Genomic DNA, 144,179 nt, shown 5'->3' with positions numbered 1-144,179 from the left:
TAGCTACCATTTATTTAGCTAACAAACAGCAGAAAAAGTAAAGAAAGAATGAAAAGAACGAAAGAAAGAATGAACAATTAGAAAGAGAAAGAACAAATATGTCTAAGCTGAGTTGCTTTTTTAAAAAAGGACAAGTTAAAACCTACAGCTCTGGAGAAAAAAAAAAATATATATATATATATATATATATATAATTTATAGCATTTATTCAACTTGCAGAAAATGAGAAATGCAAAGAAAACAAGTTCATATTCATAAAGTTTTAAGAGTTCAGAAATTAATATTTGGTGGAATAACGCTGGTTTTAGTCACAGTTTTCATGCATCATGTTCTCCTCCACCAGTCTTACACACTGCTTTTGGATAACTTTATGCTGCTTTACTCCTGGTGAAAAAAAACAAGCAGTTCAGTTTGGCTTGATGATCAGCTTGTGATCATCCATCTTCCTCTTGATTATATTCCAGGGGTTTTCAATTTAAAAGGACTAGCTTAATTACAAATGTGTTTCTAAAGTCATGCCAATAATATACTAATATACATGAATACATAATTAATAAGTACAGTTCATAAGTATAAACTAATCCAACACTAAGAAAGTGCCTATATGACCAAATCTTATACAAATAAATGCAAAATTCATGTTATACAATTTACAAATCTCCGCCAGACGCAGTTTTAATATCCCAGAAATAGAGGTCATATGGGTCACCGCCTAGTAAAGAAAATTACATCCTGTTAGCGTGAAAAGGCATTGATGTAAAGAAAGAAAGAAAAAAGAAAGAATGAAGGAAAGAACATGAACACGTTGGCTTGGCCTTTGAGACATTCAGAGTCAGACTAATGGAACAAGAAAAGCTACAGTATGAGTAGAGTGCAGGAAAATTAGCTAACGTTTATTTAGCGAACTCAACAACAGGAAAGAGTAGGAAGAACAAGAGAAAAAAAGGAAAGGGAAAAAGATAGTTACGATTGGTTGGGGTTTGGAGGACAACATTGGTTTACATCACTGTAACTGTAATTAGAACATTTATCATGAGATATAAACACACACTGAGATTGCAGTGATACACCTGATCCACAATCCTACTAACGTCATAATCGTCACATTGCTCTTTGAGCACATGGCCCTGTCATTAGTGTTCCTATCTGTGTCATTTGTAACCCCGTCTCCTCGTTACCCTCACCAGGTGTTCCTAGTCTGTGCCTGTGTATAAACACCCCATGTGTTCCTTTGTTCTCTGTCATGCTTTTAGTTTGAACCTGTCCTGATAAACCCTGCTTTTATGTATTATTAGTTCTGTTTGTTTGATTCTCAGTCCTTCCACGTTTGTCTCTACAAAGTCTTTGGTTAGTTTATTTAGTTTGTCTTCTTGTTAGTTCTTTGTTTTACAGTCATTGTTTAGTTTTTTTTTTTTTTTTTGTCTTAGTGTTTGTTTCTGCTTCAGTTTCTGTTCCTTGTATTTTTTATTTTAATTATATAGATTTAAATGAATATTTAAAACCAAAGAATTAGAGCATTGTAGATGTATTATTCTTTAACATCCAGAACAAAAAAAAAAACATTCTAGTAACTTCTGAAAACTTAAAGACAGGTTGAACTTCTTGGACCAAAGGTCTTAAAAACCCTTAAAAAACAACGAATAGCTGATTGAAAGACATAATAACAGGTGACAATAAATAAATAAATGAAAATATTTATATGTACAGTATATGATCAGAGGATATTGAGCTGGTATTTGTTTATATAACAACAATAAAAAAGGAATGGAGTCCAAATTCAGATTCAATCAGAGTCGATCAGGGTCGATCAGTTAAATCATCTGCTCTTCTTGAACCAGTTAGCCTAGCATTAGCCTAGCAGAGCTTTAATAAAGACAAAGCAAAGAGGAAGGAAGTGAGTAATTCGCTCTGAGGGAAGCAAATCACCTCCGTTTAGCGGAGCATCGCGTGTTTTTTCCTCCGCAGGTCAGCTTCCTCCGAGTTCACGGCGCTTTTCTAATGAAACGGATGGACAACAATGGAACGGCGGCCTGACCCCGGACTTTAGCGCGGGAGCTAGCAAATTAGCCGCGGAGACAGCTCACGGTTTGAAAGGTCACTCGCGTGTGTTTTCTCCTTACTCTTCTTTCTTTCTCTTCTTCTCTCTTTGACGTAATCTGAAACGGGAGGTCTGAAATTAGCTTTAACCCCCACCTCCTCGCCCTCGCCCTCACCCTCACGTCTGACAAGTTTATTTACATAACCGCCACGGACAGAGCGAGAGCGAGCGGATCGGAATCAACACGTTGTTTTTTTGGCCGCGTCGCCCGAGCGGCCGTCACCGAGCGGCCCGGGGGATATTTGTTGTCAAAACGAACGATCTGCACCATGAAGGGGGCTTCAAAAACGAGCTAATCTCGCCCAATCGCCATGCCTTTCGCTCCTAACACGCCCCTGACCCCATTCTGTTGCTGCAGATAGCGTTGAGGAAGGGAAAGCGAGTGTGTGGTTGGTGTATGCACACACACACATATGAATACACACTCTATTTAACACACACACACACACATACAGAGAAACATGCACACATCTCTCTAATCCAAGCGAGTCAATGAGAGCCGAGCAGAGCCGAGCAGAGCAGAGCTGCTAAACGGGTGGCGCGGTACTGGTGGCACTATCGCGACTTTGGCTTGACTCTAATGCTAACGTCTCCTCAGGGGAAGGACTTTATTTCGGCTACATTAAGGGAGGGTTACGGCAGGGTGGTGGGGGGAGACATTAGTGTCAAATTGGGTGAGCTTTTATGGAACATCACAAACACAAAAGCAGAGGAGAAAAACAAAAAAAAAGAAAGAGAAGAAGAAGAAGTAGAAGAAGAGGAGAAGGAGGAGGAGGAAGAGAGGGTACTTTTCTTTGATGCAGCCTGACTCAAAGTGTCACAACAGAGCGGCTTGTTTTTTAATACCGTTAAAAAAGTGACCTGTGGTTTTAACGGCGTCTGCGCGAGCGAGCGTCGAGACGTTCCTTCCCTTCCCGACGTTCCCTCGCCCAACTCTTTTACTTACTTACTCTGCTCAAAAATATATATAAAAAAAAAAAGCATAAAATAGCGTAGCGTAGCCCTGTAGCTTGACACGATCGCCTCGGACAGTAGCCCCTAGCTTTGATTGCTTAACACGAGCGTGAGATGGTGAGCAGAAAACGCAATAATGCAATAATCTGTGCAGAGTGAGGCAGAATGTTTGTGTGTTCAGCTCTGGTAAAAAAAAAAAAAAAAAACTGTAATTAGAACAAACACTCAAATTTTGCACGAGAAGCATTTCCAAAAATGCACCTAATACACAATCCTACTAATATTGTTTATATAATTGTCACATTGATCTTTAAAAGCACATGGTTCTGTCAATAGTGTTCCTACCTGTGTCATTTTTAGTCATTTTTAACCCCTTCCCCTCGTTACCTTCCCCACGTGTTCCTAGTCTGTGCCTGTGTACAAACACCATATGTGTTACTTTGTTCTCTGTCATGTTTTTATATATTTCTTACTGTTTGTTTGATCCTTTGTGCTTAGTGTAGACATTTCTCTACAAAGCTTGTAAAAAAAATGATGAGTTTTTTTTTGTTTTAGCAAATAAAAAAAAAGCAAAAATAAAAAAAGACTCTGAAATATAATCAAGAGCAAGATGGATGATCACAAGCCATCAAACCACCAAACTGAACTGCTTATAATTATTTTATAATATGATTATCCATAAAGTGCAAATCCAAAAGCAATGTGTAAGGCTGGTGGAGGAGAAGAACATGATGCTTAGATGCATGAAAACTGTAACTAACCCTCCTATTATACTGTATTCATTTGTCAGAACCAGCAATGGTGTTCCATGGTCACGTTGACCCATCACATGTTTAATTTTGCAAAAGATATCTTAAAAAAAAAGTCCTAACAAGCAGTGTAAATATTTTATAACTAACTCCATTGCATCATTTTTCATAAAAAATACTTTAATGTTTCACTACTTTATTACTTTTAAAACACCAACATATAAAACAGTAACTTAGTTTTAGTTTTAGTTAGTTTAGTTTAGTTTTTGCAGGGAGTGGTTATTGCAAATAAGTGAGATGAACCGTTTTCATATTATATGTTGATTACGTTAATTTAGGCACGCAGAAGAAGTTTAATACTGAAAAAAAATGTTTTAACTACTTTTAGAACTTCAAGACGGGTCAATTTGATCCGTAACATAACAGGAGGGGTTAAAAAAAAAAGGGTTATTCCACCAAATATTGATTTCTGAACTTGATTTAAAACTTTATAAATATGAAAACTATGAGTTTTCTTTGCGTTACTTGATTTCTAAAAGCTCTGCATTTTTGTTCTCATTTTCGGCAAATAAATGCTCTAAATTATTATATTTCTATTTGACATTTGGGAGAAATGTTGTCTGTAGTTTATAGAATAAAACAAAAATGTTCATTTTATTCAAACATAAACCTATAAATAGCAAAATCAGAGAAACTGATTCAGAAACTGAAGTGCTCTCTTCATTTTATTTTTATTTTTTTTCCAGAGGTGTTTGTGTATGCTGGTATATGTGTGTGTATATATGTGTGTGTATATATGTGTGTGTATATGTGTGTGTGTGTGTGTGTGTACGGTGACGAATACAGCAGGGAGTAGATGGAGGGCCAAGTGTGACAGGTGGACAGGCGTGATAAGGAGCGAGCACAGCTACTAAAGCTCTGGAGAACATCCAGCCGAGAGCTGCTAATAGCTGATACTCATCAGTGATAGAGACTTGCTATCTCTGCGCTCTCTGTCTCTCTGGACTTGTACCTTCATTCAAGTTCATCCTCCCAAACCCTTTTACCCTCCGACACCCCATCACATACCCCCCACCAAACTAACTACCCCCCTATGGGCTCTAAATGTGGATGGAAATGAACATTTTTGGTTAAAAATGAAACCACAGAAGAAAATTTCAAGATTTTGTTCATTCTGTCACTTTTTTCCACAGCTCTGTACATGAACTACAAAAAACTCTAAATTAAGAAGATTTAATAAACTATAACTTTCCTAGGTTGGTCCTGATGAGAGCCAGTTCCATCATACCATTTGTAACAGTCTTTGAGACTGCGCTTGAGGATTTTGTGCTTTTATTTTGGAGGGGGATTAGGACATTACTTAAATAGAGCTATTCACTATATATCTATAACTCTACCTCTTCACAAATGATGCTCTCAAATACATTATTAAAAAGCAAGAAATTAAAATAATTAACTCTTGGCAAGTTCAGCACAGCTGTTAACTGAAAGCCTGAAATCCAGGTGTGTTCCAGCGGTCTAAAACACTGCCACTGTAATCGGGAGATCGCTAGATTGAATCCCAGTCATGCAGCTTGCCATCAGCTGCCGGAGCCCTGAGAGAGCACAACTGTCCTTGCTCTCTCTCTGGGTGGGTACAGTATATCAGTAGATGGCGCTCTCTCTTTCCCCTCATCACTCCTCCTAGGGTGATGTGGATCAATCAGCACGAGGCTGCGTCTGTGAGCTGATGTATCAGAACTTATTTGTAAATAATTTATTCACTATTTATCAGCCTTTATTCATTGTAAGTGTTATTGGTGCTTAATTAGGGGTCTGTGATTGATTAAATATTTATTCCGTTCGTTTTAGTGTCTAATTAGTGATGAACAGAAGCTCACTTTAGAATATGGTGCACTTCTTGGTGTATTAGTGACTTTTTATTAACCCCTTATTAACTCTTTATAATAAACTCCAGCACAACCATAACCTTACCAAACTCACATAGATCAAACTCAAACTGCTGCCAATTATAATAACACTAATTACATGTAGAATTAGCTAATAGTTAATGAAAATAGCTTAATAATCTGATAAAAAAACTAATACAGCCATTATTAATCATTTCCACATAACATTGCCACATAATTAAGCACCAATACTACTTAATAACACAGAATAAAGCCTAATAATAAGTAGTGAATAATTAGTCTAGTTTACAATGTCTAATTAAGGCTTTATTAAGCAAATAATAAGACATTTATAAGTACCTTCCTTAAAATAAAGTGTTACCAAAAAATATACTTAATACACTTTTCTTTTACGAGATTAGTTGGTCTGTATAAATGGTGTAATATATTGTAATAGTATATAGTTATTTTGGGGCGTCCAATTTCCTCAGGGCCCTCAAATGCCTAGAAATGGCCCTGCTGCTCTCACTCTCGCACACTTTCTCTTGTGATCGATAAGTTCAGGAATCAAACGCGTCCTCAGTTTCAGTAGCGATGAAGGATCAAACGCAGGCTTGTTTATATTTAGTTGTTTGGTACAGTAGCGCTTCAGCGCAGGGTAATCTATCACGATCGTGACAAACGGTGAGTCAATCAGCAGTGTGGGAGGCGATGTGTCACAAACGCGCAGCGCCATCTGCTCCGAGTTTGTTCAACAAAGATCGATTGTGCTGGAGGACGCTCTCTCGCTCGCTCTGCCTCTCACGCGCTCTCGCGCTCCCTCTCTCTACACTTTATAATCTGTATGTTTTTCTCCTCTCCTTGTTTTTCGCGCTTTCTCACTTTGTTTGCCCCCTCTGTCTCTCTATTCCTTCGGTTCTCTCTCTTTCTTCTATTTGCCTTCTCACTTTCTCACTTTCTCTCTCTCTCTCTCTCACTCACTTTTCTTTTCTTCTTCTCTCTCTCTCTGCTCTTCCTTGTTTGTTTTAACTCTACTTTTCTCCTCTTTCTCTCACCTCTGCTCTCTCTCTTTCTGTTAGTTTTTCAATCTCTTTCTTTGCCCCTCTCACTTTTTCTCTCACTCTTCTTTGCTTTCTTTTTATCTTCTTTCCTTCAATTCTTTCTGTTCCCTCTCTTTTTCACTTTCTTTGCTTTTTCTCTTTATTCCTCATTTTTTCTCTCATTCTCACTCTTTCTCACTATTTGTTATTTCATTCACTTTGTGTCCTCTTTCTTTCTTTCATTTATTTCTTTGTCCTTTCTTTCATCAATCTGTAAACTCTCAGTTTGTTTCTCCATCTCTTTTCTGTCCATTCTCTCTTCCTCTGTTTCTTTCACTTTATTTGCCCCTCTTACTTTTTCTCTCCCTCTTCTCCGCTTTCTTTTCATATTCTTTTCCACATCTTCTTTCTCACATTCTTTCACTTTGGTTTTTCTTTCTTTATTTCTTTCATTTTCTTCTTTTTCTTTTCTTTCATCCATCTGTTATCTCTGTTTGTTTCTCAATCTCTTTTCTATTCGCTCTTTTTTCTTTTATTTCTCTAACTTTTTCCCCCTCTCAGTTCCTTACTTCTTTCTGTTCTTCTCTCTACCTTTCCTTTTCTTTGTTTACTCTTGACCTTCTGTTCTCTTAGTTTTTTCTTTAGTGTTGTCTATTTCTCTCACTTTATTTGCCTTTTTCTCTCTCTTCTCTTTCTTTTGGTTTTGTTCATTCTTAGTTTTGTCAACATCCCACTTCTTAGTGATATACTTCCATGTAGAACAGGACTTTTATATGAAGCCCCTCAGCAATGATCTGTCTGATACGTTTAGTAATTAATGATTTGGTGAGTTGGGAATGAGGGATGAGTTGAGGTGGTGATCCTGAATACAATCAAATTCTCACAGGTAGTTGTTTAAATCCTTGTAGAAAACAATCATCGGAAAGAAGAGACTGATGTTGTTTTTTTTGTCCAACTTCAAAAACAAGATAAACTCGAACTTTGATTATTTTGGAATAAACAATTAATGGCAGGTGTCCCAATGCTTACATATCTCTCTCTATATATATATATATGTATATTTCTCACTTTCTCTCTCTCTTCCTGTCTCTTCCTCTGTCACCCTCTCTCTCTCTCGCTTCCCCCCTTTTCTCTCGCTCTCACTCCCTCCCTCGTTCTCTCGCCTCCTCTTCTTTTGTCCAGAGGAAAACGTGCGATGCCAAAAGACTTTCTGTATGAGACGACGGACAGCTCAGCCGCTAAAAAGAAGAAAATGACACTTTTTTATTCTTCCTTCTGTTCTGCCCAGTTCTTCTAGCCATACTTTCTGTGCTTTTTTATTTATTTATTTGTATTTATTATTTTATTTTGCATTTGTTGCAGTGAAGTTGTTAATGATACGTGCCAAGATACACTTCAGGTTCTACAGCGAGTCCCGATACAATCTCAAAGTGCCTTTTTTTCAGAAGTAGAAAGTAGATAAAAAACACACTAGAAGGAAGAAGGGAAAGCAAAAGGTAAATACAGGGGCTTGGACAATGAAACTGAAACACCTGGTTTTAGACCACAATCATTTATTGGGGCAGCCGTGGTTTTATGTTTTTTGGATACAATCCGGGTTAGCACCCGAACATCCCTTTCAGACAGCTTCCTCTTACAGCGTCCACAGTTAATCCTGTTGGATGTGGTTGGTGCTTTTTGGTGGTATGCTGGCTGACATTACCCTGGATACCGTGGCTCTTGATGCATCACAAAGACGTGCTGTCTTGGTCACAGATGCTCCAGCAAGACGTGCACCAACAATTTGTCCCCCATAATGTTGTGTGCACTGCAATATTTTAATATTTAGAGCAGAACTGTGCTCTTACCCTGCTAATTGAACCTTCACACTCTGCTCTTACTGGTGCAATAATGTGCAATTAATGAAGATTGAACACCAGGCTGCTCCAATTTAGACATGAAACCTGAAACCCTACACTAAAATTAAAACAGGTGTTTCAGTTTCATTGTCCAACCCATGTATATGCTTACTGTTTTTTTCTCTAGCAAAACTGATTCCTTCCATCAAAACAACACACACAGCTATCTATATACTTATATACTTACTCTGCTGCAGAGCATCAAATAAACACTGACAAGATAAATTTAAAGCATTATTATTAGAAGTATTTTGTGTTTATATAAACTGTAATGTAACACTGTAATACTGTAATACTCACTTCTTAAGTGAGTATTGGGTTTACTTTTCCAAAAAAATCCACGTTTAAAGAAGCTAAATGGGGTAAACAATGCGTCTCAAACTGTTTAAACGCATTTAAACGCAGCATTCTGGCGACAGCGGCACAACACGTTGAACTTTGTGTTGTTTAACCTCTGAAACGTTCAAAGTCACGTCGCCCGGCAGCCGAGGCCGGCCGCGGCGGCAGAGCCGTCAGATCGGAGCAGACCGGGCTTCTCACGCGCCCCTAATGCCCCTCCACCCAAATCAAGATCTAGGCGCCGGCCGTCGTGCGAGATGTACGACATAAACTTGCTAATGTTAAAGCGGATAATGCAATTAAAGCACGGCGTGGCGAGCAGGGTTCGGCCTTCGGTAAACAAGTCGCCATTCTTTACGAGATGCTAGCGGAGAGCTGAGATGGCGGAGGAGACAGGGACTCGACATGAATAACTTCAGCAGGGCTCGTTGGCCCCGCAGCCGTGGGTCAGGACCCTTCGGAGCGCGGCGTGTTGTGCTGGTGGACGCTGACCGCGGCCGCCGGTTTCAGACCAGTCCTCTCATTGTTCAGGTTGTCTGATGTTCAACGCCCTTTGGCTCCCGACACGCCAGTTAAAGTCAATGGGAGGAAGAATGGACACGAGCGGACACGAGCGTACCCAAGAAGACATGAGTGGACCACGTCTGCCTTTGTCTGGAGACGTGGAGGCGCTCTGTTGACAGAGGCGTCCACGCATAAGCCCGAATCAAGGGGTCCTACCCCCATCAGACTCGCCGCTGACCCTTGTTGTGGTGTTTAGAGCCGGGCAGGTGTGCCCATGATTGCAGGGTGCATCCGTCAGGGCAGTCGGACCCTCTGGAGGGAATGTAAAGTGGGGGTCCTACAGCATGGGGGTGAGGCCCCTGTCTGTTCACCTGCCACCGGAGGGCATCGCGGGGGCTTTAGGCACAGACTGCCTCTCCTGGCCTGGTGTTCACAATGGCCTTTGGGGTCAAGGTGGATCCTCTCACTCTCTCAGAAGAAGTTGGCATCACTGGTGTCAGGAGATTTTCTTTTCCTCTTATGCGCTGCTTTATAACATATTCCATCATTTTATTATCTTTATAAATACGCTGCGTCGGTACTGTGTTGTTTTCTGTCCTTCTGTTGCTGTCATCAAGGTTAACCCCTGGTAATCTGGAGTTACCTGTTCCATCTAACAGCTATCAAGGACAAGGTTTGGGTCGGTTGGGTTGCAAAGACACTTAAAAATAAAGGAGATTCAAATGATTGAAAAAAATGGGCAGCTCTGACAGCAAAACAATAAAAAAAAAAATATATATATATATATATATATGAAAGCTCTGCATCTTTTTTGTCCTTTCATCAATTTCTCATTTGCTGCAAATAAATGATCTAAATGAGAATATTTTTATTTGGAATTTGGGAGAAATGTTGTCTGTAGTTTATAGAATAAAACAACAATGTTCATTTTACTCAAACACAAACCTATAAATAGCAAAATCAGAGAAACTGATTCAGAAACTGAAGTGATCTCTTAATTTTTACCAGAACTGTTTTTTTTTTTTTTTAAGAAATGAAGGTCAGTCAATCTTAAAAAATGAAAGTACTTTTAAAATAAAAAATCTAAGACATATATATGAAAGTATGAAAAATATATGAAAGTATATATATATATATATATATATATATATATATATATATATATATATATATATATGAAAGTGCAGTCACAGCAAAGACCATCAAAAACAAGATAAATTTATCAGAGTTACCAATCTCAGAAACCACAAGTTAACAACAATAAGAGCACCTAAATACTTCACAGAGTATTTTTTGGTTTGTTTAACACTGTTTTTAAGTTACTACATGATTTCTTATGTGTTTCTTCATAGTCTGATAGATCACTTCACTATTCATTTACTATGTAGGAAAAAAAAAATTAAGTTGTGTCCAAACTTTTGACTGGTACTGTGTATCTGGATAGAATGCAAGAATATTTCCCAGAATACTCCAGTCTCTTCAAAAAATCCAAAACACCTTTATTCCAGTAAAACCTTCAGCAGGTAAACACATTCATACTCAATAATTAATATTCAGGCCATTCTGCTCGTCCAGGAAAGTAACAATAAACACTATTAACCTCTTTTACTGCAATTACTGAATAATAATTCACATTACACACACACACAAACACACACGCACACACACACTGACCTCCTGAGCAGGTTGGTCTTGGTCTACTTTCAGACGCATCATTTGAAGTCTGAATGCAACACAGCCTGAATAAAACCTCTGTTTCCTCTTTTCAGGCTTTTATTTTGTTTTTTGGTGAATTTTTAGCAGTTTTAACATGTTTTCTCATCTCTTAATGAGTTCAGAGTCTGTAATTATAAAACAGAGACTTTCGGTTTGTAAAATGAAGCTGGAGCACATTTTTGAAGCCTCTTTAAAGTAGATACACACTTAACCACCAAAAACATCAATTATGTTTTGGCGTTTTGTAAAAGCAGTGATTCACTCAAAGCCTTGCATTGGGGGAAAAAAAAAACATGATGGATAAATGCTTTAGAATATATCAACACGGATACAACAAGATACTTTAGTTGTTACTTTAGTTGTTATACGATGGATTATACCAGTGCATCTCAAACAAGTAAAATATAATTGAAAAGTTACTTTATTACAGTAATTCAGAGTGATCTTAAGCGTTTATTTCTTTTATTGTTGATGATTATGAGGATTACATCCAATGAAAACCCAATCATATAAGACCAATTGGTACTTTTGGCAGTTTGGGCAGAGTGCCAAGTCCTGCTGGAAAATGAAATCTGCATCTCCATAAAAGTTGTCAGCAGAGAGAAGCATGAAGTGCTGTAAGATTGGCTCTTTAAAGTGTAGCTTCATAGTTGAGTTTATATTTCAACCTGTAGTTAAGCATGTAGTTAAGCTTATAGTTGAGCCTGTAGTTAAACCTGTAGTTAAAAGCTTGTAATTGAGCCTGTAGTTAAGCTTCTAGTTGAATCTATAATTGAGTCTATATTTGAACCTGTAGTTAAGCTTAAAGTTAAGCCTGTAGTTGAGCCTGTAGTTGAGTCTATTATTGAGCCTGTAGTTGGACCTTTTTTTCTGTAAAGCTGCTTTGTGACAACGTTTATTGTAAAATGCACTATATAAATAAAATGTAATTAAACTGAATTGAATAGTTAAGCCTGTAGTTAAGCTTGTAGTTGAGCCTGTAGTTGTTTCTGTAGTCAAGATTATAGTTGAGTATGTAGTTAAGATTATAATTGAGTATGTAGTTAAGATTATAGTTGAGTCTGTAGTTAAGATTATAGTTGAGTCTGTAGTTAAGATTATAGTTGAGTATGTAGTTAAGATTATAGTTGAGTCTGTAGTTGAGCCTGTATTTAAGCTTGTAGTTAAGATTATAGTTGAGTATGTAGTTAAGATTATAGTTGAGTCTGTAGTTGAGCCTGTATTTAAGCTTGTAGTTAAGATTATAGTTGAGTATGTAGTTAAGATTATAGTTGAGTCTGTAGTTGAGCCTGTATTTAAGCTTGTAGTTGAGCCTATAGTTGAGTCTGTAGTTAAGATTATAGTTGAGTCTGTAGTTAAGATTATAGTTGAGTCTGTAGTTGAGCCCGTATTTAAGCTTGTAGTTGAGCCTATAGTTGAGTCTGTAGTTAAGATTATAGTTGAGTCTGTAGTTGAGCCTGTAATTGTTTCTGTAGTTAAGATTATAGTTGAGCCTGTAGTTGAGCCTGTAATTGAGTCTGTAGTTGAGCCTGTAATTGTTTCTGTAGTTAAGATTATAGTGGAGTCTGTAGTTAAGATTATAGTTGAGTCTGTAGTTAAGATTATAGTTGAGTCTGTAGTTAAGATTATAGTGGAGTCTGTAGTTAAGATTATAGTTGAGTCTGTAGTTAAGATTATAGTTGTGTCTGTAGTTGAGCCCGTATTTAAGCTTGTAGTTGAGCCTATAGTTGAGTCTGTAGTTAAGATTATAGTTGAGTCTGTAGTTAAGATTATAGTTGAGTCTGTAGTTGAAGAGGTTAGGAGTTTGATGCATTTGGCGCAGTCACGAAATTAATCAGCTACAGTTCTAAATATTTCCAGTGCGACCATCACCAACCAACAGCGAAGGAGACAGATAATGAGAATTCTCCAATACTGCAAAGCCTGGCTGTCGTTACTTGAGTTTTTTTTATTTATTTTTTTTAACACCCAAAAACCTCCACACTTCTCTCTCCTGGGAGAGTGGCCCACACTTCCCTGGTCTGCCTACGAACAAACATCTGCTGTGGGAGCGGGTAGAGTTCCCCTGACGGAGCTTCTTTAACAGATCCACCCCTATCCTTTCGTGCTGTTTAATCACGTGTTAAATGGAAAGAGCCTCCGAAGCGCCGCGGAAATCTGAAATCCAGGCAGAAGTCCGGTAGCAAATTTGCAGATTTTTAATGAAGGGTTTCCCCCTCTTTCGCTTTCGTATTTTTTTCCTCTCGTTCATTCTCCCATGTTCTCTCTTTCTCTCTCTCTCTCTTTTTTTAGTTTCCTTCACAGCACCTCTGTATCCCTCAGCTAATTCACTTCCCAAACACCTGCTTTCTTTTTCTTTTTTTCTTCCCCGTTGATAATTACAGCCCGAGCTCTTCTGATTTCACCCGCCTTCCTTCTTTAATCTGCTCTAATAGTGCTCAAACCGAGGCGAGTCTTTGCAGCTAATAATTACGGCGGTTGGCTTGGGCTTTGGGGTTTGGGGTTTGGTTCTGGTCTCCGGTGGATGGAAGGCAACCGATCACGCCTCCATCGCACCGGAACATCTCCCAACGACTCCCAAGTCTTTCCAGCAAAAAAAGCATCTCAACGCTCTCCCTTACAGCTGTCTCTTAGAACTTCCACATGCAATATTCATCTCTCCTCAGGGACCTTCGTTTTGGGAGGGAGGGAGGGGGTGGGTGGGTGGTTGGGGGGGTGTGTGCGGTGGTTGCAGTGGTGGGGTGGGGGGGTGATATTAGTACAAACTTGACCTTAAAAGAGAGGAATTAATAAGATGGAAAGATATCAGGAAAAATAAACTCATTCTCGAAGCCCTGAAGGAAGAGCAAACAAATCACTGGCATGGATCTCACCTTTGGGAGTTGTCATACTTTGCTTTTCTCTCTCTCCCTCTCTCCTCCCTCCCTCTCTCTCTCTCTCTCTCTCTCTTCAAGAAGCAGAAGAAGAAGAAGAAGTTAGCGCTTGCATATCATCATTAGCGAGGCCGCTGTTTCTTCGGAGATCAAATGCTGCTGCTGCTTCTTTTTTTTTTATACTCCCCTCTTCGCTCTTTTCTCCAGCATCACCAGAAAATCTGTTAGTTTTGAACTCCAGAGGGTTTGCCCCGGGGCTTTAAAAACATAGGGATGTCAATCCGTGCATGTCTAAAGCATTCTCACAGGCTGTGAGGAGGATATAAATATATATATATATATATTTTTTTATATATATAAATATATAAAAGAAAGACACATACAGATACAGATAGAGCGAGCGTTTAAATGGTAAATAGTCTAAACGTCTGGCATTTGAAATATGAGCAGAGAAATATGCTGAAGCAGATGCTGCTATACAGTTCAGACGGAGGCAGCGAGAGGTGGACGCGAGTGGTGTGAACATTTTTTTTTTGCCCGTGTGACGGAGAGAAAGAAATGATGTGATGAAAAAAAAAATGAAAAAAATAAAAACACTTTCTGTTGGTATACACAAACACAAACACACAGGTTGATTGTCTAATTAAATTAAATTAAATTAAATTATATATATATATATATATATATATATATATATATATATATATATATAACTAGAAATAAACCAATCAATGTGTCCATGTGCTGCCTGTTGACTGTTGTCAGCGTTTTAATCAGTCAGTGGTGCATCTATACCTCAGACATCACATCCAGACAAACATGCCCATCGGCCCAGTAGTAAAGAAGTAGAACCCTGATGTGATAATAATTAGAGTTGGATGATATGGCACCATATTTCAGGGTATAATATCATAGTTCACCATATTCAAAAGTGTTGGTGATATTGTTGTGTACGATATAATATAATATAGCGCATCCCTAGGAATAACCTTGTAAGACAGCAAAAAAAAAAACTCTGGATAAAAATGGCAGCTAAATGCTGTGAATGTAAGTGTAAAAAACAAAAATAATACTTATTTCTGACTATTTGTACCACATGAAAAAGTCCCAACCCTTGAAAAGTCATTATTTGATTTCATAGGGGTGAAAATATATGTAGGAGATATGTAGGCTCATTCATTTCAAAGAGTGGGAAAAAGTCAAGTATAAGTGTAAATATATGTAATAAATGCAACACAGAAAGAGTTAGGGTCCTTGTGGCTCTTTCTGGATGAGGGAAGTTGAAACGTGAGAGTGCGAAGGTAGGAAAGCGGCGCTTTATTAGTACGCGAGAAAACGAATGTGAAAAGTGAAACGAAAGAACGTGACGAAAAGTAGTAAGTGCACGTAGTTGTGTGTGTGTTTAAGTGTGTGTGTGTGTGTGTGTGTGTAGTGCGCTTGCTTGTTCTCGGACTTGGGCCTGTCCTCTCGGTGTCCTCTCGCGCCGCCCCGGAGTCACGCATCACTCATCTTGTCACATTGAACTCCAGATGCTCCTACCCAGGAGAACCATCCCGGCCCTCTCATTCCTCTTCATTCCCCGCAACAATTTAGTAATGAAATATTGATTTTTAGTTAGATTCATATTGATGCTATTAGCTTTGCATTGATAAATCACCCCGCCGGTGGTCGGAGCAAGTGTTCGCCGTGCCCAGAGCTGGGTGAGATTACAGTCAAGTCATTGATGTGTTAATTTGATGGATATCTTTGATTTCTGTGTCGCTTTTTTTTTTTTTCTTCTCTTCTTCTCTCTCTCCCTCCCTCCCTCCTCCTTCCTTTCTTTCTACAAACTGTGTTTCATAACAATGCATTAGCAGAAATCTCACACAGCTGAATTTATGGCGCTCCATTTCAGAGTGCCAATAGCCTCTCTCTCTTTCTCTCTCTCTCTTGTCTTTTCTCTCTTCTTCTCATCCGTTCCCTCTCTCTCTCTCTCTCTCTCTCTCTAGCTCTCTTCCTGGCCATCTCTCTATTTTTACAGCAAGGTGATATTATATTTTTCGTGTCTTCTCTCCCACGCAGTAACGCATTGTCAGCCCACTAACAGACTGATTATTGTCTTAACAGAGAGGCACTGTGCTAAAAAACAACAAAAAAACAGAGAAAAACACAAAAAAACAGAGAAAAACAAGAGAAAATCGGTCACAATCTGCTTATGGATAGCTGGTCAATAACCAGTGCAGACAGTATTGACCCACAGACCACACTGAGCAGCAGATTCTATTTACAGTAGATTTAATGAATATGAATGAACCAGTGTAATTGTGTGGGCTCACATTCAGTACAGTACAGTACGCTATGCTACGCTACACTACGCTACGCTAAACCAGAGCTGACATTAATTTAGCTAATCTGACTGTACTTAATGAATACATTCGGAAATCATGTACCTTTCCCTTCAATATACAGCAAAATACTGTCCAGCATCATCCAGCAGTAATACTTTAAAACTATATTTTAATATTTGTATACATCTGTTAGATGTACCAGTACCAGTCAAATGTTTGGACACTACCACAGAGTTAATACACATCTGCCTAAAAGCTAAAGGAGATGCTAAAAGATGCTCAACATATAATCACACTCAGCAATAGAAAGCATGGTAACTTGCTCTTACAGCCTACAACACTGAGGCCAGACAGTTAAACAATATATAGTATCTTCTATGTTGTGTATATTTGCATTTTCTGCAAGGTATGCATAGGATATGGACACTTTCTCCTCAATGTTTATATATATATATATATATATATATATATATATATATATATATATATATATATATATATATATATATATATATATACAAATATACAAATATACAAATTTCACAAAAGTTACAGAGTGAGAACAATTTATATATATATAATTTTTTTCATTTTGTCCCCAATTTACATGGCCAATTACCCAACCTACTCACTAGGACTATTACCTATCACTAGTGATGCCCCAACACACCAGGAGGGTGAAGACTAACACACGCTTCCTCCGATACACGTGGAGCCAGCCACCGCTTCTGCAGGAGGACGCTCGGAGGAAAGCGCAGCGACTCGGTTCTGATACATCAGCTCACAGACGCCTTGTGCTGCAGACATAACCCTAGGTGCGATGTGGGGAGAGAGCGCCATCTACTGTACCCACCCGGAGGGAGCAGGGCCAATTGTGCTCCCTCTGAGCGCCGGCAGCTTGATGGTAAAGCTGTATGAGTGGGGGTTCGAACCTGCGACCTCCCGCTCATAGTGGCAGCGCTTTAGACCGCTGGACCACTCAACATCCCAATACGAATTTTATCAACGTTAATTAAGTGTAATAAAGTTAGTTGAGTAAACTCAATATTTTGTGTTTTGCTTGTTAGAGAGTAAATTGTAGAGGTGATATAATTTTTGAGCAGTAAACTTTAGAGATACGATAATGCTTCTATACTTAATAGTTGTGTTGAAGAAATTTGAAGATAAGATAATGCTTGTGTGGTAAAGTTTAGAAAGCAGGTCATTATTGTGTGGTAAAACTTGAGAACTTGAGAAATTGAAGTTGAAATTTGAAGTAGTAGTAAAGTTTAAGGACAACATAATGGTTATAGTATTTCATATAGTATTTATTTAGTTATTTTGTGGTGAGATAATGTATAGTAGATTTTAGAGAGGGGGGTGAAATATTATATATTTTAAGCATAAGACATAATGCTTGTGTCATATTATTATTTACATATATTTTTTTGCAGTAAGATGGAACTAAAAAATGCCTGGAAACTACATGGACTGAATAACTTAATTTTCCTGCATTCTTCTTCTAAAAAATGGTTAGTTTTTTTTTTTAATTGCATTTTTTTGTTCCCAGCCAAATAGTTTATTTTGCTTTTCATTCCACAAACCAGTTGAAGGTCATTAAATTACAATTACTGTACTCTGATCACATCTCTTTATTTTACGGCCGGCGTGCAGGAAATGCTATGTAGGCTACGTCAGCGCTGCTGTGACATTATGTTGGAATTAATCAGGAATTATTACAGAGATACATGGGAAAGTGCTCTCTGGTTACATGGGCTTTGGAACAACTGGACGTTCTGGTTTATTGAGGCTCTCGCTCGGTTCACCTTTGACCCGGACGGGCTACAGCGAGTTCACAGCCTCCTGGGCACCAGTTTATGGGATTTATCCGAACCCAGAATGGCTCCATGTCTGGCATTTCCAAAGCCAGTTTCAGATCCGGTGGCTTCATGTCTGTCCCATCTTAAGAAAGATGAATTTATCTATAGTGGATCGTACACCTCATTATGTGGCACCACAGTTCAGAGCTTAAAGTCTTTATACTGATTCACTGACCAGCAGCAGCAGCGGCAGCAACATGGCATCGGTTCAATGAGGAGGAGCAGCAGGATTTCCAGAGATGATGCTGCTTAAAAAGACTGGAAAACTATCATGATACAATAAATCTGATAAAACTGATCATCTGTATTAGTAATCTAATGAAACACCATAAATAAAACAATCACAAACGTCACAAAAACAAGTTTCAAACAGTATTCATTAAATATGGTTTATGGTTACAGAATTAGACACAAGAAAAATAGTAGATTCACATAGATTGATACTCTAACCTGAATCTGAATCTTCAAAACTCAAGCAGTCTGATTTTGCTATTTATAGGTTTATGTTTGAGTAAAAGGAACATTGTCCTTTTATTCTATAAACTACAGACAAAATTTCTCCCAAATTCTAAATATAAAAATATTGTCATTTAGAGCATTTATTTTTTTTTGCAGAAAATAAAAAAAATGGCTGAAATAACAAAAAAAAAAGGATGCAGAGCTTTCAGACCTCAAATAATAATGCAAAGAAAACAAAAGAAGTTCATTTTTATAAAGTTTTAAGTATATAAAGAGTTCAGAAAACATCAATAATTGGTGGAATAAGCCTGGTCTGGTTTTTAATCACAGTTTTTTTTTTAATGCATCTTTAATGCATGTTCTCCTCCACCAGTCTTACACACTGCTTTTGGATAACTTTATGCTGCTTTACTCCTGGTGCAAAAATTCAAGCAGTTCAGTTTTTTAGTGGTTTGATGGTTTGTGATCATCCATCTTCCTCTCGATTATTATATTCCAGAGTTTTTCAATTTGCTAAAATCAAAGAAACTCCTGGTCTTATTATTTTTTTCTTCCAGAGCTGTATTTATATAACTGATAGGAATTTCAAAAAATAACTTCTGCAAACTTCAGGTAAAAGACTGAAGTATATTCGCACTATTGTTTTATACGGGTTCTGTTTATACTTGTACTGTCATTCCATCTTAATTACCCCCCCCCCCATACTATTTCACTATTGTCTTCTGTCTCACATATGTCTATTTGTGTCCTTTTTCTATTTTGTCCATATAGAAATATAGTGTCTGCCGTTCTTTTATATTATATATCTATTTTCTGTACTTGCTGTAATTTTGGGGAAGGAGAGTAACGTAATTTTAATTATCTGTATGTTCTCTACATATGCAGTAATGACAATAAAACTACTTGACTTGACTAATTTTATCCAACAATACGGACAATTTCCGTCCACCAGAAGCTCATAAAGGACCTTAAGGTGTTTTACCATATTTACAGGACGTGTTTCTCAGCGCTCAGGGTAAAAACCTCTCTCTGGCAGGAAAAGACGGAGTGTCTCGCCTCGCTGTTGTGTTGATATCAGACACGGGCTCTTCATCAGAAGAGTAATAGACCTGTGAAGCTAACCAGGAGGCCCAAGGCTGTTTGTTAGCTCCTAACAAGGTGAGCTGGCTTCCTCTGAACAGCACAACACCAGCAGCGCCGGATTTATTATGGATCTGTGTGTCTGCCGGGCAAGTGCTGCTCAGTACGGAGGGGCCTTGCTGTTATTGGAAACTTTGGGCCGTTATTACCCCCAACGTTTCCGTGAAATTTCACAGACAGTGGATACGGATGAATGAAGGCTCTGACAGATGTGTGTAGGAATAGATAAAAGCCAATATCTATGAATAGCACTTGATGTATAAAAGCTATGTTTCATAGAACGCAGCTCTGAAATTTCAGATTTATTTCCAGATTTATTTCAAGGCCAAGCAGATGCATATGTATATATATATATTTTTTTTTTGGGTGGCGATCAAATACAAAATGTGTGAATTAAGCTATTGAGGAGTATTAGATAATAGCGGACTGTTATGTTTTCAGTGTAATTTCTACTACATGTGTAACATATGGGTGATTAGCACACACAAAAAAACAGGCTCCCTCTGTTCTTCTTTACAAAGAACAATATCAAACAGAATCAAAGCACATTTGAGATAAGATTTAAACCAGTGAATGTAAACCAGGGCGGGTGTATAATAGTAGAGAATAAATACATGAGGCTAAAAGGGATTTGGGGCCATATTTTAGCAATCAATCAGAAAAACTAATGCAGAAACTATAATGTTCTCTTAATTCTCTTCCAGAACTGTATAAATAAATAAAGCCTTTTGGCTGAAAAGGACGTTAGGGAAAGTTTATAAAATTAAGTAACAAAATTAACATTGTTTAATTGTTCAAAAGTAAAACTATACATTGCTATAATAGAAAAAAATTGTTTTTTTATAGATAAAAAAAACTGTATGAGCATATAAAAAGGGTATTTATAATTAAATATTTTTTTTCTCTTTGTTTTAAAGAACTTTTAGTTTTTTTTTGGTTAAATAATATACTTATTGATTTTAAAGCAAAATGTTAGATTCTTACTAAATCATAATTATAAGTTGAAAAATAAAACTATAACTAAAACACAGCTCTGTAAAAAAAATAAGAGGCCACTTAAAAATGATTAGTTCCTTTGATTTGACCAAATTTAAAATCTCTGCAAAAATTTAAGACGTTCAGCTTGGTGGTTTGATGGCTGATCACAAGCCATCAAACCACCAAGTTGAACTGCTTTGAATTTTTGCAGCAGGAGTGAGTAGTGTGAAGTTATCCAAAAGCAGTGTGTAAGACTGGTGGAGGAGAACATGATGCCACGATGCATGAAATTAAAACTGTGATTAAAAACCATCAGGGTTATTCCACCAAATATTGATTATTTATGAACTCTTTATGAATATGAACTTGTTTTCTTTTTTGTTTATTTCTTTGCATTATTTGAGGTTGTTATTTGAGCCATTTCTCATTTTGTTTGGAATTTGGGGGAAATGTTGTCCATAGTTAGTTTTCCTCTCCTCCAAGACTAAATTCTCTCTTGTTCTGGGCTCTGATCCCTCGGTCAATACAGGCAGCCGGTGTCATCCAGCGGTCAGCCTCAGAGCGGGAGGGGCCATCGGTGTTGGGTGGTCGGAGGGGGGGCTTTCAGCGGTGCTAATCGCCGTGCTCACTGTCAATCGCCTGCCAATATTAGCGCCCGGGTCCTCATCCGTCAGCCCGGGCCCTGATGGCTCCCTCGTTAGCGCCGATCACCTGCCCTGAGCCACGGCGCCATCCATCACTCACCCCGCGCCCATTCTTCTGCTGCGAGCGCCTAATAGCCACCGCTCGATTGTCTTCTTTTACCCAGAGCGCCGTGGAGGTATCTGAGCGGCAGGGTGACAGAGAGATAGAGAGAAAAAGAGAGAGAGAGAGAGAGAGAGAGAGGGATGCGAGAGGGTGACGGGCAGAAGCTCAAACATTTCAGGCACGCCGCGCTCGCCGGAGTAATGAGCCATGGCGGCCGGATCTACCTGCACTTGCTTTGATAAAGGCAAAGAGTTGACGCGCTGGGGCTACATGTATGTGGCCCAGACATGTGTCCATCCATCACAGGGGCGCTCTGGAAAAAAAGAGAGAGAGAGAGAGAACAAGACAGAGAGAGAGAGAGAAAAATGACGGAATGTGGAGAGAGAATGGAGTAAGCCTGGAGGAGGGAAAAGCAATGGTGTGAGAACTAGAGACGGCTAGTTTGGTAGTCATCATCAGGAGCATGTAGGCTACAGCGGCCCTGGAAATAGGAAGTAGGAAATAGGAAATAGGAAATAGGCCACCGGAGGCCAGAAGGCTTCTAATCTCAATTTTTTCTGACCTTAACAATCTTCCAAATGAGAGGAAAAGTGATAGATAGCTGTCTGTAGGCCATTCTTCCCAAATGGTTCCAGCAAACATGGCTACTCAACCTGGCAATTAATAATACGTTGTAGGCTGAAGGCGTGCTGAATTTGAGCAGGTAAATAGGCGAATTATGGTAAACTGTGGTCATTTCATGCCTGACCTGACGTCATCTTCCACTGCAATCCAACACTCAAGAACATATTCACCAAGACTGATTGAAGAATGGTTCCTGTTTCATTCTTTAGATGCATTTGGTTGGTGTTTTTTCAGAAAAAAAAAAACAGAAATACAAAGCATTTCCTGTAAATTCAAAGCTAATGCGATGTTAAAATATGCTGTTTAGACCGACCAATTGACACCAAGCGTAAAAGATTTAAAATTTAAAGTAAAATTATAAGGTAACAGGAGGTTTAAAGTATGACTAAACATCCGGATTTTTCCTGACACTTCGTTAAAAAAGGTTAAAATATGGGAGTAGTTTGGTTTAGAATGGGGGAACTGGGTGATGTATGGGTTTAGAGGCAGCACAGGATTAGCAGTACGCTTCTCATAGTGGTGAGATGTGAGACGCAGATGGTTGGACGTCATCAAGGGGGTGGTATGCTTATTTTGTATGTATTCGCGAACCAAAGTATGTGCAAAGTGCTCAAAAGGCAGAAATTACCACAATAAAAGCGTTTTTTAAAGGTTAGCAAAGGTTTAGAAACATTTTAGGCAGGACTGGTTTCTGTTTCATATGTTTAATTTCTTCAAAAGAACACATTTCAGCTCACTATTGTAAGTCGCTTTGGACAAAAGCGTCTGCCAAATGTAATGTAATGAAATGTAATGTAAATTAAAAATTAAAATATGGTTTAGGTTTTAGTGGCTCTATAAAGCTGGATTACTCACTTATAGTTGATGACAGCATTGAAAACGGAAGCAGTGTTTTTGAGGAGCAATACATTACCGCAAACCATACTATAATATAATATCACATATAATTTTTTTCTTACACCCCTTATATAAATGTTCTAGAGCAGTGTGCCTAGAACCCATTAAGGAACCTGTTTTTTTTTTTTATTTGTAAGAAAGAACAACAGCTCGGTCGGGTGCTGTGTTAGTCTGCTGCAGTGCAATCCTGTTTTTGTTCCAGGAGCTCAGAGCTCGTGTTCACCGGACGACAGCTCTTGCTCACCAGCCCCAAGATGATTAATTCAAACTTAACAACAGAGTAGACACTAATATTCATCACCTCGCCCGCATAGCGCCGCAACTTAGCCCCTCCAGTTTATACACACACACACATATACACACATATACACACACACCGGGCTGTGCTACAACACAGCTGGCACACAAAAAAAGTTGTGAAGGGTTTAGCATTAGCGTTAGCTTTAGCTTTGCTTTGTGTTTTATTGTGCTTTAGTTTCTAATTAGCATTAATGCTAGCTCGGCATGCTGTATCGAGTCACCTACGCTTTCCAGTCTCTTCATCTTAACGTCTTTATTTCACATCTCTTTTTTATTTCTGTTTTATTGTGTTATTATTGTTTATAGTTACTGATAAAATGTTCAGAGTGTATCTTATAAAACTGCAAATGAAAAAAAAAAAATTGCAAGATTAGACAAAATTTATATCGTCACTGTCCAATAAAAAAAAAAACAAGTATAATTTTTTAGTTTTAATAATTAGTTTTCTACATAATTTGAACAGACAAATTGTCTCTCACACTGTGCCAAACTGTATTGATGAAGGGATCAATAGAAATACTTAAAAATGATCTGAAATAAACTTCTTTTACATTGACTTATTTGACTAAATTAGGTAAAAATCTCTTATTTTCTGGCTTAAATTCTGGCTTACAATATCAGTATCAGAATAACTTGACTGGTGACTTGTTTATGCTTATTTTAATAAAATGTTCTGAATAAGACTGAATAAGAACATTTTTCCTAAAAAAAAACTAAAAACTGACTGTATGTATAAAGATATAAAGATATAAAGATTTATTGCCTTGAAATTCGATAATTTGAAATTTTCTAATTTTAGGGCAATAAATCTAATTTTCTTCTCTAATAAGACTTTTTTTTCTTGATAAGCATTGTAAAAAAGGTTGGACTATTTAGTTTATTTTAAGAATAATTATCTTAATCAGTCTTACTTACAAGTTTTACTTTATTTTAAGTCATTTGAACTTGAGCAATCAAGTTATTCCAACACTTGTGTCCAGATTCAAGGCAAAAAAAAAAAAGATTTTATTTATCTTATTTCACTCATTTTGAGACTTTGTGATTGCTTTTTTTAAAACAAAATCTTACAAAGAAAACTTTGCTGCATATATATATATATATATATATATATATATATATATATATATATATATATATATATATATATATATATATATATATATATATTTTTTTTTATGTCTTAACTTACATATGATTTTTTTTGCAGTGTGAGCATGCATTTTTAATAATTTAACAAACCGTATGTTTTCTTTGAGTTCAGTTCAGTTTACACTGCAAAAAATCTTAGTATCTTAGCAAGTGAAATGATCTAGTTTCAAAGCAATACATTTTATTTTTTTGCTCTGATTCTAATTTTTAGTCTTACTAAGCTTCGTAAATGTAAGATTGTTTTAGGAATAATTATCTTATTCAGTCTCTTAGACTTTTAGACTTTTCACCTTATTAAAAAAAAAAAAATGAACTCAAAATAAACACAAAAAATCACCAGTCAAGTTATTCTGATACTTATGTTCTTGTTCTTGTGTTTTTTGCTTAGTTTAAGCATTTATGTATCATTTTTTGCAGTGTACTTTGTGTTTAATATTTAAAGTACAGTACTTTTCGTTGGGATATAAATGTAGAATTTGTAGAGCTACGTTTTTCTAATTTTTCATTGCTGCATTTGATTCGCTGCTGCATTTGAATGAAGGGATTTAGTTCGCATCTAAATTTTACCTTTTATAAATCTGTTATCTGTATCTGTTATTGTGTGGTCAAGCTCGCCTCTCTCGCCTCAAACAAGACTTTAACATGCAGAGCCGAGCGCTGCTATAGAAATCCATTATAGCAACACAATCCTTTAGCTCATCCCACAGAGAAAGGGCCTATTTGCTTCCATTGTTCTTCGCATTGTTGTTCGCTTTCTGTTGAAACAAAGGAGACGGTTTACTGTGTAAATGATCTATTCTCTGCCGCTTCCACTCATAACTCTTCTGCTAAACACGGCTTTATTCTGGGGACGCTCTCGCGCGTTAACGGACAAAAGCAAATCCGCAGAAAAATGACGGAGAGGAATATGCACGCATGCATCTCACGTATCGCCACCTCGCACCCCTCGTCCTCTCTCCTCACACGAGTACAAGAGTTTACACGCTCCCCAACATGGCGGCCTCTCGCACCGTTACAAACAAATGTGCTGACTTCATTTTCACGTTGCTGTTCTCTCAGTAGCCAGACGATCTCATCAGCAGTGTTTCTCTTCAGCATCTGTTATGGATATGATGGCCACCTGTCCCGCCGTCCCCTGAGATGTGGAGACAGGACAGACAATTTACACATGTAAAACGCCAGAATATGGTGTTTTCACCAAAGTCCTCCTCCTGTTGTTCACAAGAGAGACACAAAAACCCCTTTTTTTCTTCTTTGTGTGTGAAGAAGACTGTGCTTTACTCTTTGAACAGAAGCATATATAATTTTATATATATATATATATATATATATATATACAGCTCTGGAAAACAGGTATATGTTTGAGTAAAATGAACATTGTTGTTTTATTCTATTATATATATAAACTACAGACAACATTTCTCCCAAATTCCCAATAAATATATTGTAATTTAGAGCATTTATGTGCAGAATATGAGTTAAAAGGGTCAAAATAAAATAAAAATAAAAAGATGCAGAGCTTTCAGACCTCAAATAATAAAGCAAATAAAATATAAAGTTCATATTCATAAAGATTTAAGAGTGTAGAAACAATCAATATTTGGTGGAATAACCCTGGTTTTTAATCACAGTTTTTTTTTTTTATCACAAGGTTGTGGGTTTGATGTACTGGATAAAGCACTGGGTTATTGATCGAAAGGTTGTGGGTTTAATACTCGAGTGAAATAAGCTGCCTCTCTGTAGAACACTGGATTATTAAAGTCTGTTAGGAACACTAGGTACATTAATCACAAGGTTGTGGGGTTGAGACCCAAATCTGCTGCTGTTAAGCTGCAATTGGGTAGATCACTGGTCTGTTGACTGATAACAGATTCTGTGGTTGATGCCCAAATCACATATTAGAGGCTTCCTCTAAATAGAGCAATGGCTTATGGATCACAAGGTTGTGGGTTCGATGCACTGGATAAAGCACTGGGTTATTGATTGAAAGGTTGTGGGTTTAATACTCGAGTGAGATAAGATGCCTCTGTGTAGAACACTGGATTATTAAAGTCTGTTAGGAACACTAGGTACATTAATCACAAGGTTGTGGGTTCAATACATTGGATAGAGCACTGGCTTATGGATCACAAGGTTGTGGGTTTAATATTCAAGTGAGCTAAATTGCCTCTGTGTAGAACACTGGATTATTGAAGTCTGCTTGGAACACTAGGTATATTTATCACAAGGTTGTGGGTTCGATACACTGGAAAGAGTACTGGGTTATTGAACAAAAGGTTTTGGGTTTAATATTCAAGTGAGCTTGAGCTAGGCTGCCTCTGTGTAGAACACTGGATTATTGAAGTCTGCTGGGAACATCAGGTATATTTATCACAAGGTTGTGGGTTCGATACACTGGATAGAGCACTGGGTTAGTGATCGTAAGGTTGTGGGTTTAATATTCAAGTATGCTAGATTGCCTCTGTGTAGAACAATGGATTATTAAAGTCTGCTAGAAGCACTAGGTATATTTATCACAAGGTTGTGGGTTCATTACCCCAGTCAGCTAAACTGCCACTAAACTGTTAAGCACAGAAAACCTATATAACAGATTACATTTTTGTTCTCGATCGACACCACTAGTTTAAACTCTGATAACTAACCGTACAGTAATCTGTACAGCTGTTCCTTTTTCTTTTTTTCATATATGAAGAATGAACTGAAGAGGATTAGAACAGAAAACATTCTTGCCCACTTGTTCCTTTCCCAGTTACAGCAGCTCCATTTCTCCGTGGCTGTCAGTGTCACACTGTAAATCACAGACAAAGAGAACATCGCACTGTAGGTGGGTTTGAACCCTCGCCATTTTTTAAAGCACGCCCTGGATGTGGTTAAACATATCTGTAAAATGTCTGATTTTGTGTAAAGTGTTCCCCTGGGCATGAGAGGAAAAAAAAATCAATTCTCCTCTCTGTTAAATCTCCCCCTTTCCGCATTTTCTGTTCGGTGATTTGTTTTAATGTTGGCAGCTTTGACAAGCTGGAGAAGGTGTAAATGCCAGATGATGTAGAATACAGTGGGCACTTTTTTATTTTTTTTCAAATACGCTCTCGCGTATTCTCACCTTGAGTATGCGAGGGAGTATTTTAGAAATGGCCTTTTTTATAGCTTGTTTTTTTTTTTTTTTGATGCATATTGATATTGACAATAAGAAATCATCAGATAATGTATTACCAACCGTACAGTACAGTGCACTACTCATTCATTCAGAGAAACAAAAACAAATATATTATTGAAAGGGAGGAAACCAGTCATTCAATACGATGCTTCTTAAGGCATCAATACTAATGACGTTGAATGCAAGCATTAACTTTTAATTTTAGAAAAGCAAATAAAAGCATATAATATACTGTATTTTCAGCCTTTTAAAATTGTATGGTATTTTATTTTAGAGTATTTAGGTTCACTCCAAACGAAAGGGTCACAAAATATGTAAGAATATAGATTTTTAAGATCACAGAAAGTCTTAAAACCGACTCCGAAAAAAATAAACATGCATTTTCTGTATTTACATTTCTGACTGAAAAATGAATATCAATATGTTAGCCCAAACCTAGTCTAGTCTTTTTAATGTGCTAAATGACATCAAACATCAAACTGTCTTTTTTTCTCCAAAATTGTCACATTTCTACCTCTTCAAAACCCACTTTCACTGAAGTCTCCTCTACTGAAGTGTGTACTGTACGTTCAGCTGACTTTCATTTGGAAATCATCTGCTTATCAAAGGATTTCATGCAAACTTGTGGCATCATGATAGCTCTGATGGGGAAGTAGCTCAGTGCTAAAGCATATGCTTTACATGTACGAGGTTCTTGGTTCAATCTCCAACATAAAATTTGCCATAATTTGTCTCAACTGCTCAATTGCTGGTGTTTTATTGGTGATGGTTGTGACTCTGTGGTGTGAGGTGAGCACTGGCTTGTTAATCACAAGGTTGTGGGATTGATACCCAAATCTGATAAGATGCTACTGGGTAGACCATTGGGCTATTGATTGATATCAATAACAAGATTATGTGGTTGATGCTTAAATCAGCTAAGCTAGCACTGAGTGAAGCACTGGGTTATTTGATTTGTCACAGGGTTGTGGGTTCGAAACACTGGATAGAACACTGGGTTTTTGATCATATGTTTGTGGGATTGATACCCAAGACTGCTAGGTTTCCCTTAAACAGGGCACTGAGTTTTTGAACACAGGTCTGCCACTGCGTTATCACAAGGTTGAGGGTTCACTACCCAAGTCAGCTAAATCGGCACTGTGTGAAACACTGGGTTTATTGATCACAAGTTTGAGGGATCATTACCCAAGTCAGCTAAACTTCTACTGTGAATATTGGGATTATTGATCAAACGTTGTGGGTTTGATACCTAAGTCAATAAACTACCACTGAATAGAACACTGGGTTTATTGATCACATGGTTGAGGGTTCATTACCCAAGTCAGCTAAATTGGCACTTTGTGAAACACTGGGTTTATTGATTACAAGGTCGTTGGTTATTTTCCCAAGTCAGCTAAACCGCTACTGTGTAAAACACTGTGCTAACTGAGGTTGTTGGTTCCATATCCAAGTCACTGTAGGTTTTTCAGGAACACACTTAATAATGACTTAATTCTAACGCAAGCTTTGATCAAAATGATAGAGCCTAGTATTGTTGAAGCAGTAAAAGGCAAATACAAAGCAAGATTGTTTTTAATAAGAAAGATTTAACTCTTCTTAACTCTTATTATATTGTATCAGAAAACAATAAAGACTGCAGGCTTTTTCTTTTTGTTTTTTTTTGCACTAGGGGTCTCTGGCTTTTGAACCCCACCGCTTTCTTCACATCTATGGCAGCTACACATTTGCCCATTTGAACCCAGCCGTCACAAAGCTTGTATGTGCGATCACTCCGTAAAAATAGGGGCCATTTAACTCACGGAAATAGTTGCAGTGTGACAACTAAACATAGGTGTTCGTCTTAAGGGCTAAGCGCGCGAGAGGCGTCGGAGGGGTTTAAGTACCTGTTGATACGCGCTAAAGAAGGACGTGTTAATAGATACTGTTATGCGCGGAGAGGAGTGTGTGGCGTGTTGGCATTCGGCGAGGCAGATTGCTGTCTGGCTCACCGTAAGGCGGCAATAAAGAGTTAATGACATGCTGTGCCTGCCTCACGCCTCCTCTGCCTCGACTCGCTATTGTAAAGGCCTCTGCTACACAAAAGCCGCCGAGAGGGATAAGCAGACAGAGACGACGCGGCTGCCAATGAGCAGGAAATGAAACAAAGAGAGGGGGGACGGCCTGATAGCAGTGATTATTACCCAAAATATAATATAAAGATGACAGAGAGCACGAGAGGGAGGAGGACGGCCATGCCACCCACTTAGCCCTGGCATAATGAAAATGAGAAAGGTGTGAACACAAGCAGCACATTTGCATGACAGTGGATATATATATATATATGCATGTTGAATGTCTTAAATGAACTGCTGAACTCTTCGCCTTACCTTACGCCTCAACATAACCGACAGGGACGGACCATACCACTGATTCTTCTCTTTTCAGTCTTCTAAGAGAGCACTTCAGTTTCTGAATCAGTTTCTCTGCTTTTGCTATTTATAGGTTTATGTTTGTGTAAAATAAACATTGTTGTTTTATTCTATAAACTACAGACAACATTTCTCCCAAATTCCAAATAAAAATATTGCAGAAAATGAGAAATGGCTGAAATAACAAAAAAGATGCAGAGCTTTCAGACCTCAAATAATGCAAAGAAAACAAGTTCATATTCATAAAGTTTTAAGAGTTCAGAAATAATCAATATTTGGTGGAAAAACCCTGTTTTTTATCACTTTTTTTCTTTCATGCATTTCGGCATCATGTTCTCCTCCACCAGTCTTACACACTGCTTTTGGATAACTTTATGCTACTCACTCCTGGTGTGGAAATTCAAGCATTCAAGCTTGGTTTGATGGCTTGTGATCATCTTGTGATCATCTTGTGATTATCTTCCTCTTCATTATTATATTCCAGAGGATTTTTATTTGGTAAAATTAAAGAAATCATCATTTTTTATTCCAGAGCTGTCTAAACCTAGCGATTACTGTAATTATTTTGTTATTAATTCATGTGCAATGCACTGCAGAGTTGTTCTTATAGATTATGGCATATCCTCATACCTTCTCTACAATACCTTCTAAAAAATGTCATATTAAGTTTGACATTTTGACAGTTTGACATTAAATGAGACATGAGATTTTGCAAAACTCACTTTGTGCATGCTTTTTTTTTTTTAATTTCCACTTGTATCTTAACTAACTACCCCTATCAAGTATCTCTGTCAACCCCCCAACACAGCCCCACCCACTAGATCAATATTGGTTGAAAATTTCAGGCAGTACACAGCAGGATTAGCCAGCAGACTTCTTCTGAGGGAGGGATCTGTACCTACCATCCATGGCAGCAAGTCAGCAGAAATAGTAGATATAAGCTCTTTAATATTACTAACATTATAACCTTCCTCGAACCTTTTAAAAAACATTTTAGATGTTTTTTATAGCGTTCTCTGTTTGCTGGGAAAGGTGATAAATGTGGTGCATGTAGGTGCTGGTGAGGTTAAAACGGAGAGTAAAAAAAATCCCAATAAGTAATTTTACATGAGAGTTAAGCATCTGTTTTCATCTCTGCTAACATCACAAGCTGTATCATATTTCATCCCACTTTATTTTAGCTCGGAAAGAGCGAGCTTGCCAAAAGTTGTCAATACATGATAAATTCACTAAACAATTTTGTGAGTTTCATGGAATTAAATCCATACGAGTCGAGTGTAAAATGCACTAAAGTCAACCTTCTTGTTTTAAGGCACTTCTTGAACGCTTCCTCTGTGCTAAAGCTAACCCCTGTACTAGCGCTAATATTTCTCCAGTGTGAAGAACACTTTAGCCAGCTTTAATGCATTTCCAATCTTTTTATGACCTAAATTCAATCAAATTATTAAGAAATAAGACATTGGAAAGTTATATATTATATAGATTGATTATTGATTATGGCTTACAGCCAATGAAAACCTTAAAAATCAGTGTCTCAGAAAATGTTTATATTATATATAAGACAAATTGGTACTTTTGTCAGTGTGGGCAGTGTGCCAAGTCCTGCTGGAAAATGAAATCTGCATCGTTTCACTTGATATAACACAGTGGATCAACACATGTCATCTGCTGGTGTTGGTCCACTGTGTTCTATTATCAAGTCCAAAGATGCGAATTTCATTTTCCAGCAGGACTTGTCTCACTGCCTACCTTGCCAAAAGCACCAATTGGTCACATTTTCTGAGACTTTTCTGAGATTTTTTTTGTGGTTTTCATTGGTTTTGAGCTATAATCATCAACAATAAAGGAAATAAATGCTTAAAATAGATCACTCTGTTTTTGATTTTTTTCAAAACTGATTTACTAAAATAAAGCAACTTTTCAATGATATTCTAATTAATAATTTGATAATAATTAACACTAGTAGAGGCATATTTAAGATCTTTTTTCTATTTTTTCTACTGTTTTTCAGACACTTTGCCAGAGACGTGGTCTCCTAAACGGAGGCATTACAGCTAAATTTAATGAGTTTGTTTTATTGACTGATCAGCTTTGCGTAATGAAGCTGTCCAACAGAACAGACCAGCCAGCCAAAATAAACATATGAGCCCGGAAAGGCTTTGTTCACGTTCTCTGGATCCGTTCCAGCGAGACACACTTTAGCTACACCTTTTAAAAAGCCAGTTAATCCGGCAGTAAAGTGGATATGGGCTCTCCGCTCTACCGTATAACACAGGACGGCAACACATCAGGCTGATCAATGTGTTTTTGATTCATGAGCATATTTTTCAAATTAACTGGCCAGTGCTGTTATTATCCTCACTACAGACGTGTAACAAGGCCTGGATTGGCCGGCTGTGGTTGATGTGTCCGAGTTATGGAGATATTACCATGCATTAGCAGCTCTCACTCTAGCAAACAAATGAAATCCTCAGTAAACTGACTTTAAATCAATAATTTTCAATCGGAAAGCGGCCGGGTTTTGGGCCGAGCCGATTCAACGTCCCGCTCTTTGCGGCGGTTGTATAAATCTCGGAGGGTTACGCGCTGGACGTGGCTGATGGTACCGTCAGTGGAAGAGACTGCTGCAAAAATGAACTCGGGAGCCATTAAAGAAACATATTACAATATTTTCCTCAACAACAACAGAGCAAGAGATTAAAAAGAACTAAAAAGAGCAGGGCTTGACCTGAAAACACAATTTAAACACCATTTTTTTGTATCAAAATAGGTGCACAATTAAAAAAAAAAGAATTATTACAGAATCTGACATTGTTTGCAGTTGTAGGAAATGGTAGAACATATGTCTGATGAATTTAAAGCTTTTAAAAAAGCTACAGTATGTGACAAAAAGACACTAAATAGCATAAAAATGATTTTATTTTTAACCCTTTCATACCTGAATTATGTTCCAGTGGTGAAAGCAAATTGTGGTGTTTGTTACATATAATTTATTTTTAACATTTAAAAGTGATCCTTGCCATTTGGAATTAAAAAGATCTGATTTGTCCTATAAACTAATTTTTTTTTTTTGTTTACTTCTACAGTAAGTAAAAAAAAAAAATCAACTAGTTTTAAACATTAACACCTGGTCCATGTTTCTGTCTGGACTGGCTGTAGAAACCTTTGACTGGGATTCCTGACCATGTATTTATTTATTTATATATTTATTTATTTAGTCAATATTTATGTATAATGTATGATATGCTGTTTTTTTTGTTTGTTTTTTTTGCACTTTGCAATATCGACAGTAACCAGATATTTTTTGAAGATTATTGCAACAGCTGAAACAGCTGGAATTCATGCATTTCCAAGGAATTATTATTTTTTTTAATCTGCTCAAAACTATCCTCTACCTATTTGTTCTTGTGCTTGATGGTTGACTTATTGTGACTTAAAAATTAAAAAAGATGTCGGCGCCCAGAGATTTACAGTACCTACGCTACGCACAGGATTTAAGAAGTGGCTTTTAAGAAACTTCTAGTGCAGTTTTAAAGTTATAAATGCCTTGTTTTAAATGCCAGAGCTCTCTCTCTCTCTCTCTCTCTCTTATGGATTCTCCCAATGAAAAGTGTGGAGCTACTTTGAGCCTGAGTAAACTTAGTAAAAAAAATTTATCTGCAGGGGCTAAAAAATATGCCCCATATCACTCATTCTGTTAAATTCATTGGATCTCAGAAAGCTGCAGGAGAGCGGAGGAGAGCTACTTAACAAAGCTAAATAAGTATTTTTATCACGTTATCAAGTCCATTTCACACCTAAGAACACTAAGAGTTCTCCTTTAAAAGAACCTAACCTCCCGAACCCCAGATTTCAAGTTATTTTACAGTATAGCTTTTCCACTGATTCACGCGCCTAATGAAGCATAAAAGAATGTCAATTCCAGGGTATAAAAATGGAGTTTCAAGGAGTTGCAAGGTGTTGTCATAATAATAATAATAATCCTGATCCATCACCCTGATGTGATGAAAAATAGCAAACTCTGAAGGATCTTGTTTAGGCTTCTTCTCGAGCCAGATATCTCTTTTTATAATACATCACAGCTCTATTTTAGCGCAAACTTCTCCCGATTCTGTCACTCGCAGACCCCTCTCCCCTCAGCCTGACCCCCTCGCGCACGCCGTTCTATTATCTTTTAATATGATAGGCAGATTCTATTTCCTGTCCATCAATCAGCCACTTAAAATGTGCTGTACTAGAGATTATGATGAGCAAATTACACATATGAGGGATCTCAGCCTCAGAATGGTTATGAGAGCCGTTAAGAGTGTAATTAACCTTGTGTTAAGTGGCATTTGCTAATGATTAATGCACAGTATTAAAAGGTAGATTGTTTTCTACAATGACTGTCTCTCCAACACGCCTGCTTTAAAGGGACAGCTCGACATCCACAGTAAAAGATCATTCTTTCCACTCAAGCAAAGTCATCCAACACAACAGTGCTTATCTTATCTGTCGGCTCAAACGACGATGATGCCGATTAGCTTAGCATGTGAATAGAAAAAGAAATAGAAATAGATCTGCAAGAGAACATTTTGCTTACACTTCCTATGAACCCTGTGTTCATAATGCATTATATGACATGCATAATACTGTATCTTACAATGACTGTAATAAGTATAATAACTCATAAGTACTTACAGCGACATTCATAACACATGATAAACTACAAGTATAACGATTTTAGAAAAAGTATATTAAAGTATATAAGTGCGTAACACGTTATAAAGCCTTATATACAGTCATTACTGTCAATACATTATAGTGAGGCATAGTAAAATGTACTTTATGTTTAAAAGCATATGAAATTTCACTTCACTTCACAGTCAGTAATGACTGTATATAAGGCTTTATAAGGTGTCACGCACTTAATTTGAGAAAAGCTTAATTTGCATATTATAATGCATTACATGACATGCATAACACTAGCTTACAATGACTGTAATAAGTGTAATAAGACTGTGTAATAACTCATACGTACTTACAGCAACATTCATAACACATGATAAACTACAAGTATAAGGCTTTACTAAGAAAAGGGCTTATAATGCCTTATAATATCTTATTCATAAGAACATTGTACAATGTAGTGTTGTAATGCACTACAACACAGATTTGGTATATTTTGTTACAATGCATTAGAATATAATATGCAGCTATGATTTCTCAAATTAAGCTTTTATATAAGTATATAAGTGAATAACACATTATAAAGCCTTATATACAGTCATTACTGTACTGTACTATACACTTCATTTGAGAAAAGCTTAATTTGAGAAATCAAAGCTGCATATTATAATGCATTATGCCAAAATATACCAAATCTGTGTTTTAGTGCATTACAACACTACATTGTACAATGTTCTTATGAACAGATATTGTAAGGCATTATAAACCCTTTCTTTATAAACCCTTATACTTGTAGTTTATAATGTTATGTTATGAATGTCGCTGTATGGGTTATGATGGAACTGGCACTAATCAGGGCCATGCCAGGAAAGGAAGAGCAAGAGTTTCATCTGTTGTACAGGATAAGTTCATCAGAGTTACGTTAAGTCTCAGAAACCACAGATAAGATAACAGATAACAGTGTGTATGTGTGTGTGTGTGTGTGTGTGTGTGTGTGTGTGTGTGTGTGTGTGTGTGTGTGTGTGTGTGTGTGTGTGTGAGTGTGTGTGTGTGTTTATCTGTGAGTGAGAGGGTGTGTGTTGTCACTTTACTTCGGGATTCTTTCTGTTTTCGACTTTGTAGTAACTGCAAGTGAGGCCCTCGCCCCCTCGCTCTTTCTTTCTTTCTGTCTTTCACTCACTGTGTGTGTGTGTGTAATGTGTGTATGTGTGTGTGTGTGTGTGTGTGTGTGTGTGTGTGTATGAGGCCCTGTTCTTTCAGCCAGCCTTTCACAGAGCGAGACGCCTGTCATTCTAATCAGCCTGCTGCCCATCTCCTCTACCACCGGCTGGCTGAGTCACAGAGAGTGAAAGAGAGTAAGATAGACAGAGAGAGAGATAGAGAGAGTAAAAGAGAGAGAGAGAGGAGAGGAGAGTGCTCTCTGCCAAGTAGCATATGCCCCTGTAACGGTCTGTTCTTCACGTGCCCTGTAGCAAACGAGCGGCGGCCTTCTCAGCGTCGCCGGCCGTCAGGCCAGCTATGATCCGTGTCTGTTAAACTCGTATCTGACTTCCACTGTCAAAGACCCCCCTACTGACGCCCGGACCACTCTGACGCTCAGCGGATCCGACACGCCACCGGCAGCACTGCTCACTGCAGGACACGGAGACGCTACTGCTGCAGCACGATTAGCCTTAGCCTTAGAGAAAGCTAGCAATCGCTACGATATCTGACTGTAGCATCCACGTTCTTACAGGAGAAGTATTTATATTTCTATATATGTATATATAAATCTACCTAACCCCAGTCTCAGCCTAAAGTCTAAACCTAAACCTCATGCTAAGCCTATTGCTAACCATTAGCTCAAATTTCAAACCCAAACCTCATGCTAACCTTAACCTCACCCTCCATACAAAATCCAAACCTAAATGTCCCTGTCCCTTAGCCTAATGCTATACTTCTGCCTGAAAATATAAAGACTAACCTTAACCTCAACAAATAAACCACACCCTAAACCTAAGCCCACTCTCAGCCCAAAATCCAAACCTAAACCTCATGCTAAGCCTATTGCTAACCATTAGCCTAAATTTTAAACCCAAACCTCATGCTAACCCTAACCTCAACCTCAACACAAGATCCAAACCTTAATGTCACCCTTAGCCTAACGCTATACTTTGGCCTGAATATAAAGACTCAAACGTCATGCTAGCCTAACCCCATTCTCAGCCCAAAGTCTAAACCTAAACCTCACTCTTAGCCTATTGCTAACCATTAGTCTAAATTTCAAACCCAAAGCTTATGCTAAGCTTATGCTAAACCTCAGCCTAAACCTAACCCGAGTCTCAGACCAAAGTCCAAACCAAATCCTCGCTTTAAGCCTAATGCTAAACAATGCTTGCCTTAATTAGTGTTATTAATCAACATATAATATGAAAATGCTTCTCAATTATTCTCAAACATTTGCATCCACCCCCTGCAAAAACTAAATTACAACTAAACTGCAATGTTATGTTTCAGTGTTATGTAAAACTACTGTTGTATATGTTGGTCTTTCAAAAGTAATAAAGTACAGAAAACGAGTGAATTAACCTAATTGAAGCACTACCTGTTAGAGGTAAGTAACACTATTGTACTAAATATTAAGTATATTGATATAATAATCAGCAATAGAGTTAATAATGAAACATACTCACTGCTTGCAAGGATGCAATTCCTATACATTCCTGTAGTTTTATATCTTATGTCTTATTTTTTATTAAATAGCTTTTTGTTAAAAAATATACTGGATACAGAAATCCAACAGCTCCTCAGTAAATGCCCCTCCCTCCTCGGATCAAAGCGAATCCAGCTCAAGAATCAACGACCCAACACTCAGGAGAAGAGCGGCAGGAATTCCTGGATGATACACGGAAGGCCGCAAACCAGGCCTTGAGTCCATTAGCAGCACCACACCGATCTCAACAAGCGCTCAGGAAAATATTACAAATATGACAAATATGATTGTTTTAATTTGGACACACAGCGTGTTTATAAAACTTAAAAACGTAACCTTTCCCTCTTTTTTTTCTCTCTCTCTCTCTCTCGTCATAGTGAAAGTGAAAAGGTGAAAAGGCGGGTTACTGTAACAGAGCTGTGTGTGGAAGTTTCTAGAGGCTGTGTTTGTCTCAGCCCCCCTCCGAGAGACGATCCGCTGGGAAAAGCTGCCTCTGCTTGCTATGGAACGCCATCTCCTGGCCAGCTGAGGAAAAGTGAACCTTTGAGCTCCGGCTCATCCCAATTAAATCACCTTCTCAATTCATCAGGTTTAGATCTGGGGATTAATGTGGAGAAATAACACTATTTTTTTACTCTTTAATACATAATTCTTTTAATTCTTTTAATGAAGTGTTCCTTAATTGTTTTGGTGTCTTTATTATATTATTCTATCTACAATGTAAAAGAAAAGAAAAAAAAAACATAAAATAGAATAAAAAAGAACCAAGACTTGTATGTATATATATATATATATATATATATATATACTTGTATATATAATTTTTGTAACATTAAAAAATTGATGATAAAAAAATTAGATAATCCACAGGACGGCTGGGAACGTGAACCTGCAAGCGTGCAAACATGATTTGACTTAGTGAAACATGATGATAATTCATGCATTTGTGTACTTTGGCAATTTTAAATAAAAATACAAATAATAATTAAAACAAATCAGGATCAGTTTTAAGTATAAATGTTTCAACCCTTTCATGCATGAATTCTGACAGCATGAACCAGGATATTCATTCCAAAATCCAAACAGTTGTTCTTCTTCAATGCTGACAAAATTTAGAATCAGTATTTTTAGTATTTTAAATGCAATTTAAGAATTAATTATATGTGCACTCAACGGACAAAAGAAAAATACAAATTGAAAGCTTCTGGAATATAATCAAGAGGAAGATGGATGTTCACAAGCCATCAAACCACCAAACTGAACTGCTTGAATGATTTTTTGCACCAGGAGTAAAGCAGCATAAAGTTATCCAAAAGCAGTGTGTAAGACTGGTGGAGGAGGAGAACATGATGCACGAGTCAAGATGCATGAAAAAAACTGTGATTAAACACCATCAGGGTTATTCCACCAAATATTGATTTCTGAACTCTTAAAATGTTAAAATGAGTTAAATATGACTAAATTGCAAGTAAAGAACTTTATTGCATTTAATACTATGTTAGTTATGTTTTTTCTAAGCATACAGTCACTTGCTGCTCTTTTTATAGAGTATAAATCAGAAGTTTTACCACATAATTTCCATTAATAGCTAAAATGTACTAGTTTGAAGTACTAAAACATACCAGTCCTGCTTAAAATTTACTTTAAAATGTTCTACCCTTTAAAAAACACTTTTTTAGTTTAGGAAACTGTGGTCAAGTTCAACTGTGCTGATCTCTGTGCATCTCACATCTCGCTACCAGAGGCACACTGCTCAACCCAATCAGCTTAACCTCCAGCTCCGCCTCTAAACCCATACATCACCTTACTGAGGATGGAGTCAGCAGAATACAAAGCAGAATATGTTTTATACTTTAGATTCTTGAGGAAAGATCTGCACACTCTTGGTATTTTCTCAGATTCTCAGTGGCTTCAGTTTCCTTTAGAATCTTGAAGAAGGAGTTCCTGGAGGTGCTGAACAATAGTTGCTGCATTTCCTTCCTGCTGTTTCCTTCAAGCTCCCGCGCTTCAATACGAAATTACTAATAATATAAAATACACATAGACTACAGTATATGCTCTCTCTCTCTCTCCTGTATGAATTAGCATGTTTTTTTTCATGTTTTTAGACACAGTATTTAAACATTTGGACATTAAAGCATTTACATATATATTTTTATAGAACTGATTTAACCAACCAACCGCATTGATGCGTCTGTAAGCCAGACTGTTGCTAATTACCTGTGGAAAGAAGAAATAATGGAAATAAAGGGATAAAAAATGCTTTTCAGAGGTTCCAAGTTCTGGACGCAGTCCGTTTCTCCACGACACCTACTGCCGTAATGAGTTTCTTAAATTCCAGCCGCCCTATTTCAGCTAACACCTATGAAATATTTTAAGAGGGTAATGTTTGTTTCATAAACTTCAGCTTTGCCATTTTACGTACGTCATCGGGGGACTTTTTAATCCGCACAAGACAAGCGTGTAAAAACTCCAGAGCGATGATAGTCATTACGGCCCCGCGATGTGGACGGCATTCCTGTGTGCAAATTCACCTTCGTAAAGTCATTCTTGGCTCGTTAAAGCCTCTCCCATTAAGAATAATCCTTCAGCGCTTGGCTTAAGGTATCCGTGCTTTGAGGCGAGGGAGAGCCGAGCGTTCGCGGCGCTTTGTCGACTTTATGGTAACACTGGAATATATTAAACCCCGGCGCCCTTCTCCATAACTGTTTCCCGCTGTGAGTAATTAGCATTTCTGGGGTGAAAGATTCCAGCTTGATTGTCAAGTGTAATACAAAAACTCAAATTACTCTGCCTGCTTTTTTTCTGAGCCGGGTATTTATCTTACAACTGACAAAAGTCTGCTCCCTGCTGAGCAGGAATAGAGCAAATAAGTTTTGGGACACTGTGAGAGAAAAGCAAGAACAGTAGTGTATATATTCTACTGAATATGAATATATATATAATAGCTGTAGCTAAGGTAGCAAAAAATTAAGAGACCACTTTAGTATCTGAATCAGTTTCTCAATCAGTTTGACTAAAATGAACATTTTTGTTTAATTCTACAAACTACAGACAACATTTCTCCCAAATTCCAAATAAAAATACTGTCATTTAGAGCTTTCAGTATGGTGGCCGAGAAAGCCCAGCGCAGTGCAAATTGAAAAGCGCTGCAAAAGCACAAAACACATCCATCAAAATTACAACACAGGCGCAGCAAATAGAAAAACGCGCTGCAAATAGAACCACAACACAACGGAAGTGAGTCACAACACAACGGAATTTTCCCAGGGGACCTTAAAAGATACTGTACCAGCTAAGCTGCGTCTTCAGTAACGTCTCGGACTTCACTATGTGTACAAAGGACAATAAGTGGCAAACAAGGCGTTTTGTGAAGCAGAACTTTTAATAATATGCACACAACCGTGGTAATCACAGGTAATAAACATAACTTACTTTTCAGAAGCTTGTTTGCCACTTATTGTCCTTTGTATACAGCTGGTACAGCATCTTTTAAGGTCCCCCGGGAAAATTCCGTTGTGTTGTGACTCACTTCCGTTGTGTTGTGGTTGTATTTGCAGCGCGTTTTTCTATTTGCTGCGCCTGTGTTGTAATTTTGATGGATGTGTTTTGTGCTTTTGCAGCGCTTTTCAATTTGCACTGCGCTGGGCTTTCTCGGCCACCGTATTTCAGACCTCAAATAATTATTTATATAAATAATTATTTAATTATTGACATTAACACTTCCCCAACCTCACTTACATTCAAGTACACTTTACTCATGATTGGGTATTCACATATTCACATTCTCTTTTTTAGAACTGTCTTCTAACGTATGCATATTTATATTATATTTCTATGTCACATCAGTCACTTTCGTAATCATTGTCATTGCACACTGCACTTTACTCTGTTAATTATTTAATTATTTAATGACCATTAGCAACATCTACTGCACTGCTCCGTTTACAGATAGATCCTTACCTTGTATAGGTAGCTTTTTATAGCCTTATATATTTTCTATTCTTCTGTGTTTTGATTTGTCTGAGTATCTATCTATCTATCTATCTATCTTTCTATATGGAGCATTTCTTGACTCCAAATTACATGACGTTAAATTGAGTTTCACTCAATGCTTAACCCTTTCAGCACTCCAGTGACCATCAACCAGCCAACAGAAAGGTGCACAATTAAACAATTAAACAGTAGTTTAACACTTAACACTGTTCAATCAAATAAACTACATTGATCTATATTGATCTTTCAATACATACATCTGATCCAATATGTTTCCGATACGCCATTCATTGTATACATCTTATTCATTTTACTGGGGAACGGGACTGTGAAAGCGGTGTGCTGATATTAGTGCTCTCAATTTTAACATGTTGATGCATTAATGCATGTGATTTATCTGTAACTCAAATTAATTAACGTTATTAATGAGTTTATACAGTTATACCTGGTGATGTATAATCTCGTTTTATCTGATTTAGCAATGGAAATAAAGCGATGCTACTGTCGTGTTCGGAAGATTTATTGAAAATATAAAGATTATACCTCATAACTGAAGAAGAAGAAGAAGAAGAAGAAGAAGAGGAAAAAGAAGAGTAAGAGACATAAGTGATGATAATTGCATAACTACATACAATTGCTGTGATTGAACCTATTATTATAAAAAAATATATCAAAAGAAAACCACTTGCTGATAAGACTATACATTGCGCATTTTCTATCAAAAACCAATAAAACTTTAAAAACTGTTTACAAAAAGTGCAACCCAAACCATTCCAATCCTTTACACTTTTTTTTTATATAATTACATAATTACAAAAAATTGCTGTGATCAATGCGATGATTTTTGGACAGCACTTGTTGGTAAGACTATACGTTGCAACTTTTTTACCAAAAAACAAAACTAAAAATAAAAAAAATCACAAAACGTGCAGCCAGCCCAAACCAATCCAATCCTTTACACTGTGCTGGAAACCTTAAAATACCATTAAGCACCAATTAAAACATACCACCATACAGGAAACCAATACAATCCTGGTCTGGCTTCTTCATTTCAGTGCTCAGAGTTCTGATTACTCTCAACTGTGCTGCTAAAGAAAGCTAAATCTCATTGTCAGGGTTAGCGATGAGCTAGCTGCTGCTGCTTCTTGTTCTTCTTCTTTCCTCCAGTTACCCGTCCGCTCCGGCCCTGGCGTGAAATTAGCATAATATATGCGCAGCGCTACGTGCAACTCTTAAACTATTTGTGCGTTTAGGGAGCCTTCCTCTCCTCATTTGTCTATTAGGAATTTAATGCGAGCTAAAAGGTCTGATCAGAAATTCCACTCCACTTGGTCTGGGATACTTTCTCCATCCCAGGTGCCAATAAAGAAGACCATGCCAATAAAGAAGTCCCCCAAGAAAATTACACCGGAGTTTAAAGCTTCAGGCTAATAGCATTGGCACAGACACATTGCCAATATACATTTAGCACCTTCAGGTCTGGACGGGCCAAAGGTGGTCGGCCAGAGTCGTGTCCCTCTTAAAGGTGTCTGGTTGGAAGATTAGGTTGTCCATCATCATTGGGCCCGACCATTTCCCACGAGTGCGCGGGAAACCCAACAGTTGTTGCTATCGAAGGCAAGGTGATTGAATTGTCCTTGCGCCGCTCCGACTTTGAGAACATCGCTCGTGATGTTGCGAGGACACGGCGCTCGCTCTGTAGATGTTCTCCTCGAGGCTAAAGAGGTCTCAACTGACCGGGAAATAAGATCACGCGTCATGCTGGAGGAATCGCAATTCCGTGATCGATGAAAGCGCTCGGAAGTTTGTCTCGTTAGGCCAATTTGCTGAACTATTGAACTATTTGAGGATATTGGGTTTTGGATTGTGTTGTCCTTTGATTGAAGGGATATCCGAGTCCTGCTTTAATGGAACTGTGGACCAAGATGCAACTCTGAAACTCTGAAACTCTGAGAAATGGCTAAAATCAGAAAAAGTACACATTAAAAATGCACATAACATAAAAATGCAGTGTTTCTAGCATTCGCTTCAACTTTTATTTCACTGCACGCAGTTTGAAACTGGGAAATGTCAGGTTTTATATTTTCTGCTTTATTATGTGCATTAAAATATATATGTTTTGGGGTCAAATTAAATGAATGTTTTGACCCAGAGAAGACAACAGAGATTCTGGATTGTCTTGACATTCAATATGGCTTCTTCTACTTTCCATGATAGAAGACTATACCTTTTTAGGTTTTTTTCTATCATTTGTTTCATATAATGGTTATAATGGTTTGCTGCCTGGTCACAGTGTTGTAGGCCATAAGAGCAAGTTACCATTTTACCTAAGTGTGTAAAATAAGTTACACAGTAAAATACTGTTAAATAATGTTAAAGTAAAAAAACAAAATGCTAAAGTAGATGAGTTATAATAAGAGTAAAATAGCAGTAAAATGCTGTTAAACCTTCTGCCAGTTAATTACTGTAATTTTACAGGACAGCTTGTACTTTGCTCAGTCTTGTTGAGGTAAGAAGATCAGAAATCCTTTGAGGACCATGCCTGGAAAACCATCACTTTTATCTTCATGAAATCCACCAAACACCAAAATCACCAGTTTATTGCGACTGTGAAAAAGTTTGAGGGGTATGAATACTTTTTTTATAACATATAAAACATGAAATATCTTAGAAACAATGCATTTTTAATTTGTTTGCATTTTCCCTATCGTTTTCCAACTTTTTCAGATTTTTTTCTGATCTACTTTTTCAATCGTCACAATGTTAACTTAGATATAGAGAATATGTGCGTATATGTGCACATAACCCGGCTGAAGAATACATGCAAATCTATCGCTTATGTTCTGAAGATGAAGATGCTCTAGAAATAGCTTTTTCCTTACTAATCCCCTCTCCCTCTCTCTCTGTCTCTCTCTCTCTCTCTCTCTTTCATTGTTGAAAGAGCTCTGGTTGTTCTTTAGAACGTCTGACTGATACCCTGAGCTTCATGTTACCAGATTTACTTTTAACACTTCTTTAAATGTCCTGTTTTATTGTCGCCTTGCTTCTTTTCTCTTCTGCTCCAGTCATTGTCCACAACAGACTACAGTGGCGTTGCAGCGACAGAAGGATTTCTGCCAGAGCGCAGCATTAGCTTTAGTTTAAGCCGGGTAGGATCCTGCCTGCCACATGCTTTAGTTAAGTATCGGAATATAAAAAAAAAAGAGAGAGAGAAGTAAGAAAGAAAGAAAAAAGAAAATTAATGTGAAGTGGGGATGTAGGAAATGTCATTAATGTTAATGCTAATCACTTTTTGCCTATTAAGCACAAATTAGTGTAGGCGATGTTAAATGTCACTGGATGTCCTGGGAACCATTTGCACTTTTAAGAGCAGGGGCCAAGCGAATAGCTCCTGATTAGCATACTTTAGATCCTCCTAATTCTCCACTATGCCGATATGAGTCACAAGTCATGGCGAGCCATAAAGCCTCGACAGTGGGCACTTAAAAGACTGCTAGATGTCGACACGGATACCAGCGCTGCTGATCCAAGCCCTGGACTGATCACAGACTCAATACGTCTCATGTTTCCACCATTGTTTGTTGTCTTTATTAGATAAAATTACTAGGTTTGCTATTTTATACTATTTTTAAAGGTCTTACCAGGTTTTGATATGTTAGAATAAAAAGACTAAGCCATATAGAATAATAATTGGTATATACAGAACCAATCAAACATTTGTACACACTTTAAATTCAAAATTCGTCCCCCATTATTTTAACATATATTATGTTCTGTAGCGTAATACTCTGGTCATTAATCTAAAGCTTATATTTTTAGAGATGTTATTATGAAGTAGAGTCACCAGGAGTTGCAGCTTTCAGTTAACAGCTGTGCTGAACTCGTCAAGAGTTAATTACTTGAATTTCTTGCCTCTTAATGTGTAATGTAAAACTGGCACTTATCAGGGCCGCCCCAGTTAAGGAAGTGCAAGAGTTTCCTCTGTTGTATAGGATAAGCTCATCTACAGATAACATAATCCATAATATAATCCACTAAACATATGATTTTGCATTTATCTACAATGTAGAACATTTTAAACAAATGAAAATAAAAAAACACAGAATTTAAGGTGTGACCAAATGTTTGACTGTTACTTTATATAGAGACAAAAATGTATATGTATATGTATATGCCAAAAGTCCTTGCTATTAGATAGCAGTGTGAAAACAACTAATCATGAATTGTTACCTTATTAATATGTAATTACTATTACAGTAATGTGTAATTACATGTTAATAACCCATGCAATGGCAGCGTAACTACAGATAATGTAACTAAAGAGTTATTAGAAATACGTATCATAAAATGGGAACGGTAGATATCCTAGCACTATATATACAGACCACTTCACTTTCTGAATCAGTTTCTCTGATTTTGCTTTAGCATTTATTTTTTATTGAAGAAAATGAGAAATGGCTGAAATAGCAACAAATAATGCAAAGAAAAAAACAAGTTCATATTCATAAAGTTTTAAGAGTTCAGAAACAATCAATATTTGGTGGAATAATCCTGATGGTTTTTAATCACGTTTTTTGTTTCATGCATCTTGGCATCATGTTCTCCTCCTCCAGTCTTACACACTGCTTTTGGATAATTTTACGCTGCTTTACTCCTGGTGCAAAAATTCAAGCAGTTCAGTTTGGTGGTTTGATGGCTTGTGATCATCCATCTTCCTCTTGATTATATTCTAGAGGTTTTCAATTTGGTAAAATCAAAGAAAACGTTGTTTTAAAGTGGCCTCTTATTATTTGTTTCAGAGCTATATGTATATATTTTATGAGATAAGGTTTTTAATTTTTCTTTTTTTTTTTCTTTTTAATCGTCCGCCGCCGATACAGTTCATTCGCGAGCGTCTCCTCGGCGTTGGTTCTCTTGGCTGCCGGCCTCATGTTTGACAGCAGGCCTGTGAGGTGAAGTGAAGTGAAGTGTGTGTGTGTGTGTGTGTGTGTGTGTCCCTGATGACTGCGTTCGCTCTCTCAGCTGTTTGGGTGTAAATAATCGTTGATATGCATAAACAGCTCTCTCCATTCATTACTGTCAGCGTAGTGAGAGGCCTGCAGGCAGAGGTCGTCCGCCAGGGGTCCGCTCTCCGCTCTCAACCCCGCGGTACCCGTCACTCCAACCTGCTCCGCCGACGCCCTAAACCCTCCATTAGCAAGGCTCCGGGTCGCGACCTCGCCGTGGCATTTGCAATTCCAGATCGTTTGATTAGCGGCGTATTTACATATTTCAGCGGCGGAAGCTGTTGGGGTGTCGGGAACACTTGAAGTGTTGTAAATTCCTTTGGCCTTTTTGTCGGCGCCGGCGATCGAGGGCCTGGTGTGCGTTCCCTACTTTCCTCCACTCTCCTTCAGCGGCGGCGACAGTGTCCTTAGCTACTTCTGACAACTCCCCAGATCCGCTCTGACCTCTATCCTCGTGACGTAGACGCAGGGAGAGAACCGGTGTCCAGTGGAGTGGATCAAACTCCCTCCGAACCGGTTGATGGGTGGTCTCACCCTTCAGACCTCAGCCTATTAAAAAAAACAATGAGAACTGAGTGCTTGAACCAAGCTGACTTGAAGAGAAAGAAGCAGAGCGTTTTCTTTTTTTTTATATCTCCTCAGTGGAAGGACGACAAGGAACGTTAACAGTTAGCTACCCAGCATAATGCAGTAAACTCTCTCTCTCTGTTGTTTTTTGGATACAATCCGGGTTAGCACCCGAACATCCCTCTCAGACAGCTTCCTCCTACAGCGTCCACAGTTAGTCCTGTTGGATGTGGTTCTTCCTTCTTGGTGGTATGCTGGCTGACATTACCCTGGATACCGTGGCTCTTGATGCATCACAAAGACTTGCTGTCTTGGTCACAGATGCTCCAGCAAGACGTGCACCAACAATTTGTCCTCTTTTGAACTCTGGTATGTCCCCCATAATGTTATAGTGTGCATTGCAATATTTTAAGAGCAAAACTGTGCTCTTACCCTGCTAATTGAACCTTCACACTCTTACAGCTCTTACTGGTGCAATAATGTGCAATTAATGAAGATTGAACACCAGGCTGCTCCAATTTAGCCATGAAACCTAAAATCCCACACTAAAATGATGAAGGTGTTTCAGTTTCATTGTCCAACCCCTGTATATAATATAGAAGTTTCACATTTTGAACTGAATTACTAAAATAAAGTAACTTTTTAATGATTTTATAATTTTTTGAGATGCACTCAAAACAAAAAAAAAAACATTCCCATTCATTTTTTTTTGTTAAAAGTGAAGTGATTCATACTATGGAGCAACACATGAAAAATCATGTAGTAACTAAAAATGTTAAACAAGGCTGGAAACATTGATGAGGGAACTTGCTCTTCCTTTCCTGTGATGGGTTTTATTCCTGATGAGTGCCAGTTTCATCATAATTACATTTTTCATAGCTCTTGAAACGTTCCAGATTGACTGACCTTCATTTTTTTTTTCTTAAAGTATTTTCTTTTTTCTTTATTTAGTTAAGCAGTTCTTGCTTCTCATAGTATGGATTAGAACATTACTCAAATATTCTCTATTCATTGTATACACTGACCCACATGCTCCTTTAGTCAATAGAATGATGTACAGTAAATAAACCATGTTCTACATAAACCTATGTTTTAAAACTCAATCCCAAATTTGCCCCCTATTTTTTGTGCACTAAATGTCCAATTGGCATCTGCTTAATAAACTGAATCCTAAATGACGCTTTAATTGGACAATAATGCTCTGTTTTGTACTAAACTAAAGACACTATTATTTTTATGACCCATCTAGTTCACTACAAAAAGAGCCATTTGAAATTCTAAGTAGCAGCCGAAGCCAATTGGTGCTCAGCTGTGCTTTATTAGCAAAAATGCAAATTCTCTTCTGAGCTTTCTATTAGGCATGGCGGCATGGCCAGAAATATAAATATGTGGCCCGTCTTGAACCAGATGTGAAAGGCTATGTTCACACAGCAGGCAAAAGTGGACCGATCGAAATCTGATCTTTTTTGTCAGGTGTGACGTCTTCAATCCACTTTCATTTTTGGTGTTGAAATCTGATAAATACTTGATGCCTGGAAGTGCAACTCATGTCTTCACACAGATTTAAAAGATTTGAGGGATTTGTGAATGTCTTATGGTGTAAAAAAAAAAAAAAAAAAAAAAAATCTGTAGATAATTTGAGAAAAAAGTAAAATAAAATTATTCAGTTATAAGACTTTAAACTTTTTTAAAATACACAATATTTTTAGGAATTACAGCCACTTCTTTTCCACAACTGATTTTTGAATTAATGCACAACAATAACTTTAAGAATTACTTATTACTTATATAAAATAACAATTATAGCAATACACAGCTTTGTCCAATCAGTTTCCAGCAGAGGTGGAAAAAGTACTGAAAAATTGTAATTGAGTAAAAGTACCTTTACTTTGCTAAAATTCTACTCAAGTAAAATCAAGTAAAAGTACCCATCTAAAAATCTACTCGAGTAAAAGTAGAAAAGTACTTAATTTAAAATGTACTTTGAGTAAAAGTTACATAGTTATTATTTATAATTATTTGATGTAAAAAAATAAAAACTAATCATAAATTAAATCGTTTTAATGAACTATTAGTCCACATAATAATTTGGACCTTTTTTCTTTACTGTTAAAAACTTAAAAACTTTTGGTCATATAGGTGATTATAAACTGTATTTTTATAGTTTTACAGTTCATTATTTTTTTTAACTTGTCATTGCTGTGCTTTAACTGATATTTACATGTTTTTTTAACATTTAAGCAGATTGTTTAATGATAAAAACACTTACCACCACATTGCATTGCATGAGGACGTTATTATTGCCTCATTCCAAAATTTCTTTCCCCCAAAATTTTATTTTTTACTTAGCAACGGGGAGTTTTTCAATGTAGCAAAGTATCAAAACTTCAAATACTTGTGTCAAAATGTACTTGAGTAAAAGTAAAATGACCTATTTTAAAAACTACTTTAAAAATGACAAATTACTCTATAAAATCTACTCAATTACAGTAATGTGAGTCAATGTAATTCATTACTTTCCCCCTCTGGTTTCCAGTGCAGTTTATATGTCCTTTAGAGGTCTGTTCAGGAGGTCTGCTGGTTTGGAGAGCTGCTGGACGGGGGTAACAGTGTAATCCTGGGCTATTTGTCACAGTGCACACGTGCAGCAGCAGCTATGCATGCACAAGTGGAGCAGATCAATATTCAGCGCGCTCTCCTCCTGAAGGCCTTCACTGTTAATATAACTGAACACGCCTGACGTAAAAGGGTCGGGATTAAAGGAGTGGAAGGTCTCAAGTTCAGAAGGAACAGAACCGTCACCAGCTCTGTTTTTAACAGCAGCACTCTTATAACACTCTCTAAAGTACTTCAGAAGTCAGGGGCTGCACTTGTAGTAAAGTACAGTGAGTTTCAGACTCTCTACTTAATGTCTAATAACTGTCTAATAATCCAAAATCATAGAGTGTAAGTAAATCAGTATATATATATATATATATTAGTGTATTAGTTTGTTTATTGTACATTTTACATTGACCTAATTCCAAAGTACTATAGACTTTCCCATGAAATATAATTATTAAAATTCTTAAGATTTATTTTTTTTTGCATTGTTGTGTGACTCCTAATCCCATCTATGCTTTAAAAATATATTTTTTCATACTAAATACTAAATCTACAACAGGAAGTGACATCACCTGGTTCATCTGAAGATCATGGGAAGACCAAAATAAAAGTTTCCTCATTAGTTTATATATATATATATATATATATTTGATCTTATTTTAACAATGACTGAGGAGCTCAATCTCAAACACTTATTCCTAAATCTGTTACCTAAATTAATTCTTACATCTTATTGGTTTATTTTTAAAATACAAATACAAGTTCTGTAGAATGTGCTCAGTGTCCTCGTGCTATTATTTTTCATGTTTTTTGCTAATTCTATGCTAAAAACTAATTCCTGTTACTCGAAACATAAAAATGTATAACCATATTTAGATTAGAAACCTTTAAAAAAAAACTAAGTAAAGCTGCCTGAGATTGATCAATACATGTTTTGAATAGGTAAATATGTGTTATTAGAGTTGAAAAAAGCTATATATATATATGTTAATTTGAAGAAGTTACAACAATCAAATGGCACCCATTCAGTGGAATGGCTCATATATATATATATATATTTAAGCAGAAAACATTTTTGTAAACATTTTTGCTCACTGCAGCCTCAGCTTTCTGTTCTTGGCTGAAAGAAGTGGAATCAAATGTGCTCTTCTGCTCTGTAGCCCATCAATCTCAATGAAATAAAAACCCAAAACACCAAAATCATAACTGTATAGAGGATTTTTTTAACTGTACAGTTACTGAGAGTACATTAGGACGTTTAGGAAAAAAGGCGACGCCACACAGATGAAATATCAGAGGTAAACTTTATTTTGGGAGGTTTAAAACTTAAACAGTGGACAGTGTGTGTGAGATGAGATTTATCCGAGGATGGAAACTGACGGTTTTGCGTAAATTCAATGAGTTCTGCAACGAAATCTGGAGAACAAACCAAATAAAAACTCATACCACAAAAAAATCCATACATTCAACTACCGCTACTCAAAAGCACAAAATTATAATGTTATATAAAAGAGAAAAACAATATCCTATTGTACTTTTTTATTTTATTATTATTATTATTATTATTATTATTATTATAATTATTCAAACCTTCAACTGATACTATTTCACTCTTTAAATGCTTGGGTTTTAGTATTCCTACTTTTTTATTTAGTTCAGCAAAGAACCTCTTTGAATTTCTTGTTTTTGTTTCTCAAGTTTTGAGATAATTTTTGGGAGATTTCTTTAATTAACTGTATCCTGTAACTCTACAACCAACAACAGCGCTTTCATATTCTGGACACTTTTTGGAGAATTGAAGGTTTTCAGGAACCCAAAAAAACTTTAATTCTTACTCTAGAAATTCAACGAAACATTCACCAAAATCAGAATATTTAAATGCTAAATATATACTGCCGTAAATATATATATACGAATGTATTCAAACGTACACGACCGTGTATAACTAAATAGGTAAATCCCTAATTACATTATCCAACATTCATAGAAATATATGGCCATGAGTTTCTTCGCTTTAAGTATCAACCTCTAAAAAATATGGCATTCTAAAGCTTTTTTTTTTTAAGAGTCGTTATAAAACACACTAACTTTTAATCTTAATCTATATATTTAAATCAGTCTGAGTCAATAAGCTAAGTATCTATGATGCATAATAATTTAAAGGTGATTATTATTGACTGAGAAATTCTGAGCAGTTCTGTACATTTGTAGCCAAAGTCCTTCAGCAATAACTTTATTATTTAAAATAATAATAAAAAAAAATCTAAAGAAAAAACTCAAAACTCCACCATGGCTTTAAGTCCTAATGTGCCATCATCAACTTTTTAAAAACTTTTTATATCTTTTTTTTTTTGTTATTTTTTGAGATTTTGGGATGCGATACTTAATAATTAAAATAATTAAAAATATCATAATTCAAGAAAGAAAAGAGAGAAAAACATGAAAACGTCAACTACGCTACATCAAAACCCAAACTGAAAACGCATTATTTTATATTTCCTGACTTTGTTCGTATGACACCACCACAAAATATGACTTTATATCTGCATATCTGCTTCGAACTAATAGATTTCAGATCGTTTCAGAAAAAAAAACAAGCTAAAAAAGCTTAAAAGTCTAAGACTAGGTTCATAATTAGCATAATTAGCTTTTAAAAATAAAACTGGCCCTTCGTTGTTTACGTTGTTTACGTTGTTTATAAGACCCTGCCCTCGCTGGACTTAGAAACCTTCACATTAAATTCCTGCTGTTTTTATTTATATATATTTTTTGTAACATACTGAAGATTGTACACACATACCGTAGTCCCTGAACTCATAATACAGAATGCTGTGTGACATATTATGCTGATAATGCCAAAAAAAACGTCTGCCCGAACAAATTCCCTGCATATTATATTCCTATTTTTCTTGCCAAAACTTCATACAAATAATGAATAAATGAATGAATAAATGAACGCAGACTTTGGAACTGTATCTAACTTAAGTCCTGAGGAGTAGAACGTGGAACACAAACTCTTAAGACACACACACACTCAATTACATACTCAATTACACACTCAACCACTCAAACACTAGCATACACACTAGCAAACAAGCTAAGGCTACCAGTTTAATATTGTCGTCCCAGGCATTCGGCAGCAGCATTTCAAGTGTAGGGGGTTCCACCGACGTTCCTGGGGCGGTTTATTTTCGGACACAGCTGAATGACGTACACGACGTGCTTTTACTCGTGCTCTAAGTCTTGAGTAGGTCTTGAGTATCTCTTGAGTAAGTCGTCTTACCCTCTTACGTTTGAAATATTCGAGTTCTTCAGGGTGTTAGCATGTTCTAAAGGTGTGTAAACATGTATGCCATTGCTGTTTCGTACTGTTCTGGAAGATGTTTCCCTCCATATAGTACTTCAGGAGGACCTTTGGAGGGCTTTGACATCAGCTCTCCGAACTTTCCGCGGAAACTAAAACAGCCAAACGAACCTACGTTAATATCAATACGCTTAATTGCTTAAGTGTTGTACTAAGTGTGTGTTTAAGCCATTCAAGTCACGTCTTTGAGCGACACACGTCTAACTTTGAAGAGCTTTGGGTGGACACATTCATAGTAGAGTAGAGTAGAGAAAAGAATTAGAAGTAGATTAGAGTAAAATCATCATCAGGTCATCTTAGTAGTTTGTCTCAGGAGGTTGTCCGAGGAAGCCGTCTCTTGGTGGGAAGTGCCGGGGCTGGAAGGGCGTGCCGGGTCTTCGGATTGGGAGTGGCGGAGCCTCCTGTCAGGGTACTGGGCGTTGTCGAAGCTGAGGCGGTGCACGGTCTGGACGTGGGTCTTCAGGTTGCCTTTCTGGGAGGCGCTGTAGGGACAGTACTGACACCGGAACGGTCTCTCACCTGGAACGAGACACAATACAAGGGCAGGACGAGGTCAGTGCCAAGACGAGACACAGAGAGAAAGAGAGACATTGAGAAAAAGGAAAAGAGAGAGAGAGAGAGATAGAGTAGAAGGTGGCTGGTGATCTGGCTGTCAAAGTGATACTTTTACTGCTTTTTTATGTGCTTTTTCTTCTTTATCTGTGTTTTTTTTGGAAAGGGGGGACAGAGGCAGGTTGGGAGCGCAGGGAGGGAAGGGGAGGGATGATGGGAAGGTGGAGGGGATGGAATAGGAGGGGCCGTGGCCATGATTGATGGGCTGATGACATGCCATATGGAGACGGTTGACTGTTCCCCCTGAGGGGACGTCAGCCTTTTGTTTTCTGTTTCTGTCAGCTGCTCGTAGAAACACACGAAAACCCGCAGACACGAGTAGCGCTGCCTATCTTCTTCCCCTGAGCCGCCGAACATCATACCGATGGCGGATGTCGAAAGTCTGGGCTCGTGAAGTTTGCGAAGAGAGAGAGAAAGAGAAAGAGAAGGAAAGAAAGAGAGAGAGAGACACACACTAAGGCGAACTTGACAGGCGAACCGTACTCGTGCCACCTAAGCTTTCCCCCCTACACCAGTCTAGAGTACACCACACTCTCTCTCTCTCTCTCTCTCTCTTTTTCTCTCTCTCTCTCTCTCTTATTCGCTCTCTCTCACTCTCTTTCCCGAAGCCCTGGCACAGGTATAATTGTCCAGGTCCCACTTTCGCTGTTTAATTAGACTGATGTACAGTGTCGCCCTCGCGCAATCGCATAAAAATATCCCCCCACACCTGAGCAAAACAAATGAGTCTGCCATTCAATTGCTCCATATTATTATTTTTGAAAAATGAATGAATTATCCACGAGGAAATAATTGTCATTCCGAGAGGCTGGAAAAGGGGGGCATTATCATAAATCACGTCTCGTAAAAAAAAAAGAGAGGGGGGAAAAAAAAACAGAAGACAGACACTATTAATCAAGACTATCTGAGGCTGAGTCTCACTAGCAGCATGATAAGGTCTGAGCCAGAGTGAGCACTTCTCCCAGGGCAGCCGCCCCCCGGCTCCCCGGGGGAAAATAAAGTGAAATCCCGTCCAAAACACAACCCACTTAATTACATTAAAGGTTATTGTCAGTACATGGTGCCGAGGCTAGGATACATATTTAATTTGACCTTTCCTCTCTGCCTGATTTCGCCCCGGCCGTACCACGCAACACATGCAAAGGGGGTGATTCATTAAAGAAGGCCCCCTCGCTGCGGCAGGGGCACATCTCTGATTGTTAAGGCCGAAGCAATCCATTTGTCCTCCTGCTACATTCCTTCTTTACGGAATGCCGCGTATGACACGTATCAAAGAAAACCTGCTTGGGCAATGGTGATTCAGCGGTTAGAGCACCAGGGCATCGATAACGAGGGTGTGGGTTTGATACCTGGGCAAGGAGGCTGCCCATCCAGGGGCAATGCTGGCTCAGCAGTTAGAGCAAGAGCACCAGGGCATTGATGACACGGAAGGTTGTGGGTTCAATATGCAAAGAGGTGCCACTCCACAGCACGTTTAGCACCAGGCAAACGATAGCAAGGTTGTGGGTTTGATACCTTGGCATTGCAAGCTGCCCATCCAGGGGCAATTGTAGCTCAGCGGTTAGAGCACCAGGGCATTGATGACAAGGCTGTGGGTTCAATATTCGAAGAGGTGCCACTCCACACAGTTAGAGCAGCAGGCAATCAATGGCAAAGTTGTGGGTTTGATACCTTGGCATGGCAAGCTGCCCCATGCAGGGGTAATGGTGGCTCAGCGATTAGAGCACTGGATCCTTGATAACAAGGTTGTAAGTTCAATACTTGGGCAGAGCAAGCTGCCACTGCAGGTGGCTTAGCAGATAGAACCCCAGGCAATCGACTACAAGGTTGTGGGTTTGATACCTTGGCATTGTAACCTGCCCATCCAGGGGCAATGCTGGCTCAGCAGTTAGAGCACCAGGCCATTGATAACAATGTTGTGGGTTCAACACTTGGTGAGCTGACACTGTTTTTCCATAGCCCTTACCTTTGCAAGGGCATCGAAAACAGGGTTGTGGGTTCAATACCCAGAGAACCACCACTGCACAGCAGTAAGAGCACCAGACAATCAATAACAAGTTTAATACCTAGGTATTGCAAACTATACATTGCTCATTTAGGGCAATGGTCGCTGAGTGGTAATAAGAGGGTTGTGAGTTCCAGTACCCTTGCAGGGGCAGGGGTGGCTTGGCAGTTAGAGCCCCAGGCAATCGTTAACAAGGTTGTGGGTTCAACACTCAGAGAGTCAATCACTGCACAGCCAAGTTAGAGCACCAGGCCATTAATAACAAGGCTGTGGGTTTAATATTTGGACCCTTGAGCAACGTCATTATCCACCATTGCAGGGGCAGTAGTGGATAAGTGGTTACAGCACCAGGGCATCAATTCAAGGTTGTGGGTTTCAATATGTGGGCACAGAAAGCTTGCCTTTGCTAAGCTATTAGAGCATCAGGGAACAGATAACAAGGTTGTGGGTTCAACACTCAGAGAGTCAACCACTGCATAGCGGACATATAGCACCAGGCCATTAATAAAAAGATTGTGGGTTCAATACTTGTCAGGCCCTTGAGCAAAGTCTTTACCCTTGCAGTGGGCATGGCCAGCTTGCCCTTACTTGTCAGGCCCTATTAGAGGACCAGGTCATCGATAACAAGGTTGTGGGTTCAATACTCGGTGAGCTGCCACTGTTGAGCCCAGCCCTTGAGCAAAGCCCTTACCATTGCAGGGGCAGTGGTGGATAAGTGATGGATGAGTGGACGAGTTAGAGCACTAGGCCATTGATACAAGGTTGTGGGTTCGATTTGTTGGCAAGGCAGGCTGCCCTTGCATGGGCAGTGGTTCAGCAAGGTTGCGAGTTCAACACCTGAGCTCGGCAAGTGGCCACTGATAGGCCGTTAAGCAATTAACTTAGGCACCAGGGTGTATGTACTCACTAGTGTGTATGTGAGGCCAAATTCCATTTTTGTCAAGACAAGACAACTATGGTTATCTTATCTGCTTATTTTATACTGGTATACCATATACATATAGTTTTGGGTTGTTGGTGGTGGTGTTAATGGTGGTTATGGTCATGTTTGTGGTTATAGTGAACGTATTTTTGATGACCCTGATGAGTGACATCACTGCTAAACCCAGTGATGTCGATACAAAATACGGAGGAAATGTAGACGACACGAATGAATGAGACCTGCCCAGATGAAAACACATATACATATGTATAAACTGTACACACACACACATATAATGTATACCCTCCCACACACACACACACTTCCAAAAACAAACGAATCAAACGAAGAATGAAACATACTTGTTAGGGGACTTCTGTAGAGGGTGGACTCCAGTTCCCAGGAGTCCATTGGACTCTAATAATGCTGTGGGAATAAGGTGGGCTAGTTAAGAACAGAAATAAAAAAGAACTAAAAACTATTTTTTAATTTAAAAAAAGAACAAAATGAAGTGTAGAATTGCACGCCCAACTCAGGCTGGAATAATGGGATGATAACATTTGTTAAGAGTAATTCCTCTAAGTTTAAATTTCCAAAAAAAATAAAATAAAAAATAAAACTGTTTGCATAAAGTGATGGGAAGAAAGGAAGGCTATCCTACCCAACGAGAGAGAGAGAGAGAGAGAGAGAGAGAAAGCAAGGCTATTTTAGAAATACACAGCAACTATCACACAAATAAAATTATATATTTCACATCAGTAAATTTTTTATATTTTATTTGTAAATCAAGAGAAAAGAGTCTGGAGGAGGAGTGAGTGGAGAGACTCACAGTCCAAACTGCTTGAGGTCTAGTTTGAACTTTTATGGAGATGGGGATTTCATGGATTTCATTTTCCAGCAGGATTTGGCACACTGCCTACACTGCTAAAAGTAACAAATGGTCTTATATAATATTTAAATTTTCTGAGACACTGATTTTTCATTGCGTTTTCATTGGCTGTAAGCTTCATAATCATCAACAATAAAATAAATAAACACTTACATTTGAAAGTGAATTACTGAATTAAAGTAACTTTTAATTTATATTCTATATATATATATATATTTTTTTTTTGAGATGCACTAGTATCCTTTAGCTTCTACACACACCACACTTATCTCAAACAGAGCAACTTTACAGGAGAGAGAAAAAACCTTATAAACGTTTAATGGAAGTCAATGTAAAAAGAGTTTATTTCAGCTCATGTTGAAGAGTTTCTATTGGTCCGTTCATCAAGAAATTTTGGCACAGTGTAAGGGACAGTTTGTCTGTTCAAATTATGTAGTAAACTAAAAAAAATCGACAAAAATGGAGATACAAGTTTTATATAGGACAGTGATGATATATGATATATACCAGTCAAAAAAGGCCTTTTTATATACTCACTGTCTTTGTCTTTGTGATTGCGTTTTAAATCAATGAGCTTATATTAAAATAGTAATAATAAAAATCCAAATTCTACACATAACCCACATAACCCCCCCCCCCTTCTTTAAGACGAGGCACGAGACTCATCCCGCATTAGCCTCAGATTAGCATCAGCGGTTAGCGCGGCGGCGGCAGACAGTGAGCTGAAACTACCAATTTAGGCTGACATACAGAGTTAGCGCGTATGCTAATGGAGGCCTGGGGCCCCTGCCCCGTTTCATTTGGACGCTCGCGCCGAAAGCGAGCGATCACTGACGACGTTGATTATAACTGCACTCGCGCGGCGCGAGAGCAGTTCTCCTGCTGTATAATGCAGCGTTTGGCCTCTGTCACCGGGGGGATCGCGCCGGCCAAGACCCAGCGACCTTCTCACGATCTTCTGAGGAGGAAGCTCTTCCTGTCTAACAGGAAAGAGGAGATATTTAGCCTCAGTTAATACTGATGAAGAGATCACTTCAGTTTCTGAATCAGTTTCTCTGATTTTGCTATTTATAGGTTTATGTTTGAGTAAAATGAACATTGTTGTTTTATTCTATAAACTACAGACAACATTTCTCCTAAATTCCAAATTAAAATATCGTCATTTAGAGCATTTATTTACAGAAAATGAGAAATGGCTGAAATAATGCAAAGAAAACAAAAACTTCAGTTTTTTTTTCATGCATCTTGGCATCATGTTCTCCTCCACCAGTCTTACACACTGCTTTTGGATAACTTTATGCTGCTTTACTCCTGGTGTAAAAATTCAAGCAGTTCAGTTTGGTGGTTTGATGGTTTGTGATCATCCATCTTCCTCTTGATTATATTCCAGAGGTTTTCAATTTGGTAAAATCAAAGAAACCCATCATTTTTAACTGCTCTCTAATTTTTTTCCAGAGCTGTATTTTCTGCTTTAGTGGAATTTTCATGCTGCATTGTTATGTTTATTTTATTTATTTATTTTCTAAAATATGATCTAGAGCAACAATTTTCAACTGATAGGTCGCAGACACATTCTGGGTGGGTCCCGGAAAGCTCGTCGAAAAATAAATACATAAAAAAAAAAAAATAAATACAAAATTATGAATGCTAATCAGTCATCTCTTTTTATTTTTATTTTTATTTTTAGTCATTATACATTAAATACCACAGTATACACTACAGTGAAGTGTAAAGGCGGGGTCAGAGCAGGGTCAGCCAATCAGTGGCAGCCCTGCAGCTCCGAATGTTAAGTGATTTGCTCAAGGGTTTAAGAGTAGCAGCTTAGCAGACCTGCAAACAAGCGAAAACTGCCTTTCATAGAGAACGGATTCTTGTATTATTGTGAGAAACGCATTTTCTAATGTCTACAGCTTTGGAAAGAAATAGGAGAGCACTTAAAAATGATGAGTTTCTTTAATTTTACCTAATTAGAAACCTCTAGAATATAATCAAGAGGAAGATGGATGATCACAAACCATCAAACCTCATCAAAAAGCTGAACTGCTTGAAAGTTATCCAAAAGCAGTGTGTAAGACTGGTGGAGGAAGATGCATGAAAAAAAAAAAAACTGAACTTTTTGTTTTCTTTGCATTATTTCAACCATTTCTCATTTTCTGACGATAAATACAATATTTTTATTTGGAATTTGTGAGAAATGTTGTCTGTAGTTTATAGAATAAAACAACAATGTTCATTTTACTCAAACATAAACCTATAAATAGCTAAATCAGAGAAACTGATTCAGAAACTGAAGTGCTCTCTTCATTTTTTCCAGAGCTGTATATATATATATATATATATATATATATATATATATATAATGATAAGTGGGCAGGAAAAGACTTATACAATGTGAACGCTATGACTTTCCTGTGTGTAAAACTGAAAAGTGAAAAGTGTTTGCTAAAGTTACGCCACAGTTAGGACACAGCAGATGGTGCAGAACTTTGGAAGACTCTTGATCCTATAAGACCATATGTATTTCAAGCCAAAACGATGTTTTATTTTTTTTTAATCTGTATTCTTTTCAAACACACGGACCTTCTCTTCTGAGCTGGTGGATGTGTTCATGTCTGTAAGCGTGGATTCTCCTCCACGCGCCCTCAGTCCCGTCCTTTAGTGTTCTTATTCTTCATTATTTCATTTTTTAAGGTAAAACTGCTGGCGTGTCGTTAGGAAACTCGCGTTCGCCGCTAAACGTAACGTCTTTATCTCACTGCTGACCTTCAGGACGCCCGTTCGGAGGCGCGTTCGTCCACCGCGCGGCCGGGCCGAGGGGCGCGGTGACGGACTGTGACACGCTCTCGGCTCGCTTTTGACGGACATCACGTTGGACTGCTAACTGCCGAGCTCATTAGCATGCGCAAATACATCTCCATAAAGTGACATCTGATTAATAATGTATACAATTTTTCACAGGTCAGAGTCACACACACATAAATGTGTTTGTGAAGACAAAAGAAAAAATAGGAAAAAAAAAAGAACAGACTGCCGGCTCCAAGGACAGAGAGATCACTCACACATATATACAAACACACACACACACACACTCATAAAACACACACACACACACACTTATAAAGCACACACACACATTAATAAACACAAGCTGTTAGGATTTTGTAAGCCTGAGCTCTGTCACAAGAATACTGTCACTTCCATATCAAAACTTTTAAATCAAAATCTATTAAATACAGATTTATTTAAATTCTGTAATATTACTTAATCTTTAATTGTTACGACTGCTGGCGTTACTGACGTAACTGGATGATGCTTTGAGGTGATGTGTGCAGTTCTAGTGTAGCTAAAGTAAATAAATAAATGATACTGTCACTTTCATATCAAAATCTCATATCAAATGATCATATGATTTATTTTATTGCATTAAAAATCAAAAGGTTTCAGCAGTTTATGCTGCTAAAAGGGATGGGAGCGATTTGGAAAGACCTCACCCACCGATTCTGGATTCTGGACTTTGCATTTATATCCTTTCAGTTAATATTTATAATCATTCAATAACGCATATACTAATTGTTGTAATAATACTATAATAACAATATTATAACTGTAATCATTATCAATAATTAGTGCAGGAACACTAGATCATATATTCTTATGCATAGTGGAATCTATTATTCCACTATGATCATGTTGTTTTAGAACAGGCGAGGCTGTATTTCATAGTCAGTGGTATTTCAATAAAATGATCTTAAAACAACAATAATATTGTTTATTGGGATTTGACAATTGCTGTGAAAGAGGGACCCTGGATGGGAGACGAAGGAAAAAGCTTACATTTATACATTTAGAGCCCTATTTTATCGATTTTTAGGCAAGCCATAAACCGTGCACCGTGCAGCTTAATTAAGGGGGTGTCGGTGTGTCTTTGCTATCGGAACGACGGGAAAAGTACACCTTGTGTGGCTCGAAATGTGCAAAACTATGTGCATTAACTAATTATCTTAATGAATCATGTGAGTGTGTCAATGTTTTCAGTGTGCCAGTTATCATTCCTCTCTTTAAGAGCCGGGTGAGCTCTGACTTTGGCGTGTTCGTATCTTAACAGCGTTAAGCTTTTGCGCGTCTCAGCAGAGGATACTCGTTTAAGGTTAAAAGTTGGGATTGCGCTCTGCAGTGTGACTGTGTGCGTGTGTGTGTTTAACAAGAGGGGGTGTATGTGCATTCGATCAGTTTATTTAAAAAGCATGTCCTTATATAATGAATAAAGAACATTAGTTATGGCAGTGACAGCATCCTTTTAACATGATTGTGTGTAAGAGTGTGAGACTTACAGTCCCATGCATGCTAGTTAAACAAGTTAAAACCCACTGCAAGTGTGTGTAAATGTGTATGCATATGTGCTGATAAATACATATAAATGTATTTATCATTTGAATGTTTGTTTTTGTTACCTGTATGGGACCTCATGTGCGTGCGGTAGTGGCTGGGCTGGCTAAAGTTTTTCCCGCAAACCGGACACACGAACTCCCCCTGCTGCTGCCCTGACCTCACCATCCCTACAACACACAGAGAGAGAGAGAGAGAGAGAGAGAGAGAGAGAGAGAGAGAGAGAGAGAGAGAGAGGATGCAAAGTAAGTTGGATGAAAAAAGCATGTATAAAAACATATGAGAAACAGAAAGAGAAAGAGAAGTGAAAGGATGCAACGTAAGTTAAAAAGGAAGAAACATAAAAAACATATGAGAAAGAGAGAGAGAAATACAGAAAAGGAAAGAAGGAGAGAAAGAGAGAGATGAAAGAGAGAGATGATATGTATGAAAACATATGAGCCGGAGAGAAAGAGAGAGAAAGAGGAAAAGTGGGAAAGAGAAAGAAACAGAGAAAGAGAGGACACAAAGGAAGTTGGATGAAAAAAAAAACATAAAAACAAACACGAGAAAGAGAGAGGAAAAAAAGAAAAAGATAAGAGGGAAAAGGGAAGAGAGAGAGATGACACAAAGGAAAAACATGAGAAAGAGAGAGGGAGGCGAAGAAAGAGAGAGAGCAAGAGAAGGACAGAGAAAGGATGCAAAGTAAGAATAAAACATGTATAAAACATATGAGAAAGAGAGAGAGGGAGAAATAAAGAAAGAGAGATGGAGAGAGAGAGAGAGAGAGAGAGAGGAAAAGAGGGAGAGAGAAAGAAACAGAGAAAGAGAGTGAGAGAGAGAGAGGCAGAGAAAGGATGCAAAGTAAGAATAAAACATGTATAAAAACATATGAGAAAGAGAGAGAGGGAGAAATAAAGAAAGAGAGATGGAGAGAGAGAGAGAGAGAGAGAGAGAGAGGAAAAGAGGGAGAGAGAAAGAAACAGAGAAAGAGAGGACACAAAGGAAGTTGGACGGAAAAAAACAAAAACAAACATGAGAAAGAGAGAGGAAGAAAGTGAAAAAGATAGAAGGAAAAGGGAAAGAAAGAAAATGAGAAAGAGAGGACACAAAGGAAGTTGTAACAGAAAAAAAACATGTATAAAACGTGAGAAAGAGAGTGAGAGAGAGAGAGAGAGAGAGAGAGAAAGGATGCAAAGTAAGTTGTAAAGGAAACAACATGTATAAAAACATATGAGAAAGAGAGAGAGAGAGAGAGAAGGAGAGAAGAGAAAGAGAGAGGGAGAGAGACAGAGAGAGAGGACACAAAGTAAGGAAGTTGGAAGGGAAAAAACATATAAAAAATACGAGACACAGAAAGAGAAATAGAGGGAAAGAGAGAGAGGTAGAAAGAGAGGGAGAGAGGTAGAAAAAAAGAGAAAAAGAGAGAGAGAGAAGCAAACATCATTAGTATGTCTAATGTGTCATTATGTGAGCTTCCTTCAGGGCCTGGACGAGGAGCTGTCTGGCTGCATCACGCGGGTCCTGCTGACAGGCTGACGTGTACACAGCCTCACGCGGCCGCATAAATTACCCCGAATTAAAAGCCTGGACCTGTGATGTGCCCTCGTCTGCGCTACCGAGTCACATGTGTCAGGTGTGCTGCTTCCTCTCTCTCTTTCTACCTCTCTCTCTTTCCCTCTATTTCTCTTTCTGTGTCTCGTATGTTTTTATTCATGTTTTTTCCCTTCCAACTTCCTTACTTTGTGTCCTCTCTCTCTCTGTCTCATTCTCTCTCTTTCCTTCTCTCTCTCTCTCTGTCTCTCTCCCTCTCTTTTTCTACCTCTCTCCTTCTCTCTCTTTTCTTCTCTCTCTCTCTCTGTCATGTATTTTTTTATATGTTTTTCCCTTTATAACTTACTCACTCGCATCCTCTCTTTCTCTCCCTATTTCTCCCTCTCTCTCTCTTTTTCTCTGTCTCATATGTTTTTATACATGTTCTTCCCTTTATAACTTACTTTGCATCCTCTCTCTCTCTCTGTCTCTCCTTCTTTCCTTCTCTGTATTTCTCTTTCTCATATATTGTTATACATGTTTTATCCTTACTTTGCATCCTTTCTCTGCCTCTCTCTCCCTCTTTTTCTTCACCTCCCTCTCTCTCTTTCTCATGTTTTTATGTTTTTTTCCCTTTAAAACTTCCTTTGTGTCCTCTCTTTCTCATTTTCCTTCTTTCCCTTTTCCCTCTATCTTTTTCGCTTTCTTCCTCTCTCTTTCTCATATTTGTTTTTATGTTTTTTTTCCATCCAATTTACTTTGTGTCCTCTCCTTCTCATTTCTTTCTTTCACTTTTCCCTCTATCTTTTTCTCTCTTTCCTTCTCTCGTTCTCTCTCTCTCTCTCTCTCTCTTTCTCATATGTTTTTATACATGTTTCATCCTTACTTTGCATACTTTCTCTGCCTCTCTCTCTCTCTCTCTCTTTCTTCACCTCCCTCTCTCCCTCTCATGTGTTTTTATACTTGTTTCTTTCCTTTACAACTTCCTTTGTGTCCTTTTTCTCTTTCTTCCTCTCACTTTCTCATATTTGTTTTTATAGGTTTGTCTTCCATCCAACATAATTTGTGTCCTCTCTTTCTCTGTTTCTTTCCCTCTCTCTCTTTCTACCTCCCTCTCTCCTCCTCTCTCTCTCTCTTTCTCTCCGAGCAGCTGGATGCTCTTTCCCTGCCTGTCGCTCTGGCTCTGTCAGGCCTCGTCCGCTCGGGCGATCCGCTAGGACACCCGTGTGGCATTAGGCGGACCCGCCGAGGTAACGGGGACATTAGCGGGGACTCGGAGAGAGAGAGAGAGAGGACGGCCTTTTCCCTTCACCCTCGGGGCCCGCAAAAAGAGACAGAGAGACAGAAAGAGAGGGAGAGACAGAAGAACGAGAGGAGGAAGAGAACCTACGAGCGACACGAGCCCAAAAACAACAATTCTGTCCCCTCGGGGACAGTATACACTACAATACTGCTGCTAAATACTCCCGTCTCGTCACCTGCCGTCCCCGGGCCCTACCTGCCCTGACCCCTGGTGACCCCGCATTGTTGTCGTGGCGACGAGCCGTGACTGAACCGCGAGTGGACCACTCTTGGGCGAAAAAAAATAAATAAATAAAAAAATGAAATAAATAAATAAAATAATCACAAAAAAAACCCCACACACACACACACACACAACACGAGTGGCCGAGTTATTAGCATGCATGAGCTGCGCTAAACAGGAAGACGGAACAAAAAAAAAAACAGGGAGACAAAAGCGGCGCACCGTGCTGGAAAGGTCACTGTATTGTATGTGACTTAAAGGGCTAAAGTGGAGCCTGACGATATCGGGCCGGACAGCTGACAGAGACTTCCTCTGTCTCTCCGCCGCTCAACACCAGAGAGCGCGGCGACGGCGGCGGCCCAACAGCGGCCCGGCAAATTGACTCCGAACAGGGGGAGCAAGTGGAGTCGGAGGGGGGGTTGCTGTGGTGTCGGTAAAGGGATGAGAGGGGGTTTAGTTGGACGAGGAGAAAAAAAAAGAAAAAGGAAATAGAGATTCAGTAATCACCATTTTTCAAAGCAGCTGGTGGCTTAATTTGACTCCTCTTGCTCTTTCGCTCCCTCTCTCTCTCTTTCTCTCTCGTTCTATGGTTCTCTCTCTTTCTCTCTCTCTCTCTGCTACTTTGCATATTTGCAGCATGGAGGCACTGCGGGCCCTCAGAGATTGCCTGCCACGGCGTTGGAAGCATGTTGTTTAAAGGCAGAAATGCCTCTCAGCGATAGCTGTCTGAAATGTTTTTGCACACTTTGAGAGTTTGCATAAAGATGAAGACATTACTCAATAGTTCCATTAACCTTTCGCGTGTGTGTGAGTGTGTGTGTGTGTGCCTGTGTGTGTGTGTGTTTGCACGCAAGTGTGTGTGTGTGTGTGTTGCTGCATAACCGTATAAACTGAGTTGCATGGGGATACTATAAATTGGTGAATAATTGAGAGACGGTGCCCTAAATCAAAATTCTCAATCTTTAAATTTAAAGCTGAACCTGTCGTGGATTTTAAAAAAATGTTATGTTGCACATAATTCTAATAGAACAGATCATAAACCAATAGAAAGCCAAGAGAAAAGTGCACAAGACAGTTAAACAGTAGCTAATTTTTTTTTTTACTAATTTTATGTGATTTAGAAGACGTTTTATCATGTTTTATCATATTTAGTAATTGGATTTTTTTTATAAGCAGTTTATATTAGGATATTAAAAGTCTTCTTTTGTGTGCAGATAGATTACAGATAGAAACAGCATTATAATATCTTTCTATAATATTTTTATATTTTTTCTTTCATCTACAGTGTAATACCATTTGCTACAGTATATTGTTAAAGTTAATTGTATATTTCTTTATTTTATTTTACTCATTCTAATCTATGTTATAAATAATATTGTTCTCAGCATACTAGTGGAAAAGTTTTTTTTTTACTCACCTGTATTGTTAAATCTGATTTAATTTTGAACTATAATATTCTAAAATAAGTAATTTAGAGGAGGTGATGCCTCCCAAATTTTACTTTCAGATCAAGCGAGTTAAGCTCACCGTTTCAATCTTTCCCTACTTACGTATATACTGAGTTACTGAAATTTGACCAGTGTTTGCTAACATTGGTTTAGCACACAAATCACTTTAATAATCACTTTCATTCTCGTCTTTTCTTTCCTTTCTTTTTTCGGTCTTTTTGACGGATAACTCCATCGCTTCATGGTTGCTGAAGGTTCATATTTTGCCGGCAGCAGGAGAGACGAACCTGGTTGGCTGGCTACTGTTGGGGCTCGGAGCTCTAGCTAGGCTACTGATTGGTTTGCTTGCCCCGTTGCAGCGGGGCTGTACAAACCTAATTATGATATACATTTTGGTTACATCATCCAGACCAAGAACTATGTAGTCTAAAATCCTTAAAAAAATATTAATTTGTCCTCACAAAGGGCTCTCATTCATAAGAATGACACAAATAATAATTAACAAGCAAATAAGCAAATTCCCTTTAAACTCAAATATTATGAGATATTTTAATCCACAAACGTCTGCCACGTGTGGAGGTGAAGAAACGGACTTGCTGGATGAAACGAAACAAGTCTTAATTCAGCTTGAAGTGTAGAAAATGTGTCGGGAATCTTCAAACTACCTGATTCATCCATGCAAAGAGAGAGAGAGAGAGAGAGAGAGAGCTGGGGGCATCTACAATCCGTGTATCATTCGTTCATTTGATATTCAATTGAGAATCAAAATCGGAAAATTAAAAAACCAATTCGTTTTTTCGTTTTTCGTTTTTGAATATAATACCAAAAAACGAATAACGGCTTGTATTTTGTATTTTTATTTGGTTATCCAAACAAAAATTGGAAATTTAAAAAACGGACCAGGAGCCGAATTTGATTTTGATTTTGAACTTGACCCATTTGTGTGCCCCGGAAGTTACTGATTTGTTTATTCTTGGTGGGTTTCACCTGAAAGATCCTGCCGATTTTTTCTGTTGTCATATCGTCTTCTTTCACTGCAACGCGTTTAGTTCCTCTGAACAAGATAAAACTCTCCATCCTCAACTCCATCCAAAGCCTACAGCAATACAGACTGTGTAGATAACACTGCAGTGAACTCCCGCGCAACAGAAACCCACCAAGAATAAACAAATCAGTAACTTCCGGGGCACACAAATGGGTCAAGTTCAGACAAATTATGTCTGTTTATTCTTGGTGGGTTTCTGTTGCGCGGGAGTTCACTGCAGTGTTATCTACACAGTCTGTATTGCTGTAGGCTTTGGATGGAGTTGAGGATGGAGAGTTTTATCTTGTTCAGAGGAACTAAACGCGTTGCAGTGAAAGAAGACGATATGACAACAGAAAAAATCGGCAGGATCTTTCAGGTGTTTGTCTAACGTTCCGTAGCTAAATGTCATATTTAGTTAATACCTTCAAAAAGATCTTTAATTAGGCCAGAATGTGGTTCCAGTCCGGCCATGCTGCCTACAGCAATACAGACTGTGTAGATAACACTGCAGTGAACTCCCGCGCAACAGAAACCCACCAAGAATAAACAAATCAGTAACTTCCGGGGCACACAAATGGGTCAAGTTCAAAATCAAAATCAAATTCGGCTCCTGGTCCGTTTTTTAAATTTCCAATTTTTGTTTGGATAACCAAATAAAAATACAAAATACAAGCCGTTATTCGTTTTTTGGTATTATATTCAAAAACGAAAAAACGAAAAAACGAATTGGTTTTTTAATTTTCCGATTTTGATTCTCAATTGAATATCAAATGAACGAATGATACACGGATTATCTACCAGTCTGGAGGGAGCTGGGCTTTGAGATGGCACATTCGGATGCCCTCTTAATGCCCTCTTAAAGCAGGAGGATGCACAATTCATGAACTGTGCACTAAGCATATGATTCAGGATTTTAGGTGCTATGTATAATAGATTTGTGATGCATTAGTTATAGAATATATAATATATAATATTGAGGCCATTATAATATAATACAATATTGAGGCCATTAAGACAAAAAGTTTTTTAAAGCAATTATTGTGGCAAACAACGATGAAGTAAAAATGTCCATATTGGAATTTGGATGAGAGAAAAATATAAATACCATTTTTTTCCACACTATAAGAGGCATTTAAAAAGCCACTCCATTGAAGTAGCAGCATTAGCATTAGCCGCTAACCGTGCTAAGCGCTAGCTCTTTCTATGTTCAAAGATGAGTATATCAGACTGTAGTCTCTGTGTTTACTGTATTAAAACAAGCTACGTGGGACGAACTGCTAGCTAATACTTAGCCTTAGTGTAAATCTGGAAATCTAAGCTTACTGTAAATAAACGGAAGCCCTTTACTCTTCCAAATAAACCGTTTTCACGAGAGAAATCTGTGTAGATTAACATCCAGTGCTTGTTTTACTTTAGAAGGAAAGGTTTTTTTTAAGAATTGCAGTTTACAGTTTTGTTTACTTAGCTTAGCTTTACATGTCTCACCACTAAGACCTGCTTAAATTAGAAGGAAATCATGGCGATACCCCTGTTCCTTACTAGTGTATAGCATAAAGTGCTTTATAATTTGATGTGCCTTATGTATGAAAAATAATAGACCAGAAAATAGACGTTTATCAATAATTGCGATGTGTTCTAAAACCTTGGTACTGTGGTTTAAGAACCTCTACTATGAGTCTATCACACACTCTTTCTCTCTTACCTGCTTGCTCCATCATGATGTTACTGAAGCCCCAGTGATGGTAAAGGGTTGCCAGGTCATGAGGGCTGCAGCTCTTCAGGAAACCGAAGATGTCGGTAAATCCTTCTGGACTGTCTGGCGTTTGCTGCCTCTTGGGTTGATTGGAGGAGTGAGAAGACGACGATCCAGATCCAGCCAGGCCTAGTCTACTCCAGGGGTCTTGTCCTGGTCCTGCTGATGTTTGTGCGTCCTGTGGTTGAGGTTCGGACCGGCTGGGGGTCTTCAGTGTCTGGAGGGTCTGCAGGGTCTGGGATTTGGGGCTCCTCTGCTCGGAGACGTTGTGTTTGCTGGAAAGCATGAAGCGAAGTCCCTCTTGGGGAAGCAAGCTGATCTCCATCACCCTGCTTCCAGTCTTTGGGCTTGCGACTTTGCGAGGGCTTGTTGTTGGTCGTGCTGTACTTGTAGACGTGGCGATGTGCTGGTGGAGCTCCATCTTGCTTTTGGTGTTTCTGACCTCGTCGATTCGGGACTTGCTGGGCTTGTGTTTGGAGGCGTGTGCGGACCCCCCGGCGGGCGCTGGCTTGCTTTGCGAGGGGCTGGATTCGCAGGTACTGTTTTGAGGCTTGAGTTTCTTCAGTGTTCCTGCGGGTGCAGGTTCAGGAGGGCTGGTGCGGAAGGTGCGTGTCTGGGGAAGCGAAGGGCAGTCCTTGCCTTCTAGGAACGGAGGTGGTCCAGTGCGTCTCTTGAACTCTAAAATCGACTTGGGTGCCTTGAGGCCGTTTTTTAGCGCCCACTTGGGGGCCAGAGTGGCGCTGTCAACTTTATGTGCAATTCTCTGGTGGATCCAGAGAACCTCCGGGTAAAACGTGGCGTGGGAACAGTACGGACACTGGAGCCTGACCAGCCTTTTCTGCAAATCTCCTTCTCCTTTTGAGGAATCTACTTCCATCGAAAGGTTCAGAAGACTGGAGTCGGCTTTCTCTTCATGCTCTTCTCGGTTCTTCTCGTCCCCTCCTTTCCCGTCGCTGTTCTTGGAGAGAGTGGTTTTCGATGTGGTTGTTGTGCTGCTGCTTGTCGACGCCTTCTCCAAGTGGGTGGAGGTGGTGTAGGGCCAGTATGGCTGCTGGAGCAGGGCGTTCCTCAGCCTGGGGAAGCCTCCGTGGCTGGTGGAAGGACTGTTGCTTTGGCTGAATGTGCTGGTTAAGGCCTCACGCCTCTGACCGCGGTCCCTGATAGCCGAGTGCTGGACATGCACGTGGACCGTCATGGCGGATGGGTCGGAGGTGATGAAGTCACAGTGGTCACAGGTGTATGGCTTTTTGTCTGCAAATGACAAAAAAAAAAGAAAAAGGATAAAATGAGATGAGCATTTGCAGTTCTTAAAAGGAGGTGGTAGTAACCATATTACTATAAGGTACACTATCAATTCACGTCTATTTTCTGCTCTATTTTCATGCATTAGGTGCTTCGGATTACAAGGCGTATTTGCGACACTACTTAAAAGCAGGGTTTTCATCATGTTTTCCTTATAATTTAGCAGATCTCGCCGTTCTACACAGAATTCTCGTCTGAAAACTTTTTATTTGGGTGAGTAAAGTGCTTCTGTTTATTTACAGTAACTTTAGATTTCCAGATTTCCACTAAGGCTAGGTGCAACAGCATTGGCATAAGCATTAGCAGCTAACCGCTAGCACTAGGGGGATGTAAATCCCAGTCCGATGTACTCAAGCCATGAATCTTGTGGCCAGAGTTATAAAAGTATGGTCAAATGCAAAGCTCACTTTATTTCTGTTTTTATGTACAAGCTGTAAGCTGTTAGCCTAAGAACTCTATATTTCATTATTTTTTCCTTCAGTTATTCATGCATTTAATTTCCTTAAAGGCCCTGCAAAATATTGTACACTGGGTTTTGTACCATTTCAGTTTACAGACTGAACCTGAGGAGCTTCAATGGCAAAAATGAAAGGGAAAAAATATGGGGATGATTTAAAACATTTGACTGTTACCGTATGTGCAGGTAATGCATCCTATCTAAAGCAGAAAGCTTTTACTGTTTACGTACAACCAAATATTCTAGAACACACTCATATATATGATGATGCTTTTATCATGTGGCCACAAGATGGCAGCACTTCACTGTAGAAAGTCCAGTTGCTGGTGAACTGCTGAGGCCTAAGAACTGAAAGCTGAATGATTGCTTCCCCTAAAACTGTATTATTCTGTTTTTAAGACCTTTATAAAGTAATTTTATAGATTTTTTTTGTTACATCACATCTATCTATCTGTCTATCTATCTATCTATCTATCTATCTATCTATCTATCTATCTATCTATCTATCTATCTATCTATCTATGTGTAGAATTTTCCTTTGGGATCAATAATGTATCTATCTGTCTTTCTGTCCATCCATCCATCCATCCATCCATCCATCCATTAATCCATCCATCCATCCATCCATACATACATTATATATTTATTTACAGATAGAAAAATGGGTAATTAGTTTGGAACACAATATTTTGCCTCATCCTCATTTTACATCATACATATTATTTAATTATGTGACATTATTTGGTTTATGTAACACTAAACTAACAGGGACTACACTCATATATATGTAAAACTACACTAAAAATCCACCACAAAGCCTGTATATTCTGTATTTTTACGCTGAACAGGCCGTGTTAATCTTCTAAACCGCAGATCGGTGATCCGTGTGGAACACAGTAGCTTCTTCCTCCCACACTCTGTGCTGGAAGCAGAACATAAGGAAGGAATAAAACAGAGCCGAGCCTGAGAACAGCCTGGATCCACCTTCCCTCATCTGTCAGGGAGATGTTTGTTTACTTTCGGGCTGTCTGTGAACCAGCGGTAGCCTCGTCTCTCTCTCTTTCTCTCTCTCCCTCTCTCTCTGTCTTTCTCTGTCTCTCTCCCCCTCTCTCTCTCTCTCTCTCTCTCTCTCTCTTTCTCTCGCTGTGGCATCTGGTTTGTATTTGTGGCTCAGAGTGGCCACTGTACACAGTTTGCTTTCTGCTTCTGAGCTGATGTTTTTCAGCCAGGCCGCAGTGGGAGGTCTTCTCAGACAGACTATTCACAGGTCTGACCATTAGACCCGTTCCCATGCATTAAACACGCCTCTAAAAACTGACCCCAACCCTGTGTTACAGCTCTGGAAAAAAATAAGAGAGCACTTAAAAATGATGAATTTCTTTGATTTGACCAAATAAAAAAACCTCTGGAATATAATCAAGAGGAAGATGGATGAACTGCTTGGATTTTTGCACCAGGAGTAAAGCAGCATAAAGTTATCCAAAAGCAGTGTGTAAGACTGGTGGAGGAGAACATGATTTGTTTTCTTTGCATTATTTGAGGTCTGAAATCTCTTCACCTTTTTTGTTATTTCTCATTTTCTGCAAGTAAATGCTCTAAATTAATATTTTAATATTATTATGTGGAATTTGGGAGAAATGTTGTCTGTAGTTTATAGAATAAAACAACAATGTTCATTTTACTCAAACATAAACCTATAAATAGCAAAATCAGAGAAACTACCTCATGAAGACACTGAGATCAAAATACCAAGAGTCTGCAGATCTGTAATCAAAGATTAATGTTATACTTATTTAGAAGAATCTAAAGTATAAAACAAAAAAAAAAAAAACAGAGGAGTAGTTTGTAAGGGGCACTGGGTGATGTATGGGTTTAGGGGCGGAGCCGGAGGGAGAGCTGATTGGGTTGAGCAGTGTGCCTCTGATATAGCAAGATGTGAGACACAGATGGTTGGACGTCAGCAGCAGGGGGGCGGGATTATTGGTTGGCTTATTTGCATATTGTGACACATAATCTTCACCTATAAGGTTAGGAAAAGTTTATAAAAATGTTTTTTTTTAACAGGACTGGCGTGTTTTATTACTTTATAGGAACACATTTCAGCTTTTAATTTAAAAAATATATATGGTTTAGGGTTTAGTGACTGGTTTAGTGTTCCAGTTTAGCTTTAATATTGTTTTTAGTAAATTAAATTTACAATCTAGAAAAATCTTTAAAAAGAATTTTATAAAACAAGAAAATGCATTTTCTTGAACCTTTAAATGCAAAAACAAGTAAAACAAGCAAAACGAGTGTTCTTTAAAAAAAGGTCTGTGTAGAGAAAGGGAAGAGAAGAAAAAAAAAGACACACACACGAGAAAAAATCTTCAAGGGTCTTGTCTTCCTGAGACAGGAAATCCTGAAATAGCATCATGCAAAGAGGGCTTCCGAGCTCACAGTGAAACAAGCAGAAAATCAGAGAAATCAGGGGCGGCTAATGCGCCGCAATAACTGTAAACAGCCCGTCCAGCTGCTGGGACCCCCGCCAGCCCGCGGCCTCAGAGCAACACGCTAAACTAAAATCAGCTGCAGCTGCTTTTAAAGGAATTTCTAAACAGAACTGAACAGAAGTGAGAAGCAGAGCACTGAGTGCATAAATAAAAACAGGCTTGTTTAGCTAAATAAAGCAAAAACGAGAATATATATCATTAATCAACCAAAAATCACTAATAATACTGTTGTTACTATAGTACTATATATATATATATATATATATATATATATATATATATATATATATATATATATATATATATATAACACTACTGTAATACTGGGCTGCAGTCTGGAATTAATTTACATGCATTAAATCTCTGTGTTTATATAGTGTTTATATATATTAAAATCAATTGTTTTTTATTGTTAATCAATCACCAATCAATCAATCTTTATTTTGACTTGGAAGTTCACTGGGCGCAACCCTCATTTTCAATGACACCAAAAAGATATATAAATAATAACTACATTATAACTACACTATAAATATAAATATATATATATATATATGTTTATTTAGTGTATGCGTATAAATATACACATACACTATATGCCAACATTTTAGAACATCCTTATTTACCAGTATTATTAACTTTTAACCTCTTTTTAAAGTCTAGTTAACCTTTAAGGGCATGTTTTTTTGTTTTTTTTTCTCATTTCTTGCGTTGCCTTTAAAATTGTATTTAAAGGGAAAGTTTTACATTTAAATTGTCTGTACATTTTTAATTTTTAAAACAGGTTTCTAATCTGAATATGGAGATTTAAAAAGCATGTTTAAAAACTAATTCCTTTGATATATATATATATATATATATATATATATTTTTTTTTTTTTTTTTCAAATCACTCCTGTTACTTTTTATGTTTTGAGTAACAGGACTGAAAGTAACAGAAATGTGTTTTTAGCGTAGAATTAGCAAAAACACGAGAACTAGCTCAATTGCGGCTAATATGCTAATAGCATGAGGACACTGAGCACATTCTAGTGATTTTCCTAAAAATTATATTTTAAAAATAAACCAATAAGATCAAAGAATTAATTTAGGCAACAGATTTGATGTCACTTCCTGTTGTAGATGTGACTTCCTGTTGTAGATGGGACTTCCTGTTGTAGAATGTTCCAGGTGTTTCAGATGATCAGGGTAATATGTTACTGTAACAGCACTGACTGAAAACCCCAGGGACACAACTAAAATGTGTATTATAACTTAAATATTATTAATAATATTATTATTTTATTATATAAAAAAAATATTTTTATATATTTTTTAAAGCATAGATTTGGAGTCAAACAACAATGCAAAAAAAGAGATTGGGGACAGGAAACAAATTCCATTTTTTCAGTGTTCTAGGTAGTTTATTAGTATTATTATTTGTTTTATTATTACAAATCTTACTTTTGCAATTAGTTGTTTTGTGTGCACATTTTATACATCACCCATCAATAGAAAAATGAGGACAACTACATGTCTCTTCCTCTTTTTAAACTGCCACCAATGGGAGTATGCAGCATAATGCCTTTTATCCGCCTTTTAGTCTTTTCACAAAGTGAAAATCTAATTTAGCATCTGATTAAAAGCCTCCAGAGGGTCTTATTCTATTGGCAGTGATTTTCTAAAGAGTTGCATTATACAGTACAAGCTGTTCATGCACAACTGAGCACAATTACCTGTGTCAGCAATGAGGGCAAAGCAGCTCACTAATAATTCACTAATTAGAAGTGATTTCAGGATTTTTGGGACATGTAATTAGTATATACATACAAATAAATCACATTAGGAAAAGAGGTCATTATACAGTATCATTACACAGCTCATACAAACACAGTCAGCAGCTGTGCTTCAGATTTTACCCACAAGATGTCTCCCTGCTCCATTATATAGAGCCTGGAGAACACAGCCAACGAATAAAGTAAATATTTACATTACTGATATTGAAGGTATTTTGGTAGAAATACAGATACTAGGAATTAATAATAATAAAAAAAATACTTCTGTAGAAGTTCTGAAGAAGTATCAACTCAAGCTTTTTACTCTTTAAGTAAAAAAGTACTGTAAAAGTACTGTTTTTTAAAAATACTTAAAAGTATAAAGGTAAAAGTAATGTAAGAGGAAAAAATGCATTAAAGCATTATTGCCATTTTAAGACACAATAATATAATTAGAATATAATTGGAATAATGTATTTACACTTTGCTTTTTTAATGAGTAATAAACGTATTATTACTTACGTATTACAAATATTTAGACATTTAAATTGGAATGTATTAATATTTGAATATTCTCAATAATTTGTAAAAAAAAAAAAAGTAAAAAGAAAATAAAAAATACTGATCTCAGTAAACATTAATGAAGTTTTATCCATGTATTGTTAATACGCTGATAATGTAATTATTGCACAACAATTCATAAAGAATGGGCCAATTAAAATGCATCAAACTTTGGGAAAGAATCTTTTTACATTGTCTCCCATTAAAAGTCAATATTAATCAAAGTTTTTGCACTGAAGTGACAATAGCGTCAATGGTGACAATTGCTCAGTTTATCTGGAGAAAACAAACAAAGAAAACACCACTACCCCTCTACAGTGTCTCTACACTTACTTAGTCTAAGCCCTAGTCTACGCACGCATTATCCATCAATAATCCCTCATTTATGAGCCATATATGGTCATCCAGGGGATAAATGCATATACAGCTCTGGAAAAATAAAATAAAAATAATAGACCTCTTAAAAATAATGATTTTCTTAGATTTTACCAAATTAAAAAAACTCAGGGAGGTGTAGCATAAAGTGAGTAGCATATCCAAGTTATCCAAAAGCAGTGTGTAAGACTGGTGGAGGAGATGCATTATTATATTTGAGGTCTTGAAAGCTCTGCATCTTTTTTTTTTGTCATTTCAGCATCTTCAATAAATAATAAATGCTCTAAATGACATATAAATACATATTTTTATTTGGAATTTAGAAGAAATGTTGTCTGTAGTTTATAGAATAAAACAACAATGTTCATTTTACTCAAACATAAACCTATAAATAGCTAAAATATAGGATTTCTTTTTACAATTTGTTCAATTATTTGTGGCTTTAGACTGCTTACAATACAATTCCTGAACAACTCCAGAGTGGAGTCTTATAAATCAATACGTTAAATGTACAGCGAAGCATCAGCGAAGGTCACCGCACTAAAATAAGGTCTCTGGAGGTATATTCTCTTACCTGTACCTTCAGGCTGTGTTCTCTGACTTTGGTCCTTGAAGTCCGCTGCTGTCGATTCCTCAGATTGAGAAAGAATGGGATGTTTTTTAGCAGCGAAGAGGCTCTCTTGCAGCGAAACCCCGTTCACGCTGTCGCCCATGCCTCCGTGTCTTATGAGCATGTGTATCACCATCTGTTGCTGAGTCCGAAAGCCTTTTCCGCACTCCAAGCATTCCGAGGTCTTGTTCTGGGAATTCTTCCGGCCGTGGCGGGGAGAGGGACGGTACTCGGAATCGCTCAGACTCTCTGCACTTCCTTCTCCCGTGGATGCCTGCCCACTTTGGTTCCTTGGTTGATCAGCGACGTTACTGCTGGAGCTGCTTGAACTACTTGAACCTTGGGTCACCGTGCCTCGTCTCTTCTTGTTGGGGAGACTCAACGAAGCATTCAGTTGCTTCTTTCGTTTTTCCGTTTGTCTCAGTAGCACATACTCGCCCTTCTCCCTGTCGTACGCCACGTCCGCATCTGCCAGCCTCTCTTCCCAACCCAAGCCCTTCTCTGAGACCTCCACCACCCTGCCTCTGGTGACCACCTGCCAAGCCTGGTAACTGCTCACAGGGTCCAACTCTGGGATTCTCTTGCCAAGACTCCCCTCCGAAAGCTTTTCCGTCTCTCCCGCCGGTCGAAGGTTCAGGCACTCTAGGAAGCGTCTCTTGGTAACAGGCGATACAAAAACGTCGTCGCTCTTGTTAACAGGTTGCTCCGCACTGTTGTGCACCCGCTCGTGCACTCGCTCATGAAGTCGCAGACTCTTCCTGTCATGGAAGAAGTTCCCGCACTTGGCGCACAGTTCATACCGGCACACTTCGTTTACCAAGGAAGCTTCGCCCTGCGCCACGTTGTTGATGGTAGCAGGTGTCTCAGAGTCGCTCTTCGGCTTGGCCTTCGTGCCATGGGTCTTCATGTGGCTGCGCAAGAACCAGGGCTCGCGGAAGCGGCGTCCGCAGATACGGCAGCCGTAATCAAGCATGCTCTGGTGCTTCTTCATGTGAGCTTTGAGGAACCAGGCTTGAGTAAACACCTGATCGCAATGGTCGCACGGGAAGTCTCCTTTGCCAAGCTCGTTCTCTTTCTCTGCTTCTTCTTCAATGCTGGGGCTTTCCTCCAAGGGCAGGTCTTCTTCTTCTGCGGTATGGGTCTTGCTGACTCGGGATTGCAACTGATTCGGTTCCTCCTGATGCAAGGCATCATGGAAGTCCTGCATATGCTGCTCCAGTTCGGCTTGACTCCGGAGTCTCTTACGACACAGGGAACATTGTTTGCCAGCCTCGTTGGATGTCCTCTCCTTTTTGACGCCCTTCTTTCTGGTTTTGGTGGATTCCTCACCGTTGACAACTTTATTGCAGGCAGAGGTGCTTTCGGTTGGACTTGAACAACCACCCTGATCTTCAGGTACTCCTCCTTCCTTATCGCCTCCTTCTTCTTCGGCCCCTTCCTCGCCACCCGCAGGGCTCTGGCTCACGCCGTCCAGCTTATGGCTGCGGATGTGGGCCTTCAAACTGCCTTTCTGTGCCGAGCGATGCTGGCAATGGGGGCACTTGTATGGCTTCTCCCCGGTGTGCTTCCTCATGTGCTGCGACAAGGAGCTTAGGAACGGAAAAGTCCTGCCACAGAGCTCACAGTTATGTCCCTGACTCTTGTCCTCATCTGCATCTTTATTGGTGGCCTTGGCGAGGGAGTCGTTCGCCGTGACTTCTTGCCGTTCGACCTCCATATCAACCCTCGATCTATCGCCGGTCCGATCCCTTGCGCTGCTGCTATCTGTCCCCCAATTCGTTATATCCTAGAAAATCTGGGTCCACTTTAGTCATATGTCCCGAATCAAAGTTCTCTTCGCCAGAAGCGGCATTGGTGACAGACGTCTGGCCGTTGTCTTTACTTTCTTTACTTTTCTCACTTGATTATGGCTGAGGTAGCTTCCGCTATGAATCATTTTACTGACGGGAGTCCTGCTTCATTGTGTGACCTGTGGGGAAATGACGGAAACAAGAGCAGCATTAGAAGATGAGCCAGCCCCAGCTGCTAAATATAAGTTTGTACGTATAGATGAGTAAGCATTTCTAATAAAAGCACATAAGGGCGGTGCTTTTGTGAGTTTATTTGCTTTGGTAAGACGAACAGCATTGAAAAATTGGGCACGGGCATCCCTGCTATGTTTGCTGGCATGCTCTTTTCACAATCTGCACATGAGCACAGCTTTTGTTAGACCTACATAAATGTACTTATTAATCATTAATCAGTCACATTTAAAACCATATTCAGAAAGAAGAGTGAAAGAAGAGTCACTATACACACTATAGCACAGCGAGCTGTATGATTATAATCTAATCCTAATGAACAGTAAGTATTAAGGCTGCAACGATTAGTCGATATAACTGACAATATCGATTATTTAAATTTGTCGAGTCGACTATAAATGTAATTGTGGTCCAATGGGAGACGGGTAACAGGCTTACTCAGACAGTTTACACTCAACTTAGTCTGTGTCTCCAAAAGTGCCCAAACACAACAGATTTTTATAACATATTTAATCACTAAATATCAGTACTCTCCACGTTTAAACATTAAACAGCATCTGGATATTTAAATGCCTTTTAAATCTCACGTTTAGCTGTTTTACTGTTGTTTTTTTAATAGATGGAGGACATAATTAAATAGAGATAATCGTTTACTAAACAACTAATCACAAAATAATTTTTATTAGATCTAGTAAGTACAGTACAGGCCAAAAGTTTGGACACCTTCTCTTTTTCAGTGAGTTTTCTTAATTTTTTCATGACTGATATTTACATTGTAGATTCTCACCGAAGCATCAAAACTATGAATGAACACATGTGGAGTTTTATGTACTTAACAAAAATTAATGAGCTGAACCTCCACAGTCACCGGACCTGAACCCAATCCAGATGAGCTTTGGGTTTGGGGTGAGCTGGAGCACAGAGTGAAGAAGGCAAAGGAGCAACAAGTGCTAATAAACACCTCTGGGAACTCCTTCCTTCCTTTAAGACTGTTGGAAAACTTTTAATTAATTTCAAGTGGCCACCTCTTAAAGAAGCTCATTGAGAGAATGATGCCAAGAGTGTGCAAAGCAGTAATCAGAGCAAAGGGTGGCTACTTTCTATGAAACTAGAATATATATATATATATATATATATATATATATATATATATTTTTTTTTTTTTTTTGTTAAGTACATAAAACTCCACATGTGTTCATTCATAGTTTTGATGCTTCAGTGAGAATCTACAATGTAAATATCAGTCATGAAAAAATAAAGAAAACGCACTGAAAAAGAGAAGGTGTGTCCAAAAACTTTTGGGCTGTACTGTATATGGGTTTAGTTTCTTTTTAATTGGACTACGATCCATCCGAAGGCAATTGCATATTCTTATTCTATAAGTACATCTTCAGTGCTCTGTAATTGGACATACCCAGGACTCAATTGATACACTATTTAAAGAGAGAAAACATAAGAAAGATAAACTGAGAAAGAAAGATAGAGAGAGAAAAAAAAGATAGAAAGAGAGAGAGAGAAGCAAACATCATTAGTATTTCTAATGTGAAGCTATGTGAGCTTCCTTCAGGGCCTGGATGGGGAGCTGTCTGTCTGCATCAGAGAGACAGACTGAAAGAGATTCTCGATGCCTCGTCCCTCACAGGGAGACGCGTCTCTTTTCCCAGTTTATCAGAATGACTCATTTTTAACAGCTTGCCCGTGTCTCCTCTGACCCGAAACGCCACCTTAAAAAAAGTGCTGTTTACAAGCACCTGGATAATCAGCGCATTCGCTCCGTCATCAAGGAGCACTTGGCACATTTGGAACCTGCGATCGCACACACGAGCCAGGAATCAGGATTTCCTGCCATTTTCTCTCGCTTTCCATCAGTTTCCAAAGATAGCTTTCTTTATTTTCTAGGGAATAGCCTCACACACACACACACACACACACACACACACACAAACTCTCCAAGCCAAAAAACACAAAATCTAAAAACTGCCTGTGCAGCTAAAAGCCTAAATAACTAAATACCTGCACTGTAATCCTGGATAAGTTAAATTTATTTTAAATAAATAAATCGGTTGCCTTAAAAAAGTTAAGTAACGGGTAATGAAAACTTCAGTAAGCATAACTTAGAACATCAAGTTTTTACAACTAAAGGGGAAGCTTATTAAACTTTTTTTTTTTTCATTTTTGTTATACTGTAAATCCAGATAAGTTGAGTTTTCCTAAGTAATGAGGAATTAAAATTTGAGTTTGAGCATAAATTAAAACATCAGGTTATTACAATTAAAGGGGAAGTTGATTTATTTGTAAGGTAGCCCAGGGGGAATCCCTACACACTGATGGTGAGTGTCGGACACACCCAGTATGCAAATTGTGACAGAAGCCAATGGAAAAGAAGCTTTTAATGGCAAAACTCAGACTAAACTCAGTTATTAATATAAGTTGGTTAAACTCATAAAAAAAGATTTCAGTTTGAATAGTACAGTATAAGAGCCAACAAATTCTGTTCAACTCAAACTAATAGTTGAGTAAACGTATGGGTTTATTCTAAAAGTCATGGAACAAAATGTATGATCAATGATCCTGATTAATCGTAAAGGGCCCAGTGAAGCTTGATTTAGGGCGTGTCAGTGTGTCTTTGCTATCGTAACGACGGGAAAAGTACTTTGAACTTTGCACAGCTCAAAACATCACAGCACAAAAGGCATGTCCTAATTCTCTTAATTATTTAATAATGAGTGTGTTTTGGCATTTGCCATTCCCTTTAATAGCCAGCTGTTTTTGCTCGGACTTTGGAGGATCGCTATTTTAATGGTGCAGCACTACAGTACTTTTCACTTTTTCACAAGGTTCCACTCAAACCACCAAGCTAAACACCAGGAGTAAAGCAGCATAAAGTTATCTAAAAGCAGTGTGTAAGACTGGTGGAGGAGAACATGATGCCAAGATGCATTAAAAAACATTTGATTAAAAACCAACCAGGGTTATTCCACCAAATATTGATTATTTCTGAACTTTTAAAACTTAAAACTGAATATGAACTTGTTTTCTTCGCATTATTTGAGGTCTGAAAGCTCTGCATCATTTCTCATTTTCTGTAAATAAATGCTGTAAATGAGAATATTTTTATTTATAATTTGGGAGAAATGTTGTCTGTAGTTTATAGAATAAAACAACAATGTCCATTTTACTCAAACATAAACCTATAAATAGCAAAATCAGAGAAACTGATTCAGAAACTGAACCTAATTTGTTTCTGGTAGGTTGATTTCTATAGGAGGAGACACATCTGTGGTTGTGTTAGAGATTCTTTGTCTTAAGGACAGTGGTGCCAGTCTCATCCCAGACCCAGTTCCCTCACGTAGTCAGAATGAGCGATGGCCGTCTGCTCACAGACCTAAATTGAGAGTGTGTGTGTGTGTGTGTGTGTGTGTGTAGTGTGTGTGTGTGTGTGTGTGTGCGCTGAGGCGTTAAGGGCTGCATTCACTGTGGAGAAGAGGAGCCGGTTGGGACGAAGCCTCAGGGCCGACCCTCTCTCTTTCCCAACAATCAATAATCCATTATAAAACAACTGCATTTCACCACACACTCACACACACACACTCACACACACACATGCACACACGCACACATATGTACACAACTTCGCGGACTGAAAAAAAAAAAAAAACAGACAGGAAAAGTCGGATGGTTGCGTAAAACTAACATTACCTTAAGCAATAATGGGATATAAACTCTATGATCTGGAATAATCTGTCAGAATAAAACCAAAAAATGGTCTTTTTAAAAAAACTAAAACTTTCCAGTACATAAAATATAGCGTTAAAAGTGAGGAAGGGCCAATTCTATTTCAGATTTTGACCCTACCAATTACCCCAAAACCTTCTTTTTTAGAGTTAAGATTGGAAAACTCTTAAAGCACCCGATACGTCATCAGGAGCGCTAAAAGTTCAGCAACCTAACTGCTGCTGCTGCTTAACTAGTTAACTTTAGAGCGTATTTTATTGTATGTCTTCAGAAAAGGGAGGAGCAGAATGGTGCAGAAATTAATTATTACTGTCTATAATCTGAACAATAAATAATAAGTTGGCTCAACGTTCTTTTAAACATCTGGAACTCTTAGTATGTAAAACTTAAAATGTGAAGTTTATATAATTGTAAAATTGTAAAAATCTGAACAAGAAATAATAAATTGGCTCAAATTTGTTTTAAAAATCTGGACATTTTATTATGTAAAACCTAAAATTTTAAGTTTATATGAATGTCTGAACAAGAAATAATAAGTTGGCTCAACTTTGTTTTAAAAATCTTGAACTCTTAGAACTTAAAACCTAAAATGTGTAGTTTATATAAATGTGAAAAATTAAGAATCAGCACAATAAACAATAAATAGGCTAAACTTTGTTTAAAAAATCTGGAACTCTTAGTATGTAAAACTTAAAATGTAAAGTTAATATAAAAAATAATAATCTGAATAAGAAATAAAAAGTTGGTTCAACTTTCTTAAAAACCTAAGAGTTTCAGTTGAGATCTAAACTTAAAAATTGAGTGCAGTAAGTTGCCTTGAAATTTTAAGTTTTCTCAACATTTTTTTTTTACATTGATACAATATTGAACCATTTTAAAGGGTTTTAAGAAGAATTGCATATAGTACATTTCCATCATGGAGAAAACCCCTTTAAAATTAAGTTTAGTGTCTGGATTACACTTTTAAAACAACATAAAACAAGCATTTAAAAAAAAAAAAGTGTTGATGTACCCTACACAATAATAAAAAAAGAATGTTTGCCTGGAAACAACAGTGGAATCATTTTTAATATGTGTTCAATTTATTTCAGATTCAAATTCCTATTGTGACCAATGGCACTGAAATGCTACAAACCCTATCTTATTATGTGTTTTTTAATTGAGTAAAACTCTTTTTAAAATGGAAAAATCTTGATGGTTTATTAACAATTAATAATACGAAAACAGAGTAGCAGCGCACTAAAATACACTAAAATAAAATAAAAATCTCCAGAATCTGCTTTTTTCTCCAGTAATTTGCTGTTCTGTTGTCTGGCCTGTTCTAGAACATCACAGTGGTAGTTGGGTAACTCTCCCCGAGTGTCTGGGTAAACAGAGCATTTGGTCGAGGACACACACACACACACACACACATACACACACACACACACACACACAGCTCAATTTGAAAAATGCACTGATCCTGCATTGATAGAGCCCCAAGATGAGCTCAACTGTCTGGGGATAAGTAGGTCAACAAAGCTGAGGTAAGCCCTCAGAGAACAAGCACGTTTCAATAATAACCCCACTGCTGTTCTGCTGCGCTCTGTGTGTGTGTGTGTGTGTGTGTGTGTACGTGTGTGTGTGTGTGTGTGTGTGTGTGTGTGTGTGTGTGTGTGTGTGTTAGTGTACTTACACACCTCCCAATCCTCCCAGTAGCAATGGAACTGGGACTGGGAGTGTGTGTTGTTTGTCAGCAGCTACAGGGTGTTTTTATAAAAGCAGATTCATAATAGTTTTAGATCATTTTATTTACTACTATTTTTACGTGCGACAAAAATAACTTTACAGTATCAATGTTTATATTTGCACTACTGAACCTTTGTCACTTTTATCACATCTCACTGATTTATATAATCATGTAATCATGTTATATATATATTACTGTAATCATATATCAGAAATGCTCCTTCTTTTACTGTCATTTTATTTTTCTTATTTTTATTCCCATTTTCTCCCCAATTTACCTATCACTAGTGATGCTCCAACACCAGGAAGGTGAAGAAGACTAGCGCACGCCTCCTCTGATACATGCAAATCAGACTCCGCCCTCTTTTTGAGCCGAGTAGCATCACAGCGCTAACAATCGGAGTAAAGCTCAGCGACTCGGTTCTGATACATCAGCTCACAGACGCAGCCTTGTGCAGATCCACATCACCCTAGGACGAGTGATGATGGGAAAGAGAGAGCGCCATCTACTGATATACTGTACCCACTCAGAGAGAGCAAGGACAACTGTGCTCTCTCAGGGCTCCGGCAGCTGATGGCAAGCTGCATTTGAAGTGGTATTTAAAGTGAACATAACTGTGGTAGGACTAGTTTATATAAATATCCTCCATTGACTGTTCATTAACTCGATTGTCTCTACAAATTAATAAATTAATCCTCTGTTATATAAACCTCTAAAACACGTTCAGTCCAGCATGCATTGGTTCTCCAATTCCATTTTCTATCCATAAACCATCCAGAGGATCTCAGATCCCCCAACTCACAATCACATTGTGTGTCTCGCACTAGAACTGTCACAATGGCTCATGTCCATACCTCCTCACAGCAGCAGGGGGTAAGGCAGCGCCATTGTTGGCGATTGGGGTCTAGCCTATGCTTGGACCATGCTCTAAACCTCGTCTTCACCCAGAAGACAAAGACGGGGGTCCCTTAGCTTAGTGGTCTCGTCTCAGCTCACTGATATCTGGGTCTCTATTGGCCCACTGGCCCAATGGCGTTGGTCAATAGCGGGCGAGTTGGGGCCCTGGAGTTGTGTCTATGTGGACCATAGCAGATGGTTGAGGGTAACCCTGTCAGGTTAGATTAATACCCAATCATTTTAAAACGTTCCTGCAGCTGAGGTGCTTTCTGGTTCTGCACTGTTCATTCAGGAAACCGGTTCCCTTAAAAAAGTTAAAAAACTCTGTTTACATCCTATAACGCTAGCTTCAGCTCCGAGCGCCGCCATCACCGTACTGATAATAAATATAGATATACAGGGGTTGGACAGTAAAACTGAAACACCTGTCATCATTTTAGTGTGGGATTTCAGGTTTCATGGCTAAATTGGGGCAGCCTGATGTCCAATCTTCATTAATTGCACATTATTGCACCAGTAAGAGCAGAGTGTGAAGTGTGAAGGTTCAATTAGCAGGGTAAGAGCACAGTCTTGTTCTTAAAATATGGCAATGCACACAACATTATGGGGGACATACCAGAGTTCAAAAGAGGACAAATTGTTGGTGCACGTCTTGCTGGAGCATCTGTGACCAAGACAGCAAGTCTTTGTGATGCATCAAGAGCCACGGTATCCAGGGTAATGTCAGCATACCACCAATAAGAACCAACCACATCCAACAGGATTAACTGTGGACGCTGTAAGAGGGAGCTGTCTGAAAGGGATGTTCGGGTGCTAACCCGGATTGTATCCAAAAAACATAAAACCACGGCTGATCAAATCACGCAGAATTCAACGTGCACCTCAACTCTCCTGTTTCCACCAGAACTGTCCGTCACCACAATCAATTTTCAGTTTCATTGTACAACCCCTGTGTATATATATTATATGTATATGTCTATGTCATTATCAGTACAGTAATGGCGGCACTCGGAGCTAAAGCTATAGCGTTATGGGATCTAAACAGTGTTTTTAATAAGCTTCTTGTGCACTTTTTAAGTTATTAATGCCTCGTTTTAAATGTCAGGACTCTCCTCTTGGATTCTAGTAAGGAGGTGTGGAGCTACTTTGAGCTGGATAACGGCGTAAAAAGTCATTTATCAGGGTAAATTACGCCCCGTGTCACCCAATCTGAAGGGTGTTTTTTGGACAAACTGTTAAAATTTCTGGATCTCTGAACGCTGTGGGAGAACGGAGGTGAGCTATTCATCAAAGGTAAGAACTTTTTATCATGTTTTACTACAACAAAAGTCCAACAAAATTTTACACCGGAGTTCTCCTTTAAGTTTCTTCTTTTAAAATGAGATAAATACACACTTTATGTATGAGCTGGATTATTAAAGGAAGCAGCTGATTAAGCATCTTTTAACACAAGCTTTTTTAAGGTTTGTAATGGGAGTAAAGTAATTCCTTGGTCACAAAGTGTCCTGTTTTTTAAAACAGTGGGAATATAGATTATATTCTGCATTTTTTCTGATGGGGTCATGAGATAACACTGTGAGAGGGGAGAGGAGGAGACAACAGCTGCTATTCAGTTAGCATGTGAAGCCCATTGGTACAGCCTGAACACGGCTAAACGCTAAACGCCTCCTTTGTTCGTCGCTGTTTGTTAACTGGAGACAGAATGTACAGACCCTGAGTTTGAATTGTAATGCTGTTCCTTTCCCCCCTACCCACACACACACACTTACACACACTTATACACACTCATACACACTTATACACAGTTACACACACCAGAACACTTTCTGAGTTCTTTTAGCTAATACTGACACTATTGTGTAGCGCAGTGCTAACGATGCACTGGTGAAAATTAAGGGGTGGATGATTACACCAGTGGCGTGATACCATTTCCGGTTATGGCTGATGTTAAACCGTTTGATGTTAAGAGTCGTGGCATCAATCATTGTGTCTTTTATGAGCCTTACTAGTAATGGGACCATTGTATTTTTACAATACAGAAAAAAATATGACACTTTTGAATAACTTTTGAAAAGTTTGAATAAATATTCAAGTGTTTAAAAAAAAAAATCCAAAATTTATTGTGCACCCGATTCAGTGCAGATTTAGGCTTTGATTAATGCTAAAACACATGGATGCTTTTCAATACATTTATTAAGACCAAACACAAAGCTTCGCCAAAGTTTTAAATGTTGTAATCAGCACACAACAGACATTTTAATATTTTTTTGTGATGTCACATAAACCAACAATACTATTCTTTAATCTAAAATAAGTTGGAAAAACAGCTAGTTTTGAGTTCTAAGTATTTAAAATGTTACAAAAAAAACAACCTTAGGTTAAAATGAATTTGGAAAAACCAGGTTGTTTTAAAATATCTGGTGTTGTGTCGTTGCAGAAGTCAACGAAGCATCCCAACGATTCTGAACCTGTTCATTTAGTATAAAAAGTATTAAAATGCTACCTAATATAAAAAAATAATAAAACATAAAAAACTGGCTTTTTTAATACAGTTTTCCCAAAATAATTAAAATAATAATTATAATTAATTTGCAGAGCTGAATGTATCAGATTGCGACTAGGCATAAGCAGGGTAGCGGCTAATGCTAATGCTAATGCTTATGCTGCTGCACCCAGCCTTAGTGCTGGAGAAACTTCACTGAAACTCACCCTTAGACAAAAGATTGGATATTTCAGCTTACTGTAATAAATATACGGAAGTGCTTTAATCACCCATATAAACATTTTTATTTTTATTTTTTTTAAGAATTACAATTTTGTTTACTGTTATTAGGCGCTTTCCCAGCTTCCCTATTATAAGGGAAACATGGCGACACCCTTGCTCACTTCTATGTAGGCATCCTTTCTAGTGTCGCTTAATGAACCTAATAATCCGGTACAATTTATAGTTTGTAAAATATGGTATATATTCTATAATTCTAAAGAAATGTGATTTTTGTGATCACAAGTCCGAGAAAAATAAAACTCTAAACAGTAAAGTAAAGTGCAGTAAAAATCTGTGGACTGTGTTTTGACTGTGTAGGTGTTTCAGAGAGCACAGTGATTGATCATGGTGTAGCTTCAGCAATATAAACACCCCCCCTTTACACACACACACACACACACACACACACACACACACACACACACAGCAGCAGCAGCAGGATTTTTCTGTTTTATGTTTTTGTGCAGGTAGTAAGTCAGGCAGAACTAAAGAGACCTTGGTTTATAAGAGCTAGGAAGAAAACAGACCCAGATTCTGATTGGTTTGATGGATTACTTGGCTCTGTCTTCCACAATATCTCTCTCTTCCATTTATCTCTTACACAGAAAATACATAAATTCACACTACAGGTAAATTTTACCTAAATTTGACCACTTAAGACAAAGAGAGCTTTTAAAAATGATGAGTTTCTTTGATTTTACCAAATTAAAGACCTCTGGAATATAATCAAGAGGAAGATGGATGATCACAAACCATCAAACCACCAAACTGAACTGCTTGAATTTTTGCAGCAGGAGTAAAGCAGCATAAAGTTATCCAAAAGCAGTGTGTAAGACTGGTGGAGGAGGAGAACATGATGCATTAATGCCAAGATGCATTAATAAAACTGTGATTAAAAACCAGGACTGAAAGCTCTGCATCTTTTTCTGTAAATAAATGCTCTAAATGAGAATATGTTTATTTGGAATTTGGGAGAAATGTTGTCTGTAGTTTATAGAATAAAACAACAAAGTTCATTTTACTCAAACATAAACCTATAAATAGCTAAATCCGAGAAATGAATGATAATATGATACTGCAAATCTATTACATACTAAAACACACATACACACACTTGCAGTGCCTATTCTTTATATCTTGCTCATTGCCTCTTATCCACTGTGACAAAGATACACACACACACACACACACACACACACACACACACACATACACACATACGGCTCATAGAGCCGCAGTAGCTTAGAGCTCATACACATTAATGGAGAGCTGACTGGTGGAGAGCTCTCGCACACAAGCACGTACACACTCCAACACACACACACACACAAACACACACACTTACACACACACACACTGGCTCGGAGCAGAGGAGCAGCGTCCAGAGCATGGGGCGTTTGTGCTGAGCTGGTCCGGCCGTCAGGTTGAATAAACGTGTGGACAGCTGACTGGTCATGGCTATTCATCAGCATGAGAAAAGAGCGGCGAGAGGGAAGAATGGAGAGCTGGCTTAGGGCTGCATGTTAGAGATATAGGCCTGAGTGTGTTGTTATTTCCTACTTTCCTCTGATAATCTCAGTGTGTGTGTGTGTGTGTGTGTGGTTGAGGTTTGAGTGTGTGTGTGTGTGTGTGTCAGTTTTTTATATTAGTGGATTGTACACAAACACACAGCTACAGTAAACGAGTAAACGCAGATCTCACTTCTTTTTGCGAAGCTTTGCGGAGGGATTCCTCCAGCATATGGCGAGCGATGAATGTTTTATTATTGGGTTATGATGATGATGATGGTGATGATGATGATGAAGATTGAATTACTGAGTTATATAGGATGTATAGGATATGCATTAGAGACGCAGGTCGAGTTAGGACAGCTCAGTTCAGACTGATTTGCTGAGTGAGACGGTACTGCCGGTGCCGGAGCGAGAGAGCGAGAGAGGGAGGAAAAAAAAGAGATAGATAGAAAAAGAGAGAGAGAGAGAGTCGCTACTGCAGATGTATCAGATGAGGTTGCAGAGCTAAGATGGGCGGGGAGAGAGAGAGAGAGAGAGAGAGCGAGAGAGAGCGAGAGGGCGAGCCGAAGGTTGCGTGTATCCCAGAGTTACAGCTACCCGGGAAACCTGGAGAGGCACAAACAGCCCATCATCAGCCCGAACACTGACGAACACCATCCTAACCTAGCGTTATCAGCCTAGAAATTAAACATTACTGTAATTTTGTTTATGCACTATGAGGCGCACTATCAATAAACCTCTATTTTCTGTTCTATTTTCATGCATAAAATTCACTAGATTATTAGGCGCAATTTAAGCTGCAATAGTAAGGAACAAGGGTGTCGCCATGTTTCCCTTCTAATTCTGCTGAAGGCGGCTAAATAAAAAAATATATAATTCTGCTGGATGTTAATCACAGAAACACAGATTTCTCTCCTAAAAAAAACTCTTCTCTCCTGTTTATTTGAGTGAGTAAAGAAGCACTTCCGTTTATTTACACTCAGCAGTGCTTAGCGCTAGTAAATGCCTCCCGACAGCGCTACACAGAGGCTACACCACACCTTCAGTGTTCCGGTAAGCCAGGGCGCTATCAACTAGCGCTTCATCTAGCTAGCGCGCTCACGTAGCTTTTTCTGTTTAAACACAGTAAATACGTAGTCTACAAACTGATACAGGCGCCTATGAATGGCGAAAGAGCTAGCGCTTAGCTGCTCCAGCCTTAGTGATGGAGAAACTTTACTGAAACTCCTGTATAACTCTGTACTTCAGCAAAGTGGCTTTACTGCTCCTTAATACCTGACTGATAGAATTCATACATTTATTCATTTATTCATTCAAAGTGAACAAGGGTGTCGCCATGTTTTTTTTCCTGATGTAATCAGAATATGGTTGCCCACATGGGAACAATGCAATCTCATTGTACTCATTGAGTGAGATCACACAAACAAAAAAGCCCAGCAAATAAACAAATGCATTAATACCCACATCATCAGCCACCAGTATCATATTAAGAGTTTTTATTATTACGATAAAAGCTTAAGTATATATATTTGAGCAGTTGATATTCGCCTAAGTCACCGAAACTTTAATTCTTTTCAAAATCAAATTTCAAATCAGATTTCTCTCCTGAAAACTCTTCTTTTTTGTTTGGGTGATTAAAAAGCTTCTGTTCATTTGCAGTAAGCTTAAATTTTTCCAATATTTTGACTGAAACGGCCGATGTTTGGATAAAAGATAAAAAGAGTAAAAAATGAAATCTTGAGTAACTTTTTGAGCTGAAACCTCAGCCCAGCTGAAGAGGCCCTCTGCAGGATCAGGATGTGAGCGTTAGAGGAGGCTTCGATGGGCATCTGCTGATAAGATTACAGCGCTGCCCTGACTTATGCTCCACTGAAGCACATTAGCAGAGAATCTAAAAGTAGGCTATGGTCTCCATGAGGTCCTGAATCAGTCTTATCAGTCTGTTTTCTTATTTTAATGCCAGGAGGAAGTCTAGGATCTTAGACAGCTCTTTGTGAATACAGGCCTTCAGTATGGCTCTTCGGTATGGATTATGCAGAGCACTGTGGAGGAGAGAGAGAGAGAGAAAAAGAGAGAGAGAGAGAGAGAGAGAGAGAAAGAGTAATGCCGGCCAGAGCCACTCCCCAAAGCCTGAGCTGTTACACAACCAATAAGCAAGGATTATTCTCTTCACCATTCTACGTACATGCTGTCTGATGCATGAGATTTGGGCTTTGGAAATAACCTGCGCTGTCAGTGTTAACCGGAATCAAACCCGTTCAGCTGCTACTGAGCTGTATAAATAACCCCCATCACTAGTGATCCCACAACACCAGGAAGTCAGACTCCGCCTCTTTTTGGACTTATGCTGATGTTGTAGCATTACCGAGTAGCATCACAACACAATGCTAACGCTCGGAGGAAAGCAGCGCAGCGACTCGGTTCTGATACAACAGCTCACAGACGCAGACTTGTGCTGATCCACATCACCCTAGGCAGAGTGATGAGTGGAAAAAGAAGAGCGCCATCTACTGTACCCACCCAGAGAGAGCAAGACCAACTGTGCTCTCTCAGGACTCCGACAACTGATGGCAAGCTGCATAAACGCTTTAATGCGGTATTCATACGGTATACCGTAGGGCAATTTAGAATTTAGACTTGAGCATTTTTCACATGCCGCCATACCACTAGAGGCGCTGCCGAGCGCTGTGTAAAACAGCACCACCAAAGAAACATGCTGGGTCAGCTTGTTAGCTAACGCTAGCAGCTAGCATAACAAGCAAACGGACTCTACTCCTGTGTTGAACATACGCCATATTTAGTTTTGTAAAGGAAGCTGTGTTAAAGTTGCTGGAGTATCTCTTTTTAAGGTCTATTGTTCACATTCTTTAACTGTTTTTCTGCTAATAAAGTTTTACTTTATAAATGATTACCTCATATGTTGTGTACATATTTTGTGGGACAAAGTAAACCCAATATTAATCAAAGCCTTAGTTTAAAGCCTTAGTGCTTGATAATATATTTGCTCCTAACAGTACAGTAAGTCACAAACCTTTTTTAAAGCCCAGTAATGCAAAAAAATACAATTAAATAAATAGATAAAATATTAATAAAAATACTGTGATGTATCGTGAAACTGTCAGAATCTTAAAAAATACTGAAATATGCATTTTTGGTCATACCGCCCAGCTCTAATTAGCACATTAGCTTGTGGTTAGAGTGTTAAACCCAATGTTAAACACAACAAAGCACTGCTTTCATTTGAAACATTAAACTTTTGTAATAATGACTGTATGAAAATATGCAACATAAACCTGTTGTTATAATGCATTGTTAGCTATTGTAAATTTCTCAACCTAATTGCAATAATAGTTGTTTTTTTTACCATCCTGCACACCCCTAATTCCAACAGTGCAGCAGATTGAGCTTCATAAACTGAAATAAACGTCAAATCCTTGGCTTATATCTGCTGAGTAGGAAAGTAGGTTAGTTTGCCGAGCGTCAGTCTAATGACTGTCAGTTTTGATTCCAGATGATTCTTCCTGTCTCTCTGTAATTGGTGAAAGTTGCTTTAAGGAAAAAGGAGAGGCATGATGATGACTCAGGTCTGAAGATGAGCTGATTTTAGTGTGAGACTGAGTGTCTATTTGTGCTGGACTGCAGGATTTACCCGCCATGAGACTTATGTAATAAAACCTCTGCTGGGTTGCCAGTGACGGCACTGGATAACACTGGATAACAACGTAACATTGACATGGCCAATCCGAGCCGTACGTACATGATATGGATTCTTTTTTAATGAATGGACCAATGGAAAGCATCCAAAAAGGCTGGGAATTAAAGATTGAGACACCTCGCTTTATCAATAACATTAAAAACACCTTAATATTAATATTGTATCGTCCTGCTTGTGTCACCAAAACACCTATGACCTTCAAGGCATGGAATCCACAAGACCTCTGAAGGTGCCCAGCGGTATTTAGCTTCAGGACATGAATCCCCAATATACTAAGAACACTCAACAATGTCCTCAACAAGTCATCCAGCAATCACAATTCAGCTATTTTATTCTCATAAACAAAACATTTTGGGTCATAACATAGAGCCCACATCAGCTAGCTGGGTTTGTATCGTAGTTCATGGGTCTTCCAGCATGACAATGACCCAAAACTCCAAACCCCAAAACATACTTCAAAGAGCAGCCAGAGGTGGATGGAAAAAGTGGTCAGCAATGAGTCCAGGTCTATTGAACCCACTGAACAGCTGTGTAGAGATTTTTTTTATTGCTTTTGGGAGAAGACACTCTAAAATGGGATTAATGGCCTTAATGTTCTAACTCGTTCCCTTTGTTTTAACCCTCCTTTTATGTTCTGGGTCAAATTGACCCGTTTTAAAGATCTATAAAGTATGAAAAAAATATAATATGAAAATGGTTCATCTCACATATCCTACATATTTGCAACAACCACCCCCTGCAAAAACTAAAACTAGAACTAGAACTAGAAACTAAAAACTAAAAACTAGAACTAAAAAAGTAAACCTAATTTGTGTTATATTATGTTTCAATGTTCAATGTAAACCTATTGTGTTTTCTATGTTGGTCTTTTAAAACTAATACAATATGGAAAACATTTTTTTTTTAAGTTTGAACGTGAATTTTTTAAAATAAAAATTTGGGGATTATTCTAATTGCACCATTACCTATTAGGTAAGAAACACCACTGCACTAAATATTGATAATAATAATTAGTGATAGAGTTAGTTATGGGATATTTACACTGCTTTTATGGGATTTTTTGGGGGGTTTCAGACATCTTTTGGATAACAATTAAACATAAAATTCAACATTAAATTGACCTGGGAACACCATTGCACCATTCCTGACAAATAAACCTAACAGGAGGGTTATGTTGAGGGTAATTGTTGCACAGAGGCGGCGGCTCGCTGGTGCTCTGGTTTGGTTTGGTGGTGTGGTTTGGTTTGGGGCAGGGACTATAATCTGGTGGCATTAACTTGCTCTCTAAAAAAAGCTCTCTCAACAGGGATTAGATTATCATGGTAAGGTCAGCTCAGATGCTCTCTCTCTCTCTCTCTCTCTCTCTCTCTCTCTCTCTTTTATTCTCTCATTCTCTCACTGTTTCTTTCTCTTCCTCCTCTTGAGCAGCATCCATCATGCATACCCGGGACAGAGTTTGTGCAAAAACAAAGCGAGTAGAGAGGAAAGAAGAAGAAGCAGCAGCAGCAGTTGTTGTTGTTCTCTTTATTTCCAGCTCCAGCCCCTCCTCCGCTCCCTCTATAGAAACGCTCCTGCTCTCCTCCTCGACGCCCGTATTGATTGCTATATTTACTGGACGCGACCCTGTTTTGAGCTTGTCTGCGCTCTGCGTTGGTATGGAGACGCACTTTGGACAATTGCACAGGAACAATGCAGTTTGGACAGGAAACTGAAGTCACACCAGGTCAAAACGGGAGTTGGAAACTTGTTGTTGTGACGCCGATTCAACGGCTTTACCTGCAGATCCCTCCCACTTATCACTTACTCACAGAGAAAGAAATGCATAGAAATGCAATGCAATGGAACTGCAATTTAAATGTGAAATATATATACTATATACTGTAATTCTTTTATAGATCCAAAGCAGCAGAAGCAGTAACTACTGATGTAAAAGGAAAATTCTTCTAAATTGTACGTATCAGTTCATACTAATACATGACCAGCTAGTCTGTAAAGACTAGGGGTAGGTGATAAAGCTTTAAAATAATATTTTATTAAAGTATATTATGGAATTTTTACAACAATTATATTCTTGGTCATATAACAAAACACTAAATTCAAAAATAAAAAATAAACATTATATGGCACACCCCTATTTTATTTTTTAACTGAGATAAAAAAAATACAATAATTTGTAACAAAAGTCCAGAAGATCCATAATGTCATGATACTACTAATAATAATAATAATGTCACAACACACTCCAAATATCTCCATATATATATATATGCAGGATTAAAGTAAAATTAATGATACTGGACAGATACACAAGCTGGGTTTGCATCCTAGGTCATGGGTCTTCCGGCATGACAATGACCCAAAACATACATCCAAACCCATCCAAACATACTTCAAAAAGCAGCCAGAGAGTCTGGATCTAAATCCCACTGTCTGTGGAGAGATCCTAAAACTGCTGTTATTAAATATATAAGGTCCCAAAATTCAAGTTGAGAGTTTATTTTTCCAAAGGTCATGCAACCAAATATTAAGTTGACGGTCACCTTTTTTCCTCAGATGTTTTGCTTTATTTTTTGCGTTGTTCCAATTTACACATAGTAAATAAACATGTATTAAATAACATACGTAGCTGCAAGTAGAAATTTTAGCCTACACTTTCATACATGGCTGTATAAACTTTATATATGTATTAAATAATACTCAGAACAGTGTTTCCCTGTCATTTTGGATAGACTTTGGATAGACGTAACAACTGCTCCCATTCCCTATCACCACTAGACATCACAATTAGCATGTTTCTCAATAAACGCACCATTTCACACCACACCACTCTGAAAAAGCAGTTAAACTACTAAAGCGATGAAGAAAACTTGGTGGAATTTCCTTTATATTTACAGCTCTGGAAAAAAATGAAGAGAGCACTTCAGTTTCTGAATCAGTTTCTCTCAGTTTTTGCTATTTATAGATATTTATATGTTTTTGCTAAAACTCGGCTGTTTTATTCTATAAACCACGAAAATGAGAAATGGCTGAAATAACAAAAAAAAAGATGCAGAGCTTTCAGACCTCAAATAGCGCAAAGAAAAGTAATTCACATTCATATTCAAGTTTTAGGAGCTCAGAAATAATCTTTACGCATCTTGGCATCATGTTATCTTCCTCCACCAGTCTTACACACTGCTTTTGGATAACTTTATGCTGCTTTACTCCTGGTTCAAAAACAATTCAAGCAGTTCAGTTTGGTTTGGTGGTTTGATGGCTTGGGATCATCCATCTTCCTCTTGATTATTATTATATTCCAGAGGTTTTCAATTTGTTAAAATCAAATAAAGTCATCTCATATCTTTAAGTCTATATGCTATAGCTGTGATATAATGTAGCTGTTAGCTAAAAGAAGAATGCACCAGCGTTTCCACTGCAGTTTGGGGTTAAGAGCCTTTCTTTAGTCCACCCCACCAGCTGTTTATGCTCTTAGGTTTGACCCAAATATAGCGAGGGGTGATAATAGTGAACACGCTGAACGCTGGAACTGCAGCAAACAGCTCCCCGTCCTCTGCACGCTCAAAAAATGTATAAAACAAAAATAAACTGATGCATCTTCATCTCCTTCACTCTTCACTCTTCTGAAAGGTCTGGTGAGGACGCCGGCGTGCAGCGCTCACTCTGTATGCAGCAATCCGCTCCTCTGTCTTCAGGGTTACGTGACCTTGCAGGCAGCCGGAGAGAGGGACACGCTTCCTCAGCTGCAGAGCTCCGTCCTCTGTGAGAAGATCCGTCCTTGGCGAGAGACTGGAACGCGGCGGCGGAGGCGAGGAGACGAGGGGACGAGGGTTCTCACGGCCTCGTCCGTATTGTTCCTCTCTCTCTCTCTCTCTCTCTCGGTTTATTTATTAATGTTGAGTCACACGGCGGCGTCTCTCGCGCTCCAAACACTGTTTATCCCAGCAGAACAATGAAGCCGGCTGAGGGAAAACAGCACAGCACAGCGCAGTGATACATGTCCTCCCAATCATAACAAGACGGAATGTCCTCTCGCCACTGAGGGGACTCGGGGTGGATTTTAGAAAGGCAAATTTGTTGAGAATTTCCATGTTGGTTCAGAGCGAGGATAATTCTTTAATCATGAAAAACATGAAGACATGAAGATCTCTAGATCTTCTGGATCTGCCCTTAATGTCCTCTCTTTCCCAGGAATGTCCTCAATTTGGGATGCAAACACAAGGGCTGGGTATCGAAATTCGATACCGAAAAAGGAACCGACTGAAATGTCTCGATACTACAGAGAAAAGAAATGTCTAAAAACATTTGATGCCTGTTTTTGACACTTTTCATAAAATGTACATAACTCATGCTGTCTCTCGCTAATTTGTGCTGTAGATAGATAGATAGATAGACAGACAGACAGATAAATAGACAAACAGACAGATAGATAGATAGCTCACTTTGTTTCTCGCTACTCACTATCTCTTGCTAACTCACGCTGTCTTTCTCTCGCTCACTCTGTCTCTCACTAACTCAATTTGTCTCTCACTAACTCACGCTGTCTCTCACTAACTCACACTGTCTCTCGCTAACTCACACTGCCTCTTGCTAACTCATGCTGTCTCTTGCTAACTCATGCTGTCTCTTGCTAACTCACACTGTCTTTCTCTCGCTCATGCTGTCTCTCACTAACTCACACTGTCTCTCACTAACTCAATCTGTCTCTCGCTAACTCACTCTGTCTCTTGCTAACTCATGCTATCTCTTGCTAACTCACGCTGTCTTTCTCTCGCTCACTCTGTCTCTCACTAACTCAATTTGTCTCTCACTAACTCACGCTGTCTCTCACTAACTCACACTGCCTCTTGCTAACTCATGCTGTCTCTTGCTAACTCACACTGTCTTTCTCTCGCTCATGCTGTCTCTCACTAACTCACACTGTCTCTCACTAACTCAATCTGTCTCTCGCTAACTCACTCTGTCTCTTGCTAACTCATGCTGTCTCTTGCTAACTCACACTGTCTTTCTCTCGCTCATGCTGTCTCCCGCTAACTCAATCTGTCTCCCGCTAACTCACGCTGTAGCTTAGTAGATGTTTGTGTTTTAATGATAATTTTTAAAAGTATTTCAATTCCTTCCCCCCTTAACCATCCACACATCGCCATGGTCCTACAACTTTCTACTCCGACATGACCTTCTTAAATTCTCCCTCCCCCCAAACCAGACAATCACAACATGCTACAACCCATAAGTGTCCCCAGTTTCCCTTTTTCCTCTTTTCTGAACTCTGATATACGGTGGGTGACCCTACCTTACGGCACTGCTGCTGCTGTCTCTGATGGAGGACCTGTCTTAAGTTTCCTAAAAGAGCTGCTTTCCTCTAGTAAGCCTAGTAAGAAACAGTAATCTAATACCCTTAATGCCATCTCTCTCTCTCTCTCTCTCTCTCTCTCTCTCTCTCTCTCTCGCTCTTTCTCTGTTCCTGTTTCTGGTCTGTTCACAAAGGGTCTATCTTTCTAAAGCATCACAGCCCATCTCCCATCTGTCGAGTGTGTAAATGTGTGTGTGAGAGTGCGGTAATTTTACTAAAAAGTCTCAGCTCTCGGTTGAGAGTTCACGACTTCCTGTTTATGAAGTGAGCAGCGGAGTGTGTGACAATAGGCTGGAATTTTGATCTACGCTGGAAAGGATGCCTACTGTACATCTACCACAAGCAAAATTTCACTTTATCACTTTTACCAGCTACAATAACTCAGGAACAGCAGCACTCGGAGAGCGGGGAACGCGGCGTGTGGACATATTGCAGGTTATTAATTAAACGAAACGTCCATGGGCAATTCTGAGCAACGGGACATTCGAGGGACTGCCTCATTTCCTTACTTACTTACTCAATCTGATCTGTATTTTAGAGCAAAGCCATTTTAAACAGGAGCTTCTGCTAGAGCTGGCCGATATGGATAAAATAATAATATCTCCATACTTTTTGATAAATAATATACAATATACATATACAGCTCTGGAAAACTGGAAAAAAAATAAGAGACCACCTAAAAAGTACGAGCTTTTACCAAATTTAAAACCTCTGGAATATAATCAAGAGGAAGATGGATGATCACAAACCATCAAACCATCAAACCAAACGGAACTGCTTGAACTGTTTGCAACAGTAGCATAAGGTTATCCAAAAGCAGTGTGTAAGACTGGTGGAGGAGAACATGATGCCAAGATGCATCTTTGTTGTTTTCTTTGTTTTCTTTTACTTGTTTTCTCATTTTCTGCAAATAAATGTTCTAAATGACAATATTTTTATTTGTAATTTGTGGTCTGTGGTGGCCTCTTATTTTTATTTTTATTATCCAGAGCTGCATATTCCAAAAAAATTGAATATCCTTGAAAAGTAACTTTATTTCAGTAATTCAGTTAAAAATGTGAAACTCAGAGTGATCTATTTTAAGTGTTTATTTATTTTATTGTTGATAATTATTATGGCTTACAGCCAATAAAAAAAAGATATCAGTAGTCTCAGAAAACTGGAATATTATATACCAAGATCAATTGGTACTTTTGTACAAGTGGTACAGTGTGGCCAAAATGCTGCTGGAAAATGAAATGAAATCTGCTTCTCGATAAAACTTGTCAGCAGAGAAGATGTAAGATTTTGTGGGAAAAAAAAACTGCATTGACTTTGTTTGGACTTGATAATAAAACACAGTGGATCAACACCAGCAGATGTTGCACATGTCTCTCCATCAAACCATCACTGATCATCAGTAAATTGGTAAATTGGAGTGGAGAGACACATAGTCCAAGCTGCTCGAGGTCTTGAGTGAAGTTTCCACCAATCAGTGATGGTTTGTTTGGAGAGACTTGTCTGTCATCTGCTGTTGTTGATCCACTGTGTTTCTATCAAATTATATCATAAAACAAGAAACCAGTAGCTGCTCAAACTCCTCTCCTGGCTCAGACTAAAGCATTTCACATTAAAAACAGGGTTGCCTTCGAACAAAGCCTGATCAGAAATGGAACATGACGGCCTGGGGCGATGATGGGGGCCTGCACTTACAAACGAAAATGAGCAGCAGAAACCTTATCTGAGAACATGTGAACCACCCACATAATACCTCACATATAGTAACCACATATCCATGAAAGCATAGTTACTTTACAGCATTACTGAACATACCTTAAACCTAATCCCTCTGCAGACTGGAAATGATGGAAATGACTCACAACTGAGCAAAAACTGACAAAAGATATTTAGGTTGGGTTGTAGACGACCATGTTTTCACGCTTCCTTCATCTCAGTGTGTAGAAAAACCTACAGAGTATCTTTAAACGTGTTTTTCCATCATTTTGTCATTCATTTTAAAATGTCTAGTTGTGGTTTCTAATATGAATGATCGGTGGTCCGGTGATCCAGTATAACACTGCTGTAGTCCGGTGGAAGAGTGGGCAATGAAAAACGCTAAGATTTCGGCTCTTTTGCTAATGAATATTCATACATGCATACATCTCATCTCATTTGATGGGCTTACAGCACTGCAACACCCAGTCACACCATATGGACATTATTCAACCACTTAATTCTTAATTCTTTACACTATCATTTCCTCTCATTTTAAAATAAAGACATTTTTACACTAATAACACAAATAATCATTGCAATGTCATGTTGCATTGTTACTTTACAACATGTGTAATAATGCCCTGCTAAGTGCATGTCGTTCAGCCACTGACCTAGTCTTAGAGCCTCTGTAAAACGCCAAATCCACCGGAGATCCTAGTTAAACATTTAGTTACTTACACACAGAGGTGGGTAGTCCAGGTACAGAAAATAAAAATCCACCCCAGAGGCACCCAGGCAGTTAGAACTGGGGTGGATTTTTACTTTTACTTTAAGTGTGAACAGAATTTTTTTTAAACATACTGTACATCTACCTATCTCAATTGTACTTGGCTGGTGTTGTTCCTCCATAGACTCTAGACTAATCCTAACCACTTGTTTCTTAGCTCTTTGCTGAATTACTGGGTAAAGCTGATGAATATAACACTGATGTGTTATTCGCACAAATAACACAGGAATTAATTGCCATTCTGTTAGCCTAGCACTATAGCTATCTCCTATCTGACGAAATAGCGCATTGCTGCCGGGTTTCAGTTCTGCTCTGTCTGTGGGCAGTCCTGAGATGATATGGGCGGGGCCATGAATACTAATGATTCACGGGTTGACACAGGTACACACGGTGCTTTTCCCGATCGACTCGTTTTGTATTTTTCTGAATGTTTTCTTTTACTTGCTGCTGCAGACAATGAGGAAGAGGTTGAGGATCATAAACAACTCAGTACTTTACTACTGTATTTCACAAAGACAAAACAAGAAAAAGTGGATTTTAGCAGAAGGACACCTTTAAGAGATCCTCAACCTCAGGCCCGGAGGGATTTGAGGCCACTCCAGATGGACGTCTGCTGCCGAAATCAGTGGGATTATGGCATTTAATCTCAGCCTGCCAAAGATTTGAACTAATGCTGCTCATACTCCTTTCCAGGCCAAGGACACGCCATTCCACACCGTTCTACACATGCAGTGGTTGTATTTGTGCACTAGGTAAAATAGAGGCTAGTGTGCAGCAGGACAGTAGCGGTATTGTGCCTGCACAAGTTTTCAAGAATGTGAAGTGATGAGAACAGAGATGCTGTTAATTCAGAAAACTGCAAATGAGCAGCGTTTTGGGTTTTTTGGCGATGAGGGCTGAAATTCAGCGAGAGTGAAAGCAAAACACACACAATCCCTACATTCAAACACATGCAGCGTTCAGAACAAGCAAGCGCTTTGATTCCCCAACTGGCGGCAGCAGTTTGTAAAGCAAAGCATATAGTAGTTAGGACTGAAAGAATGCTCAATAGTGCTGCACAATGTGGAGAAAATGCTAGTATAGAGGTTCCTTTTCTATATATTCTATATATATATATATATATATATATATATATATATATATATATATATATATTCTATACAAACCTTGCTATTGAGTTGCATACCTTTACGAAAACTACAAGACAGAAAATATAGGATAGAAGATATTGAGGCCATATAGCAAATATGGCAAAATGTGAACTGGGAGGAATTACTGTTTTAGTGCCATTTTCTTAGTAAGATAACATGATAAGAGACAAAGAACTTTTTATGAACCAACAAACCTCAATATCGTCATCTTTAGCTGATATAAACTTAGGTAAAAAAAACTCTCTCTTCCCTCCAGAGTGTATGTCGATGTGTGGTGTTACACGTGATTTATCCTCATGCCGAAAATGTGACTTAATTGTCACGTGGGCCAGAATGCAAGAAGAGATCTTTTTACAATGGTAAATCACAAAAAAGTACTTCAAAAGTAGCTTTTAGTAATCTCATTAATAATTATGCATTATTACACACATTATCAGCCATTAATATCGTGTTACGTGTTGTTATTATCAACATATATATTAAATATAAAATATTCTATAAACTACAGACAACATTTCTTCCCAATTACAAAAAGTCAAAATATTGTCATTTAGATCATTTATTATTCATTTGCAGAAAATGAGAAATGGCTGAAATAACAAAAAAGCAAAGCAGATGCAGAGTTTTCAGACCTCGAATAATGCAAAGAAAACAGAAAGTGCATATTTATAAAGTTTCCAGTTTTGAGTTAAGAATCAATCAATCAATATTTCATGGAATAACCATGGTTGGTTTTATCACAGTTTTTTTTTTTTTTTTTTTTTTATGCATCTTGGCATCATGTTCTCTCTCCTCCACCAGTCTTACACACTGCTTTTGGATAACTTTATGCTTTTGCACTGCTGGTGCAAAAATTCAAGCAGTTCAGTTTGGTGGTTTGATGATCAGCTTGTGATCATCCATCTTCCTCTTGATTATTATATTCCATAGGTTTTCACAATATGTTAAAATCAAAGAAACTTTTAATTTTTAAGTGCTCTCTTATTAGATTTTCAATCTTTAGAGTGAAGATTTTGATAGTAGAGGTCGTTACGCTAACTTGTTAGTTACTTGATACTGAAAAATGTGGTTATATCTGCTTATATCTGCTTATATCTGGTTATATCTAATAGACAAGGACTTGAACAGAAGGCAGCTGTGAGAACATGGAGAGAAAGGCTGCTTATTCTTCAGCTGATTTACTGCGTCTGAGCTCTGGAGGCTACACCCCTACCTTGAGCGATCAGCCTTCCTATACAAGGTTCTGTGTTTCTGGACACATCATAGTTGAAATGGGAGGTTTGGCCCTGAATGGTGACTTTATTCCTTTTGAATAGGGAAATCCCTGGAGCTGGGCGCTAATAATAAACTCTGCGTGCTTTCTCACAGGGCCAGATGTTGAGGAGCACAGATTTGTTGATATTCCACGTCGTCTTTTTACACTGAGGGATGCGTTTAGAGCGGCAAGCCCTCGACTGAGCCAGAGTTGTTGGGTTTTAGCTGGTGCTGCTTTACGATTTCAACATTTCATGTCATACAGGGGTTGGACAATGAAATCACAATAAGTAACAATAGTTGTGGTGCACATTGAATTCCATGGTTTTATGTTTTTTATTGGATACAATCCGGGTTAGCACCCGAACATCCCTTTCAGACAGCTTCCTCTTACAGCGTCCACAGTTAATCCTGTTGGATGTGTTTAGTCCTTCTTGTTGGTATGCTGGCATTACCCTGGATACCGTGGCTCTTGATGCATCACAAAGACTTGCTGTCTTGGTCACAGATGCTCCAGCAAGACGTGCACCAACAATTTGTCCTCTTTTGAACTCTGGTATGTCACTCGTAATGTTGTGAGCATTGCAATATTTTAAGAGCAAAACTGTGCTCTTACCCTGCTAATTGAACCTTCACACTCTTATTTGCTCTTACTGGTGCAATAATGTGCAATTAATGAAGATTGGCGACAGGCTGCTCCAATTTAGCCATGAAACAATCCACAAAACATTGACAGGTGTTTCAGTTTCATTGTCCAACCCCTGTACATACCCTGGTATACTAAAAATGCGCTGTGAAATAAAGCGATGAGCCGCTGTGCCAGCTCCTTCTTTTGTGGACAAACCAAACTGTGAATAATTGAAGGGAGCGAGTCTTTCACATCCCCAAGGCTCCAATTAGTTCACATCCACATGCAATCAGCTCACTGAGCAACGTGACACAGCGGAGACAACCACACTGGGATCAAGCATTTAGCAGAGTTTCACTAAGAACACTGTAAAAAAAATAAATAAAAAAGCAGAAAACGAGTGTTTTTAATGTGTGGTGACTCTGGTATCACTGGTATTCTGTCACTGAGGCCATTTTTTGCATTTGTCATGTATCGTTAGCAGGAAACTGGACTTAAACAAGCTTTTGATGAGCTTTAATAAGCCTTCAAGTAGTGCTGGACGGAAGGGAAATCAGAACCACATATTACACATACCACCACACCACTAGAGGCGCTATGGAGCACTGAAGAAGCCCACTAGCAGCGCTCGCTAACAAGCTAACACACTGGAGTAATGAAGTAATATAGTAGTAACAGAAACATGAGGACATGAGAACTCCTGGAGCTTCTGCTAATGCTGCTGCTTCTCCTTGCAATATGAGTAACTATAGCCCTGTAAAAAAATAAATAAATATATATATATATATATATATATATATATATATATATATATATATATATATATATATATATTAATGCTGAAAAAATATATCTTTGAATACTTACTTATTTTGATTATTAAATTATTTAGTTTTGTAAAGGAAGCCGTGTTTGTAAAGTTATTGGCATATCTCTTATTTTTTAAGGTCTATAGTTTAACTACATTTTTCAGCTGTTTTTTCTGCTAATGAAGTCAGATTTTTTCATATATTGTATATTATTGTATATTACATCCAACAGGATTAACTGTGGACGCTGTAAGAGGAAGCTGTCTGAAAGGGATGTTCGGGTGCCAACCCGGATTGTATCCAAAAAACATGTGGTCCGTCACCACAATTAATCAATTATTATCAAAAGTATATCAAAAGTAACAGAAGGACGTGTGCACTGCTTCACCCCTTTGCCCAGACACTGTGTTAGATAATATCATGCCAGATTTGCGCATCATTTTGATACACGCTCGCAACAGAGGTGTGGAGATGCTAGCCGAATGCTAATCGCAGATTGTGGAGGATAATCAATCAGATTGAGAGGATAAACTCTGCTGTTACGATCCAGTTGATCTGGAAGGAACTGTAAAGTCATGTGATCCGGCTCAGGCAGGAACACACACTCAGAACAGAAGCAGCAACCTGTTTCAGTCCCAACGCTCAACACACTGCCTACATATCTACACACACTGCCACGATCTGCTGACTGACCTACTGCTGCGTCTGGGCTTAACCATCTCTCTCTCTCTCTCTCTCTCTCTCATTCCATCTCTCTCTCTCTCTCTCTCTCTCCATGCCCGCTGCTGCCAACTCCTCCAGCGCCAAGCCCACCACCAGTCACCAGCCTGAGCCCAAGTGCCCAAAACAGCTGATACTTGATCCAACACACACACACACACACACACACACACATGCAAAAAAATAACTGACACTACATGGAACATATGCAGTAAAATATATGCAGGACTATTGCAAAAAAATTACTTCTCTAAAAAATGAATGAAGAGAGCACTTCCGTTTCTGAATCAGTTTCTCTGATTTTGCTATTTATAGGTTTATGTTTGAGTAAAATGAACATTGTTGTTTTATTCTATAAACTACAGACAACATTTCTCCCAAATTCCAAATAAAAATATATTCAGTCATTTAGAGCATTTATTATGTATTGCAGAAAATGAGAAATGTCTGAAATAATAAGATTACAAAAAAGATGCAGAGCTTTCAGGCCTCAGATAATGCAAAGGTTGGTTTTTAATCACAGTTTTTTTTTTTCATGCATCTTGGCATCATGTTCTCCTCCACCAGTCTTACACACTGATTTTGGATACTTTTATGCTGCTTTAGTCCTGGTGCAAAAATTCAATTTAAGCAGTTCAGCTTAGTTTGAATAAATATAGTGTATTTTTGAGCACATAAACATATTATAAATAGTGCTGTCAATCAATGTTAACATGTTAAAGTTGAAATACTTTATTTTATTTAATATAATATAGCCCTATTATGTGTTTATGTGTTTATGTGTTTCTTATTTATTTATCTTCAGTGTTGCAATGTTAATTATCATAATTTTAAACAGAATTCACTTATTCAAACATTCCAAAAAGCTCAGTTTTAAAAGCTCAGAAAACTTTTAACGCACAAAAAAAAAAAAAACAATATATCGGGTTTAAATCAGGCTCGGGCTCATAATCACAGTTTTTTGGCCGGGTCTGGCTCGGGCAGAATGTGCACATGCTCGGGCCGGATCGGGCTGGATATTTTGGGCCTGATCTAAGTCAACATGATTAGAAGCAAACAAAAGCTTAACATCTGCTGTCGCCCAAACCGAGCACCTTAACAAAAAAAGCGTCAAATTAAATTTTCTTAACACACAGATCCCCCTCCTTCCCCCCCCTCAACTTAATACAAGTGATTAAATCATTTTTAACCCCCCCCCCTCAGCCCTAATTTCACCCGATACAGGGGCTGCGCTCCGAGCCGGGGCGTGCTCGCTATTGATCGTCGGTCTGAGCAGATTACCCTAATAGCTGGATTACCACCCACATGTTGGCCACTCGTGGCCCGAGCTGCTCGGCGGTGGTGCCAGCCCGGCGTCAAATGACCAGAGAGAGGAACAGTACGCTCAGAACACTCTGTTCAAGCAGTGATGTGGGTTTATACTGGAGAACTGAAGAGAATAAAGCAAGTGTGAAGAGCTTGGAGTGAATTATAAGAAGATTTAACATCATTATCAGCCTATTATCTTATTAAAAACCATTATTAAAACAGTAATATATTAGCTTTAACCAAAAAAAGACACTACAAAAGGGTTATCAATAGTGTAGTTTGCCTTAAAGACCCTTAGAGAGTCAAATAATGCAAAATATAATGGCCATTGGCTTGCCTTTTAAGGAATAAACTATTTTAACATGTACTTTTTTTAATAACTATACATTTACCGCAACAGTGCTATTCTAACCGTTAATTTATTTTAGCAGTGCTGCTGTTTTTTTTTTTCTCACACATTTAGCAAGCTGGTACCTACCTCAGCAGCGCAATTTCAGTCAAGGATTTACCTCTTCTAATCATACATTTACTTTAGTATTGCAATTTTTGTCATGCATTCAGGTGCTATTCTAATCATACATTTACATTAGCAGTGCATTTTAGTTATACATTCGCTTCAGTAGTGCTCTTCTAATCCTACATTTTACTTTAGCAGCGCAATTTTAGACATAAATTTATCACAGTATGGCTATTTTAAGCTTGCATTTACTTCAGTAGTGCAATGGTAGTCATAAATTTACCACAGTATTGCTATTCTAATCATACATTTACTTCAGCAGTGCAGTTTTAGTCATACATTAACCGCAGTAGTGGTATTTTAATCATACAGTTTTTCCTAAAAGTGTGACTTTACTACCGCTAAATAAGACCCAGAGCTAAAAAGGATCTTATATCAGCAGATCGCACATATTTTTTAGAAATGTGTATATATAACTCATTATAGCCTTGTTTATTATGCATTATGAATTGTGAACATAATGCTTCAAAAGCTATGTTTATAACATCTGGTGGAGGAGACCATGATGCCAAGATGCATAAAAAAATGTGATTAAAAACCAACCAGGGTTATTCCACCAAATATTAGATTCTGAACTCTTTAAACTTTATTTGAGGTTTGAAAGTTGTTATTTTAGCCATTTCTCATTTTCTGTAAATAAATGCTCTAAATGAGAATATTTTTATTTTTAATTTGGGAGAAATGTTGTCTGTAGTTTATAGAATAAAACAACAATGTTCATTTTACTCAAACATAAACCTATAAATAGTAAAATCAGAGAAACTGATTCAGAAACTGAAGTGCTCTCTTCATTTTTTTTCCAGAGCCGTATATTTTCTGCAACAAACTGTTGTGGATTCGTGTTTGTAGAGCAGCGGCTGGTGAACGAGGCGTTATTACAGTTGGCTTTGTGTCGTGAGTGGAGATGACATACAGCGAACTCTTTATCACACACAAAGTTATTCAAATGACTCTCAAACTGACACACTGGCCCTATCACTGACATGATGACTCAGTCTCTCTCTCTCTCTCTCTCTCTCTCTCTCTTTATCTCTCTCTCTATCTCTCTCTCTCTCTCTCTCTCTCTCTCTCTCTCCGCCCCTCCCTCTTTCTCAGTGCAGGTTCTGAAAGCTCTACACTTTCGTTTAATTTCATAAACAGCCACATAACGCTTACATAACGACAAATATAATCAACAGCTGGGTCACCAAAACTGTGCAACGCTCACCTTGACACATAAAGCTGGGTATCTGTGTGTGTATCTGTGTGTGTGTGTTTGTGTGTTGTGTGTGAATGAACAGTGATAGTAATAACCGCTAAACAGGCCTAAATTGCTTGAGGACAACAATAGCATTAAAATATTAAAGTTGCCAGTGCAAGCCCTTTTTTCGGAGCGTCCAGATGGGGGTGAGGGGGCTGAAAGTGCTTTATTCTATTCAGCCAGTGAAAAAAAAAGGAATTCCAGTAATCTGCTGCTGATCCCTCACAATGGCACCCTTGTGCCTTTTGTTTTGGTCAGCCACCACTACTACACCACTACATCCATTCTTAATGACGCACCAGCGGTGCTGATAATAATAATAATGGTCTCCTCCCAAGAAAACCAAGCTGGAGAGGAGAAGTTAGAGTTAGTAGCTGGTTAGATGGACTATGGTCTGTCCATAGACACTGCACTTACCACTTAAAAATGATGAGTTTCTTTGATTTTACCAAATTAAAAAAAAACTCTGGAATATAATCAAGAGGAAGATGGATGATCACAAACCATCAAACCACCAAACTGAACTGCTTGAATTTTTGCACCAGGAGTAAAGCAGCATAAAGTTATCCAAAAGCAGTGTGTAAGACTGGTGGAGGAGAACATGATGCCAAGATGCATGAAAAAAAAAACTGTGATTAAAAAACAACCAGGGTTATTCCACCAAATATTTTTGCATTATTTGAGGTCTGAAAGCTCTGCATCTTTTTTGTTATTTCAGTCATTTCTCATTTTCTGTAAATAAATGCTCTAAATGAGAATATTTTTATTTGTAATTTGGGAGAAATGTTGTCTGTAGTTTATAGAATAAAACAACAATGTTCATTTTACTCAAACATAAACCTATAAATAGCAAAATCAGAGAATCTGATTCCAGAGCAGTTTGTTTGTTCTGTACCTTTGTACTGTTCAGTCTGGTCCAATTCAATCTAAACTACCACGTCAGAAAGGTGCAGTGAAGCATGGTCCACACTAAAGGAGCTAAATTTGGATCAAACAAAGGCTTCAACTGAGCCATGGTCCAGTTTGTTTGCAGTGTGAACAGACTTTTCTTGATGATTTGGACCATTATTAAGCGACACTAGTAAGGAAGCCTACATTGAAGTGAGCAAGGGTGTTGACATGTTTACCTTCTAATGGGGAAGCTGAGGGAAAACGCCTAAGTAAACAAAACTGTAATTCTTAAATAAAACAATTTCTTGCAAGTTCAAATGGGATATGGATGTTAATCTACACAGATTTCTTTCCTGAAAACTGTTTATTTGGGTGAGTAAAGAGCTTCTGTTTATTTACAGTGAGCTGAGATTTCCAATATTTTTTGTCTAAGGTTGAGTTTTCAGCAAAGTTTCTCCAGCACTAAGGCTGGATGCAGCAGCATTAGCATAAGCTACTAAACGCTAGCTGCTAATAGACTTAGGAACCCTGAGTGTTCTGGTAACTATCCAGGGAGCTATCAGCTGTCGGTTTGTCCCGCGTAGCTTGTTTTAACACTGTAAACATGCAGAATACAGTCCAATATAGTGTTGCAGTTAGCAGCGAATGCTAATGCTGCTGCATCCAGCCTTAGTGCTGGAGAAAGTTCAGTGAAGTTGACCTGTATAATGCTGTACTTGAGTGGCTTCATTGGCTTATACGGTACATGAAGTTGGGATTGGGGCTATTGTCTCCCATGAACAATAGAAGAAGAAAATGAACCATCGTTTTTTGACGTAAGCATTAAAGCTTTAACGTTGACAGCCCTAATTAAAACACTAAAATTAATAATCTACTAAAATGTACACTAATCTGCATTATTTAAGGTGCAATAACAAAGCCCTCAGACCCTTACCTGGCGAACGAGCTCAACCACCGTATGCACAGCCCTATATCTTCTATATCATCACGTGCTACATCTTCATTTCTCCACCCAGCTGTGAATCAGTGGTCTATAGGTGCTGATAATATGTTCTTATTCTCTGTAGGCTCAGTCGTGCCTGACCCAGATCTGGGTTGTAGACAGCTGTCTAAACTCTCCCTGGTGAATTGCAGCACTGCGGAGTAAAACACAGCACTGTGTGTTTTTCAGCTCGCAGCATTCCCCTCAACGCAGATGGAAGCTCCAGCTCTCCTCGGCTCCAATCTGAAGGTCATACGGCTTCCTGTAACTTCACAGTTAATCACACAGACAGCCCTGAACGCCACTCCGCTACTGCTATCAGCGCCTGAGCTTCCTCTTCAGATTAAAACCAGAGATGGCTGAGCCCTGAGACACTCTAGTGACGTTTGTTCATTAAAAAAGCGACTAGCAATTGTGTTCATGTAGCTTTTCATCAGCTGCCGGAGCCCTGAGAGAGCACAGTTGTCTCTCTTTTGCTCTGTATGGGTGGGAACAGTAGATGGCGCTCTTCTTTCCCTTCATCACTCCTCCTAGGGTGATGTGGATCAGCACAAGGCTCTGTGAGCTGTCTGTGAGCTGGTGTATCAGAACCGAGTCGCTGCGCTTTCCTATGAGCGTTAGCACTGTGATGCTGCTCGCCAAAAACTGTTCAAAAAGAGTTCAAAAAGAGGCGGAGTCTGACTTCACATGTGTCGGAGGAGGCGTGTGCTAGTCTTCTTAACCCTCCTGATGTTACTGGGGTATCACTAGTGATAGTGATACTCTAATAGTGATTAGAGTCCTAATAAGTGGGTTGGCTAATTGGCTAAGTAAATTGGGGAGAAAATTAGGCAAAAATTTGAAATAAAACTATTTATTTTAAAGTAACTCTGCCAAAGTGTCTCTTTTAAGGTCACAAGCCTGGATAAAAGAGGAGTGTTGGAAGTAGAATAGCTTTGCTAACATTTAACAACACGGCAAAAAAAAAGATTTATGTAGTTTACGTAAAAATGTAAAGATTTACAGACTTCATAGAAGTCGTGAAGTTATTTTGAGAAAAGACTGTCTATTTTAAAGGCAACAGAGGAGTTGTTCATTTGTAGTTTTAATCAATTTACTGTGTTTTTACTCACTTTTCTGTTCTCTCCCACAATGTGGTTCCTTTACAGCTTCAAAAACGTATATTATGCAAATTAGGCAATGGCGTAATTTCGCGACATTGTAGATTCTCACTGAAGCATCAAAACTATGAATGAACACATGTGGAGTTTTATGTACTTAATAAAAAATGAGCTGAACCTCCACAGTCACCAGACCTGAACCCAATCCAGATGGTTTGGGGTGAGCTGGAGCACAGAGTGAAGAAGGCAAAGGAGCAACAAGTGCTAATAAACACCTCTGGGAACTCCTTCCTTCCTTCAAGACTGTAGGAAAACTTTTCATTAATTTCAGGTGGCCACCTCTTTGAGAGAAGCTCATTGAGAGAATGATGCCAAGAGTGTGCAAAGCAGCAATCAGAGCAAAGGGGGGCTATTTTCTATTTTGAAGAAACTAGAATATATATATATTTTTTGTTAAGTACATAAAACTCCACATGTGTTCATTCATAGTTTTGATGCTTCAGTGAGAATCTACAATGTAAATATCAGTCATGAAAAAATAAAGAAAACGCACTGAAAAAGAGAAGGTGTGTCCAAACTTTTGGCCTGTACTGTATATAGCAAAAAATATCATTATATTATTTTAGGGCCATATCGCCCACCCCTAGCCAATAGCTACTTTCATTTCTGAGGAGTTGAAAGCACTCCTACTACTACTATGTGCTTCACATGGTAAAGAGAAGTCCAGCTCTGATCAGGATTGGCTGAAGGTGTGCGGTGGGCGGAGAAACCACAGTCAGCTGCCGTAAACAGAGTCTGGGGCACGCTGGTGAACAGCAGCTGTAAATAAAAGGGAAGTGGACCTGAACCAGAGAGCAGCTCCATGCAAATAGCCCAACTGCTGTGTGTAATTTAGGAAGCTACATGAAAAAAGGGGGTTAAGGGTTTGGTCTTGTTAGACTAGACAACAAAGAGTAGGAACTATGTAAACACTGCTGTCGTTTCATTGGGGGATGGAGGGGGAGGGGGCTCGGCCTCTCACTTTTTACTTTTTTTTTTTATTTGATTCATATCCTGGTATCCTGTTACAGGTTTGAGGAACACTTTATTATCAGCATTTTAATCACATTCTTCATTTATAGATTACTGTATTTAGATTTAGATCAATTTAAATCAATACGTTTAGTCTTTTAAGTAGGTATTAAGGAGCAGTAAAGTCACTCCACTGAAGTACAGTGCTATAAGCGTGAGTTTTTAGTTCTAGTTTAGTTCAGTTAAATTTCTCCAGCACCAAGACGGAAGCAGTATTAGCATTAGCCGCTAACTGCAGCACTAGCTCTTTCGCCATTCAGTATACTGGTGGGTATATTGGACTGAATCCTGGAATTCATGTCTGGATGAAACGTTAGCTAATAGTGTCCTGGCTTACCGGAACACTCAGAATTCCTTGGGTGGCATTTACTAGCGCTTAGCGCTCTTGCTAACTGCGGTTGCTAACTGTGCTGTTGAAAATACTGAAAAAATACTGAAAAGCTTATTGTAAATAAACGGAAGCACCTTACTCACTTAAATAAACAGTTTTCAGGAGAGAAATCTGTGTAGATTAACATCCAGTGCTTAACTGACTTTGAACGAAAATCCTTTTTTTAAATTACAGTTTTGTTTACATAGGTGCTCCCCCAGTACACCCTTGTTCCTTACTATTGTCACTTAAAAAAGTTCCTTACTATTGTCGCTTATAAAAAAGGGTGAATTTCCAGTGAAGTTTCTGCAGCACATTAGCATTAGCTGCTAATTGCAGTGGTAGCGGAACGTAAATATTAGCCACCTGATATTGCTAGACTACTGAACCAAGGGTGTTATCAGTGCTGCGATTAGCTGCTAATGCTAATGCTGCTGCACCCAGCCTTAGTGCTGGAGAAACTTCACTGAAAACTCACCTGTATAAAGCTGTACTACAGCAGAGTGGCTTTACTGCTCCTTAATACCTGACTGGTAGAATTCATACATAAGGTGTACTATTGATTTTTGGGAAAATTAAAGGATTTTAAGTGCACCTTATAGTGCAAAAAATAACACCTTTGTCTAACAGCACTCTGAACATACTGATCCACACGCTAATCACTAAATAAACTACATCTGAGGCCAAAAACTCAACTCGACAAGATATATATATATATATATATATATATATATGTATATGATGTCTATGATGTATTTTTTTAAAGCACTAAACACTACTTAAAACAGCTTATTCCCATCCCTAAGACCATGCAACCATCATTTCTGACTTACTGACATCATTTCACTTCAAACCACATTGAATAACACATTACTTATAATTTAATAGCTTAATTATTATGTAACAAACAAAAAAACAATCAAACAAAAAACAGGGAAATCTGCTGTTCTTCCAGAAGTTCAGCTTTAACAGCTTTAATAAACCTCTTTTTCACCACAAACACACATTTCACACGCTTGTAGCTCCAGCTCAAAAAAATGATGCTTGTTCAAAAACAGGAGCCCCTCATCACAAAGAGACCTGCATTAAGTCTGTGTGCTGACGCCATCACCCCGGCTCCCTGCTCACGCTCCCCTGAGCCCTGATCCAAGCAACTTCAGCCCCATGATGCAACCCAATCAAGTCCCCACCACCACCAGCAACACCACCACCACCACCAACAGCACCACCAGCACCCGTCAGTGCGCGCTGTTCATCACCTTTTATCTGTAAGAGCTCAAGCTGCCTTTCTAGGTGTTGGTAGAGCAGAGCATCATGGGAATGATGAAAACATACCTAAGGATCTGATACACAGGTGCATCTAAAAAACATTTGAATATCTTTGAAAAGTTACTTTATTTCAGTAATTTAGCTGAAAATGTGAAACTCATATATTATATATTATATAGATGTAATAAACACAGCGTGATCTATTTTAAGCCTTTATTTCTTTTATTGTTGATGATTATGACGTTACAGTCAATAAAAAAAATTGGAATATTATATAAGACCAATTGGTACTTCTGTCAGTAGTCCTGCTGGAAAATGAAATCTGCATCTTCATTAAAAAGTTGTTCTCAGCAGAGGGAAGCATGAAGTGCTGTAAGATTTTGATGACTTGATAATACAACACAGTCGACCAACACCAGCAGATGACAGACATGTCTCTCCAAACAAACCATCACTGATCTTTAGTAAATTTAGCAAATTTTTAATTTGGAAATCGAGGGACCAAGAGTCTGGAACAAGAAATCTTACAGCACTTACTACAGCTTCCCTCTGCTAGAAAAAACTTTTACGGAGATGCAGATTTCATTTTCCAGCAGGACTTGGCACACTGCCCACTCTTCCCACCCTGTACCACTTGTACAAAAGTACCAATTGGTCTTTCCATTTTTATGGGGGGACTTTTCGTGGGCTGTAAGCTTCATAATCATCAACGATAAAAGAAATAAACACTTAAACACTTAAAATAGATCACTCTGTGTGTAATACTACATCTATATAATATGTGTGTTTCACAATTTGAACTGAAATACTGAAATAAAGTGACTTTTTAATGATATTCTGATTATATTTTTTTGAAATGCACCTGTAGCATCAAAAATCTATTGAAAAAGACAGAAAGGAAGGAGAATATAGCTTTTTTTTAGTCACTGAAAGGATAAAAAAGGAAGGGGAGTGCTGTTAGAGAGCATTAACACTGAAGTGTATGTAGCAAGTGTGAGAGATTGAGTTTCACCGTAGGCTGTGTGTGTGTGTGTGTGTGTAGTCTTTCCGACCGTGGGCGTTCAGTCTTTAGGTGGCCTGGCCTGTTCAAAGATAAAGGATCAGGGCTTATGGAGGAGTTGTGTGCATTCTTTTTTTTTTTTTTTTTTTTTTTTAAAGAAGCTCTCCCCTCTTTTTTTTATTCCTCCTTTTTTTTTACATTTTTTCTTAGTCCTTCTTGCTCTTTATGCTCTTTCTGCTCTTTCCTGTCTGTGCAATGTTGTTATAATAAGGGGTATTCCTTGAGTTTTCTCTTCTTTAGCTTAAAGAAAACACCTCACATCTTCTTCTTCTTCCTCAGCTCTCTGTGTAAAAGCTGTAGAGCTTTTAGCTTTTCCTGCGTCGCTAATGGTAAATGCGAGCTGACAGGCGGCTGGGCTCAGGGAGAGGGAGGAAAAGAAATGAACAAAAACAAAAAAAAAACAAAAAAAAGAAAAAGTAAGGAGCGAAGCCCCGCCCTGGAACTGTAACAGACTGCAAAGTAGCCCGACGGTGGCTTAGATTTATCAGCTTCGGCCATCAACAGGCCCCTGATCTCTACCGGGCTACTAAACAAACAAAAGACATTTGCTGCTTTTTTCTCAGACATTCTCAGAAATGGTCTGTAATGGACGTGGGGGATTAAAAAAAAAGACAATGTGCATTGTTGCGCTTGCACAACCTGACCTAACATTTCCTATGACCCTGTTTTCTTGATATCTTGATTAAATGCTCTTACCTCCAACAGCTGACCTTCCTTCCTTCCTTTACCTCACAGCAAAAAAATATAAATGAATGAATAAAAGAAAAAACTGTAAACAATGCTATTTTTTATGTTAATGTTACATCAATGTGCTAATTCTTGATCAACAAGTTAAGTTATATTAAATTAAGCCACCTATTTATTTTATAGCTTGTTGTTTTGTAATGTGAACGTGTAAAAATAGTGCAAAAAGCACATTTCAATTTCTCTCTTGTTTTTAGAGGGAAGTAAACTGTTGGTTATTGTATTGTTGGATGCATTGTTTTTGTCCTTTTCTGTACATTCATTCGAATCAATGTCATTATCCTTTTGGAATAAAAAAAATATGATATTCATTTTTGCAAATGGAAAAATGTTTGATTTTTTTCAAAGAAAAGTATAGCTTAACGTCGCTAGTTGAGTTAACTATGTGCTCGCTCTTGATCAACAAGTTTAATTAAGACATCTATTTATTGTTAGTGTTTTGTTTTGTAATGTGGATGTGTTAAAATAGTGCAAAAAAAGCATTTCCATAGCATTTCTCAATAGAGTTAAAAAAAACCCTTTGCAAACTTTTTTTTAGTGTTTCTTATATGAGGGGTTTTAGACAAAAATCTCTAAAACCCTAAAATGTTTGATTGTGTCGATGAAAAGTATGGTTTAACCTAAGTATCATGTTTTTTGTGTGTGTGTGTGTTTGTTGCCTTAATGCAGCCCTTCGTTGTTAGTTAGCTTCTTAGCTAGTTTTACATTTATCCTCTTTTTTGTTTATTTTTTTTATTATTTTTTGTAAAGTTTTACACATTACAAAGAAAAAAAAACAGAATTAAAGCTAATAAATAATTGAACACTAATAAAGCACAGCAGCACAGATCTAGTATTAGCTCTGATCAGTCCACACAGTGCAATAGCTAGCTAACAATGTTATTAAAACAACATAAAAGCTGGTCCCAGGTCAGCAGCTACTGTATAACCTACTAGCAGCGTTAACAACTAGCCTAAAGTTGTTAGGCAAGGTTCTGAACAAAACAGCGTATTATGTATGTTAGCAGAAACAGCAAATGCTCATAAAGGGCACTCATTAGGATTAATGGGACATTTCCTCTCACAATGAAACACACAAATACACACACACACACACACACACACACAGAGTCTACTAATCCTCATCCTCTACAGCAGTGGTTCACAAACTGTGTGGAAGCACTAGTGCACCAATAGTGAACAAAACAAAGCATTTCAGGGTGGTGCACACCAGATGACCTCCACAGAAATATACAAAAATTAAAACGCTTTTACCTCTAATTTTCGCAACATCAGGTTTGTAAATTTATTTACAGCTTTATAGGCCCTACAATTGAACCCTGTGGTTCAACTCCACCATTCACAGCAACAACAATAGCTCTTGTACTAGTAATAAAAGCAAAGCAATTAGCCTATGGTTTGAGTTATTCCATATAGACTCTATAGTTCAAGCTTTCCCACATGTATCAGTAGAGAACTCTGCATTATTTACTGTATATTGCAATAAACTATACACAATAATCGATCAACAATCCTCAGATTGCTGCTTGCAATGGTGCAAAGTGGGTATAAAGCCCATCATACTCAAGCTCCATCCAGTAGGTGGTCCTCAAACGTTTGGTTCATTGCTTTAAAAGTTTGAGAACCACTGAACCACTTTACACGAAGCCAGAAGCTCCTGAAGCTCCAGATAGATCTTCAGATCAGATCTCCAGCGTGGACTTTTTTTTTTTTTTTATGTGAAAGATCCCAATCGATAAAGAGCCAGAAAGGCATGAAGGCACGCAGAGGCAGAAAACAAACAAAAAAACTTCCAAAAATAGCTCCTCAGGAAACTGAGGAGGTTACGACAGAGACACTACAGGCGACAACGCGGGCTTTGTGATCTGGCATTCCCTCAAAAACACCCTTTAAATAAGTTTGCATGCTGGATAAACCTTCTCGCGGGTCTCGAGCGCCTTCTTACCTTCGATTATCGCTCCGATCGTGCGCGAGGCTCGTTAAAGATAGAGGATCAACAACCGTACGTTTCCATCAGCGGTCGGTTGTAGCCTAGTGCTTCTGTTTCTGCTGCTGCTGCTTCCTAAAGAGGCTAACCTAGAACAGTCACCAATCCCCCACCTTCCTCCTCCCTCCTTCCTTCTCCTCCTCTATAGCTTAGCTTATCTCCCTAACCTTCCTTCATACTTCATACTCTCTTTTATTCCCTCCTTTATTCTCTCCTCTATTTCTTTTACTTCTCCTTCTTCTCCTCTCAAAAGTATAGAGCTCGAGAGCTGTAAGCAATGATGTTCTGTAGAAGAATACAGGAGAAATGGAGATTATAGATAGATAGATAGATAGATAGATAGATAGATAGATAGATAGATAGATAGATAGATAGATAGATAGATAGATAGATAGATAAACAGACAGAGCTAACCCTACTGAACCCAGCAGACATATCTCTCCGAATCTGCCCCGAAAAAAGTACATAAAAATAAACTAAAAACAAACAAACGAACAAAGAAGTACACGAAGGTGAAACTTACCTCGCGCCGCGAGAATGACGTCATGAAGTTGCGAGAGGTGTTACAGATAAAAGAGGAGGCAGCGAGCGAGCGCGCGAGCCTGACAACAAACGCAAGGTGACACTCCGTGTGTATGTGTGCGTGTGGAGGGGGGGGGGGGGTGGAGCGGAGGAGGAGGAGGATGAAAGGGAGGGAGGAGGGATAGTGAGTGAGAGAGAGACAGAGAGAGAGAGAGGAAGGGATAGAGAGGGAAGGAGGGAGGAGGGGGGGGGGGGTGTTTTAATAGGGAAATGACAACAAGCCAAACAGCTTCCCTATATAACAAACATATAATCTCCAAAAATAAAAAAAACAACTCCACAACAACAAGAACAAGCAAAGAGAAAGAGAACAAAAATAAAGAAAAGAAAGAGAAAGAAAGAAAAAGAGGAAGAGAAGGACCGGATGGGGCGGCGGGATGGAGTGGAGTTGTCCGCGGGAGAGGGAGCTCCGGGACCCGGGCGGGGATCGCAGCTATCCGCGCTGAGAGCAGCGACACCTGGAGCGGGGACGGTTCCTCCCGCGCGCCGCTGCACGAGCCGCTGCCGCTGCTGCTGCTATTGTGTGCTCAGCACAAAGTTGTGATGCGGAAAAAAGTGTGTGTATGTGTGTGTGTGTGTGTGTGAGAGAGAGAGACAGAAAGAGAGACGTGTGTAGATGGAGGAGAGAGAGCAGCGTGTGCAACTTTTAAGCAAACAGACAGACAGATAGAAAGAGAGATAGACAATAAAAGAAACTCAGGATTACATCATCTATCTATCTATCTATCTATCTATCTATCTATCTATATATCTATCTATCTATCTATCTATCAAGTAGAACATTTCAACTGGAATGTCCCCAAAAGTCAGATTTCCTGCTTGCTAAAATTTGGGAGGACTGTACATTGACACATTGGGATCAATTTGTGGTCATGCAGCTTGCCATAAGCTGCCGGAGCCCCGAGAGAGCATAATTGACCTTGCTCTGTGGCGGAGTCTGACTTCACATGTGTCGGAGGAGGTGTGTGCTAGTCTTCATCCTCCTGGTGTTGGGGCGTCACTAGTGATAGGGGGATATACAGCTGTATATGAGTAGCAGCTGACTGGGGTAGCCGCTAATGCTAATTCTAATGCTTATGCTGCTGCACCCAGCCTTAGTGGAAATCTGGAAATCTATGCTTTCTGTAAATAAACAGTGCTTATAAAGTGCTTTACTCACCTAAATAAACAGTTGTCGGGAGAAATTTGTGTAGAAAAACATCCAGTGCTTGTTTAACTTTTTAAAGAATTACAGTTTGGTTAACTTAGTTTTGTTAAGTTTAGCTTAGCTGCTGAATTAGAAGGAACACATGGCGACACCCCTGTTCCTTACTAGTGTTGCATAAAATGCACATTATAACAGTAAAATGCGCACCTTATACAGTATATATGAAAATAGACCAGAAAATAGACGTTCATTGATAGTTTACTGATAGATATGTTTCTAAATTTCTAAATGATTATATTATAAACTTCCACCAGCAGCTGCTGCACCTTCTATTCGCTGAGCCTCGTCCAGAACATCTCTGCTGGTGGAAAGTCCAGTGGCTCCTCAGGTTGTGTTCTAAATTACAGGAGCGATTTGATCCGTCTCAGGAGCATCGTTATCGAGTCTTGGCCGGGGCGGTGACAGCTGTCGCTGTGGCGGCTGAGGCTGCACCTCGCCTCGCCCTGACATTAAACAATACTCCAGCGTGGGCCATGTGTCTGAAGAGGAATGCAACCTGACTCCCCGGTCTCCACTTACCTCACCGACACTCAACTCCACGCCATCATTACCCCCCCCCTCCATGATTAGCCACTGCAGCACACTGTACTGCTGTACCGTGTTCCTAACATTAGTGATTAATCACCCCATCTGAACAATGATCCGTCTGCTCATCACAACGCCTTATGGTTGGGTTTGTCTGGATTATAAGACGGATTTTTATACTTAAATTCTTATAAATCTTCTTTTCTTATAAAGCTCCTGTTCCCTAAGCCTTAGGGGTGAAACGATTTAAAAAAATGAATCGACTCATTTTCTGTGCCTCGAGGAATCGTTTAAGTCATTTTAAAACGCAGAGTAGCGTAAAACCAAAATAAACAACAAAAAGACAACATTTTAAATACTTTTGTCCTCACAATTATTCCACAGGTCTTGATGTATTTTGGAGAACATCCCCTGTTCAAGAAGAAGAATCCACTGACTTCCAACTATCCAACACTGGCAGAATTGGCAACGTCTCTGCTATTGAGAAAAAAAGATGTACAACATAAAGCCAACATTTTTGCCTTTATTATTAATTATTTCCATATATTTAATACGTACAAAAAATAATTGAACTTAATTATTACTTGCAGTATTTATGTCTATTTGTGTTTGCAATTTTAAAATGTATGTTGTGAATTATTATTATTATTATTATTATTATTATTATTATTATTATTATTATTATTATTAGGTGAATTTTTTTGTTTTTTCTTGAGTAATTTCGATTAATCAAATATTTTTCAGTAGAGTACTCGATTACTAAAATAATCAATAGCTGCAGCCCTAGTAAGTCAATAAGGGTTCTCATTGAGGAGGAATGCGGACTGGAGAAAATGTGGTTCTTCATACAGTATCTAGCACTGATTAGCTTCTTCTTCTTCTTCTTCGTCTTCTTGGTGGCTTGTTTTTTTGTTTTGTTTTTTTAAAGTACACAGGAGTCTGAACATGAGGTAGATTGATGTTTTTGTGATTTTTTTTTCGGTGGGGGAGGGGTAGATCTGAACCCTTCCACCCCTCCCTCTCTTCCTCATAAGAACGAACCAACACACAAAAGCTCAGACAAGTGTGTGTGTGTGTGTGTGCCTCTAGTGTGGGCACAGGAGGGCCCTGATGAGTACAAATGATTGCAGTAGACTCCTCTAGGGAACACTACTGTGTGCTTTCTTTGCAAAGAACTTTATTTATAGAACTTAGTTTAGAATTTATTTTGTTATATAAGTGAGGTACGAGTTAATCTTCAATGTATGTATTAGTGTATAGCATTTGTTTGAAGTTTAAAGGCATTTTCACACCTGTAGTTGTGAAAGTTTCTATGATCTGTAACCAAAGTTGCGCAGCTGCGAGCAGTGAATGCAGCACAGGCCAAGCTCAGTGTGTAAACAGCATGGAGCAGCAGCAGAGACAGCGTTTGTTCATAGCTGGGGTAATTAGCACTATCTGGCACATATATATCAGATTAAACTGCGCTTTATCAGCAGTTTAGCTTAAAGACTGAGACCACCTCCACTTATGTTACCTAAATTAATTCTTAGATCTTAGATTCCTAGATTTGTTTATTCTTAAAATACACATTTTGGGGAAACACTAGCCATTTTTCATATTTTTGCTAATTCTATGCTAAAAACGTACTCCTGTTACTTTCATTCCTGTTACTTAAAACATAAAAAGTAACAAGAATGAGTTCCAGTAACAGGAGTGAGTTCCAGTAACAGAAATAAGAGCCAATAACAGGAGTGATTTTTTTGTCATAAATATCAATGATTTGAACATGCAGTCTATAACCATTTCTTTAAAATAAAGACTTTCTTGAGGGAAAATCAAATAAATGAGTGAACTTGCCTTTAAACATGCTTTTTAAAATGAGTTTTACATGAGTTTTGTAAACATTTTCAATTAGAAACATGATTTAAATAGTTAAATACATTATTATTATTATTAGATTCAGAGTTTAAAAAAGGATAAAACATAATGGTTATTTTGAAAGAGTTACAACAAGCAATGTATAAAATTGCCTATATACATATAAAAGTCTTTCCAGCTCTATAACTAGTATAACTGAAGCCTGTTTGAGCATCAGTAAGAAGGTAGTGTGTTTTATTCTGCTGCTCCTGGTTTGACTTTGGCCTCTTTCTTATGCTGATTTGGGGAAGAGTGGGGGAAGTATAGTCTGAGAATACTCCGCCTTCAGGTCAGAGTTCAGGGGCTCCACCGCTCTGAGTAACATGTTTTCCTCTTCACCTCCAAGTCTTCAGGGTTTCAGGACGCCAGGAGTAACAGTTCTCATTACTCTCAGACTTCGGTTTTGGCTTTTATGGAATGTAATGTGCAGGAAATGTTTTATCCAACTAAACCTGTAGCTTTGAGACGTCAAATTGCTCTTAAAAACCTATCTAGGTTATATTTAGACTATATTGTCGCTGTATCTCCATTTTTGTCCATATTTAGTTTAATACATAATTTGAACAGACAAACTGTCTTTTTTACAGTTTTTTAACTTTCTTAGTAACGGAAACTTTTTACATTGACTTCCATTAAAAGTTTACATGTTTTTTTCTCTCTCCTGTAAAGTTGCTGTTTTGGAGATAATTATATTATAAGATAAGTGTTTTTAATTGGACAGCGACAACATTATTAACATTATTAACATTATATCTACTAACAAAACAGCACTTCAAAGAACAGAACTACAGGAAGTTCAAAGTAGAGTACATTACTCTTGTGAAAAAGTTATATAATTAAGTATACTTGTTTTCTTCTTATACTTACATTTTTACCTACTTAATCAGTATTTCAGTATACTATAAAAATATACATTATTTGGCTGTGCTGATTTTGTAGTGGTGATGTACTTATATATATACTCATATATACTTTTAAATATAGTATTTTAGAAAAAAAAAATTATGATAAAACTATACTTAAAAACTATACAAGACTAATATACTCAGTACGAATTAAGTGCAAATTTATATTGGTTTAATTACAAACAAGTAGTACTTAAGTACATATTAGTGATTCCAAAATGGCATTACAAAAACACTTAAGTAAAGACCTATTGTAGCACAAGGGTACAAAGGTAAAAACAGTTTTATAGTTCTAAAAGTATTTTAGTCATTTAAAATTAGAATTTTTATATTGTAGAAGAAAAAAATGTGTCAGGTTTTATTACTGTTTATTCCCAAAGTTTTATGTTATTAGTTTTAGATTCCAGTTCATTTTAAGCAATATCTTTTAAGCAGTTTTCATGCAAACAAAAGCACAGTTCACTAATTTGCACTATATTACTACTTGTTTGTAATGAAAATGATATGTTTTCACTTAATTAATACTGAGTAACATTGAAAGCACATGAAAAATAAGCATTATGAAAAATAATTTCTAAGTATAGACAAATAGAAGTAAGACGTATAGACTCCTATTAAACATTTAGTAGTATAGTATAGTTTTATCATATAAAATACTAAGTATATATTTTTATATTTTATATTTATATTTTTTTTATTTAGTACATCACCAGTACAAAATCAGCGCAGCCAAATAAAGTATACTTTTTATAGTACACTGAAAGACGGATTAAGTAGGTGAACATGTTTAAAAGTATAAATAGAAAAAGTATACTTTATTGTATAATTATTCCACATATAGTTCAAACACACTATTATTATTATTATATTTAAATATAAAAAAGTATGTATGACTTTTTTTTTTTTTACAGGGGTTGGAAGCTGCTGTGCTGAGCTGCTTCCTCCCAGTGAACGCTGTATTTATTTTTCCAGTGTGTGACTGGTGTGACTGGTGCTGGGGTGGACCTGTTGCTGTGACAGCAGAAAGTTGGGAGTATCTGGTCTGGGTATGGGGTGGGGGAAGGGTCAGCAGCAGCAGCAGTGTTCTGCTCTGAGGACTAATCTACCCTCAGACACAAAGGGGCTTCAACTGGCTTGTTTAAAAGCCACAGGTCTGTAGAATTGAATAGAATTGTGATGCAACTGAGTACTGATCACTGACAGCTGCTCTAACTATTATAAAGTACTGAAATATTACATATTTGCACAGTTACTCTTGTGAAACAAAATCTGTTCCCACTTTATGATAAGTGTCTATAATAACTGTGTATTATGTGTCTATAATAACTGTGTATTTAAACAGGAAGTATTCATGTACAATAACAGTGTAACTACTGTATAACTACTGGTGAAGATTTTAGACAAAACAAATTGAAAACCTCTGCAATATCTGGAATCAATAGAAAGATGGATGATCACAAGCTGATCATCAAACCACCAAGCTGAACAGCTTGAACTTTTGCAGCAGGAGTGAGTAAAAGGCATAAAGTTATCCAAAAGCAGTGTGTAAGACTGGTGGAGGAGAACCTGATGCAAAGATGCATGAAAAAAAAAACCTAAAAGACAAGACTAGTATGAATTAAGTGCAAATTTGTATCGTTTTAATTACAAACAAGCAGTAATTAAGTACAAATTAAGCAGTGTGTAAGACTGGTGGAGGACAACGTGATGCCAAGATGCATGAAAAAAAAACTGTGATTAAAAACCCTATGTCATTAAAACTTGTGAAATATGTGAATATGAACTTGTTTTCTTTGCATTATTATTTCAGGTCTGAAAGCTCTGCACCTTTTTTTGTTTGTTTGTTGGTATTTCAGCCGTTTCTCATTTTCTGCAAATAAATGTATTTTAAGTAAATTACGATATTTTTATTTTTAATTTGGGAGAAATGTTAGTATGTTAGTAATGTAGTCCGTAGAGTCCGTAGATGTACATACATGTATATATGTGTACGTGTGTTCGTCCAACCTGTTTGAGTCTATGTACTACACCAATAATGCTCATAGCGCCGCGCAACAGAACGCAGCTAAAGCTGCTCATACTCTTCTGTTGTCAATTACAGAGCAAATTGCATTTGTGTTTCCCCACAGCATCCATCACTGCACTGCTTCTTTCATCCAGCGGTGTCTCTTTGTACCTGTAATTAGTTTTGGGACAGGAGATAGACTTCATTAAATGAGTGAACGAAGAATGCAGAAGGTCATATTTCCTCATGGCGGCGTTTCAGGAGCCGCGGCTAATAGATTTGTTTTGTCAGGCCTGGAGGACCACGTGAGTCTGCAGTGTTTAAATGTCATTACTCTGGAGCAGAGCCGGCGCCGCCGGATTTAGCCATGTGTGCTCCGAGGGGGCTTTTATGTCCGTGCCCTCCTGCACCACAGCGCTAGCTCTGCTGCTTCACAGCTGTAGCGCTAACCTGATGGAGCTGATGGAGCTCAGCTCTGTTTCTTCACCATCATCTTTATGGATTTTAAAACAGACCAGAGCAGATCTCTGCTGATACAGTGAGAGCTAGCATGCTAATTAAACAGGTCATTCAGGCTGGAGTGAGACATTAGCAGTAAAAATAAGTAGTAATTTTAATATACTGTATTTTTGGCACCTAAAATCCTTCAATTTTCAGCCTCCAGCCTGCCCCTAACCCCAGCTGGCATTGCTGGAGCAGCATTACCTGCTAACCACACTAAACGTTAGCTCTTTTGCTGTTCCCAGGTCAGTAATGCTAACCTGATGGAGCTCAGCTCTGTTTCTTCAGCATCATCTTTATAGATTTTAAAACAGACCAGAGCTAGCAAAACCATTGACAAGTAATTTTAATATACTTGAAATCCTTTAATTTTCCCAAAATCATCAGTGCACCTTATAATCCATGATGCCTTATGTATGAATTTTACTGTTATACAAAAGTTTCAGTTTAGTTCTCCAGCAATGGGGTTGGAGTAGCATTAGCATTAGCCGTTAACTGCTATTCCTCGTTCTGAGGTGAGTATCATCAGCCTTTAGCCTGCTCCTAACCGTGGCTAGCACTGCTGGAGCAACATTAGCATTACTCACTAACTGCGCTAGCTCTTTTACTGTTCAGAGATCAGTTTTGTTTTGTTGAACTGCTATTAGCCTGCTCCTAACCCCAGGTAGCACGTCTGGAGCAGCATTAACATTACCTGCTAACGGTTAACCGCTAATGCTAATGCTACAATTTGTGCTAAAAATGTGACTCGAACCTGCTTTAGGCACAAATGGTCAAGCAGAATTTAAAAGGTTAAAAACAAAGTAAAACTACTGTAGATCTTGTTCTGTATCTGTTTCTTGTTGTTTTTAGCATATATGCTAAATGCTACACATACAGGTGAGCTGTGGTGTTTGTATTATTGTGTTGTTAATTAAATCTAAAAACTCTTGCTTTGTTTAAAACTAAAAACGCTGCATGCTAACTTTAATTTCTTCAATCTTATGGATTTCGCACCCTTAAGAGCAGCGCCTTGGAGATAAGCACTAGCGGAATACCATTAGCATGCTAATGTCCATTACTTTACCCCACTCTCTTTACTTCCTTGCTAAATACTTAATGCACTTTGCCAGTTACTCTGTGACTATATCATTAGCGGCGCTGTATAGCGTAGCGTAGGCGGCAGCAGAGCTGGGGAGTGTCCTCAGTGTTACGGCTCTGTTATAAATCTGTATTCTGCTGTGTTCAGGTGCTCATCACAAGCTTTTCTATAACAGATGGTTTACTGATAATTACAACTTTACAATGTTTAGGTGTTTATCAGAAGATCTGCACACTTAACGCAGAGATCTTCAGTATACAGCTCTAGAAAAAATAAGAGAGCCACTATAAATGATGAGTTTCTTTGATTTTACCAAATAGAAAACCTCTGGAATATACAGAGAATATACTATAGGTAGTAGCTTGTTTTTTTGTTTGTTTGTTTGTTTATTTATATTTATATACAGTATACAGCTCTGGAAAAATGAGAGCACTTCAGTTTCTGAATCAGTGTCTCTGCTTTTGCTATTTATAGGTTTATGTTTGAGTAAAATGAACATTGTTGTTTTATTCTAGAAACTACAGACAACATTTCTCCCAAATTACAAATAAAAATATTGTCATTTTGTCACGTCTTTGCCCTGTTTCCTGTCTGTTCTCATGCTTCTCTGTCTGTTTTTCCTGTATTTCTCGTCTCCCTGTGTGTTCCCCAGTAATTTTCTATTTACGTGTTCAAGTTGTAGCTCCGCTCCTTCGTTACCTGTTTCCCCAGGTGTTCATAGTTTCGTGTGTCTGTTTCCTGTGTATATATAGCCCTAGTGTTTCAGTCTGTGTTTGTCGGTCTTTGCACTAACCTCCATTGTCTTGTCTATTCCACGTTAATGTTTTCGTTCTCTGATTTATTGTGCCTGATTGTTTCTTGTTTAATGTCCTTGTTTATTCTTGTTTATTTTATTGTCCTGTTTTGTTTATTTCCATCTTGTTTTAGTTTCTCCTTTCTAGTTTGTTTAGGTTTATTTCTTTGTTTGTTTCTTGGTTTATTTCTTTATTTATTAAATAAACCACCCTTACCTGCGTTTGCGTCCGCTCCACGTCTCCCTGCCTAGCTCAAACCTGACACATTTAGAGCATTTATTTGCAGAAAATGTTAAATGGATAAAATAGATGCAGAGCTTTCAGACCTCAAATAATGCAAAGAAAACAAAACGTTCATATTAATAAAGAGTTTTAAGAGTTCAGAAACAATCAATATTTGATGGAATAACCCTGGTCTTGTATTTAATCACAGTTTATTTTTTCATACATCTTGGCATCATGTTCTCTCCTCCACCAGTCTTACACACTGCTTTTGGATAACTTTATGCTACTCACTTCTGGTGCAAAAATTCAAGCCGTTCAGTTTGGTGGTTTGATGGCTTGTGATCATCCATCTTCCTCTTGATTATTATAATCCAGAGGTTTTCAATTAGTTAAAATCAAAGAAACTCTCTTATTATCTCCATATATATCCAGGATTAAAGTACAATAAATGATACTGGACAGATATATAATCTGTCTCTAGTAGATACTGTATATAATGGGAAAAAATGAGAACAGTGTACATTTTTCTTTAGAATAAAACAGTAAAAAAAAAAAGTAAGAACCCTGAAATGATAATAATTAGGGGTGGTTGATATGGCACCATTTTTCAGGGTATAATATCATAGTGATATGGCACAGTCCTACAGTGGGTGGAGGACTGACTCCTTGTTAATGTGCTAATGCTACTACACTACTCATCAGGCGTCATGTAGGCCACCCCTCCTCAGGACGGAGGGATGGACGGAGGGAGGGATGGAGAGATAGAGGGAGGGCTTGTAGGCAGATGGTCCGGCTAGTGTGGAGTCTTGCTCTGGTGGAAATCCCTGAGTACTTAACCCATCCTCCACTGGGGAGAGACGTACCATGACAACAACCCACCACCCCCTGCCTCCACCTTCACCACTACTAGTGTAAAAACAGCACAGTCTCAAGTGTTCTTCTTCTGCTTTAACAGCACAGTTCACACTTACCGACAGTGAGCACTACTCTACCCTATATACCCCAGAGATCAGACAGACACACAGCATTATATAACACAGTATATACAGCTCTGTAACAAATAAGATGGATTTTACCAAATTGAAAACCTCTGGAATATATGGAATATATGTTGAATTTCTGCACCAGGAGTAAAGCAGCGTAAAGTTATCCAAAAGCAGTGTGTAAGACTGGTGGAGGAGGAGAACATGATGCCAAGATGCATAAAAAAAACCCTGTGATTTAAAAACCACCAGGTTTATTCCAACAAATATTGATTTCTCAAATTGTTCTTAAAACTGATAATGTTAATTTTACTCAAACATATACCTATAAATAAAAATAGCAAAATAAGTGAGAAAAGTTATCCAAAAGCAGTGTGTAAGAGTGGTGGAGGAGGAGAACATGATGCCAAGATAAAAATAAAATAAAAAGTGATTAAAAACCACCAGGGTTATTCCACCAAATATGGATTTCTGAACTCTTCAAACTTTGAATGAATATGAACTTATTCATTTTCTCTGCATTATTTGATTTCTGCAGGATTTTAATGCAAAGAAAATCTTTAATATACAATATGTTTATTTGAGATTTAGGAGAAATGTTGTCTGTAGTTTATAGAATAAAACAACAATGTTCATTTTACTCAAATATAAACCTATAAATAGCAAAATCAGAGAAACTGATTCAGAAACTGAAGTGCTCTCTTAGTTTTTTCCAGAGCTGTGTATCATAGACTTACTTATATATACTGGATACTCGTGTGTTTGCACAGGCAGATGGGTAGATGAACAGGTGTTAACACAGATGAGCTGAATGGCTGAAACAGTGAAGAGTAACAGCAGTGTAATGATAATGTGCATCACTGGGATTAAGCTTATCTCTCAGGACAGACTCAATGATGCTCTCTGCTGGTACTACTGAAGCTCTTAATGGATAGTAACCATAAATGACCAGTAAAAGACCATCTACTACCCAGTGAACTGTTAAATAAAATATATAAGTCTTTCAAAATGTTATTTTTAAACAAATATTTACTTATTAAAAACATGTACTGATCAAACTCAGGCAGCTTTAATTTTTTTTTACTTTTTTACAAGGTTTCTAATCTGTAGATTTGTACATTTTCCTCAGTCCTGTTACCAAAACTCATGTGACATTTAAAAAGCAAGAAATCAAGAAAGCCACTATTTTACAGAAATCTTTGACTCCACATTCAAATAATTGAGATTTATGACAAAAATAAAAAATCACTATATATGCATGCACTCTAATCACTCCTTTTACTGGAACTCACTCCTGTTACTAGCACTCAGTCCTGTTACTTTTTATTTTTGAGTAACAGGATTTGGAAATAACAGGACTGAGTTTTTAGCGTAGAATTAGCAAAAACATGGAAAAAGGCTAAATGGCTAAAAAGCTATAAATAACCATGCTGTACATAAACAATGTATCAGAGTAAAAATATTCATTTAAATAATCTGTGGTTTTATTATTATTATTATTATTATTATTATTATTATTATTATTATTTATTTATTTTTTTATTTTATTTTTTTTATTAGAATATTTATTTTATTCTTTTTCTTTTAATCAAATTCTTTTTGTTATTTTTTTTGTCTGAATGTTAATTTTTGATTCTTTAGAAGGTTTCATCACATCATCACATTAAAAAAAACATAGACTAAAAACTAAAACTAAACCAGAATATAATATATACATATATATATATATTTTTTTTTTTTTTTTTTTTACAAAATATGAAGGAGTCAAATTAGGTTCTTACTGTGATACAAAATATATCTGTAAAACCCTCAAAAAACAACCAGTGTTATTTTAACTATTATGATCCATTATTTAAATTCCCTTTCTTTAGAAAACTACTCTGCAGCATCACAAGAGGGCACTGTAGCTTCAGCATCTGACCCTCTGTCTCTCCTCCTCTTTGATGTTGTGTATAATGCTCCTTATTTTCTTCAGTGCAGGAAGAGTGATGTATCACTCCTCTGCCCTTTACTGAGCTGCTGGGAGATGAGCTGATGGAGTGAAACATCATGGAGAAGTTCAAAGAGCTTCTCACACCATCTCACACTGTATCATCAGAACACCAGATCTATACCTGCAGGAATAGTGTTGATGTAAAATATATAACATAACAGCTCTGGAAAACATAAGAGAGCACTTAAAAATGATGAGTTTCTTTAATTTTACCAAATTGAAAACCTCTGGAATATAATAATCAAGAGGAAGATGGATGTTCACAAACCATCAAACCACCAAACTGAACTGCTTGAATTTTTGCACCAGGAGTAAAGCAGCATAAAGTCATCCAAAAGCAGTGTGTAAGACTGGTGGAGGAGGAGAACATGATGCCAAGATGCATGATTAAAACTGTCATTAAAAAACAGGGTTATTCCAGCAAACATTGATGATTTCTGAACTCTTAAAACTTTATAAATAATTGTTTTTGTTATTTCAGTCATTTCTCATTTTCTGTAAATAAATGCTCTAAATGAGAATATTTTTATTTGGAATTTGGGAGGAATGTTGTCTGTAGTTTATAGAATAAAACAACAATGTTCATTTTACTCAAATATAAACCTATAAATAGCAAAATCAGAGAAACTGATTCAGAAACTGAAGTGCTCTCTTCATTTTTTTAAATAAAAAAAAAACATGAATCTCCATAATGAAGTCTTAAATAAAATAATATATATATATATATATATATATATATTTCAAGTACAAGTAATTGTAGAGCATTTCTATTGGTCTGTGTATCCAAAATGAGTTAATTATCATAATCTACAGATCAGCTACAGGTTTTAAATGGACCAAAATATAGCTAAAAGTTTTTCATGTACTGTGATAAATATAAATATAAATAAAATACATCAGAAACACAAGAAATTTAAGTCATTAAATCGAATTGACAATTTGCAAAGCTGTCTAATCTAAGCAAGATGTGCTTCTAATTGGAGAATCTATCTAATATATATATATATTTTACTAAATAATTCCATATGTATTTCTTCATCATTTGGAGGACTTTAGTTTTAAATCTACAATGCAGAATATTTTTTAATAATGAAAAAATACTAAATTTAGCACTGAATTTAAACTTTAAACTGGTACTGTATATGTAAAAATAACATTATTAACTTATTTTTCCATTTATCTCTTTATATTTAATCAGTGTACAGAATGATGGAACACACATACACTCATAACCTGTATATTGAATGATTTTTTATTGGATGTTATGTAAGAAATAAGGTAGTTAGCAGTATTACAGTTCACAATCTAGAACGATGGCCACTCTAAAATGTTCTTTTAGCACCATTCGGGATGTATCCAGCGCTGATGGGGAGTGGAACCGACATTTATTGTAGAGATTCAGCACTTTTGAGAATGAGAAACACGAAATATATATATGAGAAACAAAACGATACACAAAATGACGATATCAGGACATCAAGTTATGAACAGGAGCTCGTCTGTCATTGGCTGAATTAAATCCACCTCCCTCTTTTCTTTCACTTTCCGTTCTTTAAATTCTGCTTTCTCTGATCTTTCTTGCACTTTTCTTCACTTTTCTCACACCTTCACTACCTTTGAAGCTCTTAGAAACCCAGATTTCTGCCTTTCTAGTGTTTTATGAGTTATGGATTAGTGAGTTATGGCATGCACATGCAATCACTAATCAATACTTGAAGCGTATTCCAGTAAATATATTAAACATACAGTATATGAATAACATAAATGATATAATAGCATGAACCACCAAGCAATCAGTGCAATCTAAGGGCCTTGGATGCTGCTTTCTTTTCTTTCTATTTCAAAGACTTTTGATTTTAGTACATGTTGCATAACTAACTTGATCATGTTTCAAACCACTTTGCCACATATTAAAAATATACATGCATACAAAAAATGAGTGTTAAGAATATAAACCCATTTTTAAGTAGCTCAAAACACAGTCCAACACAGATCATAGATCATAGATCACAACACAGAAGAAACAAACTAACTGTACACAGCAGGACACTTTACAAGACACGAAAAAAAAAAAAACAGGACTATCCACAGATATGCTACACATATATATTTAAAATAACCATAATAATAACCATGCTTCAGGGGACACTTCTCACAGTATTACATGGATTAAAGGTGATGATGTAACAGGATATACTGAATAATATATGCATCAAAGGCAAATACACTTACGTAAATATGTCTCTGATAAGAACAGAGACAGACAGAGAATGGAAGCGAGCTGGGATGAAACGGAGACAGAGACTATTGAGATCTGTTGACGTCAGATCAAGAGTGGCGGCCAAGTCAACTGCTAATTTTCCCAATATTTAAACTGAAATGGGCTCAAAGATGCAGGTTTGCAGTTTCTGAGATTGGGATCAATGCTAAAGTGGGATCTGTAGCTTGGAATCAATTCTAGGATTGGAACTTTATGGTGGAATCAGTGCTAGATTGGGATCTGTCGCTTGGGACCAATGCTAGAGTTGGATCTGAAGCTTGGGATCAGTCCTAGATTGGGATCTGTATGGCGGGATCACTGCTAGATTGGGATCTGTCGCTTGGGATCAATGCTAGACTTGGAGCTAAAGCTTGGGATCAGTCCTAGATTGGGATCTGTATGGTGGTATCACTGCTAGATTGGGATCTGTAGCTTGGAATCAATTCTAGAATTGCAAATATATGGTGGAATCAATGCTAGAGTAGGATCTGTAGCTTTGGATCACTGCTAGATTGAGATCTGTAGTTTGGGATTGATGCTAGATTGAGATCTGTAGCTTGGGATCATTGCTAGGATTGGAAATATACCATGGAATCAATGCTAGAGTAGGATCTGTAGCTTTTGATAACTGCTAGATTGAGATCTGTAGCTTGGGATTAATGCTAGATTGAGATCTGTAGCTTGGGATCATTGCTAGATTGGAATATGAAGCTTGGAATCACTGCTTAAGTTGGGATCTGTAGTTTGGGACCAATGCTAGATTGGGATCTGTATATTGGGATCAATGCTAGAGTTGGATCTCTAGTTTGGGATCAATGCTAGATTGGGATCTGTAGCTTGGGATCCCTCCATTTTTTGATCTGTAGCACATGGTCTCTGATAGACTGGGATCACTGATAATTTGGAATCTTTAAATAAGGAAAATTGCTGGATTGGGATCTGTAGCTTTGGAATTACTGCTATCTTTGCATTTGCTGTTTTGACCTGCTAAATCTGACATATCCTACTTCTAGCATGCTTGCTATCCAAAGTTGCCAAAGTGTGTCTTGAAACTTGAGTAAAACCAACAACTAGACCACTAGAAACTGGCCACAAGATTACTGACCAACCCAACAGCAGTTATTGGTGCATCTGATGTTTCTAGCAGCTGCCTTGTATCATTCCGGGGCGTGTAATTGCAGATACCGAGATTGTATATCTGTCTGACTAGCGGAGTTGGCCGATGTTAGTTTGTTAAGCTCGTAGCAAGGTGTGAGTCAGTAGAGCAGAAACCCTCTGCATCTTCCTTCACTTCCTCGTCCTTTTCCGTCTCTTCCGTCTGGCTCTTTCCCGTCTCAGAAGATGGTGCTCCAGCGTTTGGGTGGAGAACGGGATCTGCTTTCTCCCTGCAGATGAAAAAAGAAGCGCAAGTGGACGGAGGTTATTAGCACTCACAGTAAAATTACTGCCGCCTTCAGAGGCTTTTGCGCAAACAGCATGGCTATGCAGAACAGGAAATAAGAAGTCGTACGAGGACCATATGTTCTGAGGGCTTCCAAGAGTGTTCCGAAGAGAGCAGGAGGAAACTTGAGTGGGAGAAAAAAAGAAATTATACACAGACATTACTTTAATCATCAGCCGCACATGAAATAGACGAGTGGAAGGCTATTTCTGGCCTTTCCCATACTGCGATGTTACACGTGAACGGGTCCGTGCTAATCTTCAAATGTGGAAGGATTGTCAAGAGAAGAAAAGGATGGATTCATTAGCAATGGAGGTAGTGGAGGTCTAGATAGTACATGATCTATAACTATGAATAAACAGGAAGTGGTTGGTTGTGATATTGCTTACACATTGCACAAGTGATCACTGCTGACACATTTGAATTATACAGAATTTTCAAGATGACCTGTTTACCCTGCTGAAAGATTCAGCTCAAGAACAGCTTTTGCTGGTAGCTGATGTTAATCAGTTGGTTCAACTTGGTCTTTGTTGGTCATGGTAGTTAAATATCTGGCCACCCAGACAAAAACTTCAACAATCTTACACTGGGAAACCAGTTGGTTATCCAACTCTAGACCAGAACGCTGTATGTAAAATATTGATTTTGGTCATGCTAATTGAAGAGCATGGTCATTTTGGACAACTAGCTTGTTCCAGATCAAACAGCAAGACCAACATGACCAAGCTGGTCTATATGGCCTACGCCATACTGGTAAGCTAGTTGGCTAACCTGCTTTGGTCATAATGGTCATGCTAGTGGGCCAATGTGATCATGCTTGTCAAATTGGATATCCACCATGGTTATGTGGGTCAACCAATATGGTCAACATGGTCATGCTGGACAATCAACATGGTCCAAACTTGGTAATTTGTCTGATTGGTCATATTGGACAACTACCATGGACATGCTGAGTTTGTAGAGTTTGAACAGGTTAATCATGTTTGTAGACAAGCTAAATAATGTCAACATCAACTCAAACTAAAATTTTCCCATTGCTGGTCAAGATCTAAAAGCTGGTCAACAACCGATGGCCCCCATACCCAATGCCAAACACCAGCTAGATGGGAATAAAGCCACCAGCACTGGGAGTGGGTCCAATAACCAACATGAGTACCTTATCTTAATAATAATAGGGGTTAGGGGATGATGTATCCATTCATCACCATTTACATATTAAAAACAATATAAAGGTAGAGACTGAGAGAGAGTGTTTCAGAAAGTAAAAACCCTGAGACACTTCTGCAGTTGTCTGTATCACCCGGCATAAGTTTGAGGCAGTATGATGATGAAATAATGATGAAAACTAGGATGTATAACTGAAACACACAGCGAGTCTATCAGTCTTTGAACACGCCGTATCTGATCTGATGGAAGATACAATGTTGCCTCATGGAAGTTCAGAGCGGTTTCAGTTTCTAAAAACTGAACTGAAGGGTACTTGAGTTCTGTCTCCATGAATAAGAGGAGTTCTTTATCCAACAGTTAGTGTAACTCTGCACAACTTTTCAAAGTCTCAAACTTTAGCAGTAGTTCAGTAAATTCAGTAAATTCCAAATTGTGAACCATTTTTATGAGTGAAGATAGTTTGGAAACAATAGACAGACTTTATTTTTCATATTGTAATTTCTAAAGAAAAGAATTGAAAACAGCTGTCGTGGTTTGCGAATTATGGCTAATGCTAAATAATGCTTTGGCTAATGGGCGTGACATTTTAAATTATGCTAGGCAGTATTGTGGCTTGTGGTAGGAGCCATTATAGCCTGCACTAGTGATATTGTGGCTAACACTTAGCAACACTAACTCATGTTGTAGACTGGCTAGCCTTGTAGAGGTGTTGTAGCCTGTGCTAGCTTACAATGGAATATTTGATAGGTGACAAATGCTAGGTGATATTGTAATTCATACTGGCTAGCCTTTTAGATTGCTTTAGGTAATGTTGCAGCCTGTGCTAGGTCACATTTTAGCCTATGCTAGGTGACATATTAGCCTGTGCTAGCCGATATTCTAGCCTGTGCTAGGTGACATTTTTGCCTGTGCTAGCCGACATTCTAGCCTGTGCTAGGTGACATGTTTTTTCTGTGCTAGCCGACATTTTAGCCTGTGCTAGTTGACATTTTAACAATTGCTATCAGAGATTTTAGCCTTTGCTAGGGGACATTTTAGCCTGTGCTAGGTGATGTTTTAACCTGTGCTAGGTGACGTTTTAGCCTGTGCTAGATAACATGTTAGCCTGTCCTAGGTAACACTGAAATATTTGCTAGCTGACATTGCAGGCTGCTCTAGGTGACTAGGTAATGTTGTAGCCGGTGCTAGGTAACATGTTAGCCTGTGCTAGGTACCATTTTAGCCTGTACTAAGGTAACATGTTAGCCTGTGCTAGGTACCATTTTAGCCTGTGCTAGGTGACAGTGGAATGTTAGCTAAGTAAGTCATGCTAGGTGATATTGGAACTTGTCCTAGCTAACCTTGTAGATTTTTCTAGGTAATGTTGTAGGCTGTGCTAGGTCAAATTTTAGCCAGGGCTGGGTGATACTGAACTTGTGCTATCTGACATTGTAGCTTTCTCAAGGTGACGTTTTAGCCTGTGCTAGGTAACATTTTAGCCTGTGCTAGGTGACATTTTAGCCTGTGCTAGGTGATTATAGCTTGGGGTAACTGAGATTATCACTTGCACTTTGTGGCGCTTTATCTAATGCTAGATAATAATGGAAATTTAGTCTGTGTTAGGGGGCACTAAAACTTCAGTTAGCTGGTATTGTATACTGCACTATGTGGAGTATTCATTTTACAAGGCTCAAATAGCATGCATATAAAAGTGTATAATATCTGTATATTACATCAGTGCAATATTGTATTTCAATCTGCTTAATATTGGCAACCATTGCATCCATGAATTCAGCAGCACTCTTTTTTTCCCCTTGGGCCGTGTCCTGAAGAGCACAGTGCACAAGCTAGAGGCAACAGTGGCGAGGAGAATTTCTGTGAAACAGAATAATAAATAAAGAAGCCCCAAACCTCTTCGCCTTCCTTCTGTCCCACCCTGGGTGTTGGAGCTCGGTGGGAAAAATAAGTAATATTAATTTCTAAGAGATTCATGCATGAGATGCTAATGCTAGCTGACACTGTAGCTAGCAGAGGTGGCCAGGAAATGGAAAAGGTGTGGAAAACAGAATGATAAATAATAAAGAAGCTCCACGACATCCTGTCCAACCAGCTCGGCTTTTGATTCAGTGGATATAAATAAGTATTATAATTCTATTATAAATATTCAGGAATGAACAAAAAAATCGGAAAAAACTAATGTTGAGAAAAGATCGAATTGACTACCAATAAAGCAAAGCTATCAATATACTACCCTATACTACTCTATACTCTGTATACTACTGTATAGTACTACCATATACTCCCTATACTACTATGTATTATCTTATACTAGTGTATACTTCCTATACTACTCAATACTAAATATGGTACCCTATATGACTCTATACTCCATATGCTACCCTATACAACTTTAAACTCCATATGCTACCCTATACTCAGTACACTATACCCTATACTACTCTATACTTCCTATGCTACCTCATACTCATTATACTGCCATTTACATTGTAATATTTCTTATACTTCCCTACACTACTCTATATTTCCTATACTATCATATACTTCCCTACATTACTCTATACTCCCAATACTTACCCTATACTACTCTATACTACCTTATACTACTCTATACTTCCTATACTACCTTATAATCTGTATACTACCCTTTACTCAGTATACTACCCTATTCTACTCTATACTACCCTATACTACTCTATACCTCCTAAACTACCATATATGAATCTATTTTCCCTATACTACCCTATACTCCCTGTACTACCCTATACTACTCTATACTCCCTATATTACCCTATACTACTCTATACATCCTCTACTACTCTATACTCCCTGTACTACCCTATACTACTCTATACTACTCTATACTCCCTGTACTATCCTTCACTAAGTATACTACCCTATTCTACTCTATACTCCCTATACTACCCTACACTACTCTATACTCCCTATACTACCCTATACTACTTTATACTCCCTATACTGGTAATTCTCTTACCAGTTGACCCCTCAGAAGGGTTGCCTGTGACTAAAACCGCTGGCTCTATTATTTTATTTATATAAGAAGGAGGATTATTAAATGTTAAAGTTGGTAGCAGTAGTTATTGCTATGGGTAAAGTTAGTATAAATTATGCTGGATGGATCAGAATAAGAGTATAAAATATTTTCATAAATGAAGTAAGAATGAATTAATTTGCAGTGAATGAAGAGATTAAATAAGTAGTAATAAGGTTGTAATAATGTAGTAATACGGTAGTAATAAGGTTGTAGGCTGTGTGGAGGCTGTATTAAGAGCACGGCGGTGCTGCAGAGCTCCAGAGCAGATGTTCTGGTTGGCTCTTGTAGATGAGATGAGTGTTAGTAATGGAAATGAGAAGATAGGAATGATAAGGAATCACAGCGGTGACGCACAGCTCAGTTTAATGAGAAGGAAAAAATATATATTAAGCTTAATGAAGAAGCAGCTCAGGGATTATTGTGATGCTGGGGGGGCGGGTCTGGGGGCAGGATAATGGAGTAGAGATCAGGAGAGTCATGTTTAGGCATAATGATGGAATAGTCTGAAGTGCAGGGTTGTTGTTTCATAGCCTGAAATGAGTATAATCATTATTTTTTATATTTCTAAGTAAGGCTTATTTATACTTCTGTGGGGAAACAAGCTAATCTATCTACATCACGACACCTAGAGGGGATTATGGGCTAGCATCTCCTCCAGAGGTCTGAAAAGACCTTGAAATATAAACTATGTCTTGTTGTCTCTGATTATCTCTAGCTTTGGGCTCGGGATAAAACCCAATCGATACTTTGCTTGAATCAGAAAGAGAACAGAATAGAAAAGAAGCAAAACAAGGATGAGAAGATGTCCTTGCAAAAGGAACATAAACCATCTAGCAAACTTTTTACATTGACCTTAAAACTTGTTTCAAAATGTTTCAAAAGAAAGAGTTATAGTCCTTGAAAAGAAAAAAAGAAATAAATGTCTTTGTATTCTGTTCTTCTGCTTTCTAGGAAACATCTAGGAATGCCTGTGAAAGTTGCTTTCGCACATTGGCAGAAGTAGTAAAATGATTTCACTTAGTTTGTAAAATAAATCATGCAGAAAACATAAATTTGAACCCTTTCAGACCTAAAATGAGCTCCAAAGATAAAAAAAACTGTACACCCACGACTGCACAGCCAGACACAGCTCCAATGTCATCATCAAATTTGCTGACGACACAACAATTGTTGGCCTGATCTCAAACAACGACGAATCGGCCTACAGAGAGGAGGTTAACATCCTGGAAAACTGGTGCCAGGAGAATAACCTCTCTCTAAATGTCAGCAAGACCAAGGAGCTGATCGTGGACTTCAGGAAGCAGGAGAAAGCATACTCGTCGATCTCCATCAACGGGACTGCGGTGGAGAGGGTCAGCAGCTTCAAGTTTCTGGGTGTTCACATCAGTGAGGATCTGACATGGACAGAACACACCACACGGGTGGTGAAGAAGGCACAACAACGCCTGTACTTCCTCAGACGGCTGAGGAGGTTTGGTCTGAACCCCAGCATCCTCAGGACTTTCTACACCTGCACTGTGGAAAGCATTCTGACGGGCAGCATCACCACCTGGTATGGGAACTGTACTGCTCTGGAGCGGAAATCCCTGCAGAGGGTTGTGCGCACAGCGCAGTACATCACTGGGGTTGAGCTCCCAAACCTTTTGGATTTATACACCAACCGCTGCCTGAGGAAATCCAAAAAGATCATGAAGGACCCGTTCCATCCAAGCCATTCCCTGTTCTCACAGCTGCCGAGTGGAAGGAGGCTCAGAAGCTTGAAGACCAGAACCAGCCGGTTCCGAGACAGCTTCTTCCCCCAAGCAACCAGGCTGTGGAATAGCCAGTAGAACGGTGTTCTGCCCAACCCACCCCACTGACACCCATACACACTCTGCACCCTGCACTTTACTTTACACTGCATCTATCAGACTTTCCCATATTATACAGCATTCTGCCCCCTGCACTCCCCACTCAACTCATTCCTTACCTGCACTTACTCATAGCTATACTGTCACATACTGACTACTTCCACACTATCCGCATATCTACATCTGTGCATATCTGTTCTGTGCAATATTTGTCTATAGTGTAAGTTATCATGTTTATTGTAATTAAGTGTATTGTAAATAGTGTTTATACTGTAAGTTATCTGTATGTCCTATTTTTATATATTTTATATTATTTTATTACTCTCTTGTAAATATTATTCTTTGCGCATTGGTGGGAATCTGCACCCAAGTTTTTCACTCACATACACCTGTACTCTGTGACGTGACAATAAAAATCTTGAATCTTGAATCTTGAAAAAAAAATCTAAAATGCTGTTTTCTGTGGGTGATGCATAGAAAAGAAAACTCTAATACTCGACAATAAAATCAATATAGCAAATAAATCCAATTAATTAAAATTAAATTAATTCAAGGATTTTTATGTTAATTGCATTGGGTGCCTGTGTGTAATATTTTATACTCTACAGTTTTAGTATATTTGGATTTTAGTCCAAAGTCGTGAAATAAGAAAATCTTACAGCACTTCACTTCATGCTTTCCTCTGCTGACAACAACTTTTAAATGCAGATGTGGATTTAATTTTCCAGCAGGACTTGGCACACTGCCCACACTGCGCCAAAGTACCAATTGGTCTTAGTATATAACATTATAATTTTTGGGTTTTCACTGGCTGTGAGCCACAATAACCAACAATAAAAAAATGTTAGACATCTTTATATATATGAGTTTCACATTTTTTTTAAACTTTTTAATTTTTAAATGATATTCTTTTTTTTTTTTGAGATGCACCTGTAATTTTTGATCAAAGACTTTCTAGGAACTTTAGTTCTGAAGAGTTTTTTCTATGTGCAACTTTTCTAATCTCTCGATCCTGATTCGTCACTGTGTATGTCAGAAATATTAATATTCACGGTGAATCTGCAACTCGTCCGTTTTTATATCAGATATCATCTTTTTGAAGCTGCCATGCAATTAGGATCATTTTAGTTCGGTCCCTTCCTCGTGACCTTTCAGTGACCTTTAATTAAACTACAGCACTACAGCACTACAGGAGCTCACCAGGCTGAAGATTCTGGAGAGTGTGTTCTGTTCTCGGCGGCGTCTGTGGGGGGATCTGATACTCTCGGAGCCCCGCGTCGATGGCGAAGCCTACAAAAATATCCTTCATCAACACACACTGATGCCACCAGACCAGGGCTGGGACTTACAGGCACTTAAACATGCATAAACTGTTCAAGTCTATTATATTTAATGGTTTAAATTGACCATTTATAAAAAACGGTTCACTAAAAATCAAAAATCGAATCTACACATTTTTACTCTCAACTCAAACATCAGTCAAACGTCAGTCAAGAGCAATGAAGCTACAAGTTCAATATAATAAAATATGTTTACAATAAGACAGGAAGTCTTTTGAGTGACATAAAATCCTTTGGTTTTGTTTTAGCTCCAGTATAAAAGTCATTTTGACTGAACGACTCAATGTTTGACTTGAGGGCAAAATGTGTAAATTTGATTTAAATCCATATCAGTACATGTAATTTATTGTATTACACATGGACTAATACACATTTTGGTGTTTTCTCAATAATTAAGTTGTAGTAGAAACTTTATTTTAGCTTTTTTATGTAGCTAAAGATAAAAATAAATATATTTTCCACACATTTTTAAAGCTCAATAACTCAGCAGCAGAGGTTATTACACACATGCATCAGAAACACAGGCTAAACAGGATAAAGGGCTGAGTTAGAGGCAGGGAAAGCCTGGCACAGGCAAATAAAGACACTTCACTATGTCTTCCATAGACTACAAAAAATATATATATTTTTTTACAAAAAAAAAAAAAAATAAGAGAGCACTTAAAAATGATGAGTTTCTTTGATTTCACCAAATTCAAAACCTCTGAAATATAATAATCAAGAGGAAGATGGATGATCACAAGCCAATCATCAAACCACCAAACTGAACTGCTTGAATTTTTGCACCAGGAGTAAAGCAGCATAAAGTTATCCAAAAGCAGTGTGTAAGACTGGTGGAGGAGAACATGATGCCAAGATGCATGAAAAAAAACTGTGATTAAAAACCAACCAGGGTTATTCCACCAAATATTGATTATTTCTCTTCTAAAACTTCTAAAACGGTTTCTGACACTCACCATCAGTGTGTAGTGATTCCCCCTGGGCTACTTTAGAACTAAATCAACCTCCCCTTTAGTTGTAATAACTTGATATTCTTTTTTTTTTCAAGTAAATTCAACTCAAAAATGTAAGCAAAGTACTCAAACTTATCCAGGCTTATAGTATAACATAAATTAAAAAGTTAAATCAACTTCCACTTTAGTTGCAATTGTTGAACTTGATGTTCTAAGTTATGCTAACCTAAGTTTTCTTAACTTATTACCCATAACGTTTTTGTTACTTAATTTATTTACGTAGATTTAACTTATCTGGGCTCACAGTGTAGTATGAGATCTGAAAGCTCTGCATCTTTTTTTCTTTTTTTTTTAGTCATTTCTCATTCTCTGTAAATAAATGCTCTAAATGAGAATATTTTTATTTGGAATTTGGGAGAAATGTTGTCTGTAGTTTATAGAATAAAACAACAATGTTCATTTTACTCAAACATAAACCTATAAATAGTAAAATCAGAGAAACTGATTCAGAAACTGAAGTGCTCTCTTCATTTTTACAGAGCTGTATATATAGAGTATATGGCTATTGTTTAAAATAATAGACCTTACAAAAGAGTCTAATAAGCTCATTATTTCTCTGTGCCACACTTACACTTTTTTTTACATTAAACCTCTAAAGGACAGAAAGAACCTGTAGACTGTAAAAAAAAGACGTGAGGATTATAACACAGGGGGCGCTGGTGAGTACACGGACCAGAACCAGAGACAATAATCCACACATGGATGAAGAAGAGAGGGAGGGAAGGTGAAGGACTGTAAGATTAAAAAACAGATAAAATAAACTCTCTCACTACATCCCTAGAAGAGAAAACTGCTTTACCGGCTTCGGTTCAGAAAAAGACGAGCCGTCTCAAAGTCATCCAGAAGCACAGAGTCACTCTGGATCAAAGTGTCAGAAAAAACAAACCGGATTCAATTCAAAAGCGTCCAGAACCGACCCCCCAAACAGCAGCAGGAGAACGGGAAATATATATATATATATATATATATATATATATATATATATATAAATATATCAAACACACTTCAGAACAGGCTGGAATTGATCGTGTCAGATGACTGGCGAACAAAGTAGCAACTCAGTTACATAAAAAAGACAGAATCAGGACTGTGTCCTGGTCAACTGGTCAATTTAGGAACTTTGTTTGAGTGATTCCACAACTTTTTGTGCCATTTTTATTGCAATTTATGTTCTGTTTTTGTTGTACGCCTTTTTTGACCAATGTACAACTTCTCACTTTGGACTTTTTACAAAAAGTCTCTCTTTTAACAGACAGAAAAATCAGTGTGAATGTTTTAAATGTTCTATTTGTTAATGAAATTAAGCCTAAAGCCCCCAGTTAGTTAGATAGGCCTGGCCACAGGGCATTAACCCCTTTTCACAGTGGCCAAAAAATGCAATTTTTGCCTATTTTAAGGGTCATAATTGTTCTTTTATATACG

General features: G+C 38.1%; 2 protein-coding genes across 6 annotated transcripts in view; both read right to left on the bottom strand.

Moving 5' to 3' along the window:
* Nucleotides 1-50,925: 50,925 nt before the first annotated feature.
* Nucleotides 50,926-118,579, bottom strand: znf516 (zinc finger protein 516). Of its 5 annotated transcripts, XM_022667364.2 has the most exons (6): nt 117,893-118,027; nt 76,594-78,598; nt 69,031-70,332; nt 61,882-61,986; nt 56,904-56,967; nt 53,430-53,521 (listed from the first exon to the last, which is right to left on the bottom strand). In XM_022667364.2, the coding sequence occupies exons 2-6, from the start codon at nt 78,344-78,346 to the stop codon at nt 53,518-53,520; spliced, it is 3,228 nt and encodes a 1,075-aa protein (XP_022523085.2). In that variant the 5' UTR covers nt 78,347-78,598; nt 117,893-118,027; the 3' UTR covers nt 53,430-53,517. The 5 variants fall into 5 exon arrangements, with proteins under 5 accessions (XP_022523083.2, XP_022523082.2, XP_022523084.2 ...); XM_022667362.2 differs by lacking the exons at nt 56,904-56,967; nt 117,893-118,027 and adding an exon at nt 118,458-118,579 and having other exon boundaries at nt 50,926-53,521; XM_022667361.2 differs by lacking the exon at nt 56,904-56,967 and having other exon boundaries at nt 50,926-53,521.
* A 13,291-nt stretch (nt 118,580-131,870) lies between these two features.
* The window catches only part of mbpa (myelin basic protein a), a 21,100-nt gene continuing 8,791 nt past the window's right edge, over nt 131,871-144,179 (bottom strand). Inside the window, exons 5-6 of the mRNA XM_022667348.2 lie at nt 141,605-141,694; nt 131,871-134,279 (exon numbers count right to left, since the gene is read on the bottom strand). Coding sequence (XP_022523069.1) covers nt 134,229-134,279; nt 141,605-141,694 — 141 coding nt within the window. The 3' untranslated portion in view covers nt 131,871-134,228. The remainder of the gene's footprint in view (nt 134,280-141,604; nt 141,695-144,179) is intronic.

This window comes from Astyanax mexicanus, chromosome 3 (assembly GCF_023375975.1).
Source record: "Astyanax mexicanus isolate ESR-SI-001 chromosome 3, AstMex3_surface, whole genome shotgun sequence".
NCBI classification, from domain to species: Eukaryota; Metazoa; Chordata; class Actinopteri; order Characiformes; family Acestrorhamphidae; genus Astyanax; species Astyanax mexicanus.
Note: the sequence above shows the minus strand (reverse complement) of the source record. Positions and strands in the feature narration are given on the sequence as shown.

Coding starts and splice junctions, on each gene's coding strand:
- znf516 (XM_022667362.2), bottom strand. CDS start 78,346: ATGGAGGTCGAACGGCAAGAAGTCACGGCGAACGACTCCCTCGCCAAG. Junction 70,333..76,593: donor AACACAGCCTGAAGGTACAG/GTAAGAGAATAT, acceptor TGTCATTTGCAG/ACAAAAAGCCATACACCTGT. Junction 61,987..69,030: donor CATCATGATGGAGCAAGCAG/GTAAGAGAGAAA, acceptor TGTGTGTTGTAG/GGATGGTGAGGTCAGGGCAG.